At 34.4% G+C, this 144179-nt stretch overlaps 2 protein-coding genes, 1 long non-coding RNA gene and 4 pseudogenes across 6 annotated transcripts; 5 read left to right on the forward strand and 2 right to left on the reverse strand.

The window, feature by feature from the left end:
- Positions 1-31599: 31599 nt before the first annotated feature.
- On the forward strand, positions 31600-69909 carry LOC120090296 (Tetratricopeptide repeat (TPR)-like superfamily protein). Its single transcript, XM_039047870.2, has 13 exons — positions 31600-31812; positions 31905-32056; positions 32263-32404; positions 53766-53882; positions 54129-54627; positions 55887-55925; positions 63177-63298; positions 67381-67527; positions 67634-67723; positions 67815-67939; positions 68591-68796; positions 69260-69384; positions 69497-69909. Exons 1-13 carry the CDS (start codon positions 31600-31602, stop codon positions 69677-69679), a joined length of 2160 nt encoding a protein of 719 aa, XP_038903798.2. The 3' UTR covers positions 69680-69909.
- LOC150032383 (uncharacterized protein At4g08330, chloroplastic pseudogene) lies at positions 32264-53287 on the forward strand (annotated as a pseudogene). The gene is made up of 2 exons (XR_016524430.1): positions 32264-32404; positions 52561-53287. The product of XR_016524430.1 is annotated as an uncharacterized protein At4g08330, chloroplastic pseudogene (transcript).
- On the forward strand, positions 49426-50270 carry LOC120090297 (DNA-directed RNA polymerase V subunit 7 pseudogene; annotated as a pseudogene). The gene has a single exon (XR_016524429.1). The product of XR_016524429.1 is annotated as a DNA-directed RNA polymerase V subunit 7 pseudogene (transcript).
- A 26817-nt stretch (positions 69910-96726) lies between the features above and the next one.
- On the reverse strand, positions 96727-101114 carry LOC120089964 (uncharacterized). Its single transcript, XR_016524368.1, has 4 exons — positions 100657-101114; positions 99404-100147; positions 99089-99247; positions 96727-97358 (listed from the first exon to the last, which is right to left on the reverse strand). It is a non-coding gene; the product is annotated as an uncharacterized LOC120089964 (long non-coding RNA).
- A 1636-nt stretch (positions 101115-102750) lies between these two features.
- Positions 102751-104919, forward strand: LOC120091590 (cyclin-dependent kinase C-2 C pseudogene; annotated as a pseudogene).
- Positions 104920-110622: 5703 nt separating this feature from the next.
- LOC120089820 (putative protein phosphatase 2C 76) lies at positions 110623-113935 on the forward strand (annotated as a pseudogene). Its single transcript, XR_016524256.1, has 4 exons — positions 110623-110763; positions 112446-112714; positions 112902-113029; positions 113643-113935. The product of XR_016524256.1 is annotated as a putative protein phosphatase 2C 76 (transcript).
- A 15193-nt stretch (positions 113936-129128) lies between these two features.
- On the reverse strand, positions 129129-131147 carry LOC120091623 (cyclin-dependent kinase C-2 C-like). The gene has a single exon (XM_039049722.2). It carries the CDS (start codon positions 131145-131147, stop codon positions 129129-129131), a length of 2019 nt encoding a protein of 672 aa, XP_038905650.1.
- Positions 131148-144179: the final 13032 nt, after the last annotated feature.

Raw genomic sequence — 144179 nt, forward strand, 5'->3', positions numbered from 1 at the left:
CAGATATAACCAATCATGAGTACGATGACCCTTCACAGATGCTCGTAAGTACAACTGGACCAAATTATCGTTTTGCCCCTATAGTTACATCTCACTCCTTAAGTACCACTGATTCCTCTAATGAACAATACAACATAGTCCAACTATGTGTAAACACCTCTTGGGCCAAGAGAAGATGTGTGGCGCCATATCGTTCAAGCTCTGAAATCAGCCCTTAAGGGAGCTATCTATCTACTTACCTCTGCCTCAGGGAAGGAGTAATTTCCATCTTGTGTAGCTAAGTTCCCAGCTCCCAAATCAGACGAATCCCCAAAATGGTAGATTTGAATTGGCGACCTGGCCACTTGCACCCATACAAATCAAAGGACCGCCCTCAATGGCAGGAGTTCCCAACTCATTCAGGATTAAGGTCATGTTACCTATGGTCATTCTAGTGAAGTGAAGTCTCTGTCATGAACATTGTTATATAACGAGACGTTAACATTTCGTGGTCAAGTCTTATACAAACTCTTTGTATGAGATGCCCCCGCTCACATGTCCCTAACATGAATGATTAGGATCAGACCATCTGTGACAAGTCACAACACTTATGACCATTCCACAAAGCGAGCCGCATCCATAGCGTTACCAAGATAAGGTTTCCCTCCTATATCCATATACTACAGACCATTTTAGTTATTACTCAAGACATGGTCCACTTGTATGTCACCACATACATGATTGAGTCACATATAAATAATCAGGTATTTTATGTTTATTGGTTTGTGGTAATACAAATAAAACATGCAACTGAGCAAAATATAATATATGAAGTAAAATATCATATATTATATAACATAAGCACTTGTACAAACTGTTTACAAACTACAAGACACGAGACTTTAGAACATCAACCCCAATAGGATCTTGTAGATTCCTGATAGGGTTACACTTATAGGTTGTAAATGGATCTACAAGAGGAAACGGGGTGCTGATGGGAAGGTCCAAACTTTCAAGATTAGATTTGTGGCAAAGGGTTATACCCAGGTGGAGGGAATTGACTATGAGGAGACTTTCTCGCCTGTTGCCATGCTTAAGTCTATCCGCATCCTCCTATCCATTACCTCATGTTTTGACTATGAGATACGACAAATGGATGTCAAGACTGCCTTTCTGAATGGTAATCTTGAGGAGACCATTTATATGGTGCAACCCGAGGGATTCATAGCCCATGGTCAAGAGAAAAAGGTTTGCAAACTGAATCGATCCATTTATGAACTGAAACAAACATCTCGATCCTTGAACATAAGGTTTGATACTGTGATCAAATCTTATGGGTTTGACCAAAACATTGATGAGCCTTGTGTCTACAAGAAAATCATCACAGTACAGTAGTTTTCCTAGTGTTATATGTAGACGATATCCTACTCATTGGGAATTATATAGGTTTACTGACTTTAGTTCAGAACTGGCAACCTAATTCCAAATGAAAGATTTGGGAGAGGCTCAGTTTATTCTTGGGATTCAGATCTTTCAGGATCGAAAGAACAAAGTGCTTGCACTGTCTCAAGCATCGTACATTGACAAGATGTTGATCTAGTACTCTATGCATAACCCCAAATGGGGCCTTTTGCCTTTTCGTCATGGAGTTACATTGTCTAAGAAGAAATGTTCTAAGCACCTCAAGAGGTTGAGGACATGAGATGAGTCCCCTATATATCTTTCGTTGGTAGTTTGATGTACGTGATGTTATGTATTAGACCTGACATCTGCTACGTTGTGGGGATAGTCAGTAGATATCAGTCTAATCCAGGATAGGTTCACTGGATTATTGTAAAGAATATCCTCTAGTATCTTCAGAGAATGAGGGACTACATGCTTGTGTATGGTTCTAAGGATTTGATCCTTACAGGATATGCAGACTTTCATTTTTAGGCTAATAAGGATTCTCGAAAATCCACTTTAGGATCAGTATTCACTCTTAACGGATGAGTTGTAGTCTGGTGAAGCACTAAGCAGAGGTGCACTACTGACTCCATCATGGAGGCCGAATATGTAGCGACTTGTGAAGCTGCTTTTGGCTCAGGAAGTTCTTGATTGATCTAGAAGTTGTTCCAGACATGTCTAGGCCCATCACCCTTTATTGTGATAACAGTGGTGTTGTGGCAAATTCCAAAAAGCCTGGGAGTCATAAGCATGACAAGCATATAGAGCGAAAATACCATCTCATCAGAGAGATTGTGTATTGAGGGGATGTCATTATCATGAAGATAGCTTTGGAGCACAACGTTGTTGATCCGTTTACGAAGGCTCTCATGGCTATAGTGTTTAAGGGTCACCTATAGAGCATAGGTCTATGAGACCGTCCGCGGCTGGACTAAGGCAAATGAGAGATGTTTTTACAGTGCCTTTGTGCCCTAGTTTTTTGTTTTGTACTTGTAATTTTCTTGTACACCCCACTAACTTTAGGACAAGTGGGAGATTATTAGGGTTAACTCCCTAAATCTCGTAGGGCCTTGTAGTTTGTAAATATTATTGAAAAAACTCATTGTTTATTTAATAAAATATATGATATTTTATTCAAACTCATTGTCTATAAAATATATGATATTGTAGTTTCATTTGAAGGAACTCTAACATGGAGAGAACCTTGAGCGGAAACGACCAAATTCCATTTTTATTGAATATAAAGTTTACAGTAAACAAACAACAAGATATGTATTTAATTATAAATTACAGCATATTTTAAAAGAAAGGGTTTCAAGAAACCTCACCTTTGAAGACATTTCTTTGTGTTTTTCCCTCGAACAAATCATGAACATCTTGAAGACCTTCTTCAAGATTAACCTCGAACAAAATCGGACACTACAACAAAAGATACCTTGGTATTCTCAAGGTGAGATGCTAGGAGTAGTGGGCTCTGACTATTTTGGTCAAGAGAGAAAACTTAATGTGTAGGAGGAAAGGTTGAGAACTTTCAAAACTCAAGACAAAACACACTATTCTGTATTTTTCTCCACTATCTTAATCGTTTAACAGCCTTAGAAAAAGAAGAAGAAAACATTTTTCTTTTATTCTCCTTGCTAAAATAACCACCACCCACTTAGTTTTAATATTGTATCACATACAATATAAACTATAGTTTCTTTTCTCTTTCGTATGACATTTAATACAAATCATATTTATATTAAATTTAACAACTATGAATCCAATTTATAGAAATTATATTTGAATCTCTTCAAATATTTATTTCCTCCCATTAGGCTATAGTGTATCAAATACATTATGACAAATGTATCACATATAATTGAAACAACTTAATTATACCATATATAATTAAATCCCTCTATTAATTTGAACAATTCAAATTAATCCAAAAACTTATTATCAACTAAATCCTGTTGAGCTACCAAGGGGACCTCATGAACCTGTAGCCTGAAGCTCTAATGGTACATGAATAATTAATTAAACTCTTTAATTAAATTATTCACCATTCATTAACTGTCGACCACTCCACTAAAAACCACAACTGCACTCTTCGTACTACATATATTTTTCTGTGTCCATTGGATATAACCAATCAACAATACGATGATCCTTCACAAATTGCTCATAAGTATAGCTAGGCTAAATTACTGTTTTTCCCCTGTAGTTATATCTAACTTCTTAACTACCACTTATCCCTTTAATGAATAATAAATCATAGTCCAACTATGACTAAACCCCTCTCGGGCAAGGAGAGGTTATGACGCCACATTGTTCAAGACCCGGAATCAGCCTTTAAGGGAGCAATTTATCTACTGTTGGGATTGGTGTCCTATTTTCCCGGAGTCTCATTGTTTGTAATTATACACATTGTTTATGAATAAAATAAGCATTATTTCATTCTGGCATTTACTCATATCCAATAAACAAAATTCCATGGTTATCTTATGTAAACTTAAGCATGTATATGAGGTATACAAGTGGATCATGCCTTAAGTATAAGGATTAAGGAGGGATTCCTGATCCTTATGACACTACAGATACAACCCACTTTGTAGGGGTTTGCAAGTGTTGTAAACTACTGCAAATAGTAGATCTTGACCATTCATGTGGAGACATGTGAGCAGGGGTGTCCTACGTAAAGAGTTTGTATAAGACCGGACCACGAGATAACTAGTATTTGTATATAACGTCGTTGATACTGGAGACTTACATCTTACCTAAATAACCATATGTGGCATGACCTCAATTCTGAGTATTTTGGGAACTCCTGTCTTTGAGGACGGTCCTTTGATTAGCATGGTTGAAAGTGGCTAGATTGCCAACTCAACATACCTACCTTTTTGGGGACATGTCTGATTTGGGAGTTGGAAACTCAATTACACAAGATGGAATTTACTCCTTCCCCGAAGCAAGGGTGAGTAGATAGATTGCTCCTTTAAGGGCTGATTCCAGGGCTTGAACATAGTGGCCACAACTTCTCTTTGGAAGAGAGGACTCAATCATAGTAGAACTATGACTTATGTTCATTAGAGAGATTAGTGGTACTTAAGGAGTTAAATGTAACTATAGGGGCATAAAGGTTATTGGCCGAGCTGTACTTACAGCGATCTGTGAAGAAGGGTTGTCGCAGTGTTGATTGGTTAAGATGGACACATAATATATCTGTGGTAAGGAGAGTTCAACTGTCGGTCTTTAATGGAGTGCCTGGAAGTTAACGGATGGTGGATCCCTGACTAAAGAGTTTAGTTAGTTATTCACGTACTGTTGGAGCTTCGAGCTACAAGTCTATAAGGTCCCCTTGATAGCTTAATGGATTCAAGTTGAGGATCAGTTCTTGGTGTTGATTTGAAAAGTTCAAATTGACAAGAGGTAGTTCGATTATATATGATATGATCGGTATGGTGTATGAAATACATCAAGTGGAGGGTTAATGTAAATGAGATTTACATTAAGACCCATGGAATAGAAAAATAGTTATGGTTTGTATGTTTCATGAGATAAAATATTAAAACTATAGGTTATAAATATAGTATGATAAGTTGGTTAACATTTATATTTATAATAATATTAATTACTGGATAATTATCTCTTTTTCTCTAATAACCAATTGAGTGGGAGGTTATTGGTGGTTTCATGGTAACCGTGAGATATAAGGAAAAATGTTTTCCAAAATTTAGTTAATGCGGATTTGAGATTTCCACTATCGGAAAGTACTCACGAAAGAGTTGTCAAGTAAATCAGACTTACTAAATGACAGGTTGGAGAGACTAGATGATCGTGGAGTGTTCCTACACGATAGACACTCAGCTAGACGATGAGCTAAACGATCGCATAACTTCTGTGAAACGATTAGGAATCGACCTATACGATAGGCTTTATCTTCTCCCACTTGCTCAAACGTTTACCTGTTTGTTCTTCCTCTGGTTTCTGCCTCTAACCAAGTCCAAACAGAGCCTACACTCTGGATTCTCACACCGAGAATACCGAGGTAACCTTTTTTGGGGTGTCATTTTTAACTCGACACAGTCGAGGTTTTGTGAAGGTTTTTCGTGGTGGTCGGGGTGTTCGTGACCTTGGTGATCGCTTTGTTCGTGTTCGTTGTGATTGTTCAGTGTAACGGTCATGTTGTACGAACATTTGTGTGTTGCTGTGTTACTGTGATCGAGCATTCATGATTAAGGGATCTTGAAGATGGGTCTTCAAAGGTTTGTTGATTCTTTTCCTTGATCTGTAGAAAAGCATGTTGTAATTTCTGTTTTACACATAATCATATTGTTATCATTTGTGACTGTAAATGTGTATGTTCATATATGATTGAAAATTTGAAAGATCCTTCCGCTGTTCATGAAAATACTCATGTCCGATTTCCTTCATCTATTTACCCCTGCCTCGGAGAATGAGTGAATTCCATCTTGTGTAGTTGTTTTCCCAGCTCCCCAATCGGACAAATCCACGAAATGGTAGGCTTGTTGAGTCAGCAATCTAGCCAATTTCACCCATACAAATCAAAGGACCGCCCTCATAGACAGAAGTTCACAACTCACTCAGGATTCAGGTCATGTTACCTATGGTCATTCTAGTGAAATATAAGTCTTTATTATGAACGGTGTTATATAATGAGACTAAACATTTCATGGTCCGATTTTATATAAACTTCTTTGTATAGAATATTCTCGCTCACATGTCTATACATGAATGATCAGGATCAGATCATTTGTAGCACTTTAAAACATTTTAGCACCAACAAAGCGGGCCATACTCGTAGTGTCATCAGGATAAGGTACACAGCCTCATCTACTACAGACCATTTTAGGTTATCACTTAAACATGATCCACTCGTATGTCTCAACATACGTGTTTAAGTTACAAAGATAACCTTGGATGTTTGTTTTTACGTTTGTGGTTAATGCAACTAAAATATAAAATATTTTATAGACATTGAATAAAATATCATATATTTTATTTAATACATAATGAGTTTGTTTAACAATTTTTACAAACTATAGGACCCTAGAAGATTTAGGGCATCGACCCCAATAGCATTAACCACAAACCAATAAATTAACATCCAAGGTTATCTTATAACTTAAACATGTAGGTAGAGACATATGGGTGGATCATGTTTAAGTGATAACCTAAATGGTCTGTAGTAGATGGATAAACTTAGGTACCTTATCATAGGTGTTACAATTGTTATAAAGTGCTACAAATGATCTAATCCTAACCATTCATGTATAGACATGTGAACGGGGATATTCTATCCAAAGGAGTTTATATAAGACTGGACCATGAAATGTTTAGTCTCATTATATAATGACGTTCATAATAGAGACTTACATTTCATCACGATGACCATAGGTAACATGACCTAAATTCTGAGTGAGTTATGAACTCTTGCCTATGAGGACGGTCCTTTGATTTGTATGGGTGAGGGTGGCCAAATTGCTGACTCAACAAGTCTACTATTTTAGGGATTCGTCTGATTGAGGAGTTGGGAATACAGCTACACAAGAAGGAATTCACTCTTTCTCTGAGGTAGGGGTAAATAGATAAATTTCTCATTTAAAGGTTGATTTCGAGTCTTGAACAATATGGCGCCACACCCTTTCCTGGCCCGAGAGAGATTTAGTCATATTTGGACTATGATCTATTGTTCATTAGAGAGATCAATGGTACTTAAAGAGTTAGATGTAATTATAGAGGCAAAACAGTAATTTTGGCTTAGTTGTATTTACAAGAACTTTGTGAAGGGTCATCGTACTGTTGATTTGTTATATCGAATAGATACAGAAATATATCTATAGAACGAAGAGTGCAGTTGTCGGTCTTTAGTGGAGTGTCCGACAGTTAACGGATGGTGAATAATTTAATTAAATAGTTTAATTAATTATTCATGTACCATTGGAGCTTCAAGCTACAGGTTCACGAGGTCCCCTTGGTAACTCGATAGGATTATTTGAGAATCAGTTTTTGGATTAATTTGAATTGTTCAAATTTAGTAGAGGAATAACCACAGAAGAGTTCTCTGTGTGTGTTTGAGTTGTTGGTGAACATTTCTCAAACCTTCCTCCTTACCACAAAATTCCCTTATCTAAAAATAGTCGGAGCACACCATTCCTGGGCTCTCTACCTAATAATACGGAGTAAGTCTTTGTGATCATGTTCATTCTTGTTCGAAGGTTTCTTGAAGAAAGTCTTCAAGGGGTTCATGTGTTGTTCGAGGGAATCTTGAAGAAAGGTCTTCAAAGGTAAGGTTTCTAAAACCTTTTGATAGCATGTTGTAATTTATATATCAATGCATATCTTTTTCTTGTTCTACTGTAAATCTCAAATTCAACGAAAAATGGAATTTGGTTCGTTCTTGCTTCCACTTGCGGTTCCTTTCAAAATGGGTTTCTTCACTCGTTATACTTTACTGTTGGGATTGGTGTCCTAATTCTCCCGGAGTCTCGTAGTTTGTAATCTTTGTACACATTGTTATTAATAAAATAAGAGTTATTTTATTTGCATTTACTCTTATCTAATAAACAAAGATCTGTGGTTATTGTATGTAAACTTAAGCATGTATATGAGATATACAAGTGGTTATTGTATGTATTTGGATCGTTCTTGCTTCCGTTCACGGTTCCCTTCAGAATGGGTTTCTTCACTCATTTGTAGCAGTTTACTGTTGGGATTGGTGTCCTAATTCTCCCAGGGTCTCGTACTTTGTAAATTTTGTACACATTGTTATTAATAAAACAAGAGTTATTTTATTTGCATTTACTCTTATCCAATAAACAAATATTTGTGGTTATTGTATGTAAACTTAAGCATGTATATGAGATATACAAGTGGTGAAGGAACTTTTATTCAAGAGTACCTACGAACGGAAGCGAATCTTTCCAATTCATTGTGACAAAACTTCCACATATACATTCAAACATACTAATATGCATTCATAACGCTAAATTACTGGCATGCTCAAAGGAACAATAAATAAGAGATCCAGAAATCATACCAGTTGAAGACTTATTCTTCACAGTAAATCTCTCTTTTGCTGGAACGATAAGTTATCGTTCATCAAATCCCAATCGTCTACCTCAAACAATCTCCACACAAATAGAAGGAAACGGGGACGACACCACCACTCGGAGCCCTCAGTATTCTCGGAGTGAGAATCCAAAGGGTGACCTTTGTTTGGATTTGGTAAAGGGGAGGAGGAAGGGAGATCATATACAACAATCAAGCAAGTGGGAAAAAGGCTCGTCTATCTTATAGACAAAATGTTTGATAATTTAGGTGAAGTATACGATCATTTAGGTGAAATATATGATCGTCTAAACGATCGTGTAGGAAAAGCTAAGCAATCATCTATATGATCGTTTAGTAAATATCGGGCGCTAAACGATCACTTAGAAAAAGGTAAACGATCGTTTAGTAAATAGCGTGTGCAGATGTAAGCGTTAAGCGATCGCTCAGCACTATCGTATAAGTAAGTGATCGTTTAGCATTATCGTATAGGCACTGATTTTACTAAACGATGACACACTTCAACACTATGTCGCACATCTAATGCTTAACACACCGTGAGCTATTTAAGCGTCTCAAAACGATTCTTCAACTTACTCATCCGTTATAAAATAGAAGAGACGTCGACCTATTATCCATTAACCGTCCAATTAATAGACAATGAATATAATCACATTTTATTAATACCCTACGGATTAATATCATATATACCATAGTATTTTTCCTTCACTAGATATAAATCATATTTATATCCAATTTCCTCCAAATTAATGTATCTCATACATAAAGTTAATTATATCATATATAATCAACTAGTTCAATTATATCATATATCATCGAACTCCCTCTTGTCAATTTGAACATTTGAAACTGACCCAAAAACTGATTCTCAACTTGTATCCAAGCTACCAAGGGGACCTTATGGAACTATGGCTTGAAGCTCCAATGGTACTTGAATAACTGACTAAACTCTTTAGCCACGATATCCACTATCTGTTAATTCCCAAACATTCCACTAAAGACCGACAGTTGAACTCTTCTTACCATGGATATATTTCTATGTTCATTGGATATAACCAATCATCAGTACGATGACCCTTCACAGATGCTCGTAAGTACAGTTTGGCCAATTTACCATTTTGCCCATGTAGTTACATCTTACACTTTAAGTACCACTGATCCATCTAATGAACAATACAACATAGTTCTACTATGTGTGAACAACTCTCGGGCCATGAGAAGATGTGTGACGCCACATCGTTCAAGCCCTGGGATCAACCCTTAAGAGAGTAATCTATCTACTTACCCCTGCTTCGGGGAAGAAGTGAACTACATCTTGTGAAGCTGAGTTCCCAGCTCCCAAATTAGACGAATTCTCTGAAGGATCTTTTAACGAAGAGCATCATGGGCACATTTGGATCTTTCCAATTTCATAATGACCGACATACAACACGTACATTCTAACATACAATTATGCAAATTCACACTAATTAAAGGCATACTTCGAACAATAAAAATATAAAGGGAAAGAGTTCTCATACCAGTTGAAGACCTTCTTCAAGTGATGAACTCCGATGCAGCGAAAGACCTCAACGCGATCTATATCACCCAGCAAACAAGTCATCTGCAGCAGTACGAACTATCACGAATAAGTGAACAACAACGAGGACGACACCACCAAAATGGAGCCTTTGGTATTCTCAGAGTGAGAACCCAAAGTGTGGTCTTTAGTAAGTTTGGTAGAGGTATGAGGAAGAACAAATCGTGTAAACGATAAGCAAGTGGGAGAGAACAGGAAGCTATCGTATAGCTAATGCTTATCGTTTAGAAGAAGCTACACGATCGTGTAGGTTTTACTAAACGATTTGGACGATCGTTTAGAAAACACGACACATTATGTGATCGTTTAGGAAAGTTGAGCGATCATTTAGGAACTAGCGTGCAATCATTTAGGCGCTAAGCAACTATCATATAGGCTCTCAACTACGCGATTGTTTACGTTTCCATACCGATGCCAACTTTTTCCCAACCTTTGAAAAATAAAACAAATTTTCATTTTATTCTTCGGTTACCAAAACCGAAGCGGCTGCTCCCACTAACGCATGTCCAAGAGAAATTTTAGGTCAATTATCATATAATTAACCAATTAAATTATTCATAAATATAATCATATTATATTTTTACTCTATAGTTTGATATCATATATCTACTATGTACTTGATATAAATCATATTTATATCTAATTTCCTCCAAAATAATGTATCTCATACATTTAGCCAATTATATCATATATAATTAACCTATCCAATTATATCATATATAATCGAACTTCCTCTTGTCAATTTGAACATTTCAAATTAACCCAAATACCTATTCTCGACTTTATCCAAGCTACCCAGGGGACCTAATGGACCTATGGCTCGAAGCTCCAACGCAAGATTTACCATCCGTTAACTGTCAGGCATTTCACTAAAGACCAACAGCTGAACTCTTCTTACCATATATATATTTCTGTGTCCATCGGATATAACCAATCATGAGTACGATGATCCTTCATGAGAACTCTTATAAGAGAGGACCCAGTCATAGTAGGACTATGACTTATTGTTTATTATGGGAATCAGTGGTACTTAAGGAGTTAGATGTAACTTCAGGGGCAAAACAGTAAATTGGCCCAACTGTACTTACGAGCAATCTGTGAAGGGTTATCGCACTGTTGATTGGTTAATATGGACACAGAATATATCTGTAGTGAGAAAAGTGCAACTGTCAGTCTTTAGTGGAGTGTCTAACAGTTAATGGATGGTGGATCTCGTAACTAGAGAGTTTAGTTAGCTATTCATGTATCGTTGGACCTTCAAGCTACAGGTCCATAAAGTCCCATTGGTTGCTCAATGGGTTCAAGTTGAGAATCAGTTCTTGGGGTTAGTTTGAAACGTTCAAATTAACAAGAGAAAATTCAATTATATATGATACAATTGGTGTGATGTATAAGATACATCACACCAATTGTATCATATATACTAGAGAGTTTAGTTAGCTATTCATGTATCGTTGGACCTTCAAGCTACAGGTCCATAAAGTCCCATTGGTTGCTCAATGGGTTCAAGTTGAGAATCAATTCTTGGGGTTAGTTTGAAACGTTCAAATTAACAAGAGAAAATTCAATTATATATGATACAATTGGTGTGATGTATAAGATACATCAAGTAGAGGAATTAATGTAAATATAATTTACATTAAGTACCATAAAATAGAAAAAAAAAAACTATGATTTATATGTTTCATGAGATGAAATATTAAAACTATAGGTTATAAATATAATATGGTAAGTTGGTTATCATATTTATTTATAATATATTGATTATATGATAATTAATTTCTTTTTCTCTAATAACCGATTGAGTGGGAGATTATTGGTGGTTTTATGGTAACCGTGAGATAAAAGAAAAAATGTTTTCCTAAATTAAGTTACTTGATTCGGAAAGAACTCACGGATAAGCTATCAAGTGAAAGAGTTTCACCAAGCGATTGTTGTGTAGAGATTAAACGATCGTATACCTTTGATTATACGATAGTCACTCAACTAGTCGTAGCTAAATGATCGAGTGGTTAAGTTTATACGATAGGTTGTCGTTTGCTACACGATTGAGAACATCATCTATATGATAGATAGTGTATTATCTCCCACTTGCTCAATCATCTACTCAATTGTAGACCTCCAGTCTCTTCCTCAAGCCAAGATCAGATAAAGCCCACAACTCCTAGATTCTCACATCGATAATACCAAGGTAACCATTGTGGTGGTGTCCTCACTCAATTCATGGATCGAGTGAGACTCGTTGGTTTTGTGGAGGTTGTGTTCGTTGTGTTCGTGTTGTGTACCGGTCATTGCATTTGAACGTGTTGTTCTTAGACGTTTGGAGATTGATCGAGGGAGTCATGAAGAATGGTTCTTCAAAGGTATGCATCCTCTATCCCTTGTATCATCGTTTAGCACGCTGTAATTTCGTTTTGTGCATGACCCGTTAAGTTTCCGTTTTAGACTGTAATTAATTTTGTTCACTCGAATGGAATTTGGAACGATCTCTTTCGCTGCTCATGGAAATCCTCGCGATTGATTTCCTTCATTTACAACAAATTGTAACAACTACAGAATGGACCGCATCCGATAGTGTTACCAGAATAAGGTACCCAACCTCATTCGTATATTATAGACCATTTTGGCTATTTACTGAACTTGGTCCACTCTTATATATCCACATAAAGTTCATGTATTCATATAATAGTCATAGATCTTCAGTCTATTAGATTTAGTCTTCACAAGTGCAATTCACATATTCAACAACAGTTTTATTGAATAAACGTCAATAACATCTTTATTGATAATAGAATATGTTTAACATTAAAAACTGCGAGCTTTTAGAACATACAACCCAAAAAATCACTCCTACCCACTTTTAGGGGTAGTAGAGAGGTTGTTCCCTTAATTACTAATTCTAGGTCTTGAATAAGGAGCCCCACCTTCTCACTAACCCAAGAGAGACTCGGTTTAGTATTTGGATCACAAACCAATTGTTCATTAGAAGGATCAGTGAGACTTAAGGAACAAGATGTAATCTCGGGGTAAAACAATATTTGACCCAGTCGTTATTACGAATAACCTCTGAAGGGTCGACTTATTGATTATGGTTAAATCAAGTGGACAGAAATATATCTACCATGAGGGGAATACAACTACTAGCCTTTAGTAGGGTGACCAGTAGTTAATGAATGTTAGTTAATTAGGTTAAAAAATTTAGACGGTTAATCTCGGATCATTGGAGTCCATGATCTTTAGGTCTATTAGATCTCTCTATTAGCTCACAAACGGAATAAACATTAGAATAGCATAATGAGTTAATTTGAAACGTTCAAATTCAAATTAAGGGAATTAGAAATTATATGCAATATAATTACACGTTTAATTATCAAATAAAACAAAACTGGAGGAATGGATCAAATTTAAATATGATTTAAATATTAATTTTCGTTAATAGAGATATATGGTTGTGGAATTGATATTTAATTAATTTAATATTTGATATTAAATTGATAGAATAATTAAATTGTTTAATTAATTAAATCAATTAAATTTAAAATTGGAAATTTGAACGTTTGTGAAAAATTCAAATTGAGAAAATCATTTTTGTTTAATTGATTTTTTTGGAAAATTGGATTAAAATTGAATTTTAATGAAAATTCAATTAAATAATTTCAAAATCAATTTTGAATAGAATTGATTTTGAAAATTGGAAATTCAATTTTAATTTGATTAAAATTGATTTAAATTTGAAAAGTTGGAAAGACCCATTAAAGTGGGATTTTTCCACTTACACAAACATCATCAATCCACTAAATTCAATCAAGTAGGAGCTGTCTCCATTTTGTGTAATTGAGTTGCATGAAGATACTGATTAAAACTGGGTATTATTGACTGAAGAAAGGCATGCAAAAGTGGTGATTGTTATGATTTTTCTGATGAAGAAGTGTTCTTTAACATAAGACAAAACCAATGTGATCTCCTTCATAATTCCCTTCAAATTCTGCTCATTTTGAGTTTCATTACTCAATCTAAGGTCCTAGAGAATAGTACAGAAGATCTTTTGGTGGTTTACAACCAGTAGTTGAGGAAATTGGAGTTGATTTCGTGGATTGAAGAAGGTCTTGAAGGTATGTTGTTGAAACCCTCATTTTATCTTATGAACATGCTTGGTTTGTTGCTAAAATTAACGAATTAGAGTGCTTAATGATCCTGAAATCTTCCGTTGTTAGCTTGCTAACTCCAACAGATTCTACGCATCTTAAACTATATAACTTCTTCTTAGATCTATCAACACTATATTGAAAGTTCTTCCTAATGGCAAAGACGTTACTTCTTAGCCAAATATTATTTTGCTTAAAAACATATCACCAACCTAGACATCTTCAATAATAGACTCGGATGAGAGGACTATGGTACTTGCCATTAATTTTTTCAATATGCTTCCTCTTGTTCCAATCGAGATGGTATTCACCGCTTCCTACTAAATCTGTGATGGATTGTATCAGCACGCAACAGAAGCAACAAGGATTAATAAGCACTCTAATTCATTAATTTTGGAAGAAACTAAAGTATGCTCTTGCAGAAACAAGTGGGTTTTGAGTCATACCTTTGTAGAACCCTTGAAATCTCGATTTTCAACTGCAAAATTCTCCAAATCTTGTTGTAGACCACCTCAAGATCTTCCCTACTATCTTCTTGGAGCTCTAGATTGAGTTGTGGGACTCAAAATAAGCTTGAATTAAGGGAACTTGAAGAATAACTTACAGCAGCAACCCACTTGAAGAACTCCTTCTTCAACGCGAATTTTCGGCAAAATTCTATCGATTACATTGCATCAATTTCACTCCAATTTTCTTGATATATTGCAGACTACCATGCAAAGAAGATGGCTACATGAGATGCAGCTCATGCTTGGAGTCATTGAAGCCAAAGTTTATGAGTTTTGTGTGAGCAACTTGAAGGTAAATGGAAAATACCGAATTTCCATTTTGTGATTTTCTAATCTTTTTCAATTTTACAAAATTGATTTCAAAAATAAATTTGATTTATAAAATTGAAAATATTATTAATTTTGCAAAATTAATTTCATAAATTAATTTTCTAATAAAATTAATAATTAATTATTTAAACAATTTAAATAATTCTAATTAATTTAATATCGAATACTAAATTAATTTTACACAAAACCACCTTCATATATTTAAATCATATTTAAATATTAATTCTCCAATTCCGTTTAATTCTTAAAATTAAATGTGTAATTATATCTCATCTAATTATTAATTCTTTTAATTATGATTTGAACGTTTCAAATTAACTTATCACGCTACTCTAAAGCTAATCCATTTACGAGCTAGTAGGGGGACCTCGCGGACCTACAGATCATGAACTCCAACAATCCAAGATTAATTGGCTAAACTCAGTAGACCAAATTAACTCCCATTCGTTAAATAATAGGTTACTCCACTAAAGCTCATAGTTGAGCTCCCCTCACTATAGATATATTATGTTCACTCGATATAATCATGATTAGTAAGTTAACCCTTCACAGGTTGTTCGTAATAACGACTGGGTCAACTGTCTATTTTAACCCCGAGATTACCTCTTATTCCTTAAGTCTCATTGATCCTCTAATGAACAATTGATTTGTAATCCAATCAACAAACCGAGTCCCTCTCGGGCCAATGAGAGGGTAGGGCCCCTTGTTCAAGACCTATAATTAGCACTTAAGGGAACAACCTCTCTACTATCCCTAAATGGGGTAGGAATGAATTCCTTCTTGCACTCTATGTCCCCAACTATCTATCCGGTTTTACCCCTGAAATGGGAGTTTATTGAGTCAACGTTGTCGAGCCAACCCTCACCTATGCAAATCTAAGAATAATCTCGAATAAACAGGAGTTCGTAGTTAGCTCAGGATTAAGGTCAAGTTACCTAGGTCATCACTTTGAAATAGTCAGTCTTAAACAGTAATTAGCATTATAAAGTAAGAGTGACATCCGAATCTTGTACAAACCCTTTTGCACAGGGATATCCCCACTCCTCATGTCATAACATGTTTCTTGCGCCCTATGTCCCCAGATATCTATCCGGTCTTACCTCTAGAATGGAAGTTTAATGAGCCGATGCGGTTAAGCCAACCCTCACCTATGCAAATATAAGGATAATCCCCAATAAAGAGGAGTTCATAGCTAGCTCAGGATTAAGGTTAAGTTACCTAGATCATCGCTTTGAAATAGTTAGTCTTAAATAATAAACAGCGTTATAAAGTAAAAGTGACTGATTTCGTGGTCCGATCTTGTACAAACACTTTTGCATCGGGACAACCCCACTCCTCATATCATAACATGTACGAATTAGGATCACTTCGTTTGTAGCACTTTACAACTCTTTGCAACCACTACAGAGTAGGCCGCATCTAATAGTATTATCATAATAAGGCATCAAACCTTATTCATATACTATAGATCATTTTGACTATTTACTCGAATCTGATCCACTTTTATGTCTCCACATAAACTTCAAGTAATCATGTAATAGTCAAGGGACTTTCAGGTTTATTGGATTTCTAATAAGTAAAACATCTATTCAATATCAACTTATTGAGTTTTCAAAATAAGTTTGATTGTTTATAAACCACGAGTTTTAGGACATAAAACCGAACAATCTGCATAATGCTCACCGTTAATTGTCGGGTTACTGTCATCAAAAGGTCCTCTATCAACCCTTGATTCTACTTTAATCATTGACTCTACCACATGATCAACATTAACAACTGCCTTGGACATATCTATATCTGCCACATTAACATTCACATCATAATCCATTGACATGTCCACTTTAAACACAGACTCATCGTTAACAGCATCCTTGGATAGGTCCACATATTCCATATTCAACAACTCATCCGTATTGTCTCTCAAATCTAACGGACATAATTATTATTCAATGGACTTAGTGACCATACCTCATTGGAAACCACATTGTATTCAGGAGTAAACTCAAGTACGGATGCAAATGTTGGAACATTTTAATTGGATATGGCGGTATTGTACTCCTAGGTTTATGGACTATTATTGGTAACTTCAATACTAAAAAGACAACTTGAGAGACATCGTCACCAGTTAAGAAAAAATGGAGATCTTCTTGATTATTGATCACAATGGTAGATACATTTGTCTTAATACCGTACAAATACCTTATAACCAGTTCAAACTCAACAGAATTTATACCACTAATTATATATGTTTCTCGTAAAAACTCCTCAAACTTTATTCTGATGTCAACAATCAACCCTTTCAACTGACTCCCTATGTATTCTTTCTCATCCTCCTTCCATTCACTCCCAAAACAAACAAATATATGGGAATCATTGAAAGAAATCATATACAGATTCAACAAACTTAATAAATTCAGTCAAAATCTTAGGGATATTAAATAATCTTAGTGCAACTATATAAATATCTCGCACAGGATTTCTAACCTTATGTTGAATCTCGGTGGAATTATACTCAATCGCGGCCGAGATTATTGAATTTTCATCGAGAATGCATAAACAACCACGAAAACATAAATTATAGGCCTCAACAACATGCTAATAACAACTACAACAAATTTATAAAAAGACGATATCACTGCATTTACTTGTCAACTAGCACGCTTTTTGAAAAGTCGTTAAACTAGTTTTCTCAATGGATCTCGGGCGAAATCAACCATCAAGATTTAGTTGAAAATTTTACTTTTTCTAACTCATCGATTGTTTTGACCCTTCTGGCCCTTTCTCGGTACATCTTAGAGAGATTAAAATGCTAAGATTTTAGTAATTTTTCCAAATATTAGATAATCTATCTTATACCAAATCTTATATGTTTTCAAATTTTCTCCAAATTCGGTTATCTTTATCGAATATTATATTCAATTCTTATTAATTTTAGGCCAATTTCTATTTCCATGATTATATGAATTTCTAAATTTTCAAATGAATTTATCAATTAGATTTTTTAGATGGATGATTGCATTTTCGTTTTTTTATTTTTGGGAAAGAATAAACTTTTCAAAAAGAAAAAAATAGGTAATATATGAAAATTCTATAAAATCCCCGTATTAGTTTGCCCGAGAATTCACCGATCTCGATATTAATCTGCCCGAGATTCATATCGTGATTTTATATATTTTTCATATTTTACCCTTTTTTTTTGAAAAATTTAATCTTTCAAAAAAATTAAAAAAAGCAAAATCAATCACCTAAGATCCATCTAAAAAAATCATTTGGATAATCGGTAAATTGATTTGGAAATTAGAAATTTGGCTAAAGATTTAAAAAATTACGTAATATTTTGATATAATATTTGGTAAATATAATCGAATTTGGAGAAAATTTGAAAATGTATAAGATCTGGTATAAGATTTAGGAAGATCACATAATATTTTGGAAAAATTACTAGAATCTCGGTCTAATCTCTCCGAGATGTACCAAGAAAGGCACAAAAGGGTCAAAACAATCGATAGGTTAGAAAAGACTAATTATTTTAACTAAATCTCGATGGTCTATCTCGCCCGAGATGGACCAAGAAATGTTATTTGAACGAGTTTTCACAAAGGGTGCTAGTTTTGTAAGGGAAAACTTAAAGGTGTTACTTCTGACAATTTTCCAAAATTTTGGATCAAAGTTGTTGAGCAAACCAACCATCTCTTTCCCAAAAAATGGGTTATTATAATAATTATACTATTTTATATTACTGAGGGCATGTTCGTAAAATTCCTGTTCCATCAATCGAATTTGATATCCAAAAGTTAAAACAATTAGCACAATCTAGGGCTCGTTCTTGCCCGAGAAGGCTCGAGAAAAACTAATTCTACGAGATTTTAGAAAGCATGCTATTTTTTAAATGTGAAAACTAAAGAGAGTATTTTGGACAAGTTCCCAAAGTTTGGGGGCATTTTTTTTATAGTTTTGCCTATAATTTAGTCAACATGATAAGTCGGCAACAGATCATAGTCACACCATTTAGGGGTCTTTGGCTTACTCACTTTAGTTAAGTCGAGTTATTTAAAACAACCAGTAAAATGTTTGGCTCATCAACTCCACAATGTTTGCAATGACTCCACCCTCTGATGACAATTGCCGCAACTGTTGGGATGTATGCCTTAAAGCCTCGTAATTTTATGTTAGTTGAATCAATGGTTGATTAATTTTATATCACTAATCCATTAACCTAAGATCCATGATTATCTGATGTAACTTAAACATGTATGTGGAGATATACAAGTGGATCGTGTTTAAGTGATAACCTAAATGGTCTGTAGTATATAGATAAGGTTGAGTTTCTGGTAACACTACTGATACGACCCGCTTTGTAGTTGTTACAGTTGTTGTAAAGTACTACAAATGATTTGATCTTGATCATTCTTGTGGAGACATGTGGATGGGGGTATCTTATACAAAATAGTTTGTATAAAGATTGGATCGTGAAATGTTAAGTCTCTCTTTATAACGTCATTGCTAGAAGAAACTTACATTTCACCAGGATGACCATAGGTGACTTTACCTTAATCTTGAATGAGTTGTGAACTTTTGCATTTTAGGGCGATCCTTTGATTTGTATGGATGAGAAAGGTCAGATTGGATGAGAAAGGTCAGATTCGCCGACTCGATAAGCTTATCATTTTGGGGATTTGTCTGATTGAGGAAATGAGAACACAACTACACAAGAATGAATTCACTCATTCCCTAATGAGGCGCCCCACCCTCTTCTGGCTCGAGAGGAGGTTGGTCATAGTTGGACTGTGACTAATTTTTTATTAGAGGGATCAATGGTATTTAAAACGGTAATTTGACCCAGCTGTACTTACGAGTAATTTGTAAAGGGTCAATGCACAGTTGATTCGTTATATCCAATGGATACAAAAATATATCTATAGTGCGAAGAATTCAGCTGTCAGACTTTAGTAAAGTGACCGACAATTAATGAATGTTGATTATTTTGATTAAAATAATTTAATCAATTAATCTCGTATCATTTGAGCTTCAATCTATAGATCCATAAAGCCCCATCGTTAGGTTAATGAGGATTGATGGGAATCAAATTAATTTTGGTGTGATTTGAATTGTTCAAATTAATTAAAGGGAATTAATTGTATAAGATACTGTTAAATAATGTATATTGATACATTATATAATATAATGTATGTCAATACACTTTTATGAGAGAAATAAATATTTGAATATGATTCAAATATTAATTATAGGAAATCACATTGTATGACAAATACATTTTAAGAAACCAAAGCTGTGATTTCAACTTTTTTGTAATTGCAGACGTGACAATCACATAACAATCATATAACAACCACATAGAAATCATATAGCAATCACATAACAATCACATAGAAATCATAAAACAATCACATAACAATCACATAGAAATCAGATAGTGATCAATTTTTCACATGGAAGTCATTTGCCATGTTTGCAAAAAAGTAAAACTCAGGAACACGCGTCAAATTTTCAATTTATTTTTTATTAAAGTTGCAATTGCCCCTTAATTATATGAATATGATTCATATAAAAACTATATGTTAAAATTTAATGTGAATATGATTCGTAAGTTTAAATATAATTTGTTGAGAGAAATAAAAATTTGAATTTGATTCAAACATTAATTATATGAATATGATTCATATCAAAACTATATATTATAATTTAATGTGAATATGATTCATATTAAATTTATACAGTTTTATGAGAGAAATAAATGTTTGAATATGATTCAAATATTAATTATATGAATATGATTCAGGTAGGAACAATATGTTATAATTAATATGAATATGATTCATATTAAATTTATATATTTTATTGAGATGTGTTATAATTTGAATATGATTCAATTATTAAATCTATAGGTTAAAATTAAAATGAATTTGATTCATATTAATACCTTAGGTTATTTGAGATAACAATAACTTATATTTTATGTTATATGTGATATAATATTAACTATAGCTTATATGTTATATGTGATATAACATATAGTTTAAATATACGTTAAAGTGGTTGATATATATATATATATATATATTAAATTCAAATTTAGAATTTAAATTTAATTATTTCAAATTTTATAAAGGGGAGGGAGTTACTTACAACTCCCCCACCCCTTAATCTGTCATTCTCTCACGTAATAGATGAGGAGAGAGAGAGTTCTTTCCCTCTCATGTTTTTTCATGGTTTTCGTCACTCTGAATTTTGCATTTTGTAAAACGAAATTTATAGATTAATACGTCCAATTGTTTCCACTGTGGGAAATTCCAATCCTTTCAACAAGAACATGCACTAACGCCTAACTCCGAGATCACCCCATCGTCAACTATTGTCACCTTAAACGAGTGACATCTTTGACAATCACCTTCACTTGCCAAACTTAAGTAACCATCTCCGAAAATCATCTCTAACAATTGCTTCCGATGAGCAACTCCATGTAACCGCCACCTTTGACAGCCAACTTTAACATTCTCCTTTGATAATCAACTTTGACCATTATCTCCATCGATCATCTCCAACGACTAACTTTAACCAACACACTTTTGAGAACATGTAACCAAATTCATTTCTAATTTTATTTTAAACAACTTTTATAAAAAGTGTTTAAATGCAAATGACTTTTTGAAGAAGATGTTATTATAGGCGATCCAAACAGACTTTAGTTGTCTTCCTTTATATACCCATGTTTATCCCCTTATCCAACCAATATAGGACTTTGATCGCATTTCCAAAAATCATTTCCTCTAACAAGAGACCATTGAGCCTCCTCTCAGAATATACGTAACCCTATGAAAATAAATTGGTATTTGGTGCAAATGCATACTTTCGGCAAGTGATATAAAAAAAATACATCAGATATCATACCTAAGGGAACAAATGTAGCAAAGGTTTTAAGATGAACAAGACTTTCCTCAAGAATGCAATCACAAAGTAACCAACAAAAATAGTTGGAAGATAGTCATGTGTGTGAAAACAGACTAAAAATAATGAAAATAGAGGAGGAACTCAAACATGTTTGTACCCTTCGGTCAGAAAATGTCACATTTCATCCAATTGCAATTTTGACTCAAACTTTACCATGGTGAGCTGGATTCAACACCTATTTGGCCTTCTATGAAGTATCACTAGGAGTCTAAGTCACTAAACCTATATGTCTATGATTAATGAGAACTTAGGTGAATAAAAATATAATCCACAGTTCTGAGGGAATGTTTGGGCAGTGGGTGGAATAGTGAACTTCAAGGAGTTGTGAATCTTTGAGCCCGCAGTGTAAAGAGTTGATAAGATATAAAATAATGCTTTTTAGTAGCGGGACCCACGAACTCCTTGGGCTAAACAAGGAGTGGAGTTAACAACTCCACTATTGTCAACTCTTATTATCCAACTCTTTGGACCAAACACCCCCTTAATGTACAAGGGTAAGAAAAAACTCTCGTGTCTTAAATCTTTTCCTAGATTGATTTTATGAAAACCAAGTTCTACCTAACCCTTTCAATATTAGTCTAAACTTTTGTTTACTAATCTAGGTGATCAATCTAGACTAATAATAGAAATAAACTCAATGAAAGCAGATCATGCTGTTGGAAGAGCAAAGTGAAGGAACTATGAAGTTCCCAGCAAAAGCAGGGATCAACCCGATTTTTATTTTCACAGAATAAAAAATTCATAGAATAAAATATGTTTTATCACATAAAATTATAGCATTCAAAAAGATAAGGAAGAGAGAAATAAGGGTTAGGAAAATAGGAAACTTACCTTTGAAGAACCATTCTTCGTGAATTTCCTCTACAGATGTCTCGCCCCACTCCCCTATTCCATTCTCTGTCCCCGTGAATTTTCCTACATCATTTTTTCTAACAATTTTTTTAATTCAATTAAATATTTTTTTTTTACCAATTCCTTAAACATATCCAACACAACTTTCATTTAAATAAAATATTATCAATTTTGGTAATAGAAACAATAATACTCATTCAATTTTAAAAAATATAATTAAAATGCTAAATTTCCATAATTTTTATAAATTAAAATTCAACCATTAATATATCCTATCTTAAATATTATAACATATAAAGAATTAAAGTAATAAAGTCTTAAACTTAAATAATTAAAACCTTCATAATTATCCTAACAAAGTCTACAATATTAATATCAACATTGATATATATATATATGTGTGTGTGTATGTGTGTTATAAATTTATATACAAAAGTCGAGGTGGGGCGGGGACACGGGGTGGGGTCGGGGTTGAAGAATATATTCCCCGTCCTGGCCCCAAATTGCAAACGGGAAAAAAAAATTCCCCACTCCTTCCCCCATTCCTCGTGTTTTCAGAGATTCTCCGTCCCGTTCAGGGCGGGTCCCCACAAGGCTCGACCCCATGGGTTCTTCTCTTCGATCATGAACAATCACGATCCAAAATGGGCACCACCACAAATCTTCCTCCGTATTCTCTATAGGGGAAGAGAATCAGAGGAGGTGTGGACTCTTGACTTTTGGAAGAGGGAGAGATTGAGAGGAGAAGAGAGTAACTAGGAGAAAATTTTCAAAGAGATCACAAAAAACCAGATAAGGCCTCTGTAACAAATCTTATGTGAAGAAGATTATCACGCCTAGTTGCGCCACTCAGTACGTAAGATTAAGAGAGAATTACAAGGAGGAAAGTTATTTCCCTCCCTTTAATTTTAAAATAAAAATAAATTAAATTAATTTATTTTAAATAAATATATATTATATATATAATAACTAACTTATTATATATATATGTTATATCATATATAACACATAACCTATAGTTTAATATTGTATCAAATACAAGATAACCTATGATTTTAATTCTCTCATTGATGCATGGTATTTAATATAAATTCTATTTATACTAAATTTAGTTATATGAATCCAATTCACATAATTAATATTTGAATCATATTAAAATATTTATTTCCTCTAAATTATACTTTATACTATAATATATCAAATACATTATATTAATTATATCATATATAATTAATTCTCTCAATTAATTTGAACAATTCAAATTAATCCAAAACTGGTTCTCATAAAATTCATATTGAGATACAAAGGGGACCTTATGGACCTATAGATTAAAGCTCCAATGATACTTGAATAATTAATTAAACTCCTTTAGTTTAATTATTCAACATCCATTAACTGTGGGTCACTCCACTAAAGACCGACAACTGCATTATACGCACTATAGATATATTTCTGTGTCTATTGGATATAACCAGTCAATAGTACGATGACCCTTCACGAATTGCTTGTAAGTACGATTGGGCCAAAATTACCGTTTTACCTCTATAGTTACATCTAACTTCTTAAGTATCACTGATCCCTCTAATGAACAATAAGTCATAGTTCAATTATCAACTATGACCAAAACCCTCTCGGGCCAAGAGAGGTATGGCACCACATGTTCAAGCCCCAAAATCAGTTCTTAAGTGAGCAATTTATCTACTTACCTCGACATTGGGGAAAGAGTGAATTCCATCTTGTGTAGCTATGTTCTTAGCTCCCCACTCAGACGAATCTCCAAAATGGTAGGCTTATTGAGTCGACGATTTAGCCACTCTCACCCATACAAATCAAAGGACCGCCTTCATAGGCAGGAGTCTACAACTCACTTAGGATTCAAGTCATATCACCTATGGTCATCCTGGTGAAATGTAAGCCTATTTTATTAACGGTGTTATATAATGAGACTAGTCATTTTGTGGTCTGGTCTTATACAAACTCCTTTGTATATAATATCCCTGCTCACATGTCTCCACATGAATGATTAGGATCGGATCATTTGTAACATTTGGTACAGTGTGAACCAAGCGCTAGGTCGTATCGCACCCAAATTAAATTCAGCGAGTTACTCCACTAAATATAGCAAGGGAAGTACAATCGATTTGGATTTCTCAAATTTGAAACTTATAGGATGTAACTGGGGGGGGGGGGGGTGTAAATCATAAATGTTGGGTTGTATGTCCTAAAACTTGCAGTTTGTAATGTTAAACATATTATTTTATCAATAAAGTTGTTATTGATGTTTAATCAATAAAATTGTTATTAAATATATGAATTGCACTTATAAAGACTAGATCCAATAAACTAAAGATCCATGGCTATTATTTGAATACATGAACTTTGTGTGGAGACATAAGAGTGGATCAAGTTCAGTAAATAGCCAAAATGGTCTATAGTATATGAATAAGGCTAGGTACCTTATTCCGGCAACACTATCGGATGTGACCCACTCTATAGTTGTTACAATTTGTTGTAAAGTGCTACAAACGAAGTGATCCTGATTCGTTCATGTACTGACATGAAGAGCGGGGGCGTCCTATGTAATGAGTTTTCATAAGATCAAACCAAGAAGTAAGTCACTCTTACTTTATAACGTTGTTTACTGTTTAAGACTGACTATTTCGAAGTGATGACCTAAGTAACTTGACCTTAATCCTAAGCTAACTATGAACTCTTGTTTATTCAGGATTATCTTTAGATTTGCATGGGTGAGGGTTGGCTCAATAGTGCCGATTCAATAAGCCTCCCATTTTAGGGGTAAGACTGGGTAGATAGCTGGGACATGAGGTGCAAGATGAAATTCACTCTACCCGCTTTTAGGGATAGTACAGAGGTTGTTCCCTTAAGTGCTGACTCTGGATCTTAAACAAAGGGTCTCACCCTCTCATTGGCCCGAGAGGACTCAGTTTAGTGACTGGATCACAAACCAATTATTCATTATAGGATCAGTGGAACTTAAGGAGCAAAATGTAATCTTGGGGGTAAAACAACTTTTAACTCAGTCGTTATTACGAACAACTTGAAGGGTTAACTTATAAATCATGGTCATATCGCATTGATGTAATATATCTACGGTGAGGAGAATATTGGGCTTTAGTGGAGTGACCCGATAGTTAACGAATGGTGGTTAATTAGGTTAAAGAGTTTAGCCAGTTAATCGCGAATCATTGGAGCCCATGATCTGTAGGTTCATTAGGTCCCCCTACTAGCTCATAACGGACTAAACCTTAGAACAACATGACAAACGAATTTGAAGTGTTCAAATTTGGTTTTTTGAATAAGGCGTTAAATATATATGATATATTTAACCTAATGTTTAATTATGAATTAAACATACAGAGAGAGAAAATAGGAGATATTGGAATAAGATTTAAATATCAAGATTATGAATAGTGATTCATATTGATTGGGATTAGTATTGGATTTAATATTAAATTAAATTAAATTAATCGTTTAATTAATTATTTAATATTAATTTAATTTTTAAAATTGATTATTATAATTAATTTTGAAATTAAATGGAATTGGTCAAAATTGAATTAAAAGTCACATTATTGATTAGGTAAAAAATGTAACGAAAGTCAAGTTGTTGACTTTTGACTTTGAAGTCAAAAAGTCAAATTTGTTGACTTTGGATTTTGAGAGTCAAACTTTGACCAAGTTAGTGGAAAGATCTAACATTTGTGAGTGAGAAATGTCAACTCTTGCATGGCTAAGTGTTGTCTTCATTTGAAGACACTTGTCCCACTAAATTCCACTTTGAGTTAGTAGATTTTTTAGTGTCAAATTCTCATCAAACTCAAAGTTGCATGTTTTGCATGTAATGGTCTTTAAAAGGAAGAGTTTCTTAAATCTTAAAACCTCATGGCCATAGTGGAATTTGATGAGATTATGTAATAATCTCATAACATTTTTCTCTCATAGTTTTAGCTATTTTTCCTCTCCAAATTAGTCACTCACGAATCCCATCATCTCGTTCTAAGGCCGGAGAATAATCGGGAAGACTCTCGTGGTGGTCTACAAACCGTTATGAGGAGATTGGAGCTAATTTGGAGAAGATTCAAAGTCTACAAAGGTTGTATTCTTTTTCCTTTTTTTTTTTTTCAATTGCATGCTAATATTTGTAATTAACCTAATTATAGTACTTTAGATCCGTATTCTTTCGCTGCGCATGTATTCGTTCCATCAATAAATTGTGTGAAAATTAAAATGCATAACGTAAATTGAGAGAATTTGTGTAAAAGTGTCAATTGAAACAGAACACTTAGCTTGGGTCATTCTAGTTTATTCCATTCCCTTTTCAATTTGATCATAGACTAACTCATATAGTTAATGTGAGATTTTCCAATTGAAACATAGGCTACTCGTTTAGAATTCTAACCAGTAGTCCATAAAATCAAGTTAAATTAAAGAAAAAGTGAGAATCCTCCACTAATCTATAAATCAACAAGCATTAAGATTAAAGACAATGCTAAACAATCGATTTCCATCATCTAATAAATTATTTGAGTGAGAATTATCTAGATTATAAAGATATGCTTATTAAATGGAATCCCAATTTAACTTCACAAACTTTATTAATCCTTACTTCTAGGTGATTACTATTTAAGGGTACAAATTTGGATCAATAAAAGCAATTAATCACACTAACATAGCCAATTTGTCAGATTATCCCATGCAAGACAGATTGAATACTAAATTCAAGATAAATTCTCATACGAAGCAGAATAATCTCAGCAGAATTACAAACCGAGTCCCAATAATGAAAACGGAATGGAAATAAACTACGAAACCCAAGCTAAGTACTTAACCTTTAGCCATAAATTATCTTCTAAATTTAATCCTCAAGTTCTATGGTGCTCAAAAGGGCAAGGAAAATCAATAATCTGATCAGAGGAGAGGAAGAAATCGAGTAAAAACAAAATGTCGATTGACTGCTTGTAGTGTGTGACCTAAACATGGACTGACGGTGTATTTATAAAATTTGTTGCAATGTTGCAACACTGCCCTGCTTCCACGCATCTGCCTCCATGTTTGCACCATCGCAACGCTACACCCTGTTTCTTCATGAACAGGTAGTTATTGCCTTATAGCGTTGCAACGCTCCGACTGGTAAATTTCTTCAATTTCTTGGCCTTTTTTCTCCATTTGTGCAATTTAGCTCATATCTTGGCCATCTTAACGTCTTTTTGTCATGAACACTTCATTCAACCTTTTGTATAGTCGAGTCCTACAAAATCATCAATTTACACACATTAAATTGCTTAACGATCCCGAATTAAACAGAGGAAGGTAGCACATTTTTTGTGCTATCAAACACCCCAAACTTAGCCCTTGCTCGTCCTTGAGCAAGGTAGAACAAGCAATCATACACGAATAATCAGTTTTACAAACCATAATATTCTCTACTCAAGTCTCAATAGTCAATTAGAATCATACATACAATCAATGCACGTACATGCACAAATTTATTTATTTTGAACAAGAGCAAATCCGGAATAGCCTTATGAATCCTCAGTTTGTTTTCCTCCTACACTAGCTCGAAGGATCCGGAATTAGGCTTCCTAAGTTCAAAGTGGAAATGATAATAAATTGGAGTGATCAAATCCCCCCCCCCCCCAAATGATGGGGAAACTTAATTTAGGAAGGCAACTTTTGTTTTGGCTTGCCCACACGGGTTATGTGAATGACATCCAACTACGGGTCAATTGCCCTTCAAAAATGCCTAAGCTTACTTATTCCTTTGGGATACTTTAGCTCAGAGGAAAACCACAGGTGTCATGGCAACCTAAGCTAATCATACCTTTGAAGAAGAGAAGTAAACACTTTTGTGTGTGTGTGTGATATTAATTGACTACATCTCAAGACATGCATTACTAAATTGAACCGTGGAAAGACTAATATCTATCACCAAGGCCTTTCAAAGTGACAACAAACTTATGGTCCCATAATTTAATTCTAAGCAAGCAAACAAGGTCAAGATAGATATGCAAAGGGCTTGTAGATGTATGGAAAAAAAAAGTAAGCAAAATTTTAAAAAATGCCATGAAAATCATGAATCCTTTCATCTGACCTATTCTCATTCAAAAAAAATTCATACGAGTGCGTCATAGACTAGTCATCGCAAGGAACCAAACAACAAGACAAACCACAATCAAGCACAATCCAAATAAATCCTACTTGGGATTATGGCCGAATAATTGAGCGTTGTTAACCTGATTTTATAAGCATACGTGAGCAGTGTGGGGTTTTAAATTGGTTTATCACCTAGACATCGTAGGTTAATTCCAAATATAATCGTTATACTTGGAAAATCACCTAAACTTAGGTTGTTTTAATTAGCCGAAACAAACCTAAGTAAATATTTACCTGAAAACAAATAGAACATTTCAGTGGGAGATTAGTGACATATACGATATGTTATTCTTAGCTCTCATGTCCCTAAGAGTTCACATCGTGAGATTCATGCTCGGCTTTGTATCACCTTGGAAGTGACCTCTATTCGGAAAGTGTTTGCATGTGTAAATAACAAGGTGAATAGGGGAAGTAGTTCATATGTTGAAATGCCTTGAATCTGTCTCTTGGCGCTTCGAACAACCAAGTATGGGAGTCTCGCTGTAGTTATTTACGATTTTAACCCTAGGGTTATTTACGATTTTAACCCTAGGGTTTAGAGTAGTGCGCTATATAAACTCTCTAACCCTAGAGGCATCGTTTTGATATAATTTCTGAAAACATTATCTCAAATAATATTATTCTCTCTCTGCCTGTGGACGTAGCTAACACACTATTAGTGAACCACGTATATCTTTATGTCGATCTTCTCCATCTCTACGTTCCTTTTTGTGTTCTTTAATTGTCGATTTCGTAACATCATATTAAGTGGGTCAAGGATGAGTACCAACATGTCCTATGGTCTCTTCCATTAGTTTAGACCGTGAGATTCCTATATTGCGCCTTATTGTCGACTTTATACGATCTACACTGGTCGTTTTACGACAACTATCCCCTCGGAGGGTTGTAACATAGGATTTGGAACAACTCAAACATCAGAAATGGAAAGGATTTCTTAAGTCAATTCCCAATATTGACTCTCCAATTCGGTAACATTGTTGGGGCCGCTGACATCTGAAATATGAAAATGGAGGGTTACACTTACAAAATTACAAAGTGTTAGTAAGTTCTTGACCGAAAATGGTAACTAAATGACTATCGGAATATGAGTTATTCTGGAGATAGTATTTAGTCATTAATGTCTTGCGTTAGTAAAGGAGAATTTGAGTGCCCTATTGTTAACACTTATTATAACTCATTAAAGTATTGTTGCAAATAAAATAATGAAATTTGGGTACATTATATTGATAGAGTAAACTAACATGCAATAGGAGAAACATAATCAATAAACACTCTAATTACACTCAATTTAAGTTTAAAAGCATGCATTTGAAACAAAATTTCAAAAGAGGGTTTCAATGAATACAATACCTTTGAAGATTTTCTTCAATCATAGCTCATCTGCTCAAATTGGTTCTCCAAAATGCCAAAGGATCACCACAAAGGTCTTCTATACTATCTTCTAACTTGGATTGTGTGGTGGAAACACGTAATTTTTTTTCTTATTAATTTTAAACATGTAATTTTATCTACTACACATGACCAATAACTAAATCTCATAAAATTCACATGTTAAAAACCAAATATATATGATATTTATTGCAAACTTTAAACAAATACAAACATTGTAACAATTTTAAAACAAAAATATTAAAAGCTCATCAATTCATCAACTCAAATTAGCCAAACTTAAACACAGACACATATACACATATACACACACATGTTGTCAATATATATGTAATTCGGGTTGGGCTGGTCAACTCGAACTTTTATTTAGCCGACCCGAGATCCAACTCAACCCAACAAAAATAGAAAATGTTCAATCCCAACCCTTATAGTTTGGGTTGAGTAGTCCGGGTTACTCGGGTTGTTAGATTTTTTGAACACCTCTAACTCGGATTTTGCAGAATTTCATAGGATTTGAAAGCTTAGGATGTGTTTGGATTACATTTTCAAGTGTTTAATTTAAAAGGTAAATTATTCTATGAGAAATTGGAATGTTGAACAACCATACAAAATAGCTTTTCAAGTGCCTTTTAATAAGCTTTCATCAAAAGTGTTTAAATAAAAATGTGTTTTTTCAAAAACATTTTTTCTCAATTCAATCCAAACAAGCCTAATTAATCTTATCATATTATAATTTTCAATTAACACATCATTCTTAAAAGTCTATATTAGTAAATTCTCAACTTTCATTCCTTTTCAAGTTACCTTCCAAATATAAAATTTTAGATACATATATTTTAAATATTTCAAAGCAATTAATTTAAAATCAATTTTCATATTCCAAATCAAAGGATTTAAAATTATTTTAAACTATCTCGAATCTAAAAGGATTTTAAATCTCAAATGACAGAATTTATTATTATTTCAAACTTTCTTGAATTTCAAAGGGTAGGTTAATTTTACCTTTTCTGGATTGTCGTCTGAGCTTGGCGCTCCCTTCCCCACAGACTAGAAATTGGCAGGAATCTCATTGACACCCCTACTGAAAAGAATCTGTTTAATTTTGGCGTGGGGGACGAAGGCGCCCTTTCAACTGCACAGCTCATTTCATGAGATGGAAGCAGTGGCGGAGGGATTGTGGAGGCTGGCAGATTACCACGAGAAGCAGGGGGAATTAGGGAAGGCAATAAAGTGTTTGGAAGCCATATGCCAGAGTCCCGTGTCTTTCTTTCCTGTCGTTGAGGTCAAGACTCGGCTTCGAATTGCCACCCTTCTACTCACTCACTCTCACAGCGTCAATCATGCCAAATCCCATCTCGAGCGTTCTGTATGAAATATTTTATTTTTTCACACAACTAATGATGTAGACTAACTATTTTTACTTTCTAATTATTAATGATGGTTTTTGTTTCCCGGCAGCAATTGTTACTGAAGTCTATCCCATCATGCTTCGAATTGAAGTGCCGGGCTTATAGCTTATTAAGCCAATGTTATCATCTCGTCGGTGCTATTCCTCCCCAGAAACAGATTCTTCATAAGGGTCTTGATCTCACCAATTCTGCTGGTCACGAGTAAGCGCTCATCCTATTTCCCTGTGCCCAATAAATTTTTTCTTCATTTCCTTCGCCAATTGATATAATCAGTTTTTTGTTTCTTTGTTTGTTTCCCTCTCATTTGTTGTTGTCGTTGGTAACACTGGATTATCCTGCAAATATTTTGCTTTAGTGTTACTTTATCAACTTTACTCATTGGCGTTCTCTTCTTGCACCCATTTAAGACTGTCAGTGAAGCTATGGTCTTGCAACTTCAATTCACAGTTAGCAAATGCTCTGATTATTGAAGGAGACTATCAAAATTCAATTTCTGCCTTGGAGTCGGGATACATATTTTCAGTTGAGATATGCTATCCTGAACTGCAGGTTGGCATCTAAAATTTTGTTTTCGTTCTCACTGCCATATTTCTTTATTCTTCTGAAAGCGTATCTTCTTGTTGCTTCTTTAATTTTTGAGTTGCATATATATATATACATAACAGAAAATTTTATTGATAAGATGAAATTACAAAAAGATTCTATTTAGTGGATTACAAAAAACTTCTCCAATTGGTCATGGGATTAGATAAGCTATAGTTATCCTTGTATATGTGCGAGGAAAGAAATTATCTCCAAAAGTGTAAAAATTTCATGGCTCAAAGAAAGGGATGGAGGCACAAGTTTGTTTCACTGAATGCTATCAGCAAAGAGAAGTAAGTCTTTAATGTCAGAATTGCAGTCTTCAAGGGCACTTCTTTGCTGCCTTTTAATGAGATTGAAGAGGAAAAAACAGTTTTTTCAATTCACTATATCAAAAGATGCTTGGAAAGAGATATATGCCTTCTAACTCGGTTTGGAATACAGTTTCAGACTTTCAACTTCACAAAATTCCAAGCTCATTAGGCCCTTTAAAGATGAAGAAATTTGGATTGGAGTTCAGTCACATGGTAAAAACAAGGCTCTTGGACCAGGCGGTTTCACCACAGAATTCTACATAAAATTTTAGAACCTTTGCAAAAGAGATTTCCAAAAGCTGTTTAGTGAATTTCAGCGAAATGGCCATGTAAATGCTTGCTTGAGAGAGAATTTTGTTTGTCTTGTTAAGAAAAAAGAGACAGCTAGCTTTGTAAAGGACTTTAGACTAATCAGTTTGACTTCCTCAATTTACAAGATTCAAGCTAAAGTCTTGGCAGAAAGGATTAAGGAAGTTATGCCTTCTCTCATCTCTCCTTACCAAAGTGCGTTTGTAGAAGGAAGACAAATACTTGACCCTATCTTGATTGCAAACAAAGTCGTCGAAGAATACAGAGTTGAAAAGAAGAAATTGTGGATTTTGAAACTGTAGAAATTGGAGGAATAGAAATATTAATCTCCTTTTTCTCTTATTAAATATGTGCAGAGTAGGTCTTCTTATATAGGAGAAAGACCTTTTACAAATATGGAAAGAATAAAGACAATAAAGGAAAATAAATATTCATATACAAATATAGAAATTCCAATACTCCCCTCAAGCTGGTTTGAAGATGTCTTCCATAGCCAGCTTATCAATCAATCTGTCAAATTGTTTCTTTGGAAGACCTTTAGTTAGCACATCAGCAATTTGCTCTGATGTAGGAAGATAAGGAATGCATATTGTTCCTGCTTCAATTTTTTCTTTAATAAAATACTTATCAACCTCAACATGTTTTGTTCTATCGTGTAAAACTGGATTATGGGCAATAGAAATTGCAGCTTTATTGTTACAATAAATCCGTATAGGCATAGTCAAAGAAATCTTCAACTCTTCAAGTATCTTTTTGATCCATGTGCCTTCACAAATTCCATGAGCCAAGGCTCCAAACTTTGCTTCAACACTATTTCTGGCCACCACATTTTGTTTTTTTACTTCTCCAAGTAACCAAATTTCCTCCAACGAAGGAACAATAACCAGAGGTAGGTCTTCTATATTTAGTACTTCCAGTCCAATCTGCATCAGTGTAGATGTCACACCCCCTCTCGTTTTTACTCCCTAAGTCCGAAAGGAGGCGTGAAGACGGCAACACCATCCTTTTGTGATATCTACTGTCCCCTTTCCCCTGTATACTAGATAATTCTTATAACACAGATGTGTCTAATATCAAAGTTAAATTGATTAGCTACATTTATTTATACTAAATAGGTTTATAATAATTTTTGTGATTATTTCTGAAACCTACTATCTCTCTATTGTAGTAGGATCCATCGCACCGCTAGAGTGGCAGATCCTAACCTCAAGTGGTACTTCCAAAACGTCCTTTTCCGCTATCGGGGGGGGGGGGGGGACAAAATATTGGAAAATGTGAGCTAAAAGCTCAGTGAGGGATAAGGCATTTAAGAAACTAGGTTTTTCTTTTAGTAATTCATTTTGAAATAATTTCACAGACAACAAACACAAACAACGTCAAGAAATAAGATATAACCATCCCAGCCTGATTGCTGAGATACCACAAGCATGATCTGTTTTCCCAGGTAGTCCAGTCTAACCCAAGACACTTGTGCAAGGAAACAATCCCAGTGCCCAATATGTCCCGCCAAATGTGCACATGTTGACAAAATCTCGTTAGACGTGCTTGAGACACGCTAACATTTACCCAGGGTACAATTCTAGTTTCCAGATCAATCCTTATAAACATGCTATCAAGTAAATGCGAAGTTACACAATCTTTTACGTAAAACAATGGAAACTTAGTAACTTGACTTCGAGAGGACACCTTCCTGATCATACTAGCCTCATCAAACCATACATATATAAATATATATATATCATAACATATATGTAGATAAGATCAATTAAAACAATTGAAAATAAAACCACTCATAGTTCACCCGTAGGAGTTTCTCTTTCCTGAACTTTTCCTGCTTCCCTAGTTCCTTTATGATTCTGAACCTATGTTAATCTCATAATCAACTTAGAATCCTATTTTCTAGGGTTAAAACAACTTTAACATACCTTCTTGGCCTTAGCCCTATCTTACCAACTCTAACAAATGCTAATCTACACCCTAGGACAAACCAAGACAACTGTGGGCGCAAGGGTCATTTCCTGCAGGTTGATTGGTGTATGGACACTCCTTTAACACAAGCAAGCCTTGATCAACGCATGGCAAACTACCATTAATGCATGGTAAACCTCCCATTAACGCATCCCCCTCCTCGAGCTCCTCAATTTTCTCCAACTTCCTCTCTTTTTAAGTCTCCTTAAGGATATTTTGAGTTGTAAAGTGAAATGGAGTCTCCTCGGGTATTTATAGGCATTCCAAAGGGATCCTTGTCATCATTCCTATGCTCCAACGCATGACACCTTGCTTGTATGGCAAGTTTATGTTGGTCCAATGGATCTTCCTTGACACCTCTTCCTTGCATGCAAAGCTTAAGTGTCTTCATCATGCCTAGACTAACGCATAGCTATCTTTTGAAGTGTCATTCCGCCCTTCTTCATGTCCTACTATGCGTCCACCTCATCCTTGGCTTGGCCAAGACTTCACTTGGTTGAGCCACGTACCCTATATTGTTGTCAATCCGACCTTACTTGCCAAATTCTCTAATTAACGCATACTAACCTAGGTTGGGCGCATGGTGGCTTCATCAACCCTCCTCTATGCGTCCAACATCTCCTTTATGCATTCATGATGGTGCCTCCAACGCATGCTCACTTAGGTTTAGATGTATGGTTCCTCAATTTGGCTCTTAATCACCACGTCTTCCTCTTAGGTCTTAGGCAAGAGTATGCCCCAACTACCTCAAGCTTGCACCAACTAGGGTTTTTGGCTTCCTTGGTGTAACTCTCTACCAAGGATGTGTCTTATGCTTCCATCTTGCTCCTCCTAAAGTTCAAATGAAGTTTACAAGACCTCCCTATGCGCCAACCCTAGGTTTTATGCGCCCATCTCTCCCTCATGCGCCCATCTATCTTCCTTTTTCTTCTCTTGGTTTTTATTTTCCTCCTCAACGCATAGCCTACTCCCCAACTCCAAGACTTAGCCATATGTCTTCTTGTCTTACTTTTCCTTCAAGACTTCCATCAACATAGCCATTGATGCACCTAATGTTTCACCTATGCGCCCATCCCTTCCCTTTTTAGGGTTTCCTCCACTTGTGGTGTCTTATGTTGTCCAACACTTAGCCAACTTTTCCCCCTTGAATCCCCTATGCGCCCACCACTCATTCCTCATGTGTTAATTCCAAATTTCCTTCCTTGGTGGTGCATAGTTCAATACATGATCTTCCAACACAACCACTTCTTTCCTTAGGTTTCCACTTGATCCCAAACATCTCACCATAACACCTCCCATGCGTCCAAAATCCTCATGGTATGTGCCCACCATGTCTATTTCTACCCTAGCATGTGTCCAAGTCCTCTTTCCTTCCCAGAATATGTTCCACTTGAAGTGTCTTACCATAAGTTAAGCTCCTACCCCTCATATCCTTGGTACTTAGTCAATTTTTCTTAAGTACTCTCTTCCTTCCAAGGCATAGTTTTGGATACTTGGGTATTTTTCCCTTCAAGAGCTTGAATTTTGAGTTTCTCTTTCTGCCTAAAGAATCCTGTGAAGGTTCGGGTGTTACAGTAGACTTCTATTTGGAAGTGATTATTCCTTTTGAATAGAATACCTTTTCTAGGAGACCCTTTCAAATATCTCAAAATTCTGTTGGCAGCTTCAAAGTGAATCGGTTCAGGAGAATGCATAAACTGACTTACCATGCTCACAACAAATGCAATATCGGGACGTGTATAAGACAGATAAATTAATCTACCAACAAGCCTCTGATATCGTTCATTGTCCTTTATTTCTTCTGCTTTTACTGCTAGAAGCTTTATATTAGGTTCAATAGGAGTTTCTGCAACCTATATTCGTTGTAGGTAAAGATGTCCAATTTCCCCATGGAGACGGGACCCTGCCTCGAACAGGGCGGGGATTCCCCTATTAGGGGGGGAATGGGGAAAAAAATTCCCCGTGAGCTAAACGGAGACGGGGACGGGGAATGCATCCCGGTCCCTGCCTCGCCCCGTTTCCCATCCCCGCCCCGATTAGCTTCTACATATTTATTTAGTATAGTTATCTAATGTTATGTTATTATTAATATTATATAAATATTACATTTAAATTTCAAATTTGATTATTTCTTGGGAAAGATAATGAATATGTTTAAATTGAATATTTAAATTTAGATTATATATGTGAATAATTTGATTTATATTTATTTCTTTATACTAAAAACAATTAATTAGCTTTTTCAAGTCAAAATTTGAGTAATTTATCTTTAAATTCAAATTGTCATGTAAAACAAACCATAATAAACAATTTAATGATAATGTTAATTATTTAATTAAAATTTGCTTACATTAGCGATTTAAATTAATTGGCTTTTTACAAAAAAAAAAGGTAACGGGGAAAAATTCCTGCGGGGAACCCGATCCTCGTGGGGAATTTCACGGGGATGGGGAATGAAATGGGAGCGAGGACGGGGATGGGGCATGGCACCCCCGGCCCCGGCCCGCCCCACCCCACCCCACCCCGTGGACATCTCTAATTGTAGGTAAAGCAGAGAAAGAAGTTACCGGATTCTTTGAATATATCGGTAGGCCAGAAGACAGAACTGAATTTACTAGGTTGGACTGAGGATGTATGATCGTTCCAAGGGTTGCTCCAATAGCCCGAATCTATTGTTGAAGATTAATTAACTGCTGTTGACCACCAATGGAGACAATCTAGTCGAACCCAAAGTCCCCTGATTAGCCGGTGCATATTGAGGAAGATGAGTGGCTGCTGTATTCGGTTGCTGTCCACCCGAAAAATACGAGGATTCACCCATATATGGCACGCCAAATGGTTCCTGGTTCGAGTGAAAAGACGTAGGTTGGGACTGCGGGGCTGGCATAGAAGTACCTTGGCTGGACTGATGTGGTTGAGACGGTGCGAAAGAAAGAAGTGCCAGTGCAGGTTGGGCTAGTGCGAGGTACGGTTGGGTTGGCTGAAGGGACGTCGGTGCGATTTGGGTAGGCATGATCGGTTGGGACGACACACTCGGATACGGCGCGACTTGCAATCGCGTTTCAGACGACACACTGCTGCTCAGATTTTCCTACAACGGCTGCCGACATATCGACCAGAGGTACTTGTCGACGGCAGCTTGAACGGCGGTGTATACGATGTCGGCTGTGCCTTCTTCAATGATGTCAATGACAGTTAGGGTTTCGTCACCCTGCTCTGATACTATATTGAAATACAGAAGGGTAGAAGAAAGATGACAAGTTTACGTGGAAAACCCTAGATCAAGGAGAAAAAAACCATGATAGAATATTTTCTTATTTTTCACACACTGAATTACCACAGATACACATATAAATAGACTAAGGCAAACCTTAATACAGTAGAGAAATGTAAAAAGACTAAAATGCTCTTAGGACAAATACAACATTTCAATAGAGACAAATAAAAGGAAGGAAACTTAATGGAAAAAGACCCCCCCCATAAATGGAAAGAGACTAAGGCTCAAAATACAATGAAACAAAGAAAAATAAATATAACAATTACAATTAATTCGAACAAATACAATCAAAAGGAGAGGACAAAACTCAAATCAGCCTCAAACAAATAATAAAATAACAACTACTCTTGAAAGGCTCGAAGAATTCTTCCAAGGCAAAACTCCTTGATGTAAACCAACACCAAACAACTGAGGGAAAAGATCTGAAGGATATCAAAGATCCCCTAAAAGAGAAGAAAGGAGAAGTAATGTCCAAAACCACAACATCCACTAGAAGGCTTCAAAGGAGACGTCAACCAAGAAGCTTTTGATGACAAAAAGCTGAAGAAGAATAATAATTAATCAACTTAAATTCAACCCCCAACTCTCAGTTAAATCATAGCTTGCGGTGATTGAGATCTAATTTCTACCATCTGAAAATCACATGCCTCTATTAAGGAGTGGAATTTTGAAGGGATTGAGGATGAAGTTAAGGGATACTTTTCCGCTGATGCTACTAACCTTACTATCTTCACTTGAAAAAAGGTCATCAAAAGCTTCCGTGAGAGAGTCTTCAACAGGAAGATCATCTACCTGAGTATTAGTTAATTGCTCATCTATCTCCTCATTGCTCATACTAACCTCAGATGCAGAATCGGAATCCTCATCATGTTCCGATTGAGTGGATGTATATATCTTAGTAATGGAAGAGGAAAAAAACACCTTTGATAAACACAACATCCTGGAGGACTAAACTTTGTGTAAGTGAATGAATCTGAAGGAAGTGAAGAAGGCTGAGATAGATTTGGTGATGAAGTAATGATCAGAGTCTCCGGGTTTCCAAGAAAACTAGAGTGAGCACGCTTTTTGGTATAAAAGAAAGGGTAGGGTTTAATAAGCCGAGAGGATTTAGATCTATCACGAGCTGTTAGCAAAGATAAACCTGGTGCCACTTTTTCATCATTCTCTTACTTGTTCTCTTGTGACAATCTAGATTCTTGCGGTTCATCTAAACTCCTAACAGACTTAAAAGAGATCCCTTGAAACTGATGGAGAATTGTAGGAACGATACCTTCATCTTCCATAACTTGTTTTAAACGAGAAATATCAACTGGATTATAAAAATCACTCTCAAATAAAACATCATAAACTTGTCAGCCATACACGGGGTACAAGTAGATGGAGATAAAAATGAGAAGGGAGTTTCCTTTGCATGACTGAGGAACAGTTTAAAGACCTAAATAGCATAATCCAAACCGTAATATTCACCCGTTGGGGACTCTTGGATTTCCAAAGAGCTTTCTTCAACCCTTTATCTAAAGGGGAGGTCAATGATAAACAAGTTATGAGATTTGATTGAGAAAGCACCGTTAGCTTCAAAAGACCATAACCTCCTATCCGAACATGCCCCCATCCTTTTTTTCTAAAATGAGGCCAAGGAGATTCTGAAATTTGATTATCTCTTCCTCCTTTCGTAATCTTTGAAAGAAAATGGACCATGAGGAAGAGGAGGTATCCCAATGATCCGACACCGGAGCATTGGGGTTGAGAGCAATTCTGAATAAGCTTGGAAAGCAGATATTTAGAGGCATTTTATCTATCCACGAATCGAGCCAAAATGCAATTCTACAATTATTGCCAAGCTTGAACATGGCTAAAGCTTCAACTTTCAGCCAAGATCTTGAAATGCTAATCCATGGGCTACGTAGGCTAACACTTGGCCTCTTTTTCGTTTGTTGATTGAAACCTCAATTGACTGCAAGTGTCGATTGTGGGTGCATGTTTCTGCTTCCGTGTTGCTAGTATAACCTAATCCTATTGCCAGTTGAATTCGAGCTAGGATGCAACTCTTATACCAATTGATGTCTTCAATAATACCTTAAAGGAAGTTTTAAAATAAGAGAGCATAGTGTGTCAAGTTAACATTCAGCCATATGCATAGGCTGAGGTGACAACCTAGCAACTAACTAACTGAAAATACTAACTAAACTAGAACATCAACAAGGTGTAAAAAATATGGGAATAAGAGTAAAACCTAAAAATATAGAGGAATTTGGTTGAATGGAGCAAGCAAGAGTTATGCAAAGGTGTTAGTGGAAAATCATAGGGCTTATCCCCCTAGTTTTGGAAAATTAATTCTCGACTCAAGGAAAGCTCAAACTTCTTATCAGGTTTAAAATGATCACGATGTGTTTCAGCTTGAGTTCGATGAATTGTGGGTAATCTCAAGACTTTTTCCGCATAATGATTGGACGAAAATAGCAGTGGTTTTGGAAGACCACTTCAAAACTGAAGTGTTGATCGATCCCTTTTTTGATGATAAAGCTTTGATTAAAGTTGTCACTAGAAACTTGGCGAATTTTATTGTTTCTCCAGGAAATTGGACGACTTTTGAGGACTTCCATTTGCATTTTGAAAAATGGAATGGCGAAATTCAGTCATCCGAGATTTATAAAGAGATATGGGGTTGGATTTCAATTAAAAAATCTACCCTTAGATTATTGGTGTCGTGAGACTTTTCAGTCTATTGGGACATATTTTGGTGGCCTTATTAGCAAAGCAGCTGACACTCTCAATATGATCAATTATTCGGTGGCTCAAATTCAAGTCCAACATAATCTTTGTGTTTTATGCCAACAACCATTGAAATTAAGAATAAAATCAGAGGAAATATGTTTCTTCATTTTGGTGACATTGAAGTCTTGGATCCTCCAAATATAGTTTATGACGCTTTATTTTTGAGTGATTTTTACAACCCAGTTGATATTTTTCTAGGAAGCACATATACTTCTAATTGTGTAGAGAATCGGTATCAGATACGGATATGTCCAAATACGTGATTTGAAGTATTTGGTTTTTTTATTTTTTTTATTTTTATTTTTAATTTTCAGAAATGCGTATCTGCTTCCAGATATGTGAAGGGGATGCGTGGGTCAAATTTTTTTTTTTTTCTTTCAAATTTAAGCCCAACCATTTAAAAAGCCCAACCCACAACCTATTTTATTTTAGTGCATGTTTAGGAGTGATTTTAAAATCATCAAAAATCACTTTTTTCATTTTTAAAATCACTCGGACACATTTTTAATTACTCAAAATTAATTTAGTTTTCAATCTTACACTTTTAAATGCAATTTTCATATCATCAAAATTAGTTTTGAAGAATTAAACATGTTTCACAGATTTTGAAAATGAAAAAAGTGATTTCAACCATTTTAAAATCACTTCTAAACATAAAAGTCCACTTAAATTGAGCAATCCAAAACCAAATAAATTAAAATTGATAAAACATAATTTTTTTTTTTTAAAAAACCTGAAATGTAATTAAATCTTCATTCTTCCCTTCTCTCTCATTATTTAAATCATGATTCACACCCGCTTCATCTTGAACTTCATTCTTCATCTTCTACTTCTTTCCTACCGTCTACTCTAGTTGTTCAACAATCACTCGACGTTACTGGATTTTTTTTCAAGTTTTCACTCTCTTCTTGAATCTATTTTATTCTAACTTAAAATAAGTATTATAGCAATTAAATAGACATTATTATCTTCAATGTATCCGTATCTTAGTTTTTTAGAAATTAACGTATCGCCGTATCGTATCGTATCGTATCCGTGGAATGTATCCGTATCTGTGTCTGTGGTTCTTAGATATTTTTCGTTTAAAGCAGATTATGAAAGATGAAGGTCGAGCCCTGAAGCAGACTTTTGTGAACCGATTCAGAGTTTTCCATTAGTTTCAAGGGATCCCTTTGAGCCTTTCAGGATTTTGGGAAAACCTAAAGAGCTTAACCTATTAGCAAAGCAATTTGGGTTGCCATAGGAGAACAAACATGAGAATGATGAAAAAGTGGCACATGCAAATATTTTGGATAGATCTAAGACTTCTCGGCTTGTTGAACCCCACCCTTTCTTTTATACCAAGAAAGCTTGCTCACTCTGGTTTCCCTATAAAATTAGAGATAAACACAAACATTTTGGAGGAAGCTTGTACTTGGATCATCACTTCATCATCAAAGCTTTCTCGGCCTCTTTCACTTTCTTTAGATCCGTTCACTTATACAGAGTTCATTCCTCCAGGATCAAATGTTGAGTTTACCAAGGGTGTTTTGTCCTCTTCCAATACTAAGGCATCTACCTCCACCCAATCTGTTCATGATGGGGTTGGGGATTTCGATTTGCTTATGAGGTTAGTATGAGTAGTGAGGAGGTGGATGAGCAGTTAGCTGATACTGAGTTAGATGTACTTCCTATTGAAGACTCTCTCACAAAAGTTTTTGATAATCTCTTCTCAATTGATGATGGTAAGATTGCAGATAAGGCTATACTTTCATTAGCATCAGTAGAAAAGTATCCCTTAACTCCTTCCTCAGTTCCTTCCAAATTTCAATCCTTAATAGAGGCGTGTGGCTTACAGATGATAGAAATCCAGCCTCAGTTGCCACAAATTCTGATTTAATTGAGAATTTGGGAAGTTTTTAAATCGAGAATTTGGGAAGTTTTCTCAGGTGAAGTCTCCATTCAAGCCTTTCAAAGAATCTTTCAGGGATGTTGTATTTTTGGGCATTGTTTTTCCTTTCTTCACTTCTAGTGGGTTTTCAATATCTTGTTTAAGGCTAACCGTTTCTAGTTTGGTTGGGTTCTTCAGAAGTTGTCCATTAACTGTTTCGTGTTTGATTACATTGAGGAGTTTCACTTTGAAGGAATTCTTCGAGCTTTTCAAGAGTAGTTGCTATTTTGTTTTTGGTTTGAGATCGTCTAGAGTTTCCTCTTCTACTTTTGGTTGTATTTGGCCGTAGTGGTTGTAATTGCTATATTTATTTTATTTTATATCATTGTATTTTGAGCATTGGTCTCTTTACATTTAATTGATGAAAGTCTTGTTTCCTTTCCAAAGAAAAGGATAAACAACCCAAAGATTTACAGAAACATCCCAAGAAGGAATAAGGAGCTGAAGAATAAACCAAGAACAAAAGCCCTCGATTGAAGGAAGCCGATGATGACAATCTGAGACGATGAATCAACTATGGGTATAGGAAAGAGGTGGAGGATGCGATGGAAGGAAGTGGAAGGTGAAAAGTTAGAGGAGAGAGAAGAGAACGTTTTCCGTCTTCACATAACATAAACCAACTTCTTGCTCTAATACTACCACACTCAAATTGAGAGATTAGATATTTTGAATATATTCAAAAATATTTTTGAAAAGGAAATAAACTTTTTCATTGAATAAATGAAAATAGGCCAATGCTTAAAATACAAAGATATGAAAACAAAAGCAAATTACAAAGATAACTAAGCAGAAAAGATAAAAGTGATACAATTCAGACAAGATCTTGAGTAGAATAATCAGCAAGTTGCTTAGAAGAACACCATGAGGATACCCATCACAGTAAAAAAGACCCAATCCATATGTTTGTACTTTAGGTTTTCTTACATAGGAGGAATAACCATTTTTTTTAAAAAGTGTAAAACTCTTAGGTTTGAGAAAGAATTAGAATGCTCTAGTCATTCACTAAAGATATGAATATATACAAGTGTACAAAGTATAGAAAAGGAAAATATCACAAAATATTTACAAGAATGGAAAATCCTAATTATAGAAATTATAACACTCCCCCTCAAGTTGGAGCATACATGTTAATCATGCCCAACTTGTTACATAGATAATCTATACGTCTTCCATCCAATGCTTTCGTGAAGATATCTCCTAATTGTTCTCCAGTCTTCACATATCCTGTAGATACCAGCCCTTGTTGAATTTTCTCACGTACAAAATGGCAATCAACTTCAATATGTTTAGTTCTTTCATGAAATACTGGATTAGACGCAATATGAAGTGCTGCTTGATTATATTTATCACACCACAACTTTGTCGGTGTGGTGATTTCAAACCCCAACTCAACAAGAAGTTAATATATCCAAATCAATTCACACACAGATTGTGCCATTGTTCTATATTTTGATTCTGCACTTGAACGTGACACCATATTTTGCTTCTTACTCTTCCAGGAAATCAAATTACCACGAACAAAAACACAATACCCTGACGTTGATCTTCTGTCTTCTTTAGATCTTGCTCAATCGGCGTCTGAGAAACATTCAATATTAGTATGACCATAATCCTTATATAATAAACCACGCCCAAGAGTAGCCTTCAAATAACTAAGAATCTATTCCATTGCAATCCAATGATCAACTGTAGGGCATGACATGTACTGACTCACAATACTTACTGAATAGGCTATGTCGGGTCGAGTCACTGTAAAGTAGTTAAGTTTTCCCACTAACCTCCTATATCTTTCAGGATCTTTTAGCAATTCTTCATCTTTTGTGAGTTGTAAGTTGGGCATCATTGGGGTATTACATGGCTTGGCCCCTAGCTTTCCTGTTTCAGTCAACAAATCAAGTACATATTTTCTCTGTGATAATAGAATTCCTTTCATGCTTCTTATTACCTCAATTCCTAAGAAGTATTTCAACATGCCCAAATCTTTTGTATGGAATTGACTATGAAGAAAGGTCTTTAGAGACTGGATACCTAAAGCATCATCACCAGTAATCACAATATCATCCACATATACGACTAACAAGATGACACCACCCTCAGATCTCTTAAAAAAGACTGAATGATCTGACATGCTCTTCTGCATTCCAAAGCTTTCAATCACTTGACTAAATTTACCAAACCAAGCTCGTGGGCTCCGCTTTAATCCATACAAGGATTTACGAAGGCGACACACTGTTCCATTCTCCCCCTGAGCAACAAACCCTAGTGGTTGCTCCATATACACCCCTTCTTGAAGATCACCATGAAGAAATGCATTTTTAATATTAAGCCGATGTAAAGGCCAATGATTGATTGAAGCTAATGAAATAATCAACCGTACAGATACCATTTTTGCTACGGGAGAAAAAGTATCAGCATAGTCAACGTCATAAGTTTGTGCATAGCCTTTCGCTACAAGGCACGCTTTTAACCGAGCAACAGAACCATCAGGATTGACTTTAACCGCAAACACCCATTTGCAACCGATAGCCTTCTTTCCTGCAGGGAGAGAAACTAAATCCCAAGTACAATTATCATCTAAGGCAGTCATCTCCTCCACCATTGCGACACACCAACCAGGATGAGACAAAGCCTTATGAACAATTTTAGGGATGGATACAGACTCTAAGGATGCAATGAATGAACATGTGGAAGGTGACAAATGGTTATATGAAACAAAAGAGGAAATAGGATAAGTACATGTACGTTTACCTTTACGAAGAGCAATAGGGAGATCATCACTCATTTCTGGATCCACTGACGAAGAAGACTCTGGTACAGGGCATGGAATTGAAGGAGGTTGTCGTCGAGTGTAGACCTTAACGATGGGTGGAAGAGTAGAGGTAGCCACAGGTAGAGATGAATCAGGAAGAGGATCGGAGGGAGAAGTAACTGTGTAGACAAGGAAATCATCCTCTACTTCCTTATGCTCCCATTGACTCTTATTTGGAAAGAATGATGGTGATGAAAAAAATGGGGTATGTTAAAAAAATGTGATATCAGGAGAGAGGAATATTTATTTAGACTAGGACAATAACACCGATATCCCTTTTGGACATGGGAATAACCAAGGAAAACACATTTTAAGGACTTTGGATCCAGCTTGGTATGCTGAGGCCGAACATCCCGAACAAAGCAGGTACAACCAAATATTTTGGGTGGAATGGGAAATAAATTTTGCTTGGGGCATAAAGTACGAAAAGGTATCTCACCCTTAAAAATGGAAGAAGGCATGTGATTTATTAAGAAACAAGCTGTGGAAACAGCATCAACCCAAAAAGATTTTGGAACATGCATTTGAAACATCAAAGCTTTGGTTGTCTCAAGGAGATGACGATTCTTTCGTTCTGCAACCCCATTTTGAGATGGAGTATCGGCACAGGAAGATTGATGAAGAATGCCATGTGCATCTAAATAAGACTTGAGTGTATGAGAAAAATATTCCTTAGCATTATCACTCCGTAGGATTTTAAGAGCACCATTAAACTGAGTTTGGATTTCAGCATAGAAGTTAGAAAGTGAGAAAGTAACTCAGAACGACTTTTCATTAAATATAACCACATAACACGAGAATAGTCATCGACAAATGTAACAAAATACCGAAACCCTCCCTTGGACTCAACAGGACAAGGACCCCAAACATCAGAATGGACTAATTCAAAAGGAGCACTAGCTCGTTTATTGACTTGAGGATACAAACTCAAACGATGAAATTTAGCAAACTGACATGACTTACAATCTAAAGAAGACAAAAATTGAAGTTGTGGACGAAGACTCTTCAACACAGAGATAGACAGGTGACCCAAACGACAATGCTCTTCAAAGGGAGACGACACACTTGAGCATGTGATGGCCGTAGGTGTTTGTGGTTCAAAGATGTAAAGACCTCCAAATTCACGCCATTTACCAATAGTCTGTTTCGTCATAAGATCTTGAAATAAGCAATAACCAAGAAAAAAGGAGACACAACAATGAAGATCACAAGTGAGTTTACTGACCGAAATCAAATTAAACGAGAAATGTGGTAAATTTAAAACTGATGACAAAGAAATTGATTCAGTAAGATGAACAGTTTTTGATCCTAAAACAGGAGTGGAGGTTCCATCAGCTATAGTGACATTAGGTGAAGAGGTAGATGTACAAAGGTTAGAGAATAAATTGGGGTTACCTGTCATATGGTCTGTAGCGCCAGAGTCAATGACCCATTTTGACGTGGAGGAAAGAAGACATTTGGAAATGTTACCTGTCTCTGCGATGGCCGTAATGGGAGTAGAAGATGATGCCCTCGATGACTCTTGATACTGCTGAAATTTAGCAAACTCCTCTGCAGAAATCGTAATTGACTTGTCAAGATTATCAGGAGTAGAGGCGACATGTGCAAAGGGTGATGACATTCTCTGACCCTTATTCAGCAATTTTCTGCATTCACGCTTTGTATGGCCAGATTTATGACAATAATAGCAAACAATACCTCCTGGATTTGATCTTTGGTTATTTGGATGACCTTTGAAGCTATTTGATTCAACCCCCTTATTACCTCTATAATCATTTGTGCGCCCAATCAAAGCATTGCTAGAATCAGATGATGTAACTGCTTGTGTCTTTTTAGTACGAAGTATTCGAGTGTAAGCTTCTTCCAACGAGGAGATATTTGAGCTTGACAACACTTGATCTTTGTCCATCTCATATTTAGGTGCAAGACCTACTAAAAAACTCATGATAAACAACTTTTCACATTGAGCCATTAGAACTTTTGGATCCGTGCTGATTGGCATTAAGGCATTGAATTTCGCGCATGTATTTTTAACCTCCATAAAGTAGCTTGTAAGAGATTTTTCTCCTTGATGAGGTTGATATAGAGTGTTACAAACATCAAACACTCTATTAATATTTTCTTTCCCTGAATAAAGGAAATCCAGATATTTCAATAGTTCCTTGACTGATTCGCAGTGATTTACTAGTTCAACAATTTCACGGTCAATAGAAGAAGCATCCTTGAATCATCTCGCCACCAAATCTTCTTATTAGCATCAATCGGTGGCTCTTCTGTGATGTGATCATCCATCTCCATACTCCTAATAAAGTGGCAGACATTTGATCTCCATGAATAGTAGTTGGATCCATTCAACTTGTGTTCAGTTACTTTTGACACCATAGGAACAATCTCAGACATGACTACTGGTTTCTTATCGGCCATTATCTCAAAAACAATAGACACTGGACAATAGAGATTCAAACCCTAATTTACCGAAGAGATGTCTTTACAAGCAGTGAGAATATCTATATATACCAAACAAACACACCACCAAGAAGAGTCAACCACACTGAAGAAATCCACAGAAAATGAACAAAAAAAGGACGGCACACGCGCCTACACGTGCCGGCGCGTGGATGGACGGCAAAGAAGAATAGTAGGCGCGTGAGCCTCATGCGTTGGTCAGATGGCAATCGGACCTTGAGGTTTTTTAGATCGGCAGTTGGGCTCCTCTTTGGACTGGGCGGTGTAAAAAAACAATTTTTTTTTTTTTTTTTTGGGTGGTGGCGGCTAACGACGGCGACTGTGAGCAAAAGTGTAAACTCACCTCTCCACAAAACCCTAAACGTATCACAAATGGGTTCTAAATTCTGATACCATGTAAAACTCTTAGGTTTGAGAAAGAATCATAATGCTCTATTCATTCACCAAAGATATGAATATATACAAGTGTACAAAGCATAGAAAAGGAAAATATCACAAAATATTTACAAGAATGGAAAATCCTAATTATAGAATTATAACAAAAAGGAAACGAGCCTCTTTATTAATAAGGTGAAAAGAGACTAATGCTCAAAATACAAGAGGGTTATACAAAGAGCAAGAGAGCCTAAGGATCAGGATTCACATTCGGGCATCTCAACTAGGTTGACACCCCATTAATGCCCTCATCATATCCATACAAAACTAACATAATGATAAAAAGCAAAGGACAACCAAGGTCCCAAGACAATTCACTAACCGATACACATTGATACAAAGGAAGACTAGGCCAGATAATATAAGATTGAGATAAAAACTACTAAAAAACTGGGAAGATGAAGGCCTGCCAATTTAAACATAATTCCTGTATGGAGAAATCTTCGAAAGTCTTGCATAAAGTGCATTAGGATGAAGCATTTCTTCGTGCTAATTCAAACTGATCCACCCAACCTACTTCTTTATTGTGGAATACTCTTTGGTTTCTTTCAAACCACAATTATGCAAGTAAAGCCTTCGCCGTATTAACCCCCTAGGGCGCTTCTTAAGTGAAGGGCCTATTAAAATTTGCTGAACATTACTTCTAAAATTATCTCTAAACATCCCAGCAATATTAAAAAATGGAGAAAAATTTCCACCACCATGTTGCTGAATATGAACTTTTGATGGCATTAAAGTTGCGACTTAGCAGGAGGCCGTGAAACTCGGTGGCCGGAAAGGGCAAGCTGCTGCTACTGCTGCTGCTGCTTCTTCTTCTTCAGATTTCTGATAGGTTGAAGGAAGTAGGAAATGTTTCTCAAAGTGCAGTTACCATGGAATGTCATAATTCCTGCTGAAAACTTGGACGCAAAAGGCTTGATGCTCCAAAGGTCTATTATAATTCGTCTACTGGACGAATTTGCCACAAAAAAGGCCACCAAGGATCTCGGCTATTTCCTCGCAGTTACAACTCTTGAAAATATAGGAGAAGGGAAAGTTCGTCAGACAGGTGATGTCTTGTTTCCAGTTATTTTTAGTGGTATCACCTTCAAACTTTATAGGGGAGAGATCTTGGAAGGAGTTGTTCACAAGGTTCTCAAGCACGGTGCTTTCTTGAGATGTGGCCCTGTTGAGAGCATATATCTCTCTTACCTGAAAATGCCAGATTACCGCTATGTGCCGGGTGAGAATCCTGTGCTCTCAAAAATTGAGAAAGATGTAGTAGTATGTTTTATTGTCATTGGAACAAAGTGGCTTGAGGCCGAAAGGGAGTTTCAGGCACTGGTAAGTTTGGAGGGTGATTATTTAGGGCCTGTTTCTTAGTGAATTTCTGGCACTGTACTGTTAAGTTTGTACTGTGTATATATAAACAAAATCAAGTCATCTTCAGGATGGATCAATGTGTAGGTGACATTATTAAGTGAAGCTAAATGTTTGTAGGAAGTTTCTTGGACGATGGATGGTAGGCCTGTAATGCAATTTGCTATCATGTTATTTTCTTCATCTTTGTTGAGCTTTTAAGACTTGATTATATTGTTTAGACGGATATTGAATATCTATGTTTGTTTTACTGAATATGAACTTTTGAAAAATAGGTTATGCAAATCTTCACCATCCTTTTTAAACAAAGGGCAAATAGAAGATAACAAATGAACCGAAGGGAACTTTCTTTGCATGACCGAGGAACAATTTAGAAGGCCAAAAATCATTATCCACACTTGAATATTTACTCTTCTCGGACTTTTAGTCTTCCATAAAGCCTTATATAGACATTTGTCCAAAGGGGATGAAGGGGAGAGATGAGTAGTGAGAGATTTAACTGAAAAATTACCGAAAGCTTCTAGGAACCATGTTTTCGTATAAGAATTTTCCGAAATTCTTGTGCCTGAAATTAGAGTTAACAAGTCGTGAAACTCTATTATCTCGTCATCTTTAAGCAATCGACGGGATACAATAGACCAAGAAGTCAGCATATGATCCCAATGAGATGCTTTGGATCCCTTTGGTAACAAAGCAATCCTAAAAAGTCCAAGATACCGAATATTCAGAGGGAGTGCATCTACCCATAGGTCGGTCCAAAAAGAAATTCGAGTACCATTGTCAAGTTTGAAAGGAGCCAAAGCTTCCACTTTCAACCAAATTATCGAACTGCAAATCCAAGGGCTTCTCAAGCTATTCCCCACCTTTCCAGCCGTGTGCCAATAATGAAGTCTTTTCCATGAATGCTTCTAACCACTTGCCTCTATAAGGAATTTTCTTCCTCCATATATCGCCAACCCCATTTAGCTAGTAAAGCCATATTTCTATTTTTGAGACCTCCAAATCGAGACCTCCATCAATTAAGGAACGTGTAACAATGACAATGTCCCATTTCACCAAATAGTTTGTTTTGCTTCCCTTATGCCCTTCCCAAAAGAAATTTCGCATAATTCTTTCTAACGAGAGAATCACTTTATCGGGCATTGCAAATAAGGACAAATAATAAGTTGGAAGATAGGAATAACCATTACAACTGAGGAAGAAAAGGAAAAGGACTAATATCAAATATTCACAACCGTTTTTCTTGGGACGCGACATATGAAATTATGATGTACAATTAATGAGCATTCTTAAAATTTGGGTTATTGAAGGTTCTTTTTTATTTTTTGATTTTTTTAACGTACAATCTATTTGATAGTATGAGGTTCAATCTCAAAACCAATTGGCAACGGGAGGGAGTATCTCATCCATCTTATAAAGAGTGTGAGGTCTTTTGGTTTTTCCAACGTGGGATTCTCAACCTACCCCCTCAAGATGGTGCCTCTTTTGGGTTCACCATTCTTGATCGGATCTCAATTTCTTTTTTATTGGATCGAATATCCGTTTGGGCTTTATGGGCTCTGATTCCATATTTGATAGTGTGAGGTTCCATCTCAAAGTCAATTGGAAACTGGAGGAGTATCCCATCTATCTTATAAAAAGTGTGAAGTCCCTTGGTTTTTCCAATGTGTGGGATTCTCAACACAACCGTTCAAACAATGCCTTCCTTTTATCTATCTTATTTTATTTTTGAAAAGGAAACATAACTTTTCATTGATAAATTGAAAAGAGATTAATGCTCAAGGATACAATAACCTTTAAGAGGAAAGAGAATGCTCAAAAATAAAATGAGAAGAAATACTAATGAGATACAAAGAGGATAAGACAACAAAAAAACACACTTATTCCTAACAAACCAGCTCCAAAAAGGAAAACAAAACAAGAGAGCACATAAACTATAGCCAAAGTCGATAACAATCCAATGGGCAGATGAGGAAAGAAGTCCAAAAAGGCTGGAAGTGCGAGAATCAAACCACAGTTCAAACTAACTTCTAAACTGCCACTTCCAAGATTACAACTACCAAGAGAAATCCTTTTATCTATTTAAAAAATTAAACTATAGATTAACTTCTTCTGAAATTCCATCTTTATTTTTTTGAAAAGGAAACAAAACTTTTCATTGATAAAATGAAAAGAGAGTAATGCTAAAAAGTACAATATTCCGAAAGAGAAATAAGAAGAAAATAACAAGGAGAGTATATATAAGAAACGATTCCAACTGAAAGTGAGATTATCATTCTTCTTCCAATTCTCCCTTTCACCACACTTTGTCTTGTTCAAGCTTCAATTTCTTTTTATTCTGAGGTTATAGCTTCTATAATTGATTCTTGAGCTCGCTTAGATTGAATAAGAACTTGATCGCTATTGTCAAAACTGCATCATTGTTTCTACCAAACTGTGATTCCCCATTTACGACCTCGATACCTCCGTCAACCATTGCAGCCAGCGTTGGAGACGGTGTCGTATTCTGAAGAAGAGGAATGAGGCAGTCGCTGGTGTTCGGAGACGACTATGGCCATGGAACCCACATCCAGTCCTCTTTGTCAGCTTCGCTCTTCCCTTCTCATAGAGATGTTTTTTACAGTTGTGGAGCTTCGGGATACGAACTGAACTTGAGCTCTATTAACCGCAACACATCGACTGTTGGCTCTAAATATGGTAAATCGATTAAGCGAGGGATCATATCATTTCTAAACATCGACGAAAGCAGATTTACACAGGTTGATGAACTTCAATGTGTGCCTCATTTCTCAAAGAACTCTTGGGGTCTGTTTCGCCGAAGAATCAAACTACTGTGTCAGAAGTGTGGAAACCATATTGGAAATGCTCGCAGTAACCATACTTTCTTCAGCCCACTTGTTTCAGATGGATCAGATTCATCCTTGCCCAATGAAGTCTCTAGGTGCATGAAATATGAAGTAAAAATTCGTGCTTTACAGCCTTCATCTTCCAATGAATTTGGTACCACAGTTATTTAAACAAGGATAAGGGTTTGTTTGTTGAATGGTTCTTTGGAGCTAAAAGAATTGCTTAGCAGCAACAAATGCAGGATTCTTGAATCTGTTTGCTGTGTTTTACATGTGAATAGAATTGGGTCTCAAATGGAAGGGAAGTGTAATTGAAAAGGATTCACTGTTATTGTTATTGCAAACTGAAAGTATGATTTATATGACTGAATTGTTTCGAAGCTAAAAAAAGATTACAACTGAAAATGAGAACAAGCCAAATAGACAAAAAACCTGAAACTATAAGCACCTAAAGCTTGGAGAGAGAGCACTAAAAGAAGCCGTGAGAGGAGATGGGCCAAAACAAACGAGCCAAGTGAGCAAAATAACAAAGTAAAAGGGGAAAAAAAGAAAACCTGGATAATAGAGAATTCACCACAGCAGACCAAAAACTTTGAAAATTGGCACAAGAAAAAGAATTAAATTATCACACCTGAGGTTTCCGGAAAAGTTACGTTTGGGTTCCTTTTTTAGTCTGTTAGTTAAATTTTTTAATCTAGGATGATCCTTTTGGATTGAATTTCTTGACTAAACTTCTTTGTATTAATTTAATTTACCTACTTTCACCAGTGAAAAAGCATTTAAAAAAATCAGTGTCTTGTATACACATCTAACTAATTATCTTGTTTTCACGTGTGAAAGATGTTTTTTGCTACTTCTATCCTTCATGTGCACCTTATGCAATGGTACGATGATAATTCTGTTGAACAAGCTGTTAACAAATGTGATGAGGTCTGGGAATCTATTGAACCTGAGAAAGTAAGTGGATTTCTTCCCTTCTCTCTCTCTCTCTCTCTTTTTTTTTTTTTTTGAAACGAAAGAAGACTTTCATTGAAATAATTTTTCTTCCCTTCTTTTATGTTCTCCGTGGTTGTATGTCAGCAACACAACATCTAAAGATGACCAGGCTTATCTATCTCTAAAAGTAATTTTTTTGTTCTGATTAGAATTATGTACACATTTACTTTTCTTCACTCTTTGTCTTGTCTTACCTCTCCAATAAAGAGACAGCAGTGTGTTGGTTTATTATTTTACAATGAGCTGCTGCACATATTTTATCGACTTCGGATCTGCGACTACAAGAATGCTGCTCAACATTTAGATAAATTAGATGCTGCAATGAAGGCTGATTTGCAACAAGCCCAGTACATAGAGGATCTGACTAAAGAAATGAATGCTTTAAATCAGAGTCTATCCAGGTCTGATCTACATTATAAAGATAGGTTGGCTCTCACTGAAAAACATGCTCAGCTTCAGGAACAGCTTAGAAGTATGACTAGACCAACTTCCTCGAGCAAAGAATCTTTGGAACCTGGGCATTTTGGAAATGTGAGAACATCTAGAGACAAGCTTGAGTTGGCACCATATCCTATTGATGGGGAGTGGCTACCAAAAAGTGCTGTGTATGTGCTTGTGGATCTTATGGTTGTTATCTTTAGCCGGCCTAAAGGACTTTTCAAAGAGTGCACAAAACGAATTTTATCTGGAATGCTTACTATCCAAGGTAAATATTTTAGAATGTTAACTTTTTATCTACTACTGAATATCCGTTTGTCCTAGATTAACTCATGTAGCCTAAAGGATAAAAGGAGAGAAATTTTAGGCTAAAAGGAGAGACGCTAAGAATAAAATTAAAGTCTTTATTATGTATTAAAGTTGTCAATACAAGAAGGCATTCCCTCTATTTATAGAGAATTGGAAGACAATTGATGTAGACTACAATTTTTGAGAGTTCTTGAAGGAAAAATATTATTCGTTAGTTATCCTTACTAGGCTCAACTCGTCTTCTAGCTTCTTCCTGGTGTTCCTTATCTTAAATGATGCAAATTATTCCATTTTTGAATTGGAATGCTTTTATATTCTCTGTTTAAGTCTTGTCTTCATTATTTATATTATTTTCTTTATCTTTGGTGTTTTGTATTTTTTAGCGTTAGTCTCTTATGATTAAATCAATGAAAAGTTTTGTTTCCTTTGCTTCTTTTTTTTTTTTTTTTTTCCTAAAAGAGGAAAAATTCACACAAAGTTTAGAAAGAGAACACCGGGAAGAAGCATTGATCCTTGCAACTTCAAATCGATCAAGCCATTGGGGAGGATATCATAGAAAATCCTTTGATTCAAACCAAATTTCAGCGAGTAAAACTTTTAAAACACTAGCCTGTAGGAGTTGAGACTGATTCTTCATTGAAGGTCCAACTAGAATTTGAATTACATTTTCTTTGAAGGTCCAGCGAGTAAATCTTTGGCCCATAGTGAATCAAGTTCTTGAGAAAATCTCCAACCCCATTTAGCTAAAAGGGCCAGATTCCTATACTTAGCCTCCCAAGCCAAGACCACCTTCTTTCTGAGATTTGGAAACCAAGTCCCCTTCGACTAGATGGTTTACCTTACTGCCTTTATTTCCTTCCCATGAGAAGGTTTTCATAGTTTCTCCCATATATAGATTCAACCTTAGCTGGTATACGGAAGGACATATGGTAAATTGGAAGATTCTCCAAGACAACTTTACATAATGTATGTCTTCCTCCACGGGAAAAGTTAAAACGTTTCCAACGGTCCCTTCTTTTGAATCTTGTCAATTATAGGCTGGCAGAAGGATATTGACTCTTGTATTATTTGGAGTCTTAGCTGTTATATTTCTTGTTTAGGGCGTACAATGATTCACAAATTCTACTTTTTGTAGTTTTTGGAGCAACTCGATTTTGCTCATAGAAATTTTAGTTGAGACTGATTTTGACATTAAAGAAATGATATGTTTTCTTGCAGAGGAGTTGGTGAAGCTTGGGATAGCTGATGGTGTAAGAGGTAAGACCTGGAAATTGGAATACTATGCATACTTCTACTTCTCAATTTTGAATTTCAATTATTTCTTTTCTATGCATATTTTGTAAAAAGAAGGGAAAAAAACGAGTTTCTTCCATGGAAAATTGTGTGTGACTGTTTAACTTGCGAAATTGTTGGTTAATTTCAAATATACCATTGAAAATAATACTATCTTATTTTCTTTGAGAAGAAAAGGTTTCTTAAATAAAAGCAACACTCAATACAAATAAGGAAAATACAAAATCAGCAAATATAATACAATAAATATAACAAAATCATTCAGGGAAATTGAAGACCTAGTATTGGGGTTTTACACTTCATTTACTCCAAAACACCGGGGATTAGAGTTCTTCCTCTCAATCTGCAATGACCTATTGTTACTCGAAATCAGAATACCTTGCTGGTCGTTAGTTAAATCAGAATACCTTGCTGGTCGTTAGATTTACTCACAAGTAAATTAGAAATGCTTTGAAGTTGTTGGAAAAGAACAAGGCTTCCGGCCTGATGGCTTTAGAACAAAATTCTTCCTAAAATTTGGGGAACACCTGGGAACACCTTAAAGAGAACTTCGTGGAACTTTTTGAGGAATTTCATGCAAATGGTAGGTTAAATTCTTGTGTAAAGGAAAACTTCATTTGTTTAATTCAAAAAAAGGAAATGCCGTCTTTGTAAGGGATTTTAGGCCAATCAGCTTAACTACAATAACATACAAAATTGTAGTGGAAGTGTTAGCCGAGGGTTTAAAAAACATTATGTCAAGTATAATTGCTCCTACACAAAGCCATTTCATTGGGGGAAGACAAATTTTAGATCAAATCCTCATAACCAACGAAGTGGTAGAAGAATATAGATCCAAGAAGAAAAAAAGGTGGATAATAAAACTTGAGAAAGTTCTTGCTGGAAAAACTTTGATCCCAGATGGATTTCGTGGATTATGGATTGTGTGTCTAGCCCAAACTTTTCAATCCTCAATAATGGAAGTCCAAGGGGAAGAATTAAAGCTACAAGGGGCATTAGACAAGGCGATCCTCTCTTGCCTTTTCTTTTTCTATTAGTCAGTGAGGTGCTAAGTGCATTATTGGCTAGGCTTCATGAAAAAGGCAAATTTTAAGGCGTTGTTGTAGGGAAAGATAGAGTTCATGTCTCCATCCTCCAATTCGTCGATGACACCTTGATCTTTTGCAAAAACGACAATGAGATGTTAGAAAATTTAGAATTCTTTGAGTGGTGCTCGAGGCAAAAGGTTAATTGGGAAAAATCTGCATTATGTGGTATTAATATTGATGACAGCAAGCTAAAGGTTAATTGGGAAAAAAGGCTTTATCCAGTCATGTGATATAGATTACCAAGAAACCTTTGCCCTGGTTGCAAAATTGAATATTGCCCGTGTTTTGCTATCCCTAGCAGTAAATCAGGTTTGGCCTCTTAACCAACTTGGTGTAAAAAATGCCTTTTTAAATGGTGAGCTTGAAGAATAAGTTTACATGCAAATTCCTCCCGGAATGGAAAACAATTCTAATGGAAATTGGTATGCAAGTTGAGAAAGTCTATGTATGGTTTAAAACAATCTTCGCGAACATGGTTTGACAGATTCACTAAAGCATTGATTAAAGATGTCAAGCTTATCATACCTTGTTCATCAAATCTTCAAACGATAAAATTGCAATTTTAATTGTATATGTTGACGATATTATCATTACGGGGAATGATTATGAAGAAATTCTCAACCTTAAAAGGATGCTTGCAACTAAGTTTGAAATCAAAGACTTGGGAAGTTTAAGATATTTTTTAGGCATGGAAGTGGCTCGATCCAAAAGTGGTATTGTAATTTCTCAGAGAAAATATATTTTAGACTTATTAAAGGAGATGGGAAATCTTGGGTGTACACCTGCAGAAACACCTGTGGATCCAAATCTAGTTTTGCACCAAATTGAAGATACTAGTCCAGTTGACAAGGGAATGTATCAAAGACTTGTAGGAAAGTTAATTTACCTTTCACATATTAGACCATACATTGCATACTATGTGAGCTGTGAGTGAATATATGAACTTTTGGACGTAGGGAGCATACAACAGAAGAATTCAGGATCATTAAGCACTTTAATTCATTAATTTTAGCATCAACCCAAGCATGTTCATAGAATATCAAGAGGGTTTCATAATAACTTACCTTTGAAGACTTCAATCCATGAAATCAGCTCCAATTATCCATCCAAAAGCTTGTGGACACCAAAGGATCTAACCTACTATTTTCTTGGACCTTAGATTGAGTTGTGGGACTCAAAATGATATGAATTGAGGGAATAAAAAAGATGAGAAGACTGTGGTTTTCTGGTTTTTAAAGAAGAACACTTCTTCGAGTACTTCAGTTCTAAATCGACTGCATAGGCCTCAATTCTCAGTATTAAGTTGTCTTTTATTCCACTTTTTCATGCAGTTAAAATGCATAAGAAATAGACAGCACCTCCTACCAATTTTGTGAGTGGAATTTGAGTGTGAAGATAGGTGTTTATCAGAGTGGCATCCCACTTTTTAGTGGATTTTCCAAAATCCAATTTTCTTATTTAATTTTGAAATTCTTTTCAAAATTAAAACAAATTTAATTGTTAATTTATTTAATTAAATTGAAATTACATTAATTTTACCAAAGTTAATTCAATAATTAATTTTTAAATAAAATTAATATTTAAATAAACAATTTAATTAATTCCTTTTAATTTAAAATCAAATATTAAATTAATTAAACACCAATTCCACAATCATGAATCTCTATTCATGAAATTAATATTTAAATCAAATCTAAATATTATTTGATTATTCAATTTCGTTTAATTCGATAATTAAACATGTAATTATATTGTATATAATTACTAATTCCCTTAATTCGAATTTGAACATTTCAAATTTACTCGTCATGCTATTCTAAGTTTTATTCTGTTTGTGAGCTAGTAGGAGACCTAAAGAACCTATAGATCATGGACTCCAACGATCCGAGATTAATCGGTTAAACTCTTTAATCCAATTAACCAACATTCGTTAACTACCGGGTCACTCCACTAAAGTCCAGTAGTTGCACTCCCCTCACTGTAGATATATTGTGTTACTCGATATAACCATAATTAGTAAGTTAACCCTTCACAAGTTGTTCGTAATAACGGCTGGGTCAATAGTTATTTTACCCCCGAGATTATCTCTTGTTTCTTAAGTCTCACTGATCCTCTAATGAACAATTGGTTTGTGATCCAATCACCAAACCGAGTCCCTCTCAGCTCTTGTTCAAGACCCGAAGTCAGCACTTTAAGGGAATGACCTCTCTACTATCCCTAATAGCGGGTAAGAGTGATTTTCATCTTGCACCCTATGTCTTTAGCTATCTACTCGACCTTACCCCTGAATGGGAGGCTTATTGAGCTGGCGCTGTTGAGCCAACCCTCACTCATGCAAATCTAAGGATAATCCTGAATAAATAAGAGTTCATAGTTAGCTCAGGATTAAGGTTAAGTTACCTAGGTCATCGCTTTGAAATAGCCAGTCTTAAATAGTAAACAGCGTTATAAAGTAAGATTGACTTATTTCTTGGTCCGATCTTATACAAACTCTTTGCATAGGATGCCCTTACTTTTCATGTCTCCACATGAATGAATCAGGATCACTTCGTTTGTAGTACTTTACAACATTTGTAACATCTATAAAGTGGACCGCATCCGATAGTGTCTTCAGAATAAGGTACCCAGCCTTATCTATATACTATAAATCATTTTGGCTATCTACTCGAACTTGATCTGCTCTTATGTCTCCACATAATGTTCAAGTATTCATGTAATAGCCAGATTTATTCGAGTGTAATTTACATATTTAACAACAATTTTATTGAATAATTGGCAATAACATCTTTCTGTAAATAGAATATGTTTAAAATTACAAACAGTGAGTTTTAGGACATACAATCCAAACATGAACAATCCTAATGAATGTCATCTTCAAGTTGTAAACATAATTTTGAGATATTTGAAAAGTACTCTAGGTCTGACTGTTATTCAAAAAGCCATTAAATAAACTTGTTGAACTTTACACTGATGCGAGTTGGGCTGGAGAGTTAATTGACTGAAAGCCTACATTCGGGTAGTTTAGCCGGACACTTTGGTAAAGATAAAACCTTAGCACTCCTTTCTTCTAAATTCTTTTTGCCACAATTGAAAAAGGATGTTGCAAATTTTGTCCAACGATGTTTTATTTGCCAAACTTCCAAAGGATCTAGTTCAAACAAAGGTCTCTATTCACCTCTCCCAATACCTACTAATATTTGGGAAGACCTCTCCATGGACTTTGTCCTTGGTTTACTTGGAACTCTACGAGGATTTGATTCTATTTTGGTAATTGTGGATAGGTTTAGTAAAATGACACATTTCTTAGCTTGCAAAAAAACTAATGATGCTTTGAATGCGGCAAATTTATTTTTTAGGGACATTGTACGTCTACATGGCATTCCAAAAAGCACAGTTTCCGATCGAGATGTCAAATTCATGAATTACTTTTGACGTTCCCCATGGAAAAAATTCAGCACTACTCTCCTTTTTAGCTCAACTAGCCATCCATAAACTGATAGACAAACAAAAGCTACTAATCGTACACTTGGTAACCTCCTACATTGTTTGAGTGGAGACAAACCCCGTCAATAGGATCTCACACTTCCGCAAGCAGAATCTACTTTTAATAATATGGTCGGGAAATGTCCCTTTGAAATTGTCTACAATCAAGTCCTAAGATTGACCTTAGATCTTGCCCACTTATCTGTTTCAGTTGACCTAAGTGCTGAAGCAATTTTCATGGCAGATCGAGTGAAGCAAATACATGAAGAGGTTCGCCAACATTTAGAGAAATCTACTGCTGATTACAAATCTAGAGCTGATGAACATAGACGACCTGCTGATTTCAAAATTGGAGAATTGGTCATGGTACATTTGAAGAAAACTAGATTGCCTAAAGGACAACATTCCAAACTCACCAACAAGAAGATCGGCCTTTTTCTTATCCTAGAGAAATTGGGTCCTAATGCATACCACATAGATCTTCCACTAGCAATGCAAATCAGCCCAACATTTAATGTTTTAGACATATATCATTACCATCCTCCAGATGAATTTGAACTCACTTACCCAAACTCGATGGCACATTTGTTTCTCTCGGGCGGGTAGAATTGATGTAGTTGTATTGTTGACTAGTTGTAGTTGAATTTAAGTTGTTAGAATCGAATTAATTGTTTCTTGAGGCTTTAACCTACTGTAACAACCAACTGTAAAAGAAGCAGTTTATTACCTTCTTTAACAGGTATCTTCCTTAGGCTGACCGGCTCCCTAGGTTAACACCCACCTAATGTATATAAATAGGCCTTTGTGCCTTCATTTCTAGTTATTAAAAAAAGAAGTATTCTTGAATTCTTGGAGCAATACATCATACATGATAGGCAAGTAATTGACTTGATTTTCTTCAATATTTACTCCACATATGTCAGATTTTTCCCAATTTATTCTTTGACTGGAACACCATTCAAACAAATCAATCGTTTTTCGAAGATTCTCTAGCATCTCCTCTTCATATTTGCAAAAAATCAGTGTGTCATTGGTAAATTGAAGAAGCGAGACATGAATTTTATCTTTTCTAACTAATAAAGCCTTCAAACTTCCCCTTCATGAAGCCTAGCAATGAGAGCACTCAAAACTTCACTTGCTAGTAAAAAGAGAAATGGAGAGAGTGGATCATCTTGCCGAATTCCTCTGGCTTGGATTCTACCTCTTGGTCTCCCATTTATGAAAATTGAATGTTTTGGATTCTTGACACAGCCCATTATCCAAGTTATCCATTGTGGATTGAATCCCTTTCCAGCTAAGACTTTCTCAAAGAAGTCCCAATCCACACGACCAAAAGCCTCCTCCAAATCGAGGTTAAGGATCCAACCTTTCTTCTTTTTGGAGCGATAATCCTCAACTGCTTCATTTGCTATTAAAATCAGGTCCAAGGTCTGCCTTCCCATGATGAAAGCACTTTGTGAAGGAGCTACAATGCTGGGTATTACTCTTTTTAACCTTTCAGCTAACACTTTTGCTACACTTTTGTAAACTAGGGTGGTGAAGCTAATGGGTCTGAAATCTTTAACCATTACTGCATCTTCTTTTTTCTGAATTAGACAAATGAAGTTCCTTTTTACACGTGCATTCAACTTGCCATTACTATGAAAATCCTCAAAAAGGCGCTAAAAATTATCTTTAAAGTGGTCCCAAAATTTAATGAAGAATTCCACTGTAGTCATTTCGTCCCGTGGCTTTGTTTCTTCCTAACGACTTCATGGCTTTTCTAATTTCTATACCAACAGCTTGTTAAGAAAATCTGAAACCACAGCCCAGTCCAAATTAATTTGGATAGATCCTACTCCAATGGTCTTGGAATAGAGGTTCTTATAAAAAACCCAAAATCAGAGCTTCAATGTAACAAAAGGAGTTGGTTGGAGCACCTTGATCATTTACCCGCTCCGCGATCAAATTCCTTCTCTTTTTTGCTGCCAAGAAGCGATGAAAGAAGCTGGTGTTTTTCCAATTTAGCTTGCTCTTTTGCATTAAATTCCTTTCTTCCACCCGGTATAATTCCATTAGTTCAGCTTTTTGTGCCAATCTTAGATCTTGCTGCAGTGAAATGGAATTTAAAATTTCAGCCACTCTTTCACTTTTGTCAATCTCCTCTAGTAATCTTTCTTCTGTTTTCTTTTGCTTGTCTTCAGAATCTGCATGCCATGTCTTTAGAGCAGCCTTAAGGCTCCTTAATTTTTGAAAAAATAACATATCCTGCCCATCCTGAATGATTGCTACAGCTCAAGTGTCTTTCGATAATCTGGCAACAATCTCAAAAACGAAAGGGAGAGGGGCCCCAAACAGAGGAGCAGGCTTCAAGCAACAAGGGGAAGTGATCTGAAATAGTGCGCACTTTTCTAGTGACTCTAGAATTTCCTAATGCTTCATCCCGGCCATTCTCATAGAGCATTATAAGAGTCCAACTTAAATAGAAGAAAGACCTGAAATAGAAAAGGAAAAAATCCTATCATAATAATCACATTCTAATTTCTGCAAATATAATAACACAAATTAAGGGATAAATTTACGGTTATACACACTTCACAATTTCATGTTGTAACAAACTAAAAATTTATAATTAATTAACTCTATGTAACTTTGTGTTTATCAGAAGTCAGTTTGCAACACTCTGCCATATGGATGGCCGGCGTTTATTTGATGCTCCTTATGCAACTTCTTGAAAACAAAGTAGCCATTGAGCTGACACGTTCTGAATTTGTTGAGGCACAAGAGGTAAGGACTAGTAAATTTTATTTGTCCATAAGTGTACATCTTTTCAATTGTGTTCTGTGTTATTTCTCTCTCACTCTCCATTTGTGCACCGTCGACTTAGTCTTTTTCTTTTCCTTGTGGCGTTCTAAAGGTTTTCATGATGTACAGCACACACTTTTAACTTCTCTTGAGTCTTGCAAGAAGTATCTTCAAATGATGTACGCTGATGTTCGTTAGCTGTATTTCGTTTCGTCGTTTTGTTGGAGTTTGTCCTATTAGCTTTAGAACTTTATAACTAGGGTAAGTAAGTGCTAAAAAAACATTATTTTTCTCTTATTAATCTTAGGAAGAAAGGATTTCTTAAATAGAAGAAATACCCAATTACAAATAAGGAAAGAATAAAATAATTACAAATAAGGAAAGAATAAAATACAACAAATATAAAATTTCACAATAAAGGAAATAATCAACATTCCCCCTCAAGCTGGTTTGAAGATATCATTCATAGCCAGCTTGTCAATCAACTTGTTAAATTGTCACTTTGGAAGAACTTTGGTTAACATATCTGTGATTTGCTCTGCTGTCGGGAGAAAGGGAATGCATATTATTCCTGCATCGATCTTTTCCTATATGAAGTGTTTATCAACTTCAATATGTTTGGTCCTATCATGAAGGACTGGATTGTGGGCAATGAAAATTGTTGACTCGTTATCACAATAGATGCGTATGGGCATTGTCTGAGAGAAATTCAATTCTTCCAATAGTCTTCTTATCCATATGCCATCACAAATACCATGGGCTAATGCCCTAAATTCTGCTTCAGCACTACTTCTTGTAACCACACTTTATTTTTTACTTTGCCAAGTAACCAGATTTCCTCCAATAAAAGAGCAATACCCCGAAGTAGATCTTCTATCAGTCGTGCTTCCTCCCCAATCAGCATCAGTGTAAACCTCAATGTTTAGGTGGTCATGCTTTGTGAATAATATACCTTTTCCTGGAGTACCTTTCAAATATCTCAAAATTCTATAAACTGCTTCAAAGTGAATTGACTCGGGAGCATGCATGAACTGACTTACTATACTAACTACGAAAGCAATATTAGGACGTGTGTGAGAGAGGTATATGAGTCTCTCTACAAGCCTCTAGTACTTTTCCTTTTCTTTTACTTATTTTTCAATTGCAGCAGCCAATTTTAAATTTTTCTCAATAGGAGTTTCTGCTATCTTGCAATCAAGTAAACCTGTCTCATTCAGTAGGTCAAGAATATACTTCCTCTGGTTGACAAGAATGCCATTTTTAGATCTGGCAAACTCCATTCCTAGGAAATACTTTAAGGTTCCCAGGTCATTGATTTGAAAATCATTAGCAAGGTTTTTCTTCAAGATATTCAGTCCTGTCTCATCATCACCTGTAAGAATGATATCATCAACATATACTATCAAAATGACCAACTTATCACTTCCAGTATGTTTATAGAACATAGTACGATCAGTTTGACTTTGACTGAATCCGTAGCTTGTGACTGCCTTTCCAAACCGTTCAAACCATGCTTTGGGAGATTGTTTAAGCCCATATAATGATTTCTTTAACTTGCACATTTTGTTAATCCCAAGATCCACCTCAAAACCAAGTGGTAAGTCCATAAAAACCTCTTCTTCAAGATCCCCATTGAGAAAGACATTCTTCACATCAAGTTGATAAAAAGGCCAATTAAATTAACTGCCACAGACAATAAGATTCTAATAGAATTAATTTTAGCTACTGGAGAAAATGTTTCTTGATAATCAATGCCATAGGTCTGAGTGAACCCCTTGGCAACCAATCTGGTCCTGTACCTTTCAATACTACCATCAACTTTACATTTTACAGTGAACACCTATTTGCATCCCACCGTCTTCTTATCTTTTGGTAGTTCGACTATGTTCCATGTGCAATTTTGTTTCAGTGCATTGAACTCTTCCATCACGGCTAATTTCCAATTCAAATCATTTTGGGCTTCTTGTATATTCTTTGGAACTAATAGGTTGGTTATTTTGGTTGTGAAGGCTTTATGACAGTCGGACAATCTATGATAAGAAAGATAGTTTTCAATGGGATATTTGGTGCATTTACGAGTACTTGTGGGTCAAAGGATCAAAACATTTGTAAGCTTTCTTATGAGAAACATAGCCTACAAAAATGCATTTAGTGGCTCGAGGATAAAGCTTAGTTCGAGAAAGAGGAGAAGTATGGACATAAGCAGTACACCCAAACAATTTAATTGGTAAATCAGAAGACAGTCGATTATTAGGAAAAAAACTCATTGAAGTGATTAAGAGGAGTTTTAAAATTCAAAACCTTAGATGACATTCGATTGATCAGATATGCTCATTTGATTGGACTGAAATTTGGAATGGGTACAAGAGCTTATTCGTATTCAATGCGGGATGCGTTTTAAGGCCTGTCACGCACTTGCTCGCATCTTCAGAATTGTAACCTTCCCATGGAAGCCCTTCTTGATCTCATAGGGCTGATCTAGATCGATCGGACTTTGCCTACTTGCTCTAGTGGCTGGAAAACGCCAACCGAGAGGGGAGAACGGGCAACTCAGCCCTTTAACATTCTCGGCATCACCCCACAAATATTTTGGAACATTCATAGAGAACATAAGGGCACGAGCAACTTCAAGTAAGTGTCTATTCTTTTCCTCAGCAATGCCATTCTGTTGAAGTGTGTCACGACACGAGTTGAGAAGAACCCAACTGGCCGAAAGTGGAGATGAAACTCCATGCGCTCCCACACGCACTGAGGACTATTGTTCCGATGGCGCTTGAGCTCCCCGCGCGACTGTTTTCGGTGACGGACGACTGCAAACTTGATCGGATGGTGGCAATGCTTCTACTGGGATGGGTGGTGAGACAAATGGCCACTCAAAACTTGATGACTCAACTCAAACCCTAACCTTGTGAGAAGTGTAAACCCTAGTGTAGCCGTCGAACAAATATTCTAAACCCTAGATAGCTTTGATACCATGTACTGAGACGTTTAGAGAGTGATAATTCTTATTCACTTAATCAGACTGAAGATACATATATATAGGTAATTAAGAAACCCTAATCTAGGAGATGAAATTACAATAAAGGACATCTAATTAAATTTACAATATAAATACATATCATACCATAGACTACTCAGAGACTTTTTCTCCTGTAGGAAGCTAAATACAGTTCGAGTTCTCCTTTCATGGCAGTTAACAAAGACTGGGCTCTCCATCAACTCGATGTGAAGAATGCGTTTCTAAATGGTGAATTAGAGGAAGAGGTTTATATGAGCACTCCTCCTGGTTTTGAAGTTCAGTTTGACCATCAGGTGTGTAAACTCAAGAAGTCTCTGTATGGTTTGAAACAGTCTTTGAGAGCTTGGTAGATGAAGCTGTGGCGAACGAAAACCAAGAATGAGGAGGGTGAGAGAAAGACCTACTCATCGATAGCAGAATGATTGGAGATGGGAACAAAACCCAAGCTAAGTGGAAAACCACACGAATTGAAAACCTATGATAGCAAGACCTGAAAGTCGAGGATGTATTGCTGTGTGACAGTGTTGAGGTCAAGCAACAACTCTGAAGATGACATTGAGAAGGATGGTGCTACCGGAGTGAGACAACTTTGGAAGTTGCTTAAAGATTTCGCCGAAGATGAACTCTGCTATTTGCGGCAGCTAGGTTTCTTTCTTCGAAAAATTAAGCTTGACTGTTCTGATACCATGTTATTTTTTGATAAATACCATACTCTCTTATTTAAAAAAAAAACCAATAATGGGTAAATATAATACAAAAGAAATCCTAACTAAGGAACTAATTATAGAAGGAAAGGACATCTAAAATTAATTAAAAGATATAAATGACTATACACAAGTATACATCTTCGTATCCCATTCTTGGATGTTTCAACTTTTTGTTCTTGCTCTTTAATGGAGTATATATTCTTCCAACATTTTTGCTTCTTTTCATTAAAAATTTGTTTCCTGTTAAAATATGTGACAAAATCCAGAAGAAGAAAGCAGAACGTTTGCCTCTCAGTCGCATCCTTCATCTGAATACCGCTACTGTATTATGTATGTAGGCCTTGGTGCAGATGAAGAATTGGTTCTCGCGCTTTCCTACAATCTTGCAGGCATGTGAGAGTATGATTGAGATGCTTAGAGGCCAGTATGCTCATTACGTTGGTTGTTACCATGAAGCAACCTTCCATTATATCGAGGCTGCAAAGGTCTTGCAATTTTAGTTTCCATGCTGCTGATACTGCTTGAAGTCGTGCTTATGGTTTATTATTAGTGTCAAATTTTGTTGATCAAGTCTCTTGCCTGATTATGTAGCTTACGGAGAGCAAATCAATTCAAGCAATGTGCCAAGTTTATGCGGCTGTCTCTTATATCTGTATTGGCGATGCTGAATCATCTACACTCGTAACATTTTCTCCTGCTTTAAAATTTATATACGAGATGAAATATACATGCTTACACATTTGTTAGCTTTATTGATTGAATAGCATTACAGGCACTGGACTTGATTGGACCAGTTTACAGAATGATGGATTCTTTTGTCGGAGTTCGAGAGAAAACAAGTGTTCTTTTTGCTTATGGCCTCTTACTAATGAAGCAACATGATTTACAAGAAGCAAGGTATCTTTTTCCATTTAGATTGGAGAATACAGCAAGTATTTGAGGTCTTAACCTTCCCCTGCAAGATTTTATGTGGCCAACTACCCCCGCTTTATAGTGAGTGATAACCCTTTGCCAAGTGATGTGTCGATTTGCATTTTTTTTGGCCCTTATTTTAAAATTTACTCTGTTAACCTTCATACAAACCAGCCGGATTTCAAATTAAGAAATCAGGGGTAGGAAAAGGAAATTTAATATGCTAATTTAGGACTTTTGGCTTTAAAAATGGCTGCAAGGATCAAATGATTAATGTTCTGCACATCTGTAGTTTCCAGTTGTATGTATCAGTCAGCAGCTGAATTATGGCTCCTTACTTTGAGCCTTCTTGTAACCATTCCTTGTATGTTGTCTAACCATTTGTTTCTTCAGTTGTAAATAGTGTTCATATTTGTATCTTATCAATGTGTTAGGTTCTAGTTAATGGATGTGGCAAAGCAATATCTTGCTACATAGTAATAAATTTTAGGGTGTAATTGACTTTTGGTCCATGAGATTCAGGTTTGGTGTCTTTTGAGGCATCAAAGGATATCATATGGTATTTGTTATGTCATTGATGTTGGGAAAGAAGCATGCCCACCATCAGCTAAGGGTGTTTTTCCCCCTCTTCCTCAGAAATCGATTGGCCAAAGGATTACAGCTGACCCACAATCATTTGGGGAATCTTCAACTTGTTGCACAATATTTGACAATCCTTGGGAGTCTGGCACTTGCTCTACATGACACCGTGCAGGCCAGAGAGATATTGAGATCATCTTTAACATTGGCAAAGAAACTCTATGACATCCCAACTCAGATCTGGGTACTATCAGTTTTAACAAGTATGCATATGATATATATTCCTTTTAGTTACGATTGACATTTTAGTGCAATGAGATTTTCAAAAGGCACCTAGAATGAAAGAACACACGCTGGGATTTAACGTCTCCGAGCCTTCTTTTTTCACATATTCAAATAAAGTGGTTTAGTTTTTGTACAAATCTATATTTGAGCAATAGAATGATTGATCCCCAATCACAAAAGTTTAAGAGCATAAACATGTGAAGAAGGGAGCGGTTTTATGAAGGGTAGTTTGCATTTGTCCGAGTGAGGCTCATATTTTATTTTGTTATTATTATTATTATTATTTCTTATATATATATATATATATATATCTTTGTCCTCTGGCTTGCTTAACATTGTCTCCATAATTATTTTGTTACACTTTTTGATCCATAGATATATCATATATGTATTATATTAGTGCACATACAAAGTTATTTTTCTTTTTGTATACATTTTTAGCTTTATATCAAGAGTTGGGTGAAAAAGGAAATGAGATGGAGAACGCGGAATATCAATGTAAAAAGGCAGATGATCTGCAAAGGAGACTGGTCGATGCGCATTCCTCCATTCATCACATCGAATTAGTAAGGCATTCAAATTACTCTGATGTTTTGACGAATAGTTAGCGTTTTTGAACAAATATCTTCAATCATATGCACTTACTTTTTATTGCTTTTTGCCCCCTCGTGTATTTAGATTGACAAAGTACGGATTGAAATTCAGCAACTAAAGGGGGTTGACATCAAGCGTGCAGGTAGCCCGTCCCTTGGAGTTGATCTCGATATACCAGAATCCATTGGTGTGTCGGTTTCATTGCCGATTTCATCATCGAAGCTTATGGATATAGACACAGGGAGACGTGGAAAGAGGAAAATTTAGAGTTTGCCTGAAAGATTTTTCAAACCAGCTTGTTTTTATGATTATTTATTTATTTATTTATTTATAATTTTGTTTTGTACTTTTTATTTAAAAGCAAAAAACTATGATCGACTTGTTAATATTAAATTTATTGCTCACTTTAAATATATTTTGTATTTTGCATATATGACTTATTAAGATGTGTGTATCAATAACATATCTAATAATAATCAACATTCCATGTGCATCAACAATATATCTAACAACAACCAACATTTAATGAGTTAGCTTATTTTGAAGTAAAAGACATGTTTCATTTTATAAGAATGAGATTCCTAGTGTAAATATATTGGATACCAATCAATAAATAATTTATTAATTGATATAATTAGAATGAAGTATATCGTATATAACTTAATAAATATACTTGGATTGAGTTACTTCTTTTAACACTTCCGTTGGACTAGTGTTTTACAAAATCTGCAATGGTATGGTTGCAAAATTCATATCTGATTTTGCAATGCATGCAACTACCCCATTTTTAAAAGGTCTATTTTCCTTTTCTTTTTCTTAAGATATTGAGCCATATGTCAGCAACATAGCACCTTAATATCCCATAACTGTAGAAAAATAAACAAAATTATTCAAACACGTCGTTAAAAAAAAATGAGTTAGGTTGAAGATTGGTTAACCCTAATGATGTGAATGCGCATTCTTTATGAATATAAAACCTGTTATTTGATTATTTTATGAATATAAAACCTGTTATTTGATTATTTTCTTGCTGGGATATTCAAAGAAGCCGTTAAGAATGGTCGTATTGGTATGTTTTAGAAGTTTATTTTTTCCTTTTCTTATTTCAATATATCATTGGGAGATTTTTTTTAACATAAAATTTGTTTGACCATAGGCCAATATAACACCCAAGACCATAGGCGTGCAGTATGTTTTTTCATTTCCAGTATCACTTTAGCGTTTGGGTTAGGATTGAGGGGTTTAGGGGTTTAGAGTTTAAGATTTAGGGTTTAGGGTTTAGGGTTTACAACCTCTGGTTTCTGGCTATCGTTTCGAGATGACAGTTTCTAGCTTGAAATGCTAGTCGCTCCCGAAATCCTCTTGCTCCAAATGGTTTCTCAAGATTCTGACCCATTGTGTCCATTTTGGGACAGAAAGTTTGTGCATGAAAATCGACGTCGTCGGTACCCTGCCAGGGATCAAAAGCTTCTAGGCCACGAAACACGACCGAAGCGAGAAATCTCTCTACACCACTAGTCAAATCGATTTCTTGAATCATTTGCACCCTTTCAAAGGCCAAAAAAAAAAAGTGGCACAAATTCATGGGATGATGGTTTCATGCTCGAAATGCCATCTATTCCCAAAATCCTCCTATGCCAGGTGCTTTCTCAATGTTCGGACCCACTATGTTCGTTTCATGCCATTTTTGGGACAGAAAGTTTATGTACGAAAATCGACATCCTTGGCACCTCGTCGGGGACCAAAAGCCCTTCGACCACGAAATGCGAACGGAATGAGAAATCCCTCCGCACTGCCAGCAAAATTGAATTTCTTGATAGGGGAAAAAAAAAGGCACGAATTCGTGGATTTAAGACCTCCGGTTTCTAGTTTACCATTCCGGGATGAGGGTTTCGTGCTCGAAATGTCGTCATTTACAAAAATCCTCTTACACCAGGTGGTTTCTTAAGGTTTTGACCTACTGCGTTCGTTTTGGACCATTTCTGGTGTCACACGCCCTTCCAAGCTACTCTCTCATCATGGAATAGATGTGAAGACAACAGATGTCAACCCTCTTATGACACCTACTATCCAACTGTGACTTGTAACCTATTTCCTTGCTCCTATATCACATAATAGACAAGTATAAATATTTGTAATGTTCATGAATTCCATCTTAAACCCCTAAAGTTACTAGAAGTTTTCATATAAAAGGGGCTAACACATTACCAACTTATATACATATTTATAACCAGAGTTTATAACACAATATCGAAAACATAAGTTACGAACTTTAAGTTCTACCCTTTCCCCACTATATGTACATGAGTTTCAAAACCAACTAAGTCACAATAAGAACCTAAACAGACTTCAGGGTCTATCAGGGATCTATTATCTTGTGGCAGACTGACAGTTGTAAGCTAGGCTTCGGGACTTCAACCGCTACCTGAAGAGGGAAAACATTTGAAAAAGTAAGCTGGGATGCTCAGTGAGTTACTATTTAAAAATAAACGTTCATAAACATAAATAAGCTGAATAAATTAGAGAGTAACTGATAAATGGAAATGTTTTTATGAATTTAGGGTTGTAACTTGCTTTGCTTAAACTTATAAACTTTAAAACATTTGAACATTCATAGTCATTAAGAAACCCTGAAACATATTATGTCTTTTGCAAATCACATAAAACATTCATACTTAACTTTGTACCCGCCTTAGTTGAGGTAAAACCCTTTTTCTCATACTCCCAACGTCAATAGCCTTAACTGTGGTAGAATTAGTACATCACCATCAATGTCGATAATACTCATACATGCATGGGGATATGCCCCAAAGGCTAATAACACCCTAACACACGACCCAAAGTCTATGTGTGTACTAAAGTGGGTCCCAAAGACCATAAACTTAGCTTAAACCCCTAGATACTTTCATCTCCTTCAGTATCATGGTCTCAGATACCTTCATCTCCTTAAGTATTAGGAATTCATAACTAAGGTACTGAAATCATGCTTTAACTAAAGCATTCATTGTACTTAAACTCACTTAGCATTTCTTAGAAAACATAGCATTAAAGATAGGTAACATGGTATTAAGTCTCACGGACACATTAGAAATGCTTGGTATCATGGAAATCATATTTAAAACATCATATGGAGTCATAACATATAACATTCCCTTTAGAAGAAATTCATGCTTTAGAAGCATTGAAGATTATAGCTTATGAAAAGGAAAACTCATGATTTAATATACTTTGGAAACTTTGCTTCATGCTAGATAAATCATTCATTCAACATAAATCATGACTAAATTAGGCTTTGAAATCATTTAAAGTAAAACATTCATAGAACATAGGTGTAGAAAGAATATTATGAATAACATTTATAAAAATTTGTCACTCACTGTTACTAGCTTACTCCCAAAGGGTTATAGGCCTTTCCAATCTCTGTTTTATAATATAAATGAATAACCATGGTCAATGATACTTGCTCACCTTTGAGCTTAAATAACTTTAACTAACTTAGACTTTTTTATCCTTTTTCCTTTATCTTAAGTTAAACCTTATATTCTTTATAGAGTCCACACTTATGCCTTATTATAGCTTAATATTCATAATATTTCTTAATGGACTCAACAATGCCTTACCGATACTAAATTTTCAAGCCTAGGCTAATACCAAGCTTACGGTAACCTAGGCACACCAATGCCAGCGCAAGGTGTCACAATTGCACTTTCCGAGGCTTCTCTTAGCGATTGTGTGACACTTGTTTTCGCTCACGAACAAGTCAGTTAATTCGAATACGGAACATCGATGACACACCGGGTGCCTCTCACAACCCCCACCCCTGTTTTAGAGAAAAAGGTTTTCGCAAAGAATTTGATTGTAAGAATAGAGAAGAGAAAGATTGTAGTAGGCTAGAAAGCAATAAGCAACAACAACATATTTATAACATACTACTCCGAATATAGGGAAGTGATGGTTAGTCTTCCCCATATAGTGCATTCTGAACAAAAACACATTTGCTATCCTTACATATGGAAATGGACGAGCGGTCATTCACTAAGAAAAGTACATATAAACCTAACTACCTAGAAAAAGGAAATACATAGGATGGAAGCATAGTAAAAAAAGGTGGATGCGGTCATGCGGACATGGGCAACACGCCCTGGACAAGCATGACTGTGACATTCTCTCCCACTCAATTGGTTGAAGTCCCCATCAACCGACTCTTTTCGAACTCAACATATTGTTGAGAAGCTGCCTTTGAGGCCTTCCATGCGCTCCCAACGAACTTCTCTATCTTGAAGGCTTCTCCACTTCTCTAGAAACTCTTCCCAACTAGGTCCTAGTATTTTCGCTCTGTCACTCTTTCTTACAAGTCTCTCGTTGGCTTCTTCTCCTGCCATTCTCTTCGTTGTGGCTTGCGGAAGGGTCACCATCCTATATCTCTCCTCGGCATGGTTGGATGATAGGGTTTCAGTCTACTTATGTGGATGATAGGATGAATCTCCATCCACGATGGTAACTGCACCCGATAAGAGGTTTTCCCAACCCTTTCAATGACTTTCATCGGTCTTCTAAAGTTGCTCACGAGGAGAGGTTCTCTTTGCCCCCACTTCGAAACTGTCCCAGGCACAAATTTATTCGAACCAAATCTCATGGTAGGAACTCTCAGTATCTAGGCTTCCTTCCTCTCATTCTTCTTCTCTTTAGAGTTGGGGACGTGTAACTTGTCCGGCTCAACAACAGGACACTGCTCCAAGACACACAAAATGTCTTGGGGGCCTTCTCTTCCACGATTTTGACTGATTCGTGGGTAAAGTCCTTCTTCAACTGAAGGCCGAGATCATCCTTATTCTCTTCGGTTGTCTGATCTCAGCATGCACAACGGTGGGCGTAGACTCGGTGATCACTAAACACTTGGTGATGGGTATCGATATTACCTTGTGCTCAAGCAAGAACTCCATTTCCAACACCACATCAAAGTCATCCATCTTAACGATCACAAAATCGGCAGGGCCACTCCAGTCCCCCAACTTTACGACTATCCTCTTTGCCATTCCTGTAATCGGCAAGGCCTTAGAGTTCACTACTTTCATTTTACCCGTGCCTCCTTCCCAGCGTAGATTCAACCGTCTAGCTTCTGTTTTGGACATAAAGTTATGGGTGACTCCCGAATCTGAAGAAAATCGAACACGAGGATTTCCATGAGCAGCGGAAAGATCATTCCAAATTATAATCATATATGAACTTTAAAATTGCAGTCATAAACAGAAACATATGGTTATGTAATCATTACAAAAATTACAGCATGATACTACAAATAATCAAGGAGAAATGCTACACACATTTGTAGACTCATCGCCAAGGTCCTTGATCACGAATGCTCAAACATAGCAATCTGGAACGCTCTTCCAACACGACCGCTACACTGTATGAACACTGCGAACTTGAACTTAATGATCGCCTCAGTCACGAACACCCCAGCAGCACGAACAACTTCCACAGAACCTCGACGATGTAGAGTTGAATATGACACTACCAAGAAGGCTACTATGATATTCTCGATGTGAGAATCCAGAGGGTGGGCTCTGTGTGGACTTAGTTTGAGGCAGAAGATGGAGGAAACAACAATCGTGTAAATGATTCAGCAAGTGGGAGAAGGCTGATCCTATTGCATAGGTTGATGCCCAGTCGTTTAGCAAAAACTAAGCAATTGTCTAGCAAAAGCTCAACGATTGTTTAGCTCATCGCTTAGCTGCGTGTCTATCGCCTACAAATACTACACGATCATTTAGCTCACTCCAAGTTGTCGCTTAGTAAATTCTATTTACTTACAACTTCCGTGAGATTATTTTTTGAGAGAGAAAATCTCAAATTCACAAAATTTTAACATTACTAAAATTAGGAAAACAATTTCCTTTTTATCTCACGGTTACCATGAAACAACCAATAACCTTTCACTCAATTGGTTATTAGAGAAAAAGATTTAATTATCCAATAATTAATATTATTATAAATATAAATGATAACCAACTTATCATACTATATTTATAACCTATAGTTTTAATATTTCATCTCATGAAACATATAAACCATAACTCTTTTTCCATTCCAGGGTACTTAATGTAAATCTCATTTACATTAATCCTCCACTAGATGTATTCATACATCATACCGATCATATCATATATAATTAAATTACCTCTTGTCAATTTGAACATTTCAAATCAACACCAAGAACTAATCCTCAACTGAATTCATTAAGCTACCAAGGGGACCTTATGGATCTGCAGCTCGAAGCTCCAACGGTACGTGAATAACTGACTAAACTCTTTAGTCACGGGATCCACCATCCGTTAACTACCAGATACTCCACTAAAGATCGATAGCTGAACTCTCCTTACCACAGATATATTATGTGTCCATCTTAACTAATCAGCAGTGCGACGACCCTTCATAGATCGCTCGTAAGTATAGCTCGACCAATAATCGTTATGCCCCTGTAGTTACATCTAACTCCTTAAGTCTCATTGATTCCTCTAATGAACATAAGTCATAGTCCTACCATGACTGAGTTCTCTCTTCCAAAGAGAAGCTGTGGCCACTATGTTCAAGACCTGGAATCAGCCCTTAGGGGAGCAATCTCTCTACTTATCCTTGCTTCGGGAAATGAGTGAATTCCATTTTGTGTAATGAGTTTCTAGTTCCCAGATTAGACAAGTTCTCAAAAAGGTAGGCATGTTGAGTTGGCAATCTAGCTACTCTCACTCATACTAATCAAAGGATTGCCCTCAAAGGCAGAAGTTCCCAAACCACTCAGGATTGAAGTCGTGTTACCTATGGTCGTTTAGGAGAGATGTAAGTCTCTAGTATCAACGGCGTTATATAGAGTCTAGTCATCTCGTGGTCCGATCTTATACAAACTCTTTGTATAGGACACCCCCTCTTGCACATCTCCACATGAGTGGTCAAGATCTACCATCTATAGTGGTTTACAACACTTGCAAACCTCTACAAAGCAGGTCATATCCGTAGTGTCACCAAGATCAGGTATCCAACCTTAATCTCTATACTACAGACCTATTTAGGTTATCACTTAATTCATGATCCATTTGTTTCATCAAACAATGTGTATCATTACAAATAACGAGACTCTGGGAGAATTAAGACACTAATCCCTACAGAATCAACCATGGTACTTTTGGCCGATCTATAGTTTACCCAAGCATCAACATACATCAATCCGCCTCCATAGGATCCCTTTTCTTCTTCTACATCTTTTTGGAGAGCGGCTAGATATCTCAGGGCCCCAACCCGTGGGGTTTTATCTTCCTCTGCTTGCACATTCTCCTCTTCTACCTGAATAGCTTTGCCTTTCCAGTCAGAAGCTAATGTGGCTTGGAAAGCATTAAAGGCTGCTCGTTCCATACATTCGCTCGCCTTGTGCGGTCCCTTGCATATATAACAGGATAAGGGCTGATAAAAATTCTTATGATTCTGCCCCCGCCACGTATTTTCAATTGTCTACTGAGGGGGTCTACTATCCCCACTGCTGTCTTTATCTCCCCTACTATTTCTCGATGGGCTTGAATCATTGCTCTTTCTCCCCCTATTAGGGGATCTCGAGTGTTGCCTCATCTCTTGAGATTCATCAATCAAGTCAAATAACCATTTGGCCACTGTGTATGTGGCTTGAAGATCTTGTATTTTCTGCTCATATAGTTTTGTTTTTTGCCCATGGTTTCAGGCCTTCGATAAAACAGGAAATTTTGTCTTTCCGGACATATCATTTATGTCCAACATCAATCTAGCAAATTATTTCACATAGTCCCTAATAGTATCAGTATGTTTCAGTTCCCATAGCTTGCGTCTTGCCAAAATCTCTATATTTTCGGGGAAGAACTGAGAACGTAACCCTTGTTTTAGTCTCTCTCACGTGTCGATGGTACATCATCCCTCTTAGACATCCATGAAATGGGACCTCCACCATAACTTGGCATGCTCTGCTAAGTGCATCGTCGCTAGGGTGATCTTCGACTCTTCAGTCGCTGTGTTCGTAGCCCTGAAGTACTGTTCCATGTCAAAGATAAAATTTCTAGTGCCTTTGCGTTGCGAGCCCCACAGAAAGGCTTAGGCTCGGGTACCTTGGCATGCTCTGCTAAGTGCATCGTCGCTAGGGTGATCTTCGACTCTTCAGTCGCTGTGTTCGTAGCCCTGAAGTACTGTTCCATGTCAAAGATAAAATTTTCTAGTGCCTTTGCGTTGCGAGCCCCACAGAAAGGCTTAGGCTCGGGTACCTTTACCTTGTTGAATTGGGTTGCATCCCCGACTGGGGCTTGATTTCTTACCGCTCTTATGGTGAGGTTAATTCTTGCACTAGTGTCTGCAATCTCTACCCGGATGACATCGATGGTGGCTCGAAAGTTCTCGGACATTTTAAACACCATCTGAATGATCCCTCTCTGCGAGCTGTCTAGTTATTTGACACGCTCTTCTATCGGGGCAACAGAGCTTGACGAACCATCCCCATACTTAAGAGGCCCACCTATCGTAGTTTTTGCTTATAGGCTCTCAACCCTTATCAACAATTCTCTGATGGGAATCCCGTTTAAGCGGCCAGCCACCGCAACAATTTTGTCGGCCTTGTCGACGACTTCTTGTAACTGAGTCTCTAGGAACCGAACCTGATCAGGGACTTCTATTAAATAGAGCATTTGCTCTTCAATCTCGATCAATCGATCAACATGGGACTTGCCCAACTGCTTCGTAGCAGACATGATCACAGCTTTTCAACTCTACGAGCCGACTTGTCTCTGATACCAACTATTATAATCGCACTTTTCGAGGCTTCCCTTAGCGATTGTGCGACACTTGTTCCCGCTCACGAACAAGTTAGCCAATTCGAATAAGAAACGCCGATGGCACATCGGGTGCTTCTCGCAACCTCCACCCCCATTTTAGAGAAAATGGTTTTAGAAAACAGGTTTGGAGAAAAGATTTTCGCAAACAGTTTGATTGTAAGAATAGAGAAGAGAAAGATTGTAGTAGGCTAGAAAGCAACAAATATAAACAATAACTTTATAACATATTATTCTGGATATGGGGAAGTGATGGTTAGTCTTATCCCCATATAGTGCATTCTGAACAAAAACACATCCGCTACCCTTGCATATGGAAATGGGTGAACGGTCACTCACTAAGAAAAGTACATATAAACCTAACTACCTAGAAAAAGGAAATACATATGATGAAAGCATAGTAAAAAGAGGTGGAGACGGTTATGCGGCCATAGGCAACACACCCTGCACAAGCATGACTGTGACACAGGGCGCACACACACTGACGTTGGGTGTGGGTGCCAGGACACGCACACTAGCATTTAGGTGCACGAATCAGGACTTTGTTTCGATATTTATATGAACACACACAACTTAAGGCAACCTAGGCACACCAATGCCGGCGTAGGGTGCACACATACTGACACTGAGTGTGGGTGCCAGGACACGCACACTGGCCTTTAGGTGCACGAATCAGGACTTTGTTTCCATATTTAACGAAACTAACAAAATCCTATTTTAGATATATTTGAAATCTATGTTTTTAAAAAATAAAAAATTAGACGCAGATAATTAAATATACAGTAAATAAGATGTATTATAATATTGTCCATAAATAAATACCGAGAAATCATAGAATGAAACTGCTAAAAAATGTTTATTCTCTTTTGTGTACTTTTTTTTTTAAGGAACTAATTATTCAAGTTAGGAATTTAATGACATCTTAGTTATGGTCAGAAACGATTTTGGAAACATTGGGAAATAATTATTATTATTTTTTCATTATTTGCTTCAAATTTACTCACCATTTGTGGCATAATATTTAAAAGAAAATATCATAATATATTACAATTAAGCGTATACTGTTTACGAAAGTTCTCTCTTCCCATTTGTGATTAGATATACCAAAGGGAAAAAACACAATACGATGACAACATAGATGGTTCAAAGTCTCGAGATTGCTCAATACTTGAATACTATGTCCTTGGTGTGATTCTCAATAAGTTGGTGTCTCTCTATGATTATATTCAATTTAGCAGGGTATGTAAGTGTTGGAATTTTATTGCATTACGCCACAAACACCAACGATCCCTAGTTACTTCTAACGTTCCTCAACTTTCCATGCTCATCGTTCCCTCAAAATATGATAGTGAGAAGCAACATTATTATCTTTACGATGTCACAAACAATGAAATTTGCCCCATGGACTTCATATTTTCCTTCGACAAAAGGTATTGTAGTTCATTTTTCAGTTGGTTGATCATGCTTGAAGAGACACTCGATATTACTTTGTTCAACCCTTTTAATGGGAGTGTGATTCATCTTCCACCCATTACTATTCATGATGAACCTAATCATTCTCCTTGTTCCATACATAAAGCCATATTAACCAAAGATCCGTCGTTATATCCACACGATTTCACTATTGTTGCCATCTATAGTTCAGTTTGTTGATTGTGTCTCATGAAAGCAAAGGATAAAAGGTGGAACTATCATAACCTAAGTAGGAGAAATGGTTTTGAGGATGTTAATGTTCTCAATAACGTTTTATATATTTTGGACTGATGGATGAAACTTTGGATTGTGAAAGCTGAGGATAGTTCAATTGATTTATAGAAGGTCATATTTAGTTTAAATTTAAATGATGGTGATCAAGTTGATATGGCCTATCTGTTGTGTCCTCCAAACGTGAGCTTTTATTAGTTAGTAGGTTCATCTTACTTGAGTGGGAAGGACAACTCAAATTGAGATTCCAAAGTTTACAAGGACTTTCAAATTTATAGTCTACAAAGTTACTCAAGAATGTAAAGATGAAATGACGAGAGTTATAGAGGTGGAGAGTTTAGATGGCGATGCTATGTTTATCGGTGACAACTAATCTATTTGTGTGTAAACTCAAGATTTTTCCAAATGTTTACCCAGTCACATATACTATACAGATAATTGTCACACGTTTGGTTTTCCTTTTTTATATGGACATCAAGATATAGGAATATACCACCTAGAAGACAAGAGCTTTGATAAACACTATATAATAGATCGTGCACATAGAAGTTTGCCTCCACCAATATGGATCATCCCAACAGTATGTGACAAAGATTTTGAGGATCCATGGTTACATATTTTGAAAAGGAGTTTCTATTGGAATATAATTTTTATATTAAGTTGGTGCTTATTTATAATGTTACTAGAATATGGATGGTTCTAATTTGAGATCACAATTTTATATTCTTGTTATATTATCAGATTAATGTTTTAGATCTTTTATATTTATTTTCCCTTAAATTTTTGTTATTGGCTTAATGTTTTAGATCTTTTATATTTATTTTCCATTAAATTTGTGAATATATAATGCCAATATGAAGAGAATTAGTTTCCATCTATATTGATCCCTTCAAGTTTTTTGATAGAAAATTAGTAGAAGGAAAATTCTTTCATCTTTCTCTATTTAATGAAAGAAAAAAAGGAAGGTTACAAAATAGATAATTAATGTAAGAATTAAATTGGATGAAAAAATAAAGATTAGAGATTTAATCCTCTGAAGAATTAAATAAATAAAAATTCAGGACACTAATGAAAAAGAAATACGACTTTTACAGCAAAATTCCGACTAAGACATTCATTTTTCACCCTTCTTGACTCGTTAGTCTTTAGTTATTTATTATAGTTATTTAAGGTTATGTTATTATTATTAAATAAATATTATACTTATTTATATTTCAAATTTAACTTTTGAGTAGTCAAAATAATATCTTTGAATTCAATCTTTAAATTTGAAACATATATAAATAATTTATTAATATTATTTCTTTCTATTAATAAATTTGAGTAATTTTTTTACAATGTCAAATTTTGAGCAATTTTTCTTTAAATTCAAATTGTCATGTGGAATTAATCATAATAAAAAATTTAGTGAGAAATTTAACTATGTAATTCAAATTTGTTCACAACAATGATTTAAATTAATTGATTTTTTATTTTTTATTTTTTACAGAAAAAAACCAATGGAGAACAAAAATTTCTTACAGAACATGTCTAGTTCCCACCTTGTATTAAAATAGATTCTAAAATAGGTAGGATTGCATTAATTTCCTATTCTAAAATTTCAATTTCATAAAATTTCAATTTCTTTTTATAAATACATAAGTTTTATTATTAATATTTTTCTTTTGAGAAGTAGATACTTCAAAAATGAAGTAATTACACAGTATGTATTTGTTTGTATCGCGTGCAGTTCAGATGAAATTTTTAGTATATTATAAAAGTAAAATAAATTATATCAATTATATGAGGTTTAAACAATTAAACAATTATATGAGGTTATATAATATATTGTTTTTAAAGTTTTAAAGACCAAATTGATACTAACTCTTCATCTCATAAATCGAAACGAACAACTCATTTAATCTATAGGGGAAAAAAAGACAAAATATGTCATCTTTCTTCCATAAAGTCTGCTCCGCCAAGCAAAGGAGAACCTTATAATAGAAATTAGGAGCACTGAGGGTGATATCTATATGACAAATTCACAATTTAAAAAAAATGCTTTTATAAGGCATTTCACAAAGATATACTATATAAGATCAATATGACAACTCTAGAGAAAGTGAACGGGGCTTCTTTAAATTAATTAAAACTTTTTACTATACTGTTGGATCGAAATGGCAACTCCAGATAGGTGAATGAGATTTTTTAAACTAATTAAATCTTTTTACTATACCGTCAGATCGAAATGGCAACTCTAGAGGGTGAATGAGACTTCTTTAAACTAATTAAAATTCTTTACTAAAGTGGGTCTAACTAAACAAATTAACAAACTTTTTGCTAATAAGTAACCTAAACAATAATTTCATACAAATAAATTCAATTTTACATAACCACAAGCTCCTCTTGAAATATGAAAAAAAAAAAAAAGAAAGAAAAAGAGGAAGAAGAAAAATATATAATGTTTGAATTATAATTCCTTTTATTAAAAAAATTAAATTATAAATTTGGTGATTCAATTTTTATGTTTATTTCAAATAAGTTTCTCAAACATTTAGTGTTGTGTTAATTAAATGGTCTAAGGTCTTGTTTTTTAATTTTTTTTAATTTGTATTTGTTCTCTTCAAAATTTTTAATTATGATTCTCACAGAGTTTCTAGTCAATTTCTAAAATAAAAAATCATCTTGATTGTTGAAAATATTAGTGTGGAAACTAGATAACAAAACATAGAAAAATTTATGGATGCGAAGAATGTTTATAAATTTAATTTTTTAAAAATAAAAAAATAAAGAACTTAATGGTTATAAAGCTAGGTCTTCTAAAATTTTAATTTTTTTTTATCTAATATGTCTTTGATCTCCCTCGACTTTTAAAAGAAAGTCATGAATCTATTAGGACAATAAATTGGTAGCTTAGCATGTTAGTAAAAATAATTTTCAATTTTTTATAATAGATTATCCGTTGAATTAGTCAAAATGTTGTAAAATATATAAAAAAAAATCATTGGATACGAAATTGAAAGTTTATGCACTTATTTGACATTCTTGATGTCTAAAAACCTACTAAACACAAAACTAAAAGTTTTATAATATGTTGTATACTTTTTAAAGTTTTTTAGTACATGTGGAGAGAGATATATATTTTTTAAAGTTTAAGAACTTAGTAAACACAAATTACGAAAGATTAGAAACTGAACTTGAAAATTTACATACCTATTGTTTCCTATCTCATCTCATCGCCATAGAAGGTAGCATGGGCAACCGCCCAAGGCTTGGTCGAAAAATGGCGAGCACTTGTTTAGTTGTCATCTTAATGTGGCACTCCTACCTTCATGTCACGTGGCATATAGTCATTTCAGATCTATTTTTATCATATTTGAAGAGTCTAGCTAGACTATTGTCATTTCATATATTTAACATTTTTGTGTGATAGGTATATGGGCAACTCCATTGAATAATTAGTAAAGAATGAAATGATGTGCTAATTATGGTAGTTGTAATGTTTGAGTTATATGTCTTCATCATGATCATTCAATCAACTAAAATCTTTGTTGAATATACTATATACTAAAAAAAGAGAGGGTTGAGGATAAACAAAGAGCTCAAAGATAAAATAAAATACATACATTCTACATTCTTCATTATTTTACAAACTACATACATTAAATTACTTCCAAATTAACGGTTTTGAAATAGAATTTCTAGAAAGAAAAAAAAAACTATTAGACGAGGTTTGAGAGAGAAGAATAAGAGATGTGGGAGGAACTTATGGGGACGTTGCCGACAGGTAGCGACACTAGACTACAGGTAAGCATTTCCCTTCAATTACAGGCCACAAAGATCAGAAAATCTTCAAAAACCTACTCAGATAAGACGGATGCAAGGCTGCTCCAATTGACATGATCACGTTGTCAGAGTTGAGCCACGAGGAGTTGAAAACTTGGATTCACTCATGGAGTTCCTGTTCAACGACTATTTGGCAGAAGACGGTGAAAAATCTTTCTTTAAAACCCTAGTTTTAGGTCAAATCTTTTTTTTTTTTAAAAAAAATAAGTTTAATTATATCTTGAATCATATCTAATAATGAGAAACTACATCCAAAAAAATATTCCTAAAGAATTTTAAAATTGCCGTAAAATTTGCTAAAATGATGGGAAGATATACCTACTTGATGATGGAAGCCTTGTGAGGACAGAATTGGAAAATTAAATACCCAGGTGGATCATTGCACATCACATTTTGGTCATAAATCATACAATTAAAAAATTGACCATTTTTTTAATTGGATGTTCCGTTTTGACCATTTCTATACAATTTCTCATCTAAAAATGTCCACAAGGCCATTTAAGCCTAAGCTCACACTATGCCCATGAAAATGGCCATAAGGCCACCTCTCCATCATCTCCTTCATATCAAGGTTAATAAGTTAAAATCTAAAAATGAGAACTCTAAGAGTATTCAGAGAAAATTAAATGGAGACTCTGCTTGAAAATTCTTTGAAGACCTTTTTTAAAACCAAGCACCAATTAGTTGGTCATCTATTTTTTTTTTCTTTACCCTGTCAAGGGTTTCTAACCAAAAAAAAAAAATAAAAAAAAATGGAAAACCTTATATATATAATAATATATATGCTTGGTCCTAGAATTTTTAAAATGTATTTTCTTAAGTCTCAAGGTTTTAAGGAGAGATGCATTTGATTGTTGAGTCTTCAAAGCTTACATTTTTTGTCATGGAGACTTAAAGAAGATTTAAAAGATCCCTAAAGTAATTTTTTTTTTATTTAGAATAATTTTATAACATTTTAAATTAATTAGAAAAATAATATAAAGAAATCATCTCCTCTCTATAGTTATTTTAAAATTATTTTTTAAAGTTAAAATTCCATAGAATTATTTATTTAAAATTACTAAAAAGATCTATTTTTAAGAACTTAATGAACTAAGTGATATTATTTGGTTTTTTATTTTTAAATTTTTTAAAAACGAATATATTTGGAATCCAATTTTCTGTTTTTCTAATTTTTAAAATGTTTTAAAAATTGTTAAGGCTCTGTTTGGTAACTATTTGATTTTTTTGTTTTTGTTTTGGAAAATTAAGCCTATATAAACACTACTTGTACCTTCAAATTTCTTCTTTTGTTATCTACTTTTTACCAATGATTTTAAAAAACCAAGCCAAAATTTGAAAACTAAAAAAAGTAGTTTTTAATTTATTTTTTTTTTTGAAATTTGGTTTAGAATACGACCATTCCACTTAAGAAAAATACAAATTATTGTAAGAAATGGAAGAAAATAAGCACAATTTTCAAAATTCAAAAATAAAAAACAAAAAACAAAATAGATCCCAAACGGCGCAAATTTGAAAAACGGAAAAATTGTTTTAAAAAATGTGTTTTGGTTTTTGAAAACTCGCATGATTTGTATTTAATATAAAATCGAATTTGAAATCAAAAGTTATGTTGGGGCCTAACGGTAAAATTACTTGCTACTTTCAAATTGTCACTTTATTCTTTATCCAATTTTACAATAACCGGATAAAACTGAATGGTAAACAATATAAAATTGATATTATTTTACCAATATAAAATTTTAACAAATTATCTATTTATCAAAAAAACTTAAAATAAATTTAAATTCATATTTCAAAAATATAAATCGTTAAATAAATTTATTGAAGAAATATGAGAAATGTTGAGAAACTTAGATGATGTATAAATAGTATTAAAATTAAGCTAGATTTCAAATATATCATACTAAAATATGATAATACAAAATAATTATAAAGTTGGAGGCCTTGGGGCATTTGTAAATATAGAAAATGGGCCAAACTATTCAATCTATACTATATATAAAAGGTGCAAAATAGGAAGAATTTTTACATTCTCATTTTGTCCCTCACTTTTAAGTATATGTCTATTATACCCTTCATTTTAATGCTTAATTATTTAAATCTATTGGAACTCACTAAAAAAACATATATTTTCACCAAAATACATTTTCACGTAAAAACATACCCTTTCACCAAAATACCTATTCTGCAGTTGGTTTATTTATCATCTTTCATTTTATTTCTTTGTTTTGGGTTATTAATATCATTTTTCTTCTCAACTTTATTATTGTTTGTGAGCAATGGGGATGATTTCGATACGAGTTTTCCAACGATGTTGGGCTAAAGGTATGAGTTGATTCATATTCCACCTTAGGGTAATCTTATAATTATTGAAATCAACTAATTATTTATCTTCTCATGTTCATTAGTGTTTATTTATTTTTTATTTCTTGTGTTCAAAATTTGTGTTTTTCGTTGGTCGTAGGTATGTTTATTTATCATCTTTCATTTCATTTACTTGTTTTAAGTTCGACTTCATGGTTATAGAGATCGTTTTTCTTCGTCTTCATTATTGAAGCTTGTGCAATGTGAGTGGTTTCAATATGGGGTTTTTCAACGATGTTGCCTAGAAATGTGAGCGTAGTATGTTTGATTCAATACAAAATACTTATTGTTCGATTCCTTCTGTGCCACCATAGGGTAATCTAATAGTTAATGAAAGCAACTAATTATTTATCTACTTATGTCGATTAGTTTTTTTTTTTTTTTTTTAATCTTTCTTGTGTTCATAATTTGTGTTCTTTGCTAGTTTTCTAAATTATTTTTTGTCACAATTTTTCTTCAAAAAGTAATTGTTAGGATTTAAGTAAAAAATTGTTGGGATTTAAGTATATGCGGGATGAGTAGTTGGTTGAGATTAATATTCTCTATATTTGAATCGTGAATGGAGAATTTAAAAAAAAAAAGAGAGGTATAGAGAGGATTTTTCGAGAAAATTAGGAAATGGAGTAGATATGAAGTTAGGAGGTGAAAATATAATCTTCCTAACTTAATTTCTTGAATCCCATCATGATTTAATTATTGCATTCATTATTCTTCATTTTCATTATATGATAGGAAGTTTCATGTAGGGGCCTTTTTAAATATAAAAAAAAATATTTAAAAATATTTACATTTTATAGCAAAAAGTTCAAATCATCTTTGGACTTTTTGTTCTAAAGTGTAAATATTTTTTAGAATTTTCTATTTATAAGAATTTCTCATTCATTTCATATGTATTTGATCTGAAAAGCATAATTAATGAAAACAACTAATTATTTATCTTCTCTTATTCTTTAGTGTTGTGTTCTATGTTGGCTTTCTAAATAACTTTTGTTAGGATTTCTCTTCAACAAAAGAATTGTTAGGATCTAAGTCTATGCATGAAGAGTAGTTAGTTGAGATCTATATTTTGGAATGTAGAGAAAAACACGAATGAAGGAGAAATAGTCTAAAAAATAGAAGTATGATGAGACAATTAAGGAACGTAGTAGATATGAGTAGAGATTCATTTAAAATAATAATAATTTGGTTTTATCTTGACAATATATATCGACATAGATATTAAAATTAAAAGACAATAATATAAAAACATTAAAATAAAAATTATTACATTATCCAACTTTTAAAAGTTTTATAATGATTAAAACAAAATTATATAGTTTTTATTTAATACATCCTAAAATTTGTGTATACTTATTTCAATTAAAACTATAAGATTAACTTACAAAGCACGTGTTACTTGACTAGTATACATAAATGTTCCTTTTTGTCCTTACATATTAAGTATTACTATTTTGCCCTTCATTATCTTTCACATAAATTTGTACTGAATTTAGACGTTTCTCCTTTGTCATGGAGATTTCTCTTTCGTCGTAGAGTAACTGTCACTCATTTTAGGCCATGAACACGTACAACTAATGAATTAAAAAAAAAAAAAAATTGCATTATGGTAACTAAAAAAAATTAGACCTCTACGAGTCAGTTCATAGGGATGTAAAAAGCTAAATTAACTTTAAAATAAAATTAGATTGTATTTGTTCATGTCGATGGACACAATCGTTCAAATTGATGGCTCATCTATATGGGTGTGATCCACCTATAAAAATAATATGGTCAATGCATATTTATCAACATTGTCCAATCACATATTCCAAAATGTCTCATTCTTTTATTAGAGAATTCAAACATTTTGAAAAAGAATGGAGGCTCAAGCTATTTGTTCTTCAGATGGGGAATGTTGACCCCTGTTTAATGAGGGTTTAAAAATACATAAATAGTTTTCTTCTTTAATTTTTCTTTTAAGAAATGCTTTTACTGTACTAAATAAGCATTGATAGAAACATTAAGGAAGTGTTTTCAAATGTATCCATTTTCCTGTGTTCCATGGAGTTGTCCTCCAATCGAAAGATGGGAAAAATTATAAGATTAACTAAGATGAGATTTAAGATGAAAACTATAAAATAATAGAAAAATCATACCTTATTTTGCCTACCAATGAGAAGAGATCGGTAGAAAAACCATACCATGGCATGAGAACCATCGTGGACATGAATGAGAGATCATATGTATAGGAATAAAAGCCCTAACGCAGTGAAAGAATCAAGACCCAACTTGAAATTAATTTATAATCTAAAGTACCAGTACACGGGCAAAACATACAGAATAAAACAAAGATATAAAAAGCTCAGCCTACTATATAAATTAGGTTAAGCATGCCTTACCTATTTGGAAATTTAATGTTACAGAGGATAAAAAAGTCACTTACTCTTGTTGACAACTCAGATGAAAAAAATAATTCTTCGTGGGATGAAATTTATGAACACCACCACTTAGTAACCTCTCTATTCTCTGAGAAATTGAGGCTATTGGTTTGTAGGAACTAGTCTCAAATTGGGAAAAGAAAATCACAAGAATAGTATGATTAGTGTGATTTTTCTTGAGAGAATTTTTTTAAAGAATAGATGATATTATTATACAACAACAAGAGGATCCCACAACCCGAGATCAAGGTATAAAAGCAACAAAGCATAAGCAAAGACAGGACAATAATACGAAAACAAAGCCCAACAAGATAAGAATAGAACATAACTAAACATAAATGCAAAAAACCCTCAAACCAGCAGGGAGAAAGCCAGAGAAAAGAATCCAAAACCCCACAACTAGGGACAACAACAAAACAAAGAGCAACAAGTTTAAAAAGAAGAAAAGCATCCGTAAACACACTAGATAAGACCAAGAAGATCAACCCGCCAAGAAGCAGCTTGAGCACGAACCGTAGAGACCATAAGGTGAAACAGAGCAGATATCGACCTCGGTCGACCTCCATGCAGCCGTCGATTACGTTTCTATCAGATGTAGTAGATGTAAGCATACCAATATACGGAAAACTTACTACGTACCCCCTTACTCGACCACACTTAGCACAACCAACTCAATTTGACATCCCAACCCGCCACCCGATGCGACGAATCCAACTGACACAACACACCAGACCACACCTTTCTCCCAAACCCACACTCAAAAAATAAATGATCCCGTGACTCCACACCTCCCTCACACAGAAAACACCCCCCATCTAACAACACACCCTAGCTACTCACAGCTAACCACGCACAGAAGGATTGATGCACAAAATTTTCTTGAAGAATTTCATAGAGAGGTTTTCCATTCATAATTTTCTGTAATTGATCTTCTTCTTCTTCTTCTTCAAAAAAAAAAAAAAAAAAACTTCTTCTCCTCTAACGTATATGGTGCATGAGAGCCTACTGGGGAGAAATGATTAAACGTGATCCACGTTATTTATATCTCCCACATATTGAAGTTATTTTAATTATTGATTAATTAATTAGTTTAATGAATTATTATTGATTAATTACCAAATTAAATATCAAATATTTAATTTAGTCCACATTTGAATCATATACAGTTGTATTTCTCTCATAACCTATAGTTTTGTTATCAATATTGAGTTAATTAAACAAAGACAACCCATGGTTTGAAAAATGTAAAATTCATCATCAACGTTGCACCCTAATGGAAATGAGAATACCATTGATTGTACCAATTGCAATGATGTTGTTCAATTCATTAGAAAATATATGTTAAATCTATAATTTTTTATGGTCAAATGACTACACGTGCAATAGTTTTTGAAGTTACAAAAGTTATAGTTGGATGTAGTGTTTTTGAATATGTAACTGAAATTTTATAGGTAATACAAAAAAGTCAATACATGATTTTTAGTTTATATTATCTTATAAATTTTTTTTTCATATACAATTTCAGGCGAGAAAGGAGAAATCTAAGGGGTGCTGAGTTGAGATTTGAACTCTAAATAATATACTATTATGATAACTATTTTTTAAAATCTTTTTATTAAAAAATTCTACCTATCTTTGTGTTGAATAAAATATGGATGGTAATTTTTGTTCTTTTAATTTTTAAAGCTTTATTTCTTTTTTTTTTTTGTAATGAATAACAATTAACCGACTATATTCTTGTAGGAATATAGTTAAATAAAATGAAAAACGAAAGAGAAATCTAAATTTTTTGTTCTTACATTGCCATGATTTTTTTAATTGAATCTTCCTCATCATCTTAATAGCCAATGGAAGGCCACCATATTTATTCAATAGTTTCACTTTCAATTATTCCAAATTTGGAGGATCATCAGATAAAAAATCTTTATTTTCGGATCCAAAAGTTAGTTGCCTAAAGATGGTTGTCGAAGATAATTTTCACTAGAGTTGGTAGTTGAAGGTGGTTTTCGGAATTGGTCATTGGAGTTTGTTTGTCGGAGATGGTTGCTAGAGTCCAAAATTGGTCATCAAAGTTGGTCGTTAGAGTTGGATCAATGGAGTTTGCCATTAGAGATGGTTGTCGGAGTCCGAAATTGGATTTTAGTTTTATTCATCCATTTAATTTTTTCACGAAAACTCTAATATTTGGAATATATATTTGACAATACAATTGTATAATTAGACAAATGAGCCCGTTTACAATTTGTATACAAATGATACAATTATAAATCGCCATATATATCACCATACAAAATATATACAATTATATCAATGATTTCTTCCATTACTTTTGAAATAATATAAATATTGCTATTTATATTAATAATATAAATTTGGCCACATAGCTGCTGAAGGAATATTCAATCATTTAATGAATGCTAATGTTTATCATTTAATGTATGCTAGATGTTTATCAAACTATACATAAAAATTACAGATAATAATCTCCAATTGACCATTTCTTTTTTGATATTGACTTCAAAATATAGGAATATTCAACTCAATAGATGAAAGTTTTGATACAGATTATATATTTGATCTTGCTCATAAGTATTTGTGACCTTTTTATGCAAGTTTAAGTTTAAGGATATTATATAAACGAACACAAATATAATAAATTTGAGTTATGGGCTAATTTGAGCCCAAGTCTTTAACCTATTTCATTATTTAAATCAAATTTTTTCGGTCTAATATTTGATTAACCGAAAATAGTTCTAAAAAAAAGAATATTCTAAATTTAAAGAGACAAGATCAACATCAAGAGCACAACCTTTGTCCCTCAAGTCTCCAACTCTAACTTCTATTTATCAAAAATTCAAGATGAAGGCTTGACATCATATATAACAAATGGTCGTTTATTGAAAAGAGAAATTGAAATGGTAATGGAATGAAAAGAAAAACTGAGAAAATGATTTTTTTTTTCTTTTCAAAATGCCTTTTATTAATAAGGCTATGTTTGAAAGTAATTTTTAAATGTCATTTTCATAATCAATCCAAAACATTTCTTTAAATTTAATTTCACAATTTTAGTTGATATATAATTCTTTTTTTTCTTTTTAAAATAATAATAAGTTGAGAGTTTTTATTTTTCTTTTTAAATATTGTCTATAAGCCCATATTAATGGTTGGCAGAACTCAATAAAATGGGCTCAATCTCTTAAATAATGAATGAAATATAATAACAAATATTTTATCACTGCAATTGTTTTCCTTCCACTATTCTCATATCTATTTAATTTTAAAATCTAAATATTTATGATTATGTATTTAAATTTTTCCTTCGTAGGTTATTTAAAGGTATTTCTTTCCTTCTTTCCATATTTAGAATCAGGACTTTGTTTCCATATTTATGAACATATATATTTTTTATATATTATTAAATTTATTTCCTAAAAGAAAACGAAACTAACAAAATCCTATTTTAGATATAATAGTGTGAATATTATTTTTTTTTTTTAAATATGTGTGATAACTAAAATATAACTGGTTTGAGGCTTTGTTTTCCTTTATTTAATTGTCCATAAATAAATACTGAGAAATCATAGAAAGAAACCGCTAAAAAAATGTTTATTCTCTTATGTATACTTCTTTTTCTTTTTTTAAGGAATTCATTATTCAAATTAGAAATTTAATGACATCTTAATTATGGTCAAAAACGATTTTGGAAACATTCGGAAATAATAATTATTTTTTTTATTATTTGCTTCAAATTTACTTACGTTTTGTGACATAATATTAAAAGAAAATATGAATATACTTGAAAAATATATTATGATTAAGCGTAGTTTATAAAAGTTATCTCCTCTCATTTGTGATTAGATGCAACAAAGAAAAAAGACGCAATAAGAGGACAATATAGATGGTTCAGAGTCTCGAGATTGATCAACACTTGAATACGATATCCTTGGTGTGATTCTGAATAAGATGGTGTCTCTCTATGATTATCTTCAATTTAGTAGGGTATGTAAATCTTGGAATTTTATTGCATTACGCCACAAGCACCAATGATCCCTAATTACTTCTCACATTCCTCAACTTCCCATGCTCATTGTTCCCTCAAAATATGATAGTGAGAACCAATATTGTCTTTACGATGTCACAAACAATGAAATTCGCCCTGTAGACTTCATATTCTCCTTCAACAAAAGGTCTTGTGGTTCATCTTTTGGTTGGTTGATCATGCTTGAAGAGATATCTGATATACTTTGTTCAATCCTTTTAATGGGAGTGTGATTCATCTTCCTCCCATTACTATTGATGATGAACGTGATTATTTTTCTTGTTCCATATATAAAGCCATATTAACCAAAGATCCATCGTTATATCCACACGACTTCACTATTGTTGCCATCTATAGTTCATTTTGTAGATTGTGTCTCATGAAAGCAAAGGATAAAAGGTGGATCTATCACAACTTAAGCATAACAAATGGTTTTGAGGATGTTAATGTTCTCAACGACATTTTATATGTTTTGGACTAGTGGATGAAACTTTGGATTGTGGAAGTTGAGGATAGTTCAATTTGTTTAAAGAAGGTCATATTTAGTTTAAATATAAATGATGGTGATCAAGTTGATATGGCGCGTCTTGTTGTGTTCTCAAAACGTGAGCTTTTATTAATTAGTAGGTTCATCTTACTTGAGTGGGAAGGACAATCTCAAACTGAGATTCTAAAGTTTACAAGTACTTTCAAATTTGTAGTCTACAAAGTTACTCAAGAATGTGAAGATGGAATGACGAGAGTTGTAGAGGTGGAGAATTTAGATTGTGATACTATGTTTATCGGTGACAACCAATCCATTAGTGTGTCAACTAAAGATTTTCCTAAATGTTTACCCAATCGCATATACTACATAGATAATTGTCACTCGTTTGATTTTCCTTTTTTATATGGACATCAAGATGCAGAAATATACCATCTAGAAGACAAGAGCTTTGATAAACACTATATAATAGATCGTACACATAGAAATTTGCCTCCACTAATGTTGATCATCCCAACAATATGTGACAAAGATTTTGAGGATCCGCGGCCACATATTTTGAAAAGGAATTTCTATTGGAATATAATTTTTATATTAAGTTTGTGCTTATGTATAATGTTACTAGAATATGAATGGTTTTAATATGAGACCACAACTTTATAATCTTGTAGGTTAATGTTTTCGATCATTTATATTTATTTTTTCTTAAATTTGTGAATATATACTGCCAGTATGAGGAGAATTAGTTTCAATCTATATTGATCCTGTCAAGTTTTTTGGTAGAAAATTAGTAGAAGGAGAATTCTTGGATCGATATATTGAAATATTTATTTAAAAAAGTTATCAAAGATTTTTAAAATAAAACTAAATATTAGTATAAAATGGATTTTCCTAAATAATATTTTAAAGAGTAAAAAAATTACATATTTATATCTGTATACATGTAAGAAAACAAAAATAGTATAATTTGAATAACTAATATCAACTATAATAAAAAAAAGTATAATATATATATCTTAAATAAAAAAATTGCTAAAATTATTTACAAATAATAGCAAAATATCACAGTCTATCTGTGATAGATTATGATAGTCAAAGATAGACTACGATATGTGTCTATATGTGTTATGATAGACATAGATAGTGGTCTATCGCTGTCTATCGCAGTCTATCACGGATGAACTGTGATATTTTTGTTATTATTTGTATTTTCCTATATTTGAAAACAATTTTTATATATGTATGCATGAAGGAAAAACTATTAACACAAGAATCAAATTGAAATAAAACTCAAATTCCATATTTTATTATCAAATTCATTATCATTCCAAAATACCATTATAAAGTAAAAAATTGAAATAAAATTCAAATCTCAATTATAGAAGAAACCTTAGTATACATATATAGAATAATAAAAATGAAAATGGTTACAAATAGAAAAATCCCTAATGAAAACCTAATTAGAGAGTTGTTTGGAAATTTTGAAAATATATTTGGAATTAGTTTCTTGAATTGATTATGATATTATCTTTTTCATATTTAAAAACATTTCTAAATAAATAAAAGTTCGCAATATATAAACAAAAAAACGAGAGACATAATTATTAAATCCAAACCCTAACTCCATCCTCCATTGTAATATTCATCTCATCGTCTCATACCATTACCCACTTCTTCTTTTTTCTTTTTTCTTTTTTTTTTTTAGAATTTTGAAAACTATGTTTGTATTTAATATTATGTAAATAGATTCCCATTTTTGTAAATCATATTGTCGAAACTCAATAATTGAAAAGAACAAAACATCAGTGTGTGAGAAATATTGTTAAAGAGTGGTGTTATGTTTCTTTTCTTTTCTTCTTTTTTTTTTTTACTACGTTTTTTTGGATGAAATTATGCATATCAACTAAAATATTTATGAATAATCTAAATGTTTTTGAAATATTTATTATATATATTCTCTAGCTTTATCCTTTAAAAAATCATTTTTCTAAATGTATTTGTTTGTTGAAGATTTTGAATCTCTTTATTTATAATTTGTGTGAAACAGATTTTTTTTTTCCAATTAATATCCACTTGCTACCAAAATAATATTCTTTTGAAAATTGCAAAGAGGTCTAATACAATTTCGTTTTCAAATTTTATCATAACATGAATACATTTTGTAATTTGTTTTATAAAATTTGTTTTCTTGAAGAAAAACCTGTGTGCTCAATGAGAGAAAAATAAACTAAAGTTAATTTGAGTTTTTTCTTTATTTTTCCATTTCCATTTGATTGTTTTAAATTAATATTTTCCAATGAATTATTCAGTAAATATATATATATATATATATATATATATATATATATATGTTAATTATAACATTGTCCCCAAGTAAATATGGAAAAATCATAGGGCATAAATGGCCCAATCTCTTAAATATATATTTTGATTTTCAAGGAATTAATTATTCGAATTAGGCCTTTCAAAAAAAAAAAAAATTATATATTCAAATTAGGAATATAATGACACCTTATTTATGGTTACTAAAAAAAAAAAACCTTTCTCGCTATTTTGGATATAAAACCTCAAAATAAATCATCTAGAGAAATACTCAGATACTTTTGTCATTAATTAATGAAAATAACAATTTAGTTCCAATAACTCCCTCGTTGGCTGCTAATTGTCTCAAAGATTATGAACTTTGAAAATGGGTGGGGAAGATGGTGACCGGCTACTGCAGGTAGATGTGGGACCATAAATGGTCTTTATTATTCCCCAAAATTTACAACTGAGAAAGGCTATTCCAGTCGCCTGTGAGGTCATCAAAATTGCTTTGTTATTGTTTTGTTCATCGTCTTCAACCTGACATGCATGGAGTGAGAAGGAGGAAACACATCAACAAAAAAGAAAGTGAATTAACGAAAGACAGTAACTCTTGTGAAGTGGACATAACGAGATTGAGAGTTTAAAACAAAATACTCTCTTTTATCTCTTTATAATTTGGTTCGGCAAATTGTAATCGTTCCTCAACTACGGTAATAGTTGCAATTATAGTTGTAATAAAAATTGAAACCTCAATTATGATATTTCATCCGTTGCTTTTAATTGGAAGGCTTATATAATATTGTTGTAGTCCGTGTTATTGAAAGTCTCCGACTTTCTATAGCGTTTCTTTAACGCTATAAAAAATCAACTTTTGATAGCATATGCATTGGTAAAAAAACTATAGAAGGTCTATTATAGCGTTTTTTATAGCAAAAAAAAAAAAAAAAAAAAAAACGCTTAAGACTTTCTATAGTGTTTTAGGAATGTTGTTGTAGCCACTGTTATTGAAAGTTTCTGACTTTGCATAGCATAGGCTATAAAATATTCATTTTTCTTTTACATAATATTAATGTTCTGGAAAGTTTCCATAGCATTAAAAAAATGCTATAATTGACTTTTGATTGCAGTTTTTACCATTGTAAAAGAATTGTCAAAAAACCATATTACATTTTGAATCTCACCTTGATAGTCGATTTTGATCAAATTGTATATAGTTTACATAGCAATTTCTACCAGTAACAAATTATTACAAATGAAATTATAAAATCAACTAAAATCATATAAATCTTTAATATTGTATGCAAGTACACATTTACGTCAATATAAATTTTCAGTAGTATAAATATCGCTCATAATGGGATGCTTCAATCAATATAACATTTCATAAAAATAACCATATTTTTTGTGGGGTCGACATGTTGTAAAATTTACATAAAGATAAAGAAAAAAAACAATACAACCTCAACTTTCTAGTTTCCTCAAGGGAACCTTGCATCCTCAAGAGTTTCTCCATTGTGTTTAAGTTGGTTCACCACCGTTTGAACTCGGGTGATGTAGTCAGATACACCTTCTGACTCCATTTTCATGGTTTCCAATTCGCCTTGAAGGGTTTGGAGCCGCAGTTGTTTGACTTGATCAACATCCTTGAAAACCTTCTACAGTGTATCCCACGCTTCTTTCGATGTCTTTTCACCTGCAATTTTCTCGAAACCTGACTCATCCACAACTTGGAACATGAGATAGAGAGCGATTTTGTCTTTCATGCGCATTTCTTTTATTGCCCTCAATTGGTTTGCTATCGGATTTGCAATTGGAACCTCCTCTTCAAGACCTTCTTCAACTACTTCCCATGTGTCTTGAGCATCGAGCAAGACACACATTTGAATACTCCAGTTGTCATAGTTTATCTTGGTAAGTCGTGGTAACTACATCTGTCCTAAAACTGTGCTTCCATGGTTTGAGATTGCTATGATACCAAATTGAAAAAAAATAAAATTATTTGAGTGGTGGGCTTTTTATTGAAGTGAGAAAGAATAAAGTATGAACACTAATACTCAATCTTCTATTGATTTCTTTCTCAACCTTGTCTTGGTAAAGATTACAATACCACTATATATAGTCTCACAAAGTTTCTTCCTAAATTTCTTCAATAAATCACTAATAAAAGCAAATGAAAGAGATAACAATAATTAAGACAAAATTTCAAAAGTTGCAATAATTCTTGACCCTTCGTTACTCAAATTGCCATTACTTTTCGTAGAAAATACCAAACGAATTGATACTTAAACTATCAGAAAGTACACATCTGGGCATTAAAGTCCATAGGTCAAACATTTAATTTGTATATGGTTTGACCTTCCAAATGTCTGCTAAATACTATCCAAAAATCTGACCATTTGAATTTAATGCTCAACAAAGAATAATATTAATTGCCAAATTCCAACTAGAATATCAAGGGAAATTTGCGGATTGAGGATTGTTTTCCAAGTTGAATCAATCTCCTAATCCATGGCCACTTCAAGTCCTCGAAGAGCAACAAAAATAAAAACACAGAAACGAAAGTGAATTGCGTTATAATTTTAAAAGTAACAGTTTTTGAAGACTTTCTTGAATCACGACTACAAAATTTTAAATTTGGAGCTGGGGTAAAATAAAAAAAAAAGATAACTTCTCGAATTTGATATGGATATGATATGATACGACGATATATTAATTTCTAAAAAACTAAGATACAGATACATTATATATAAATAATGTCTAATTAATTGCTATAATATTTATTTTAAGTTAGATTAAAATAGATTTAAGAAGAGAGTAAAAACTTAAAAAAAAAATCTAGTAATGTCAAGTGATTGTTGAGCAACTAGAATAAATGGTAGGAAGAAGTAGAAGATGAAGATTGAAGAATGAAGTTGAGGATGAAAGAGGTGTGAATCATGATTTAAATAGTGAAAGAAGGGAAGAATTAAGATTTAATTACGTTTCGGGGTTTTTTTAAATTTTTTTTATGTTTTTATCATTTTAATTTATTTTGTTTTGAATTGCTCAATTTAAGTGAACTTTTATGTTTGGAAGTGATTTTAAAATGGTTAAAATCCCTTTTATCATTTTCAAAATCACCGTGAAACATGTTTAATTTTTCGAAACTAAATTTGATGATATGAAGATTGCATTTAAAAGTGTAAAATTGAAAACTAAATTAATTATGAGTAATTAAAAGTGTGTTTTTGAGTGATTTTAAAAATGAAAAAAGTGATTTTTGATGATTTTAATATCACTCCTAAACATGCACTAAAATAAAATGAGTTATGGGTGAGCTTTTTAAGTGGTTAGACTTAAATTTTTTTAAAAAAAATGGACCCACGTAGTATTGGGAGTAAAAATAAAAATAAAAATAATCAAATACATCAAATCACGTATCTACCACGTATTTGGACGTATCTATATTGTATCCGTATCTACTACCGACTCTCTACACGATTAGAAGTATATGTGCTTCATAGCATAAAGGGTTTGTGATAAAAAAAAAAAAAAAAAAAAAAAAAAAAAAAAGAAATAATACAGAGAGGAAAAATTTAGAAAACTATTCAAAGATGGGGATGAACTGATTTGAACCAGAAGCACAAAAGAGTTGAGATTTCGACGGAAAATCTTTTCCAAACTTCTTTCAAAAATCAAACAGAGCAGAAAACGTACATAAATGAACCCGTGGTTTCAATCGAGAGAAAATATATCAGAGTAATGGCTTTGAATTGATTCCTGAATGCAATGAAACTTATATTTGTTGTGGTGTTGATCATTACACAACGCTTCTTTTGTAACTTTTCCTTCTATTTTTCCTTCTGCTTCCATCCACTAGTGAACCAAGAAAAAAACGAATATAAATATAAAAGAAGGGCTAGATAATTAACTGACATTAATGCTTTAAAATGTGTCATCAAAAAGCTTCTTGAGAAATGTACAAAGTGAGGGAATAGATAAAGAGAAAAGGAGAGGAAACAAACAACTAACTTGCTCTGTTTTGATTTTCTCGATTTGCTGTGGAGATAAAAATAGGGTTTCTTGTAGACACCACAAATCGGATGTCTCCTCCAAATACCATAACAAGAGACCTTTCTTCATACTCCATCTTTTTTAACCAAAAATTTTCCTATCCCACAGGCTCGTCTCATTATTATGTCCATCTTCCTTAACAACACTCCTAATAAATCCCTCTTATTCAAATGTGATCTCCGTTCAATCATGTACCAATCCTAACTCCGGTGTCACATCATTTCTAAAAGAAACCTAAAATCATTAAACAATGGGACAACCCCTAAACTTAGCTCCTTTGGGTGGAGGTTTCCTCTACCTGCAGGCCTAATGAGAAAAAAAAATCATACAGATTTGGGAAGGTCATATTATTTGAAGCACCCAAATAATTAAGAACTGCCTCCACATAGTTGTTGCAAATATGACACAAAAAGCAGAAGTACCAACTTGTTTGTAGCTTCATGTTTTAAGCTATATCTGTGTGGGGATTGTTCTTCAAACTCCACTCTCTCGTTTTTTAACAAAACGTAACTTAAATGTGGACGAATATTGGCATCAAGAGAAATCTAGGTATGTAACGACATATAACTTCAAAATAGCAAGACAAAATATTAAAATTCAGATAAATCCTCTGTGTCCATCACGAAGTTAGGACTTGCAAATTCCATATGGCAACCATTATTGCACATCATAATCTAACATGTCTTAAGACCTCCAAATTTCCTACATAAATAATAATTTGCAAAAAGATGTTCAATAACACAATCAGAAGTTGCAATCAATAAAAGGAAATTTCAAGGGGTTGCAGAAGGGGGAAAACCGGGATAAGAAAGAAACCAAAAAAATCTAAAACCCAAAAGAAGGCATATTAGTTTAGATCGGTGAAAAAATTATCCAAATCTTTAGCCATCAAACCATACTCAAACTAGAAGAGCAAACAAAAGTCAAGTAGATCAAATGGAAAGAGAACAAAAAAATACAACACCCTACAAGTAAAAGGACATAATAAAAACAACCTCTATTTGGTTATCGGTAAAACAACAAAAGAAAAAAGAAAGAACAAAAATGAATAATTTTGAAAGATTATCCTAATACAAAAATACTCATAAGTCTAAATGCTTACTAACAAAACAATTTAATTCAAAATACTCAAAAGAAGAAAACCCCATTTCAAAATTATGCTCAAACCACACATAAACTTGAGGAACCATTATAAAGTTGAAGAAAATTACCTCGTAAGCAAGAAAAAAAAGACGAGAGATTGGGAATTGGAAGAACAAAAGAGAAGTTCAAATAAGGAAATGGCAAAATTTTGAGTGCGAGAGAGAGAAATGTAGATCACCACCTTCTTGACTATTTCGCTAGAGAAAGAACACGATGAAGATTCCATGTGAGAGTCAAAGAGATAGGGCAAGGAGAGAAGAAGAATAGAGAGAAGAAATGAACGCTATTGAGTGTGTGATGTTCTTCTGGTCTACTAAAGATTTTGGGACTTCTTTTCGTCTTCACAGGGTTCGTCAAGTTGCCACTAGTCACTAGGAATCCTCTCGGAGTATCATGTGCATCCGATAGAAGATTCACCTCGTAAGAAATTTGGAGAATGATTGGTCATCTTGTGTAGAGTTCTGTAGCATCCAAAATGGAGAGAAAGGAGAGGAAAGTTGTGGAAGGGATGAGGAGCCAGAGTTATAAGTGCTAATTACACTTATCCTTATTTATAAAATTTTAGCGAGTAAAATTTAAAGTTTTTCTTCCGCTTTTTACTTTCCCCTTTTTCCCTTACTTTTTCATAGCCGTTTTAAAAAAATGCAATAGAAAGTAATATTTGCTGTAGTAAACTCGTCAAAATTGTGTGCCAAAGCATATTAAGTATCATTACAAACATTAACATTAATCGTTAGCTTTCGTAAAACACACAATTCATAAAATGAACTATAGATAGTTACGATCATGTAATCAAGATATAGGGATGGATCCTTGGTTAGTATAGCTTAATTATGCAGGCTGGATAATAATCAAGCTAATTATCTATAACAATCGGAGATATACAAATCACACTCACAGAAAAAGAGTTGAATAGAGTAACCTCATGTATCTCTTCGAACATTATCAATCAACCGAAAGATGAATCACAACACTTTTTGTTAAAGGAAAATTTGAAGTCAACCTTACAAATTTCATGGTTGGCGGTGTAAAGACAGTTTTGTTTCTCATTAGAGGGAACAATGAGCATGAAAAATTGAGACTAGTAAAAATCCATGATTAATTCTGTCACAAATGGTAAATAAATTAAATCAGATAAATTTCATTTATTGTCTTATTTCTAATTTGGCTCATATATATGTTGTACCGTTATAATTATTTTTGCATGCTTTCAAAATTGTTTTTAACTATAATTAAGATGCCATTATATTTCTAATTTGAATAATGAATTCCTTGAAAATCAAAATATATTTAAGAGATTGAGCCCACTTATTCCTTAATTCTTTTTAAGAAAAAACAACTATATATCAACTATATATTATTTAAAGAAATCAAAAAGAAAAAAAAAATATAATATGAATAGCCTATGAGGATGGAGAGAGTCTTCCGTAGTGTTCAATATACTAAATTGAATTGTGAGTAGTGATTGTGTTCTTGTTGTGAGGTTTTTATATTTAAAAAACCAATCACAATTAAGAATATATTTCATATTTAGATTACGAAATTTCTTATTTTAAATTATTTTAAATATGAAAACTAATATATCATAATCAAATTCATATCAATGATAACGATTTAGAAAGTAAATTCCAAAATTATCTATATCTATTATACCTCTGATTTACGTTAAATAATTAAATAAAATATTTTTTTTAAAAAAAACCCACATATTTTCTTTGTTGGATTATTGTATAGAATACAGATTTGAACTTTGTGGAGTTATACTGAATAAATAAAAAGAAATAATTAAAAGATATGGCCTAATTAAAATAGTGAAAAGGATTATGAATATATATAGAATCATTTAATGGTGGAAAACAACAGATAATAGAAAAAAAGCCACAAAAATTCAAAAGGAGGAGGAGGCAGTTAGGACCCACGAATGTTTCTTTCTCTTCAATCTGCTTTTTCGGACAGTTTTTTTACAGAAACAACACAAACTATTTGGCCAATTTTTCATAGCGCAGATCTCGCAATGTCAGAGGAGGAAGAGAGTCATTGGTCATTAGAGGTTGCCAACAACATAACCCAAAAATGGCCTTGATTTCTTATGGATTCAAGCAATTTTCCCCTTCTTTTTTTCAGCTCATAGATAATTCAGAAAACCCTTTTGAGCTGTGGGATGTAGAGGTTCGATTCCCCTTCTCCTTTGCCCATTTCCCGATAGGGGGTTTGATCCCCTTTGCATCGTTTCTCTGATCGATGCTGTCGGGATTTGGTGGTTCATGGGTTGCATTACCTCCAAGCAAGTAGCTAAATCGGTAGCATCACCCGCTCATAAACATCATCGAACAAAATCCACCACCACTACATCTGCCACCATCACCGCTGCTGCTGAGAATGATTCTGTTGAGACCCTGGACACTTCGATAGTGACGCACGATCATGAGAAGAAAGGGGAGGATAAATCAGAGGATCGAAGACGAGATATTAAAAAATCGAAAAAAGGGAGTTCCCAAGGAGGCAAGGGTTCTTTCAAATTAGGATTTTCTCAACGATACGTTGAAGCTGAGCAGGTTGCCGCCGGCTGGCCTTCTTGGCTTAGTAGTGTGGCCGGTGAGGCTGTTCATGGATGGGTGCCTCTCCGTGCTGATTCCTTTGAGAAGTTGGAGAAGATTGGACAAGGTACATACAGCAGTGTATTTCGTGCTCGAGAAGTTGAGACAGGAAGGACGGTTGCGTTGAAGAAGGTTCGTTTCGACAATTTTCAACCGGAGAGCATTAGGTTTATGGCAAGGGAAATCATGATATTGCGTAGGCTTGACCACCCAAACATCATGCAATTAGAAGGCATAATTACTTCCAAAATGTCTAGCAGTATTTACCTTGTATTTGAATACATGGAACATGATCTTGCAGGGCTAGTGTCTATTCCTGATGTCAAGTTCAGTGAGGCACAAGTTAAGTGTTATATGAGACAACTTCTATCTGCAATTGAGCATTGCCACCTTCGGGGAATAATGCATAGAGACATTAAAGCATCCAATATTTTGGTAAACAATGACGGAATTCTGAAGTTAGCAGATTTTGGATTAGCAAATGTCATAAACTCAAGAAACAAGCAAGCGCTAACAAGTCGAGTGGTGACATTATGGTATCGCCCTCCTGAGCTACTGATGGGTTCAACAGATTACGGATTAACTGTGGACCTCTGGAGCATAGGATGTGTATTTGCAGAATTGCACCTGGGAAAACCATTTCTTAAAGGAAGAACCGAGGTTGAACAGTTGCACAAGATATTTAAACTTTGCGGCTCTCCACCTGAAGAGTTTTGGAAAAAAACAAAGCTTCCTCATGCAGCTATGTTCAAACCCCAACATGCATATGAAAGTTCTCTACATGAAAAGTGCAAAGAATTTTCACCCTCCGCAGTGAGCCTATTAGAAATTTTTCTTGCTATTGAACCTTACAAGCGCGGGACTGCCTCGTCTGCTCTCATGTCTGAGTATTTCAAGACGAAGCCATATGCTTGTGATCCATCTACCTTACCCAAGTATCCACCAAACAAAGAAATGGATGCCAAAAATCGTGAAGATGCACGAAGGAAGAAGGTGAATGCAAGAGCAAAAGAGACAGGGGCAACACAAAGGCCTAGAAGAGTCAGAAGAAATTTCCAAGAATTCAATAGCCATAAAGTGCCAATCAAAGAGGAAGCAGAAGAAAACATTCAACCTTTTCGACGGAATGACAACAATACTGCCAATCTTTCCAAAGAACAAGGTGATGTTTTCCAGAGGGAGCCTCAGAAGCAACTATATGATACAACATCAGAAGCTTCGCAGGGCGCAACTGCACCAAATCAAAGAGGAGATAGCGCATTCACAGCCCCAATACCAGTCTCAGCGTCTAGTGGCTTTGATTGGGTAAAGAAGCAAAAAGAGGAAGCTACATCTACAATATCAGATGGTCTTAAGAGCCAAATAAGTGCTCTGGATCCATCTTTTGCAAATTATACCTTTGAATTAACAAAAAAACAGAATGGATACACAAGCATTCCCGTCAGTTCAGGCGTGCAGGACTATGAAATTCAAAAGCAGCAAAGAAGAAAACACGATTTCCCCGAGTCTTTTAATGCGTCCGAAGCATACCCATTTTTAGATATGTCTAATGAACTATATCCAAGACCACCATCCAATGCCACAACCAATCTCGACAACGATGATATAGAATCACACATTGAATTCTCAGGTCCTCTGTTAACACAATCCCATAGAATAGATGAACTCCTGCAAAACAATGAAAGTCACATCCAACGAGTAGCTCAAAAGTCCAGATTTGAAAGAGATAAATGATTCGTTCATTATCTGATGCAATAGTCAGATGATAGACGTACATATAAAACAATACTTAGCCGCAGCAGTTCCAAGACCTGCGTCCACAATGGAGCTCAAATTGACAATTGCAATCCGACAACAAAAAACAAGTGAAAGGAAGCCGAAAAAGAAGAAGCTTCTACAAAAATACATGTATTTATTTGAGATATCTAGACAAGTTGATGAAAAATACCATTGGATGCAATTGTTCAATTTTTGAAAACGTGATCATTTTTTTTTAAAAAAATAGTCATTCGATGAAATCATTTAATCCAAATATTTAGGGCAAATTGCAGATATAGCCCGTAAAATAATGATAGAAGTAATTGTAATTGTACCACATTAAACTTTCAATTTTAAAAATTGAGTTCTCAAACTTAACTAAATGATTGAATAGAACCCTCCAAACTTCGGTAATTGTATAAAGTGGAATAATGATATCTTTTTTCTTTCCATAAGTAATATAAAGTAGTTTTCCAAGCTTAATTTCAAAAGTGAATTAAACGGAGCTAATTTAATTATTTGGAAAACTAAATAAATATAAAGTAATAATTAAAAGAAATAAAGAAAGAAATAAAGAAAGAATTGGAATATACTAAATAATTACAAATTACAAATAATATACTAACGTGCGTGGCAACTCCAATAAAGTGAATCAAAGAAAGCAAGTTTTGAACTTATTCTCAAAGAGTAGTAATTCTAAACCTTCAAGATTCTAAATGGCAGAGACAATGGTGGAAAAAAAATGAAAAAAATTAAGAGAATACGTATCCAAAATAAAATAATTGTTTTTAGTTTAAGAGTATCATGAAAATATGTTACTAAAAATCAAATAATTAAATTTAAACCATGTCTAATAATTATTTAGTTTTTTTTTAAAATTAAATTTATAAATACTACTTTTTTTAATTTTTTTGTGTGTTTTCAAAATTCATGAAAAAATTTGAAAACTACCACTCAATTTCATAACTATTTAATTTTTTTGTTGTTGTTAGTTTTAAAAATTTTGAGTACTTCTGGTCTAATTCAATCCGTCTTTTTTAATCCTAATTAATACCAAAGAGATTGAGTGCTTAATATATATTACTTGAAAACATTGCTTTTTGAAAATTTTTCCTTGATAAATTATTTGTAAAATATTACTAACGTGTGTTTAACAAATTCTTTTTCTTTTTTTACTGTTTTTTTTAATGAAATTATGCATATCAACTAAAATATAAAATATCTATAAAAATAAGAGAAATTATTTCAAATGGTAAAACTGTTGAAGATATTTATAAGATATAACAAAATTTTAGAATCATCAATGATAGACATGGATAGACATCTATCAATATCATTGATAGACACAGATAGAAGTCTATCGGTATCTATCAACGTTTATCGTTGATAATTTTAAAATTTTATTATATTTTATAAATATTTTAGTTTATTTTTCTATATTTAAAAACAACTCTATGAATAATCTAAATGTTGTTGCATTATTTGTTGAAGATTTTCATGAATCTCTTTCTTTATAACTTTTCGGAAACGGTTTTTTTTTTTTTTCAATTAAATATCCACTTGCCACCAAAATATATAATTTTTTGAAAATTGCAAAGAGGCCCAATACAATTTTGTTTTCCAATTTTATCATAACATGAACATATTTTGTCATTTGATTTACAGAATTTGTTTTCTAGAAGAAAAAACGTGTGCTCAAAGGAGACAAAAACAAAGTAAAGTTAATTTGAGTTTTTTCCTTTATTTTTCATTTACATTTGATTGTTTTAAATAATATTTTCAAATGAAATATTCAATAGAAAACATATCGATCATAGTATTGTCCATAAGTAAATATTGACAAATCATAGAGAATAAATGGCTTAAATATATATATTTTGATTTTCAGTTAATTAATTACTCAAATTAGGCCTTTCAAAAATAAAAATATTCAAATTAGGACTATAATGGCACCTTATGTATGGTTTAAAACGATTTTGGAAACATGCTAAAATAATTTTAACGGCACAACATATGATCCAAATTAGAAATAAGTCAATAATAAAACTTTATTTGATTTAATTTACTTACCATTTGTGACAGAATTAACCATGGATTATTGTTCTGAGTCTCACGGTTGGACAACACTTGAATACGATGTTCTAGATGTTATTTTCAATAAAATATTGTCTCTTTACGATTATCTCCAATTCAACCTAATATGTAAGTCTTGGTACTTTATTGTATTACGGTAGACGCCAACAACCCATAATTATCTCCAAAGTTTTTCAACTTCTCATGCTCGTTGTTCCGTCAAAACATGGTATTGAATATTACTCAGTTTTGCTAATATTTATTACTAGTGTAAACATTTTTAGCAATTTTATCATTTAAAATAATTTTCATTTAGGATTTTACTTTGACACAAATGTATTATTCAATATTACTCAGTTTTGTCTAATATTTATTACTAATGTAAGTCAACTAACATAATTTTGTACCATCAATCTTGAGACATAAACTTCAATCCTCCTACTCAATGTTTTCAAAAAAATAAAAGAAAAATAGATATATTAATTAAATCCTATGTTTTTTCTTTCAAAATATTCACAAGACAAAAAGAATCAAAAGGGACATCAAGACATCCACCAAAACATCTAACTAGAACCCGTATCATATCTCAAAACCAAAAGAGATGTCATTAATCAAAGCGAGCTAGAGAGAAAAAAGTAAAGAAAAGTCATCCAATTAAGGGTGATGCAAGTGATCTATTTGGAACACCAAAGTGAAGATAGATTTATGATGTCCTCCCAAAGGTGCCTACCTGTCTTGCCACCAATATGAAACGATCTATGATTGCGCTTCAACCAGATGCTCCACGAAGTAGCGCCAATCAGAAGCAGTCTGAGGGCATGATCCAAAGCAGTCTGAGGACAGAATCTGTTTGTTCTTGGAATTTTTAGTATACTGGTAAAGGAGGCTCTAAGTCAATCGAGAGAATCTGGATATAAGGTCATCCAGAAGGATTTGTGTGATCCAATTTCAGAAAGACTTACATGTTAAGCATTAAACTCAAACTGTCAGATTTTTGAGCGGTATTTAGCAGGCATTTGGAAGGTCAAACGAGGTCCAAATTAAATGTGTAGCCTATGAATTTTGATTCTCCGGATGTGTACTTTCTGATGGTTCAAGTTTCAAGTCGTTTGGTATTTTCTATGAAAAGTTATGGCAGTTTGAGTAACAAAGGGTCAAAAATCACTGCAATTTTGAAATTCTGTCTTAATTATTATAATATTTTCATTTGTTTTCATTAGTAATTTATCGAAGGAATTTAGAGAGACACTTTGTCAGACTATATATATAGTGTTATTGTAATCTTTGCCAAGATAAAGTTGAGAAAGAAATCAATGGAGGTTGAGCAAGGAGCCTCAAGATTCTAGATTCAGTTGTGTCTTGTAACTTTTAGCCTTTATCGTTTATTACCCCGGTCTAGTGTCTCCTTTCTCGTTTCCCGGGCTCCATGGCACCGGTCAAGGGGAATAATGCAGGCAGGAAAGAAGACATCTATGATAATGAGAGGATGCCAACTCCACTTGCGGATGGACTCGTTGTCATTCGAAGGAGGATGCGAACAGTTTTTCAAAGCATTGGGGTTGTTTTGGTCTGTGTGAAATTCACAGTCGCTGAAGATGGAGACAACAGAAGACTATTCAAGTTTGTTCATATGAGGGCCACTGCGACCAGTGACACAAAAATAGTCTGCGCACATGTAGCAAAGTTGATTGGACTTGTTTGTTCATCACTCTCAGATGCACTAGATAGGGCGTTGGCTATTATTGGAGTGGAAGTCGTCACTCAAGACATATCAAACAACGAAGAGTTTCTGGCAGTTGAAGATACTTTGGATTGGCCGTCTATTCAGATCATTGTAGGTTGCGCACTGTTGCTGTTATTCAAAAATGTGTCAGACGTTAGCTTCACAAGATTCCTGACAAACCAGATCAGCGCTATGAAGGGTATCACTGGGAAAGCTTACTCAGAAGATATGGGCGTCCCTTTTTCTTATCGGCAAGGTGAAGCCATAAATTTTTTACTTGGGTATGACATACATTTAAAGCGCAGTGTGATCACCAATTTGAAAGGCTGTGTAGAATCTCGCCCAGTACCTGTTAAGCATACTATCTGTGGATGAGTAGCATGGATGGGTGTATATCCATAGACACCTTGCTCTCATACCAAATCTACTGTTAGGATTTTACCAACACATTTATCATCTAATGGTTACAAATGTATCTAAACTTCTCTACAATTACTCAATTTTCTCATATTTTCTAGAGAATCCTACAAAATGCTCTAAATATTTCCTAAATGTAATTTCTCTCGAATATTCTAATGTATTTCTAGAATTCAGGCTTTTGTTTTAGCTAGACCCGATTACTTCTAACCCAACATCAAATTTACACGTTTCAACACATATGTACGTCTTTCTGAAATTCGATCACACAAATCCATCTCGATGACCTTATATCCAGATTCTGTCGACTGGGTTAGAGCCTCCTTTACCACTTTACTAAAAGTTCTAAAAACAAACAGATTCTTCCAAGAAAAGAGAGGTGATTGGTATATCCTATGGATTGAAAAAAATGAGCTTAAGAATCCGAGCTCCTTCCCTAATAGATGCAGATTCTATAGTGTTGAATATATCTTTTTCTAATTTCAAATCAAGAACAAAAATGTGGTTTAATTTAGAAGTAGTCTACATTATATTCATTATTATTGGAGGACGTTGATTTCTTACATTATATTCTTCGAATTTCATGAGAAAGTTGTTTCTTACATTATACTAATTTCCACATGATCTTGATCACTCAAGTCGTATACATGTAGAGGGTTTGTTTGAAGTTGTCAAATTCTTCTTCAAGATTTTCCTTTTTCAAGTGCACATTCTCTTAATTCTTTCATCTTTTTCTCCATTGTCTCTGCTATTGAGAATCTTGAAGGTTTAGAATTACTATTATTTGAGAACAAGTTTAAAACTTGCTTTCTTTGATTCATTTTATTGGAGTTACCACACACGTTGGTCTCAGACAAATTAATTTGTAATTATTTAGTATATTCCAATTCTTTCTTTCTTTCTTTTAAATATTTCTGTTTATTTATTTAGTATAATTTCAAATAATTAAATAAGCTCCGTTTAATTATAATTTTCCTTTTAGAAATTAACATGACAAGAATTTTGAGCTTTAATGTCGGTTGAAAAAAGTGAAATCGAATATATAATGTCGGTTTTGTTTTTTTTTATTTTTATAATTTTAAAGCGATTCTTTAATGTTGGTTTTAAACGACACTGTAGGTATACCTTTAGTCTCGGTATACATTAAAGATCCACTTTTTAAAAAAACGAAACCGATTCCTCCCCCCCCCCCCCCAATTTTTTTTTTTTTCATTTCCCTCCTCACTCTCCCTCCTATTTTCTTTTTCCTTTCATTATCACCCACAACCCACGTGAAACCTCCAAGATCTTCATCGTCGACTCTCTATCTCCGACGTCCTCTCATCCTCTCTATCTTCTTCATCAAATCCTTCCAGCGTAACTCTCAAAATCAATTTGTCCAGGTCAATCCTTCGTCGTCGACTCCTTCAAATGCGAAACCACCAGGTCTTCATTGTCAACTCTCTATCTCTGGTGTCCTCTCGTCCTCTCTATCTCTGTCATCCTCTCTATCTCCATGTTGTCGACTCTCTATCTCCAACGAGCTTCTATCCCCAGGTCTTCTCTTTCAAGCCACCACTGATTTGTCAAGTTCGACAACTTGCGAACCAGCAACATTCATCCATCTGGTTTGAGATTCTTAAAACCCTTTTCCACGCTTAATATTTTACATTTATTTCCCCCAACTTTTGAAAAGGTGTTCTGGTTTGATTCGTTTTGAGATTCTCAAAACCCACTACGATTTGAGTATTTTACTGGCTTCATAGATTGTTCACTCCCCTGCTCTTTTGTTTTCTTCGATTGATTGGCTCATTCGTTATCCATTTTTTAGTATGGGATTGGAATTTCTGTCTGTGAAATTTGACCTTAAACTTGGAACTCGTTTGATGATCTGATTTTGTTTTCTTACTTTCATCTTACATAATCTGTTAGAGTATTGATATATTATCCAATTTTCCTTCAATTATTAAGCTTTTGAGTGGTGATTTGAATGGAGCAGTTATGCATTTTGGTGAGAGTATCAAGAAAATTATTATTGAGGAGTTCGACGATGGAATGTAAGTTGATTTGTTTGAATTTTTTTATCTTTTCAACCTGAAATCCATATTAGTTGGTTCTTATTTGTATAGAACTTTAACATTTGCAGATAATCCTAAAATCTCAAGTTTGATAATAATTTTGTTCTAATAAGGCTGTTTATGGATACATAATGCTTTGTGTTCTACTGTCTAAAACCACATTTCAACAAAAAGGAATCACGCTTCGATTTCTAGTTCTTAACATCCTACTAAAAATAAAAATAGTAGTTATAACTAGACTCTTAAGAAATAAGCTTGCCTTGAAAAGCAAAAGAACTAAAAATAAAATAGCTTCTTTGATTCCCTCAACATGATCAAAGAAGTCTTTTGGTACTCAATATTTCAATTCTTAGCTTGGACATAACAATGAATAAACAAAAGACATAAATTACAAAACAAAAATTTTTCCTCCTTCCATGAATTTTCGATCAGGAAAATTAGTTGAGAATCAATTACATAACTAACATTAATAATTCAAGGATTTAAGATAAGACCCTTCAATTCATACAGGAACAAAAACGTTCTGATATAATTAGTATGAATCAGTTCTAGGTGGTTTGGTAGCACGGCAAACAAAATTAAGAAATGTAGAGGTCTAGTGAATGTTAGTATATGGAAGTATTGAAACTTATTTGAAAAATTAAAAGTTACTGAACGATGATATTATAGCTTTGTATTGCTCATATTAGTCATCTGCTTAGACTCTGAGGTCTTCAACTGTTCTTTCACTTTGATGATGGAAATTTTGCGTGGTTTATCAGATTCATATTAAACTTCTTTTTCTCAATTTCTCGCATAAGAAATTACCAGTCAAGATTTTCTTGTGAAAATGTTGCTCCACTTCCTCTAGAACCAGACACCACTTTGATCAACCCATTTCATTAATATTGAGCTTAGACTTAGTTTTGGGGAGGTCTTACTTCGGTCGATCAATCGGGTTGAAAGATTTACCTTAGCGTTTGATTAGAGATCATCAGAGTGAAAGTCTTGTTTTGGCTTTTTGTTATATTTTGTTTATTTGTTTATTTGTTTTTTTTTGGGGGGGTTTTGCCCTTCTCTTTACATCTTGGTATCATTTTGATATCAAGAGACTGTAAGAGAAATCGAAGTTTTGAATGTTGAATTGTTTATGATGTGATGATTTATTTTTGCTGCATTTGTTCTTTGTTACTGCTTTTGAATCTTTCATGAGGTTTGCATCTTTTGATTACTGTAATGATGTGATTGTGCAGCTGTTGGCTTAGATGGTATGCAACTATAATATAAGGAATGTGATTGCTCAGGCTGGACATATAGGAATAATCAGTAGAAGGGACCAAATCATCAATATCTTGAGGAGTTTGCCTTCCAATCTTGGATTTGTTCACACCTGGAAGCGAGAATGTAGAACAAGTCTCATGATGATGGTAGATACGAATGCATTAGAAAATCGTGGACCGGCAGTTGATAAGCATCCAGAGAAAGATGAAGATGGTGGCAATACCAGCGGAGGATGGAAAAGGTCATAATGGATTCGTCTAAATAAAGCATGCTTTTATTTATTTGAAGTTATGTTGCTGAATTGTTATTCTATTTTTATGAAGATGACAAGAACTCAATGCTGTGATCTTGTTATTGCACCTAGTCTATTAAACTTTGGATTCTAATGAGATCTGCAGTAAACTTATTATCTTTGGTTTGATATGTAGTGAAGATGGGAAACTTAGTTAGAGGTATTCGAGTTTCAGAGGAAAGGGGGCAACCATGGAAGATTTCTTTGATATGAAAATGTTGAAGGTCGATGGTCAAATCGTCTACCTTTTTGGCATCTTTAATGGTTATATTCTCCCACCATTCTTGTAGTGGCATGATGTAACACTGTTATTAGTAAATTTTAATCTATCCAATTTATAGGTGATATGTTACGAATTAAATTTAGGTGTCAAGTTTCACTTAGGTCCCATTTGATAACTATTTTTCTTTTTCTTTCCATTTTTGAAAATTATGCTTGTTTCCCCACCAATTTTTGGTGTACTTTTCAACCTCCTTTAAAAACATTTGAATTCTTAGCCAAATCTTAAAGACAAAATCAAGATTTTGGGAAGTACATTTTTTAATTTTCAAGTTTTGGTCTGGTTTAAGAAAATGTTTTTAAAAAGTAAGTAGCAAAACTTGCAAAATGTATGAACTAGTTATTAAACGGCCCAGGTTGAAGATAAAAAACTTTGAGATTCCTCACTTTGCCAAACGATTCTAGGTTTCAACTTTATTTACCCATGCCATTCATTTTACTTAATTTTGACACTTGCATTCAATCATCATTAGAGATTAATATTTTTTAATCCATAGTTGATGCTAATTGCTAATTTTTCAAAATATAGAAGCCACCATGGATATCTTACCGATATTACAAATAGCAGAAATACTTACCTCTTGACATGTGGTTGCAGGTCATGGCGGATCCTGAGCTGCAGAGTTTTTTGAAGGACCATCTCTTTGAGAATCTGATGAAGCACCCAAGATTCTTGATCAATACCAAATTAGCTATCAGTGTTTCATTTTCCTTATGCCTTTTTCATTTATTTATGAAGATAAAATCATTAGGTTTATATGATGATTGTATTTTAGCTTTCCACAAGTTTAATAGTACAAGATCTTTAAGTTTCACTTTCTCTGTTCACGTTACTATTTTCTATTTGAAAGAAATTTGACGTGGTCATAATAATTTTGTACTCACACAAAAGTCCCTTTTATCAATTCCCAAGGGAAACGTATCAACAAACAAATGTTGATTTTTTAAATTCAGAAAAGGATACTTTAAGGGATGAGGCTGTTCTTCAACAGCTTTGCTAGTTAGCAATCATCTCTATGTTGCCAATGCTAGAGATTCACGTACTAGTATATCAAAGGTGGGTGAAGATATATTTGTTTACTTGTGTTTTTCATGCAAAAGAAAAAGTATGATGTGACAATTTTATTTGTTTATTATTCTTGTTTTCTAGAATTTTTTTAAATAATATTTTTTAATAAATAATGACAAAAACAGGGGTTGAAGGGAAAGTATTCCCAAAAATAGGTGTTTAAATCATGTACCGGGTACATGATAACACCTTAATCGTGTATCGGGTACACGATAAGCCCTAAATCGTGTACTAGGTATACGAGTACCTAGCCACATGGCATATCCAGTTTGGCGTGATAGTCATGCAGGTTTGACTGAGAAAATCGTGTACTTGGTACACGATTACCCTAAGTATACGACTTCCTCACATAAAAATGTCCGCCCGCCCCTACTTCTTCCTCATCGAAACCGTTTGGATCGTTTTTGCTCTCATTGATTTCTTCCTCTCACCGATTTTTGCTTTCGATTTCTTCTTCTATTTTGCTTTCTACTTTCCAAAATCTTGTTGATTTTCCTCACTGAGGCCTCCATTTGATCCTCACCGAATCCCCCATTGTAGCGGTCGTGTTGTTCGATTTTCATACCTCTTTGACGGCCGATTTTTGCTCGTTTCTGTGGTATATTTCTTTCTCTAGTTGTTTTTCAATATATTTTAAACTTAGAAATATATGTATGTTTTTGGAATTCTTTCTCTAGTTTATGTATGGTTTTGGGCTGATCTGTATTTATATATATGTTTTTTTTATGTTTTTGGGCTGAGTATGTGTATGTTTTTTATCTATATGTATATGTGTATTTTTGGGTTGATCAATAAAATTCTTATATTTTTTTTGTATGTATTTGGGCTGATCTAGTTATGTATGTTTTTTGGGCTGATCTAGTTTATGTATGTTTTTTATTGTTGTCGAAAAAGGGTTGGTTTGCCCTAGGGGTTTATTTGTAATTTACTTATGGGCCTAAAGCTTCCTGTCTGTCTATTTATTTGAGCAGTCTTTCTGTATTTCGGTGTAACTTAATAATAAGTTTTGATCGTGGTTTTTTCTCCCTGGCCTAGGGTTTTGCACATAAATTAGTCTTGTGTTTTTCCCTTCTTCTACTTTTATTTTTATCATGGTATCAGAGTAAGAGGACGAAACCCTAGCCACCATTGATGAGTCTCCTTCGACGACCAATTTTGAGATAGCTGACACGATTAAGGAAGCTGTCCAACAATACCTAGAGACCACCTTACCTCGCCTTCTTCAACAAATGAGTGCCGCCGGAACGACAACCCAATCCATCGATGGATAGATCGGATCGTGCCCAACCAAAGAGAATCAGGGTCCAGATATGAGTGATACCTAGCTACCCTTCAATCGCGGACCCGTCGATCTCTCAAGTACAGATGGTGTTCGACGAACAGATCCGATCGAAACCCAGATGGTGTTCGGTGAACCTTCTTCGAGTTCTGAACAGTTGATGGCGACCAGATCTGTCGATCTTCTAGCAGCCTTCGCGTACAACAGGATGGTCGATCTTCTAGCAGGCTTCGCGCAACCCAAACGAGAGCTCACCCGATCGATCGATAGCCCTAGGGTTTAAAGCCACAGCGAATTTTCTGGATCGACTAGCCGCAGCCTCGTCAGTGGGTTTTCTGACCAGCAACCTCCGGTGGTAGGTCAGCCGGTCCTCTCTGACTGCAGTGACGCCGGTCCGGTCGCTTTTCTGCCGAACTCTCCGACAGGTCTGACCGGGGCGTGTTCTGATGAGATTAAAAGAAAATTTCTTTTCCTTCAGCAAGAGCTCGTAGATTTTGGTCGGTTCTTGGTACAAACTCAAAAATTGTTCAACCAGAATCATCCAATTTACAACTAGGCTCCGAGAACCCGGTAAACTCTTTCCATTCTTTACCTGCTATGAATTTATTATCTGGATCAATAGGACACTCTACAGGGATTATTATTGGAGAAAAGTTAAATGGCGAAAATTATTTCTCCTGGTCTCAATCCATTCGAATGGCTCTAGAAGGAAGATAGAAATTTGGCTATCTAATTGGGGAGATAGCCAAACCTGAACCCGGTAGTCCCCACGAACATATCTGAAGAGCAGAAGATTCATTGCTATGATCAGTTCTAGTGAGTAGCATGGAACCTCAAATGGACAGACCATTACTTTATGCGGCGACTGCCAAAGAGATCTGGGATGCAGTACAACAGTTGTATTCGTAGAAGCAGAATGCATCCCGCCTTTATACCTTACGCAAACAAGTCCATGAATGTAAGCAAGGAGCTATAGACGTCATGTCATACTTCAACAAATTATCCCTGTTGTGGCAAGAAATGGACTTATGCCATGAGATTGTCTGGAGATGTATACATGATGGGATGCAGTATTCCAAACTTGAGGAAGCTGATCGGGTGTATAATTTTCTGGCGGGGTTAAAACCAAAATTTAACGGTGTTTGCAGCAGAATTTTGGGCAACCGTCCTACACCGTCACTGAGGGAGGTGTGCTTTGAAATACGCCTCAAAGAAGATAGGTCTAGGGCCATGAATATTTCAGTCATTATGTCTACTGAGGTTGCTGCTTTTGCCACCAAGTGATCTGGATCAGATAGTGATAAGAAACCTCCACTTATTTGTGAGCATTACAAAAAACCATGGTTCTGGATGTGCTCTGGTCAGTGACTCGGCAAATGACAAGACCTCGACTCTGCCTCAAGCTGACAGTCAGAGTAACTTAATTGCTATTGGGGTTAGTGCAATTGCACACACAAGTACAACTCAGTCTTTTAGTTTTATTAGCATTAATGGTAAACGACCCTGGATTGTGGACTCTGGAGCAACAGGTCATCTGACCGGATCTTCTGATCATTTTATATCATATCACCCGAGTGTTGACAATTAAAAGATTAGAATCGCAGATGGCTTCTTTGCCCCTATTGCAGGGAAAGAACATCTTTCTCCGTTTGATGGTTTAATATTATGTGATGTGCTGCATGTTCCTAAAATTTCGTATAACATACTATCTGTTTGTAAAATTACAAGGGACTTGAATTGTTAGACTGTTTTCTCACCAGACATTATTTGTTTCAGGATCTGAGCTCGGGGACGACGATTGGCACTGCCCGGCACGATAGGGGGCTCTATTTCCTAACTGATGAAACTTCCTTTAAGGATGGTTATAGGACTAGTTTTATTTCTTTAAATTTCTCTACTGTTGAGACTGATTTTATGTTATGGCATTACCGTCTGAGACATCCCAATTTTCAATATATGAAGTACCTTTTTCTGCATTTATTTCATAATATTAATATATCATCTTTAAAGTGCGATGTGTGTATCCGGGCTAAACAAAGTCGTGTTTCGTTTCACTCTCAACCTTACAAGCTGTCCAAACCATTCAGTCTTATCCATACTGATGTCTGGGGTCCCTCACCTACCACTACCTCTACAGGCAAATGGTGGTTCATCACCTTTATTGACGATCACACCAGATTGACCTGGGTCTTCCTTTTGACCGATAAGTTTGAGGTGTCCTCTGTTTTACAACAATTTATGTGACCATAGAAACCCAGTTCAACACAAAAATTGCCATTTTACGGAGTGACAACGGGCGTGAATTCATTAATAACTCATTCCGAGACTTCCTGGTATCTAAAGGAATTATCCATCAAATCTCGTGTGCCTATACTCCCCAGCAAAACGAAGTTGCCAAGAGGAAAAATAGGCATCAAGTAGAGGTCGCTTGTTCCCTTATGATATCTACCTCTATTCCTTCCTATTTGTGGGGCGATGCTATCCTCACTGCAGCCCACCTTATCAACCGCATGCCTTCTCGTGTCTTGTCCTTCCATACTCCTCTTGACTATTTCAAAGAATTGTATCCCAACACCCGGTTAATTCTTGACGGACCTCTGCGAGTGTTTGGATGTGTTGTCTTTGTCCATATCCATGGTCCCGATCGTACGAAATTCACTCTTTGTGCCTAGAAATGTGTCTTTGTTGGGTACCCTCTCGATCAACGTGGGTAGAAGTGTTATCATCCCTCGTCTCGGAAGTACTTTGTGTCTATGGACATCACCTTTCTCGAGGATCAACTGTTTTTCCCCGTTAGTCCTCTTTAGGGGGAGCGTCCTAGTGAAGAGGCTAACTGGTCCACATACTCCATTCCCCTAAAGATGTCGACTGAACTTGATCATCCTAGCCCTATTCTTCCTAGTCCTATTTTCCCACTAATCAAGTCCCTTGGATAAGTTACTATAGGAAGAATCTCAGGAAGGAAACAGTGTCGTCTGTCGATTCTCCGGCTCCAATTCATGAGTCTGACTTGGTCTCAATTCCAGGTATGAATATCCCTGTTTGTGATACTGATGATTGTGTTGAGATTGATAATTGTAGCAAACGAAAAGAGGAAAACCGTGATGCGTCTCTTGATCTTCTAACAAAAGATACAAAGATTGAGACTGATGCAGATGATGAGAAAATAGAGGGAATCGAAGAGGATGGAGAAACTGATGGAAAAGACAACACTGAAGAAATAACTCTAGCAAACGAGAATAGTGGAAGGGAAGGTGACTGTGTGGGATGTCCTTCTAACAAAAGATCCATAGATCAGACGGCTAGCTGCAGTAAGGAATGTGGAGAACAGGAAAACCGTGATGCGTCTCTTGATCTTCCAATTGCCTTGAGAAAAAGGGACTAGGTCATGTACAAAGTTTCCTATGCATAGTTACATGACATATAGTAACCTATCTCCTGAGTTCAAGGCTCTTACTACCAGTCTAGATATGGTAATGGTTCCAAGTAATATACAAGTTTCCATGGAAACTCCCGAGTGGAGGGCTACAGTTATGGACGAAATGAGAGCTCTAGAGAAAAATGAAACATGGGAACAAGTTGCTCTTCCTGAGGGGCACAAGATGGTTGGATGTAAATGGGTGTTTACTGTCAAGTACAAATCCGATGGTTCGATTGATAGATATAAGGCAAGACTAGTAGCCAAAGGCTTTAACCAGACCTTTGATATTGATTACTCTGAGACATTCTCTCCTATGGCCAAACTCAATATGATCCGGGTACTGTTATCTGTTGCTGTTAATAAAGATTGGCCTTTGCACCAGTTGGATGTGAAGAATGCGTTTTTTAATGGAGAACTCGAAGTCTATATGAGCCCTCCACCCGGCTTCGAACACCAGTTTAACCATCGGGTTTGTAGATTGAAGAAGTCACTGTATGGGTTGAAATAGTCGCCAAGAGCCTGGTTTGACAGATTCACCACGTTTGTTAAAGCTCAGAGGTATGATCAGGGGCACTCAGACCACACATTGTTCACAAAAAGGTCAAGTTCAGGAAAGACCTCAGTACTTATTGTGTATGTAGATGACATTGTTCTAACTGTGATGATACTGATGAAATTATGAGACTTAAAACAAAGATGGCTGAAGAATTTGAAATTAAAGATCTGGGAAAATTGCGATACTTTCTTGGGATGGAGGTGGCTCGATCGAAAGAGGGCATATCTGTCTCACAACGAAAGTATACTTTAGTCTCCTCAAAGAAACAGGAATGACTGGGTGTAAACCTGTAGACACCCTTACAGAGTATAATGCCAAACTGAGTAATATTAATAATGGAGCCCCTGTTAGCAAAGAAAGATATCAACGATTAGTTGGGAAGTTGATATATTTATCTCACACAAGACCTGATATATCATATGCCATTAGTGTTATTAGTTAGTTCATGCAAGCTCCCTATGAGGAACATATGACGGCCGTTTAACGCATCTTACGGTATTTAAAGGGCACTCCTGGTAAAGGTCTTCTATCCAGAAAGTCTAGTAAATGTGGTATAGAAGCATATACAGATTCGGACTGGACTGGATCCGCTGTTGATAGAAAGTCTATGTCTGGATATTGCACGTTTGTCTGGGGCAATCTGGTCACTTGGAGAAGTAAGAAACAGGGAGTGGTTGCCAGGAGTAGTGCGGAAGCCGAGTATAGGGCCATGTGTTTGGGGATGTGTGAAGAGATCTGGTTGAAGAAAGTATTTACAGATCTTCGACAAGACAGTGAACTTCCAATGAAATTGTTTTGCGACAATAAGCCAGGAATAAGTATTGCCAACAATTCGATCCAACATGATAGAACCAAACACGTCGAGATTGACAGACATTTTATTAAAGAAAGACTGGACAATGGGAGCATATGTATTCCCTACATCCCTTCAAATTAGCAGATTGCAGATGTCCTTACAAAGGGGTTGTTAAGATAGAGTTTTGATTGTTGTGTCATCAAGTTGGGTCTGATCGATATTTACGCCCCAACTTGAAAGGGGAGTGTCGAAAAAGGGTTGGTTTGCCCTAGGGGTTTATTTGTAATTTACTTATGGGCCTAGTGCTTCCTATCTGTCCATTTATTTGAGTAGTCTTTCTGTATTTCGGTGTAACTTAATAATAAGTTTTGATCGTGGTTTTTTCTCCCTGGCTTAGGGTTTTCCACGTAAATTAGTCTTGTGTATTTCCCTTTTTCTACTATTATTTTTATTAATTGTATATGTATGTTTTTGGGTTGATCTAGTTTTATGTAAGTTTTTAGGCTGATCTTATATTTTTTTTTATTTGTTTGGGTTGATTTAAACTTAGAAATATATGTATGTTAAACTTAGAAATATATGTATGTATTTGTTGGGCTGATCTTATATGTATATGTTTGTAGATCTTAAATCTTAGATCTTATATTTTTTTTATTTGTTTGGACTGATTTAAATATATAATATATAAATCTTAGATTTGGTCTGATTTAAATGTATAATATTTAGATCTTATATGTTAAATTTAGAAATTGGAGTTTGTTGGGTTGACATATTAACATATTTTTTTGTCAACTATAACAGTTAAAAAAAAAAAAACATAATAAATATGTCGATGCGTCCTGAAAATTTAGTAATTCTTGAACCTGGAAATGATGGAGATAGTGACATTGATGTTGAAGTTGATGAATTATTTGGAAACGATAGTAGCGGTGAACATGATCTTAAGTTGGTACCATCAGAAATGTTCACCCAAATAGATTGGGAAATGAAAAATTCAACATGTGAACTAGGGTCTACTTTGGAAGAAAGGAATGTAGGAGTAGAAAACTGTAGTTTAATATAAAAATGAATGTTATTTAATACCAAAGAAGATTTACAGTTTGCTGTAAAAAATTATTGTGTGACAAAACACTACGAAATTGTCGTAGTGGAATCAAATCAGGATCTTTGGTACGTTAAATGTAAATCATAGAGTGACAATTGTGCTTGGAGGCTACGGGCATGTTGGCGCAAAACTCATGGGATGTTCGAAATCACAAAACTTTAAGGAGAACACTCATGTTTGTTTTCAAAATTACAGGATCATCACAACTGGATTCAAATTTCATGAGTATCAAAATTCAAAATTTGGTTAGAGCTAATCTTGGAGCACCTGTGGCCCTACTCCAAGAAGCCATTAAAAAACAATATGGCTATAATGTCAATTATAGATGGGTGTGGCAAGCCAAGAGAAAATCGTCAATTGCTGTGTTTGGAGATTGGGAGAAATCATATTCGGAGCTTTCGTATTGGCTGAGTGTTGTTGTTCATTACAATCTAGGAATACGAACAGATTGGTTTTTCCTTCCCTCTGATGTGCCAGGTACGACTATTTTTTGACGAGTTTTTTGGTCTTTTGGTCCTGCAAGAGAAGGGTTCAACCATTGTAGGCCACTAATCTAGATTGATGGAACTCATCTCTACGGAAAGTATAAGGGGAAATTATTGACAGTCTTATTTATTGATGCAAACAGACATATATTTCCCCTTGCTTTTGCTATCGTAGAAGGTGAGAATTCATCAAGTTAGTCATAGTTTTTGTGGGCATTGTGTGAATATGTTACCCAACAAGAGGGTATTTGCTTGATTTCTGACAGACATAAGGGCATTCTTGCTGCAATTAATAATGAAGAAATTGGTTGGAGTGAACCCATAGCGTACCACCAATATTGTCTTCGCCATGTTGCCAGTAATTTCAATATAAAATACAAATCGAAGCAACTAAAAAATTTGGTGTTTAAAACCGGAAATCAACACCAAAGGCATAAGTTCTTTCGGTGCATGAAAGAATCGAAACAATTGCACTCTAAATGTCTTCAATTCTTTTCAGACATTGGCTTGGAAAAATGGACACAATCACATGATAGTGGGTACCGCTATGGGTGGATGACCAGCAATGCAGCTGAATGCATAAACGGTATTTTCAAAGGTGCTAGAATGTTACCAATTACTTCTTTGGTTAGTCTAACGTTCTATCGCACAATATTGTATTTTGAACGTCGAAGACAAGAAATCAGTGAAGCACTCGATCGTGGGGACATATATACAGAATATGCCCTAAAGAAACTGAAGAGGTGGGAAAAACGAGCATCGGCACATACGGTGACATCCATTGACAGGGAAAGTCAAACTTTCGAAGTACAAACTGACATAAGTATGATTTCTTCCTACAAAGGACAACACATCCAAGTTTTAAGCTTGAAAGAAGGGACATGTTCTTGCAATAAGTGGCAATCATTCAAGATTCCATGCTCTCATGTAATTGCAGTTTGTAATTACATGCATATGACATACCTACCACTTATTGATGAATGCTACAAATTGTCCAATTTCAAGCGTTGTTGTGAAGATCGCTTCCATCCGATTCAACACCCAAATTATTGGCCAGAATTATCATTTACAGAAGTTCGTCCAAATGCGGATTTACTAAGAGAACAAGGTCGACCAAAAAGTATGCACATTCATAATAAAATGGATTGGAGAGAAGCAAGCAAAAAAGTGCTATGTACAATTTGTAAAAGAGAAGGACATAACAGACGCACATGTCCACACCGTACACTGGGTGCTTCGTCGTCTTCGGGTCATTAGGTGTATTTTTTTTTACTTGTATATTTCATGTATTTGTATTCTTTATGTATTTATATTTTTCATGTAATTGTATATTTTATATATTTGTATTTTTTATGTATTTATATTTTTCATGTAATTGTATATTTTATGTATTTGTATTCTTTATATATTTATATTTTTCATGTAATTGTATATTTCATGTATTTGTATTCTTTATGTATTTATAATGAATTTATGTAATAAATTTATTTTATGTAATATTATTTATTTTATGTACTTTTTATGTATCTTTTATGTCATGGATTTTATTATGTAATATAATTTGAACTTTTTAGGTAATGGAGCCTGGTTCTTCTAATCCTGTACAATTGTACCAATAAAACACGCATCGTTCACAAACAGTATGAGATAGTTCTTCCACTATAGTGTTGAGTTTTCGGAGAAGGGAGGCGACTGCACAACATACTATCCCATTTGATCACCGCATTATTCCATATGTTTAAGAGGAAGGTTTTCTTGGGGTTGCACAAATTAGTTTCGTCCAACTTGAATGGCACCTTATTATTGCTCTAGTTAAGTGCTGGAGACCAGAGCCCACACATTTCAACTGCCTTATGGGGAATGTACGATTACACTGCAGGATGTTGCCATACAATTTGGGTTACGAGTGGACGAACAACCATTGACAGGTTCATTACAGTATGATTGGAAGAACGTTTGTGAAGAGCTCTTAAGCGTTCTACCAGAAGATCTGAAGGGATCAAGATTTAGTATCCCTTCGTTGGCATCCTAGTTTCCAAAATTATCTCCCGATGCCGATGACATCAGCATACATAGGTATGCACGAGCATACATCCTGCAGATTATTGGAGGATTTTTATTTGCTGACAAGTCAAATACTCTGGTGCATCTCATGTTCCTCCTATTATTGTTTGATTTCGAGTACGCTGGTACGTACTCGTGGGGTGGTACATGTCTTGCATGGTTGTACAATGAACTTTGTCGGGCTTCCAATGCACAAGCATTGGAAATAACGGGGCCACTGATATTATTACAAGTATGGGCTTATGATCGATTTCCAATTATAGCACCACAAGTCCAACTACAAGCCTCAAATCATCGTCCACTTAGTGCTAGGTATTATTTTATTTATATATTTATTTCGTTATCATTTTATGTAAGAATATAAATTAATTGTATTTTTTATAATTTTAGATGGAGTGATGTATTAGTTGTCTCTGAACAGTCAGCAAATATGTTGCTCGTGTACATAAAAACATTCGACATGCTGATGCACAATTAGGTAGTAAATATGTATATAAATGAATATTTAAAACATTTTATATGTGTACTTATTATTTTTTGTCAGGTTATTTGGATGCGATACACACAGATTTGGTCATCCTTACCTGATTATTGTCGTGATGGTGAAGACATCTGGTTGATTGTTAGCCCTCTTATATGCTTCCATATAGTAGAGTGCCATCACCTAGATCGTGTACTGAGACAGTTCGGTCTGCGATAAACGATACCTTCATTGTCCTATATACTCCTAGCACTACACCAAATTGATTTAAGAGGTAAACACGACCAAGATTGGCGTCAAATCCATGCGAAATATTTATCCTACTGGCATGGACGACATGATCATTGTGCATAGGGAGAATTAACAAATGGGCTAGCTGTATCAGACGACTACTTTCCCTAGTACAATTCGATCACGTGGCGATTTATCTCACTTGACGGCGCTTACTATTACTACATGGTAAGAGATTTAAAATCAAACATTTTTCATATGTATGATATAAATTTTGTCTAATATTTTTTTTTATTGTACAGAATAATTTTATCGATGATGTTCAACAATATTTAGTATAGAACAACTTACCAGAATTGGGTTCAATGTGTCAGCAAACATTGGTCAACGTAAAAGGTATTATTCAACAAACAAGACAACTCAATGTTACTGACACCGATTAAAGACGTATTCGTCGTAGACTACAGCGACAACGGGGTGAACCTAATTTAGAGGGACACGAAGATAACCCCCATGAAGAGTAAGGGACAAGGGAGGTCATTTTTAAATCCTGTATCATTTTCAAATCGTAAATTAAAGAACTAATTCTAAATATTCTTGAATATCATGGTATTTTTTTTAATATGTACAAGATGTTTTCATTGTAGATTAAATATATAATTAAGTTTAATAATGAAGGAATTAAGTTTAATAATTAAGTTTAACAATTAAAAAAACAATAGTCAACAAACTTTAAAAAAAAAAGAAAAAAAAATTATAAGCAAATCGTGTATCGGGTACACGAGTTCGCTTGAACGGTCAACTAGTCAGCCGACGTGGTCAGCTGACTAGATTAAATGGTACTCGTGTACCAGGTACACGAGTATGTCACATGGAAATCGTGTACTCGGTACACGATTCCACTACCCTAATTTTGTCAATACTTTCCCAAAACACCTATTCTTAGAAATTATTTTCCTCCAACCCTATTTTTGTCATTATTTATTAAAAAACATTATTTAAAAAAAAAATTTGTTTTCTATGCTTTCTTAATTTTAATAATAATAACTTAAGGTTATAGCAAATTAAATATTGTAAGCACATTGTATTATCTATGGGTTGCTTGAGCACTATTACCGTTTATAGCAAATTAAAATTCCAGAGATTAGTTTCTACCATCCCTTAAGTAGAATTTACCATTTACAGCTCTTGTGTTTGAAGTTTATCAGTTGTAATTCTCGATCATTTTCTAGTTCATACTATGTCATTGCAGAATCAATATAGTAAGCACATTGTATTATCTGTTGTTGTTGTCCAATAGGAAAACAAACACCTGCAGGAAAGATGATCAGATTCAATTCTCAAGTAGCTACCAAATCTCATATGTTTGAAGCTGGATAATAATCCACTTAAATAGGTAAAAAGTAATTCATGGATGTACCCTGTTCTTGTTTCTTTTTATTGTTGTTATTTTAATTTTAAATTCAAGAGATGTTCTAGAGTAAGGGTTATACAATGCGACATTTTAAAAGAAGTTTTGTTGATTGTTAGGCTTCCTTCTTAAACTCTAAAATATGTTATTTTCTCAAAGGGTTTAGCTACATTGTTGTATTTGTAAGGTTGTGCATTCGTTTTTCAATGAGACTGGTGGTGTAGCATTATTTTTAAATTGTGTTAAATTTCAGTTTCAATTTCTCATTGGGAAAAATTTTGTTATTTTGGATTTCAATACACCATGTTCTTAGGGTAAAATCAATCAATGCAAAGACTAAATGTACTAAACTATTTCAGAGTAAATTAATTATGAGACAACCACTGATGATGTTGCTTGTGAATGCAAAGACTAAATGTACTAAACTATTTCCGAGTAAGGTTCTGTTGGAAACTAGTTGAATTAGAATTTTTGAGTTAACTCATTTAAGGAATAATGAAATGATTTTGAGTGAAGTTTTTCATTTTGTAAGTTTGACGTGTAAGGCTAAATTTTGATTCTTGGAGATTGGGAAGGAAGATACGAAGATTACATTGGACATGTTTTAAGAAGGTTAACAAATGGAGAAGGTACACCCAACACAAAAAGAACTTCATAAGAACATTAATAACAAGTACAAGGTAATATTTATATGATGCTTATCTTAAAAGTCTATTTTTTCTAAAACTTTGGATTAGATTCAGTGTTGGAATGCTATGCTTGCAGTTATGGTAGTCATAGCTTAGTTGCTTATGACTTCCATTGAGTAGTTTATGGTAGTAGAACTTCTTAGGCATCCTTTGATAGTTTATATTTATGCATTATTCGTCTCAATGAATCTGGTTGCACTATGATAGTTGATGGGTTATTCATGCATTGTGGGTTAGGTTAATTCTTCATTATCATTGTCGAATCTTTTGTTATCTCTTGTTTAACCATTTATTGTATTTCTTCATAAATTTGAATCAAATTCGTCATTGCAATCTTGTTTGGATAATCGAGGATTAACTACCTTCATATCAAAGATTGACCCTTGATAGCATCGTTCATGTCAAAGATTGATTACCATCGGCATTCATCTTTCTTTTTGGAATAGGGTATTGAGATAGTTTGATTTTCCTTAGATCTTTGGGACAATGGAGCTCATTTAGCGGATGACATGGGATCAAACATAGTAACATATTCTCAGGTACCCTAAACTTTCATTACATTAAACATGGGGTTTGAAAGACTTTAATACCTCTCTTTTATTCCTTTCTTAATAAGGAAGGCCAAAAAGTCATCATCACATGCCTCAACAGTATTGAACTATAATTTTTGTTTAGAATGTCAAAGCTGTTTTTGAATTTGGAGGTATAAGATCGAATACCTATGTGACAACTTTTGAGATTTGAATTCAAGTGAGTAATCAGATGTGAGTTTTTGTAAATCATTGTTGTTTATGTTGTTTGTTCTGTTGAGAGAAAATTGTTGTTTGAATATTGTTGGAAGTGCATTTCTTTGAATAGGTGTTAAAATAAAAAAAAATTTGTATTGTTGTGGTAGTGTTGTCATGTTGCCAAAATTTTTCTAAAACATACGAGTTATAAAGTTAGTTGTAGGTTAAAATATGGTAATGTTCCTTAGTTTAGCATTGAAATTTGGGATCATTACAATGACTATTGTGCAACTGTGGTAGTTGTTTAAGGGTTGAGTCGTTCATTTCTTTCATTATATATAAATTGCTTATATTAACGCAACTTATATTTGTTTGTTTATATACTTTCCTATGACATCGCTCGCACGGGTACAGGGAGGTTCTAGATAGAGGGCATAATAAATTCATCCATAGAATAGAGAAAAGAATAGCAAATTTTGCATTCATTCCTTTTGGTAAGTTTGTATAAATATTGTTTCCATAGTTCATGTAATTTCTTTTAGTATGATTCATTTATTTTTAAATTATTCTTGATTTTATATACTTAAACAAACATGTCTTCTTTGCAGATATTTTGAGATAGTAATGACACTCTAAAGTAGACAACCAACTCTCTCAATCTTTAGTTAATTTTTTGTATTTGTTGAAAGTTAAGTTGTATATATAAAAGCAATTAAGATTTTATTTTGGAAAATTTTTGATATGTAAGCAGCCAACTACTGCTTTGTAAGTATAAATTTTGTTACTCTTTGGAAGCTAACTATTATTTGTACTTTGTGAGCAAGGCTTAGATTTAAATTTTTGTGTTTATTGAGATCTTAATATATAAAAACAATTCTTGTTTGTGGATAAATTATTATAATGTCGTTTTTAACTTTTTGACCGACATTAAAAATGGATTCAACAACAAAATTTAAAAAAAAGGATAATAATTGAAAAGACGGACATGGATTTTGGGCTTCAATGTCAGTTTAAAACCGACATTAAAGGGCTTTAATGTCGGTTGTCAACCGATATTAAAGATAGTATTATAAAAGGTCTTTAATGTTAGTTGTCTTTAATGTCAGTTTTAAACCGACATTGAAGAGGGTGTACAATGTTGGTTTAAAATCGACATTAAAGACTTTTATAACACTATCTTTAATGTCGGTTGTCAACCTTAAAAGCCATTTAATGTCGGTTTTAAACTGATATAAAAGCCTAGAATTCTTGTAGTGTTATATAAGCCTAGAAAATAGTATTAGTTTATATTTCTTATTAAAAGAAAAAAAATCATAATTACAATTTATATAATTATGTAAGTTTGAGGTCCTATTTAATCACTTAGTTAAGTTTGAGAGCTCAATTTTTAAATATGAAAATTTAATGTGGTACAATTACAATTATTTGCATCATATACTTTACGTGTAGTTTTTGCAATTTTTCATAAATATTTTTATTAAATGATTTCATTGAATGGCTCTATATATTTTTTTAAATGATCACGTTTCAAAAAATTGATCAATTGCATCCGACGGTATTTTTCATTCAACTTTTCTGAATATCTCAAATAAATGTATGTATATTTGTAGAAGCTTATTCTTTTTATGCTTCTTTTAGCTTGTTTTTGTTGTCGGGTTGCAATTGCCAATCTGAGCTCCACTGTGGATGCAGGTCTCGGAATTGCCACTGCTAAGTATGGTTTTATATGTACGTCTATCATCTGACTATTGCATCGGATAATGAACGAATCATTTATCTCTTTCGAATCTGGATTTTCGAGCCACTCGTCGAATGTGAATTTCATCTTTTTGCAGGAGTTCATCTATTCTATGGGGTTGTGTTAACAGAGGATCTGAGAATTCAATGTGTGATTCTGTATCATTGTTGTCGAGATTGGTTGTAGCGTTGGATGGCAGTTTTGGATATAGTTCATTGGACATATCCAAGAATGGGTATGCTTCGGATGCATCAAAAAACTCGGGAAAATCATGTTTTCTTCTTTGTTGCTTTCGAATTTCATAGTCTTGCGCACCTGAACTGACTGGAATGTTTGTGTGTCCATTCTGTTTTTTTGTTAATTTGAAGGTGTAATTTGCAAAAGATGGATCCAGAGCACTTATTTGGCTCTTAAGACCATCTGATATTGTAGATGTAGCTTCCTCTTTACGTTTCTTTACCCAAGCAAAGCCACTAGATGCTGAGACTGGTATTGGGGCTGTGAATGCACTATCTCCTCTTTGATTTGGTGCAGTTGCGGCCTGGGAAGCCTCTGATGTCCCGTCAAGAAGATTCGCAACATTGCTGCCATTCCGCCGAGAAGGTTGAATGTTTTCTTCTGCTTTCTCTTTGATTGGCACTTTATGGCTATTGAATTCTTGAAAATTTCTTTGGACTCTTCTAGGCCTTTGTGTTGCCCCTGTCTCTTTTGCTCTTGCATTTGCCCTCTTTCTTCGTGCATCTTCACGATTTTTGGCATCCATTTCTTTGTTTGGTGGATATTTGGGTAAGATAGATGGATCACAAGCATATGGCTTCATCTTGAAATACTCAGACATGAGAGCAGATGAGGCAGTCCCACGCTTGTAAGGTTCAATGGAAAGAAAAATTTCTAATAAGCTAACTGCGGAGGGTGCAAATTCTTTGCACTTTTCATGTAGAGAACTTTCATATGCATGTTGGGGTCTGAACATAGCTGCATGAGGAAGCTTTGTTTTTTTCCAGAACTCTTCAGATGGAGAGCCGCAAAGTTTGAATATCTTATGCAATTGTTCAACCTCGGTTCTTCCTTTAAGAAAGGGTTTTCCCAGATGCAGTTCTGCAAATACACATCCTATGCTCCAGAGGTCCACTGTTAATCCGTAATCTGTTGAACCCATCAGTAGCTCAGGTGGGCGATACCATAATGTCACCACTCGACTTGTTAGCACTTGCTTGTTTCTTGAGTTTATGACATTTGCTAATCCGAAATCTGCTAACTTTAGAATTCCTTCATTGTTTACCAAAATATTAGATGCTTTAATGTCTCTATGCATTATACCCCGAAGGTGGCAATGTTCAATTGCAGATAGAAGCTGTCTCATATAACACTTAACCTGTGCCTCACTGAACTTGACATCAGGACTAGACACTAACCCTGCAAGATCATGTTCCATGTATTCAAATACAAGGTAAATGCTGCTAGACATTTTGGAAGTAATTATGCCTTCTAATTGCATGATGTTTGGGTGGTCAAGCCTACGCAAAATCATGATTTCCCTTGCCATAAACCTAATGCTCTCCGGTTGAAAATTGTCGAAACGAACCTTCTTCAATGCAACCATCCTTCCTGTCTCAACTTCTCGAGCACGAAACACACTGCTGTATGTACCTTGTCCAATCTTCTCCAACTTCTCAAAGGAATCAGCACGAAGAGGCACCCATCCATGAACGGCCTCACCGGCCGCACTACTGAGCCAAGAAGGCCAGCCAACAGCAACCTGCTCAGCTTGAATGTATCGTTGAGAAAACCCTAATTTGAAAGAACCCTTCCCTCCTTGAGAACTCCCTTTTTTCGATTTTTTAATATCTCGACTCCGATCCTCTGATTTATCCTCCCCTTTCTTCTCATGATCGAGCGTCGCTACCGAAGTGTCTATGGTCACAGTAGAACTATTCTCTGCGGTGGCGACAACGGTGGCGGATGTAGTGGATGTGGGTTTTGTTCGATGATGTTTATAAATGGGTGATGCTGCCGATTTATCTACGTTCTTGGAGCTAATGCAACCCATGAACCACCAAATCCGACAGCATCGATCAGAGAAACGATGTAAAGGGTGATCAAACCCCTATCAGGGAATGGGCTCAACAAAGGAGAAGGGGAATGGGACCCCTACATCCAACAACAGCTCAAAGGGTTTGCTGCATTATCTGTGAGCTGAAAAAAGAAAAGGGAAGATTGCTTGAACCCATAAGAAATCAAAGCCATTTTTGGGTTATGTTGTTGGCAACCTCAATGACCAATGACTCTGTATTCCGACACTGCGAGATCTGCGGTATGAAAAATTGGCCAAATAGTTTGTTAGCATATTGAAGAGAGAGAGAGACATTCGTGGGTCCTAACTACCTCCTCCTTTTTTTGAATTTTTGTGGGTTTTCTTTCCATTTTCTGTTGCTTTCCATCATTGAATGACTGTATATTCATAATCCTTTTCACTATTTTAACTAGGCCGTTTCTTTTAACTATTTCCTTTTATTTATTCAGTATAATTCTAAATAATTAAAATTATGCTCTTAGGAAATTCTTATGAATAGAAAATTTTCAAAAATATTTATACTTTAACAAAAAGTTTCAAAAGTGCTTTGTATTCCAAATTTTTTGTTATAAAGTATAAATATTTTAAAATATATTAAAAAAAATGCCTCTTATTTAATTTATGTCTGTTTAATTATAATTTAGGTCCCTTTGGTAACCATTTCATTTTTTATTTTTTGTTTTTGAAAATTAAGCCTATAGACTGTTAAAACAAATCAGTAAATAAATATGTAAAATAGAAAACCAAATATGCAAAAATTAACAAAAATACAAAGATAGTGAGAAAAAGAAGAAAACGCCGACGATTATAGTGGTTCGATCGAGGTCTACATCCACTTTTCGAATAAGAGATCGAAAGATTTTATAGCAGTCGCAAATGAGGAAGAAGAAGATCGAAATACAAGTTATTCTGAAACCCTAGATCCCGAGCTCTTTATATATGAGAGCAATAATACAAAAAGCGCCCATAGAAAAGGCCAGATAAGAGCCAACTCTATAAAGAAACTAGTGAGTAAGGTTAAATAAAACAATGTGAATCACATTATAATGCCAACATAGACACTACTTCCACTACTTCCACCTCTAATTTTCTTCCTTTGTTGCATTTTTCTTACCAATTTATTTAAAAAAATAAAGCTAGATTTTTAAAATTTGAAAATTAGCTTTTAAAAACTTGTTTTTGTGTATTGGAATTTGACTAAGACTTCAACGATTGAAGTAACATAATGCAAATCATTCTAAGAAATGATTACTAAACAGAACCTTAAATAAAAAAACGAAATTTTTACTAAAAAAAAAGCCTTAATTTTTAGAAATTAAACTTGGAAAACATTTCCAGTACTACTTTATATTTCTTAATAAATAGAAAAAAAATATCATGATTACAATTTGTATAATTACGTGAGTTTCAAGTTCTAATTTTATCACTTATTTAAGTTCGGGAACTCAATTTTTAAAATGAAAGTTTAATGTGGTACAATTACAATTACTTTACTTTACCTTTTTTTCCATTTGTCCTAAATATTATATTAACTGATTTTATTGAATGACTATATATTCATAATCTTTTTTACTATTTTAATTAGGTTGTACCTTCAAACCTATAATAATGAAAAGTAGCAATGCCATTAAAAGCACAATGAAAGAGGGAAATAGCTGCCATAATAACTTGTCATGGAGAAGGTTAAATGTCATCTATGCCATTATTTTATTTAATTATTTAACGCAAATTAGAGATATGATAGATATAGATAATTTTGGAATTTATTTTCTAAATCGTTATCATTACTATGAATTTGATTATGATATATTAATTTTCATATTTAAAATAATTTCAAATAAGAAATTTCCTAATCTAAATACGAAATATATTCCTAATTGTGATTGGATTTTTAAATGTAAAAAACCTCACAAACAAGAACACAATCACTAATCACAATTCAATTCACTAAATTGAACACGATACAGGAAGACTCTATCCATCCTCATCGGCCATTCCCACCGCTCAAGTTACATATTATATTTTTTTTCTTTTTAATTTCTTTGAATAATATATAGTTGATATATGTATAGTTGTTTTTTCTTAAAAAGAATTAAGGAATAAGTGGGCTCAATGTCTTAAATATATTTGATTTTCAAGAATTAATTATTCAAATTAGGAATATGATGGCATCTTAATTATAGTTAAAAACAATTTTGAAAACCTGCAAAAATAATTATAAGGGAACAACATACATATATGACCCAAATTAGAAATAAGTCAATAAAAGAAATTTATCTGGTTTTATTTATTTACCAGAATTAACCATGGATTTTTACTAGTCTCAATTTCACAGGCTCAATGTTCCCTCAAAAGAAGGTAGTGAGAAACAATACTGTCTTTACAATCCCACTAACAATGAAATTTGTAATCTTAACTTCAAATTTTCCTTTAACAAAAAGTGTTACGATTCTTCTTTCGGTTGGTCGATAATGCTGGAAGAGACACTTGAGGTTACTCTATTCAACCCTTTTTCTGGGTGTGTGATTTGTCTACCTCCGATTGTTATATATAATTAGTTGATTATTACCCAGCCTGCATAATTAAACTATACTAACCAAGGATCCATCCCTGTATCCAAAAGATTACATGTCGTAGCTATCTATAATTCATTTTATGAATTGTACGTTTTACGAGAGTTAATGATTAAGTTTGGCCATACTATTGTCCGATGACAATGAAAGTTCATCTATTTCTATTTCTTTGAAATTAGTTAACGCGACAGAAACTTTTGACGTAGGTACATCCTATATTGCAAAGTCTTTGAAAAGAGAGGTTTGGTTGGTTAAGAGGCTCATATCTACTTTGAAAGGCAAAATTAAAGAATACCAAGTTTAAAGTTTACAAAGTTACACATGTATGTGAAGATGGCATGTAAAGAGATGTAAAAGTGAAGAGCTTAGATAATGGCGATGCTATATTTATTGGTGGCTGTCAGTCCATTTGTGTTTCAACTAAGGATTTTCCTAAATGCTTATCAATTCGTATATATTTTACTGATTGTTTTCACAGCCTTCTCATCCTTTTTGAAATGGACCTTAGGATTTAGATATATACGACTTAGGAGATAAAAGTTTTGACAAATATTACATAACTGATCCTATGCACAAAAATTTGCCTCACCTTGTATGGATTATGCTCCAAAATTTTGGATGATTAAAATTCATTTGTGAGCACATATTTAGAAATGAAGTTTTATATTGTGTCAGGATATGTTCTTAATATCTGTTTGTTATAGTTTAAGAAAAAATTATATTCTTAGAATATTCTTATATATTTATTAATACGTTCTTTTCATTTAATAATATTTTGTTGGTTCCATTTTATATTCTTGATTAAAAATATTTTTAGTCACTAAATTTTATTGAAATAATAATTTAGTCTCTAAAGTTTAGTTAATAATGATTTAATCCTTCTATTTTTAAATCCTAACTAATCAAGGTTTTTTACTTTTTATTTTCTCACTTTTTCAATTGGAAATAAGACCTCTTTCTCCCTATTGACATGAATCAGATTTTCCAGTTCAACTGGCCCCACACACATTTTATTTCACCATATATTTGATTTTTTCCCTCAATTAAATATGTCTTTTTTTAAAGAAAAAAAACAATTCTAATAGGTAAATGTAATTCCTCTCATTTTGATGAGTTACAATTTAATATAATTTATGTCAGTTATAGATCCTATTGTAAAAAAAATTCTTATCCCAACTAGATTTGTAGCTAGTTCTTATTTATAAATATAGCAAAATATCACTATCTATCAGTGAGGCCGCAATAGACATATATCAGCGTCTGTGATACATGTATATCGCGGTCTATCATGGATAGACAGTGATATTTTGCTATACTTGAAAATATGTTTAGCACTTTTATCATTTAAAACAATTACTCTTAATTTAAATGGAGACATACAAGTAGATCATGTTTAATTGATAACCTAAATGGTCTGTAGTATATGAATAAGGTTGGGTATCTTATCTTGGTGACACTATGAGTATGGCCGTTTTTGTAGGTGTTACAAATGTTGTAAAGTGCTAAAAATGATCTGATCCTGATCATTCATGTATTAAACATGCAAGCGGGGATATTCTATACAAAGGAGTTTGTATAAGACCAGACCATGAAATGTTTAGTCTCGTTATATAACGCCGTTCATAATTGAGACTTTTGTTTTACTAGGATGACCATAGGTAATATGACCTTAATCCTGAGTGAGTTGTGAACTCCTGCCTATGATGGCGGTCCTTCGATTTGTATAGATGAGAGTGGCCAGATCGTCGACTCAACAAGCCTACCATTTTGGGGTTCGTCTGATTAGGGAACTGGGAACTCAGCTCCACAAGATAAAATTCGCTCCTTCCCTGAAATAAGGGTAAGTCATAGTGGGACTATGATATATTGTTCATTAGAGGGATCAATGGTACTTAAGGAGTTAGATGTAACTACAGGGGAAAAACGGTAATTTGGCCCAACTGTATTATGATCGATTTGTGAAGGGTCATCGTACTTTTGATTAGTTATATCCAATGGACACATAAATATATCTGTAGTACGAAGAGTGTAGATGTCGATCTTTAGTAGAGTGCCCGATAGTTAATGGATGGTGGATAATGTGATTAAAGAGTTTAATCAGTTATTCATGTACTGTTGGAACTTCAAGCTATAGGTCCACAAGGTCCCCTTGGTAGCTCAATGAATTTAGTTGAGAATCAGTTTTTAGGTTAATTTGAAATGTTCAAATTAATAGGAGAAAATTTAATTATATATGATATAATTAAATTAATTCAATTATATGTGATATAATTGATATAATGTATATGATACATTATAGTTTAGAGGAATAAATATTTGAATATGATTCAAATATATTTTCTATGAATAAGATTTATAATTGTTAAATTTAAGATAAATATGATTTATATTAAATGTCATAAAATAGAGAAAAAGAACTATGGTTTATATATTGTATATGATACAATATTAAAACTATAAGTTATAAGTATGATATGATGAGTTGGTTATCATATTTATTTATAATTTATTAATTATTTGATCATTAAACAATTTTTCTCTCTAACCACCTTTAGTGGGAAGTTAATCAGTTTTTGTGGCAATTTGAGATAATAAAATATGATTTTATTTTTTCCATAATCGAAGGTTAAGTTACATGATTTGAGAGATTCTACACAACAACCTAGAGAGACTATACGATAGCCTCATCGTGTAAACGATTGAGAGATTTTGCTATGCGATAGCTTTACCTTCCTCGATCGTCTTCCTCCTCCAACTCTGAAACACCCTTTAACCAAAATAGCCAGAGCCCACACTCTTGGATTCTCACACCGAGAATACCAAGGTCACTAAGTGGCAGTGTCCCATTTTTTGGTATGAGTTTGCATTGTTGTTTGCTGTTGTTCATTTGGAGTGTTTATGACTTGTTCGATGCATGCATGAATGAGTTATTGTTCGATGCATGCATGAATGAGTTAGTTTGAGGGATTTACTTGAAGAAAAGTTCTTCAAAGGTATAATCTCTAAACTCTTGTTTATTTATTCAAAAGCGTGCTGTGATTTAGTTTTTTTTTTTATGCATAATCTATTCTGTTTTACTGTAAATGAATGCATTCAATCGAAATGATTTGGACGATCCACTTCCACTCAAAGGTTCTCTGTGAAAATAGTTCATTCAAGTCATAGTGAGACTATGATTTATTGTTCATTAGAGGAATCAGTGATACATAAGAAGTTAGATGTAACTACAGGTACAAAACTGTAATTTGGCCTAGCTATACTTACGAGCCATTTGTGAAGGATCGTCGTATTGTGGATTGGTTATATCCAATGGACACATAAATATATCTGTAATGTGAAAAGTACAATTGTCGGTTTTTAGTGGAGTGTCCGACAGTTAACAAATGGTGAATAATTTAATTAAATAGTTTAATTAATTATTCACGTATCGTTGGAACTTCAAGCTACAGGTTCATGAGGTCCTCTCGGTAGATCATCGGATTTTATGAGAATCAAGTTTTGGATTAATTTGAATTGTTCAAATTAAGTGAGGGAATCAATTATATATGATATAATTAAGTTTATGTAATTATATATGATATAATTACTATAATGTATTTGATACATTATAATATAAAGAATTTATGAGAAGAATTAAATGTTTGAATATGATTCAAATGTTAATTATATGAATTAGATTCATATAATTAAAATTTAATGTAAATATGATTTATATTAAATACAATAAGAGAGAGAAAAGAAACTATAGGCTATATATAGTATATGATACAATTTTAAACTATATGTTATATGTTATATATGATATAACATATGATTGCATAATATATAATAAATTGGTTATTATATATATTTGTTATAATTTTAATTGTGAATTAAAATTATTTATTAATTACTTTATTATTAATTTTTTTAATTATTTAATTTTAACTCCCTCCCCATCTTTTTCTCTCTACCACTCACGTAAGAAGTGGTGGAGGTCTCATCTTCGAAAACTTGCAAAAGAAAAAAAAAACGATAGATAAGAAGGTTGTTCTCTGTAAAGATTTTTTTTTTTTTTTTTTTGCTTCCCGAGGTTTTTCTCTAAAATATTCTTCCTTCTCCCTCAATCCTAAAACACTCTTGAGCCCACACCTCATACATTCTCACCATAGAATACTAAGGACTACTTCATGGTAGTGTTCGAGGGATTCGCTTGAAGAACGTCTTCAAGGGTAAGTCTTCCTAAACTTTTTTGGTTTGAAATTTTTTTTGGGCATGTTGTATGATTTATTTTTTTAAAATGCATGTGCTGTAAAATTGTTTTTAAAAAAATATTAGGAATTGGGATGATCCGCTTCCATTGTAGTCCCCTTCACAATGGTTCTTTCAATTGGTATCAGCGCCTTGGCTTGATCCCAAATTCCCATTTTTTTAATTAATTTTACAATGATGGTAGGTGTTTTTTGATTTGCTGCATTTTGTTTAAATTCATGTGATGAATGACTATTGTTGAATGTGGTTTGATTGATGGATGCTTTCGGGATAGGGCATAGATTTACAGCATTGTTTTCTTTATAATTTGGTTGTAAGGGTCAATGTTTTTGGGGCAAGTAATTGCTATTAAGTTTTTATCTTTGTATATCGAGTTGTTCGTGATGTTCCCAGAGGTTTTCTGGCATTTCGGGGCTAGATTTGGACGTCGGATCAAAGGAGGTTGATGTTGTGCAGTAGCAGACTGCATTGCAGAGTCGCGATGTTGTGCCCTAGCGTCACGACACTCCGAGTAGTGAACGAAGAAATGTCTCCGTACATGACGTTAGGCACAACGTCTCGATGTTGCAATGCAGAAAAAATTCTCATTTTGGCTCGTGGTTCGTCCGGTTGGAGCGATTCGAGGGTGGTTTGGTTGGCGGTTGGACCGGTTCATGGCTTGGTTCGAGTGGTTCAAGGCCGGTTCACTTATATCAAACCGGATGGCTTATATTAATGTAATAGTTAGCCTTTTTATTTTTTTTTTTAGTGTCATATCGATCCATCAATCTTTAGTTTTTAAATATATATGTGATGTATGTCTTATTTCAATATATGTCATATTGTATGTCATATAGATTTAAAAATCCCATCATAGGTTATGCATTTATCATCATGCATCATTCTATATTATAAGGGTTATAATATTAAAATATGCATGATTTAAATTATATAGCATGCTCATGCATCATATAGTATAATTGTTATATTATATAAATGCATGCATTAATAACATATACATGCATCATATTAGTAATGAAATTGAGATTGCATGAAGTGACATTACCTTAGGTTAATTTATAATTGTTATGATTAACTAATATATGTCAAGCATGCAATGAATGATTTTTAATTGTTTCATTTATTTATAATTGTTATAATTAAATGAAATTAGAATTAAAAGTAATAATAAAGAGTTGCATACAAACCTTAGGTTATAATCATTTTTAAAAATGTTTTAAAATATGATTGAGATAGACCTAAGATCACATTTCTAATGAGATTAGAAATCTTTGTTTAGTATTTTAATCGATTTAATAGGAATAAGTTGATTTCTTAATAAAAGATTCAATATGTAGCAAATATATGTATAAGGGACCTTTTGTCTAATGCGGGTTCTGTTGGGGATGATGCCCTAAACTCTCGTCGGGTACTGTAGTTTGTAAACACAGTTTTGAACAAACGCTTGTGATGTAATAATATATGATATTTTTCTTCATTTTTGTCTATGGAACATTAGATGTTTTATTTGCTTTACCACAAACTAATAAACTAAGATACCTGGTTGTCATTGTAACTTAAGCATGTATGTGGAGACATATAGGTGGATCATGTCTTAAGTGATAACCAAAATGGTTTGTAGTATATGGATATAGTAGGGATACCTTATCCTGGTAACGTTACGGATGTGACCCGCTTTGTAGAATAGTTACAAGGGTTGTGACCTACTATTGATGATCTGATCTTGATCATTCATATGGAGACATGTAAGCGGGGGCGTTCTATACAAAGAAGTTTGTATAAGACCGGACCACGAAGTGTTATAGTCTCGTTATATAACACCGTTCATGACAGAGACTTCGCTTCACTAGGATAACCATAGGTAACATGACCTCAATCGTGAGTGAGTTGGGAACTCTTGTCTTTGAGGGAAGTCCATTGATTTGCATGAGTACAAGTGGCTAGATCGCCGATTCAAACCTACCACTTTGGGGATTCGTTTGATTTGGGAGCTGGAAACTCAATTTCACAAGATGGAATTCACTCCTTCCCCGAAGCAAGGGTAAGTAGATAGATTGCTCCCTTAAGGGTTAATTCCGGGACTTGAACGATGTGGTGCCACATACATTCTCATGGCCCGAGAGCTGTTCACACGTAGTAGGACTATGTTGTATTATTCATTAGAGGGAACAGTGGTACTTAAGAAGTTAGATGTAACTATAGGGACAAAACGGTAAATTGGTCCAACTGTACTTATGAGCATCTGTGAAGGGTTATCATACTGTTGATTGGTTATATCCGAAGGACACAGAAATATATCTATGGTGAGAAGAGTGTAAATTGATAGGAAGGAGTTTGATTATATATGATATAATTAAACGAGTCAATTATATATGATATAGTTGACATGATATAAGATACATTAATTGGAGGAAATAGATATAAATATGATTTATATCTAGTGGAGGATAAAAGACTATGGTTCATATGTTGCATTTGATGTGATATTAAACCATAGGTTAATGAATATAATATGATTATATTTATTATTTATTTTAACAATTATGCGATAATTGTGCCAGTTTTTTCTCCGTAACTGAATGAGTTGGTGGGAGGTTGCATTCAGTTTTCGTAACTGAAGGATAAAATGAAAATGGTTTTCATTTTGCAACGAATCAGACATTCACTCACCATGTTGTGTATACTGCCTATCGCATAACAAACCGAGAGCATATACGACAGCTCAAAGTTTCTAAACGATCGTGTACACGCGTACGTTTTACTAAACGATTGTCTAGTTTTTTTTTTCTACGCGATCGCGCGACTGAGCATTTACTAAACGATCGTCTATACGATCTCGCCTCTTTTACTACACGGTCGTCTATCTTTACCTAAATAATCAACCATCGTTTATACGATAGACACCTGATTTCTCCCACTTGTTGGTCGTGGTAAACGATTATCTCTTCCTTCTTCCCTCTACCAAATCCAACAGAGCTCACACCTCTTGGATTCTCACTCCGAGAATACCGAGGGTTCCGAGTAGTGGTGTCTTTCCTGATGCCGTGTTTGTGAGGAGTTTGTTCGAGGGTAGACGACGTCGTGATTTGGTGGACGATAGTGTGGATGATCTCAGCGAGAGCGAGAGGTGCAGTCTGTTTGACGAGAACGAGTTTTGAGACGAAGAAGGGTTCTTCAACTGGTATGTATCTTGTTCTCTTTGTTATTTAAAGTTCAAGGCATGTCATAATTTATTGTTAAATGCATAACTAGTCTGTTTGATTGTGAATATGCCAATTTTATCACAATGAGTTTGGAACGATCTTGCTTCCGCTCAGAGGTACTCTTTGATAAGAGTTCCTTTAGTTTCTGTTTAGGCTAGGGTATTTAAGATGACGGAAACATCGCATACCTACTTGGGAATCTACCTATAAAGGTGAATTAGATAGATTTGATACATGCACGCAAGTTTGATTAAAGTTTATTAAAGAGTTTAAGAATACTTCAATCAAAATTATTTAATCTTCCAAGACAATTGTTGTTTTTGAGCAAATTAAAATTTCACTTAGTTAAAATCATTAGCCGGGTTTTTCTTAAGTTAATTAACCCTAGGTAAAGCACTCAGTGAGAGGAAAATTGGGTATATGATACTTCAGTTTTCCTCTACATATTTCCCCCTGAAAATTCACATCGTGAGATCTACACTCGGCCTCGAGGCACCATAGGTATCCCCCTACGGGTGGCATTTGAGTAGGTCAATATCAATGTGAATAGAGAGAGTATTTATAGTAACTTGGAGCGGGACGTGTGACAGCACATTCCTCGATCTCTCTCATTAGGTCGAACTAAAGTTTCATGCATCACTTTGTGGCATCGTGGGTGTCGCCTTAAATGATGGTAGTTTTGTATAACGTTTTATTCAACCTCCAAAAATGGATAGGGTTGCTTTAGTTTCATGTCCCAATTGAGTTTTCCCTACGGTTGGCTCATTGGGGTGGAACTTTAGGACCTAAAATGGGGGGCTACACTTATAAGAATCATTAAGCTAGTTTAGCGTATTCTTGATTGAACAAAGGTGACTAATAGTGACAATGACAATAAGTTGTTATGTCTATTGGTTGAGAATATTTCATTTTAGTGAAAGGATACTTGATCACCCTACGGTGACTTTTCTCCTGCCTCACTGAAACATCATTGCAAAATTCAATGTCACTTAGGGTACATTAGAATTTTGCTAAAATCGATTGGTTGTTTAAATGATTAATGCAAAATAAACTAATTTGAAAATAGTTTGTCAATTTTAGCAATATATATAATGGCTACCACTACTTTAAACTTGTTCGCCGCTGATAAGTTAACTGGCGAAAATTATGCTACTTGGAAAACCATGATCAACAAAATTTTAATAATCAATGATATCCGTTTTGTACTAATGGAGGATTGTCGTCCCATTCCTGCTCAAAATGCTCCTCGAAATATTCAAGAGGCACATGAGCGCTGGACAAGGGTGAACGAAAAGGCTCGACGTATATCTTGGCTAGTCTTATCAAAGTCCTGGCCAAGAAGCATGCGCCCATGCTTATAGTCCGTGAGATCATGGAGTCCCTGAGGGGAATGTTTGGATAGCCGTCCGTGCAACTTAGGCACGATGCTCTTAAAGAAATCTTCACTGTTTGTATGTAAGAAGGGACATTTATTCAAGAACATGTTCTCAACATGATGGTCCACTTCAACGTGGCGGAGATGAACGGGTCTACCATCGATGAAGCCAGTCAGGTTAGCTTCATATTGGAATCTTTACCTAAAATTTTCCTCCATTTTCGTAGTAATGCTATTATGAACAAGATTGACTACAACCTGACCACTCTACTCAACGAGTTGTAGACTTTTCAGTCCTTACATAAAAATAAGGACAAGATAGGTGAGGCAAATGTTGCTTCATCTTTTAAGAAGTTCCACAAAGGTTCAACCTTTGGAACTAAGTTTGTACCTTCTTCCTCTGGCACCAAAAAGTGGAAGAAGAATAGAGGTGGGAAGGAGAAAGTTAACCCTCCAGTTGCTGCACAAGGAGGTAGAAGGCCACCCAAGGTTGCAAATGGAATTTGTTTCCATTGCAACCAGGATGGTCATTAGAAAAGAAACTGCCCCAAATACTTGGCAGAAAAGAAGAAGGCCAAAACGAGATAATGTGATTTACTTGTTCTTGAAACATGCTTAGTGGAGAATGATGATTCTGCTTGAATTATTGACTCTGGGGTCACTAACCACGTTTGTTCTTCATTTCAGGGAATTAGTTCCTGATGGAAACTAGAAGTTGGTGAGATGACGATGCGGGGTGGAACTGGACACGTCGTCTCAATTGTGGCAGTGGGAGGAATTCGGTTGACTTTACAGAATAAATTTCTTGTATTCGATAATGTTTATGTGGTTCCTAATCTGAAAATTAACCTTATTTCTGTAAAGTGTTTGATAGAAAAATCTTATGTAATTAACTTTTTTGTTAATAAAGTGCTTATTTCCAAAAATGGCGTTAATATTTATTCTTCAAAACTGGAAAATGACCTTTTATGTGCTAATACCGATAGCTACTAGGGTCATCCATAACATAAAATGTTTAAGACTGCAGTAACTCAAAATAAAAGACTTAAGAGTTCTCCAAAAGAAAATGCCCAACTTTGACACCTAAGATCAGGTCACGTAAATCTCAATAGGATTGAAAGGTTAGTAAAGAACGGATTTCTTAGTGAGTTAGAAGAAAATTCTTTGCTAGTATATGAGTCATGCCTTGAAGGCAAAATGACAAAAAGACCTTTAACTAGAAAAGGTCATAGGGCCAAAGAACCTCTCGAGATCGTACATTCAGACCTTTGTGGTTCGATGAGTGTCAAGGCTAGAGGAGGGTATGAATATTTCATCATTTTTACTGATGATTATTCCAAATATGGGTACGTTTACTTAATGCCACATAAGTCTGAATCTTTTGGAAAGTTCAAAGAATTCAAGGATGAAGTAGAAAATGCATGAAACAAAACGATTAAAACGTTTTGATCTGATCAAGGTGGAGAGTTTATGGATCTATCTTTCCAGAATTATTTGATAGAATATGGAATAGTATCCCAACTCTCAGCACTTGCTACACCTCTGTTGAATGGTGTATCAGAAAGGAGAAATCGAACCTTGTTGGACATGGATTGGTCTATGATGA

This window comes from Benincasa hispida, chromosome 11 (assembly GCF_027475165.1).
Source record: "Benincasa hispida cultivar pf3 chromosome 11, pf3_genome.v1.1, whole genome shotgun sequence".
NCBI lineage: Eukaryota > Viridiplantae > Streptophyta > Magnoliopsida > Cucurbitales > Cucurbitaceae > Benincasa > Benincasa hispida.

What these genes read in the sequence shown, in the direction of transcription:
- LOC120090296 (XM_039047870.2), top strand. Translation starts at nt 31,600, where the DNA reads ATGGAAGCAGTGGCGGAGGGATTGTGGAGGCTGGCAGATTACCACGAG. An exon ending in AATCTATTGAACCTGAGAAA is followed by an intron (nt 53,883 to 54,128) that starts GTAAGTGGATTT and finishes TCTCCAATAAAG; the next exon opens with AGACAGCAGTGTGTTGGTTT. An exon ending in AATTTGTTGAGGCACAAGAG is followed by an intron (nt 63,299 to 67,380) that starts GTAAGGACTAGT and finishes TTATGTATGTAG; the next exon opens with GCCTTGGTGCAGATGAAGAA.
- LOC120091623 (XM_039049722.2), bottom strand. Translation starts at nt 131,147, where the DNA reads ATGGGTTGCATTAGCTCCAAGAACGTAGATAAATCGGCAGCATCACCC.